General features: G+C 40.9%; 3 protein-coding genes and 1 pseudogene across 4 annotated transcripts in view; 3 read left to right on the forward strand and 1 right to left on the reverse strand.

The window, feature by feature from the left end:
- LOC111149052 (TXK tyrosine kinase) overlaps positions 1 to 28,695 on the forward strand; it is a 60,745-nt gene extending 32,050 nt beyond the window's left edge. For both annotated transcript variants that reach the window (XM_022505953.1, XM_022505954.1), the window contains 9 exons: positions 5,511 to 5,590; positions 6,527 to 6,654; positions 14,393 to 14,467; positions 17,437 to 17,608; positions 18,942 to 19,158; positions 21,149 to 21,213; positions 23,448 to 23,566; positions 25,017 to 25,174; positions 28,123 to 28,695. In XM_022505953.1, coding sequence (XP_022361661.1) covers positions 5,511 to 5,590; positions 6,527 to 6,654; positions 14,393 to 14,467; positions 17,437 to 17,608; positions 18,942 to 19,158; positions 21,149 to 21,213; positions 23,448 to 23,566; positions 25,017 to 25,174; positions 28,123 to 28,191 — 1,083 coding nt within the window. In that variant the 3' untranslated portion in view covers positions 28,192 to 28,695. The remainder of the gene's footprint in view (positions 1 to 5,510; positions 5,591 to 6,526; positions 6,655 to 14,392; positions 14,468 to 17,436; positions 17,609 to 18,941; positions 19,159 to 21,148; positions 21,214 to 23,447; positions 23,567 to 25,016; positions 25,175 to 28,122) is intronic.
- An 18,676-nt stretch (positions 28,696 to 47,371) lies between these two features.
- Positions 47,372 to 72,820, reverse strand: LOC111148978 (NIPA like domain containing 1). The gene is made up of 6 exons (XM_022505836.1): positions 72,725 to 72,820; positions 59,231 to 59,497; positions 54,247 to 54,303; positions 51,889 to 51,979; positions 49,992 to 50,152; positions 47,372 to 49,458 (listed from the first exon to the last, which is right to left on the reverse strand). The coding sequence occupies exons 1-6, from the start codon at positions 72,768 to 72,770 to the stop codon at positions 48,839 to 48,841; spliced, it is 1,242 nt and encodes a 413-aa protein (XP_022361544.1). The 5' UTR covers positions 72,771 to 72,820; the 3' UTR covers positions 47,372 to 48,838.
- Positions 72,821 to 77,571: 4,751 nt separating this feature from the next.
- LOC111148977 lies at positions 77,572 to 78,899 on the forward strand (annotated as a pseudogene).
- A 6,979-nt stretch (positions 78,900 to 85,878) lies between these two features.
- Positions 85,879 to 121,468, forward strand: LOC111149226 (cyclic nucleotide gated channel alpha 1). The gene is made up of 9 exons (XM_022506174.1): positions 85,879 to 86,058; positions 106,918 to 107,038; positions 108,769 to 108,900; positions 109,329 to 109,391; positions 113,945 to 113,986; positions 114,076 to 114,186; positions 116,695 to 116,802; positions 117,570 to 117,676; positions 119,632 to 121,468. The coding sequence occupies exons 2-9, from the start codon at positions 106,932 to 106,934 to the stop codon at positions 121,044 to 121,046; spliced, it is 2,085 nt and encodes a 694-aa protein (XP_022361882.1). The 5' UTR covers positions 85,879 to 86,058; positions 106,918 to 106,931; the 3' UTR covers positions 121,047 to 121,468.
- The last annotated feature ends 1,680 nt before the right edge of the window (positions 121,469 to 123,148 follow it).

Below are 123,148 nucleotides of genomic sequence, written 5' to 3' on the forward strand. Positions count from 1 at the left end.
TTCCTTTTCTTCTTGAGATGTTTAAGAACTTACATTTGCATGGAGAATTACTTACTTTATTTTCTAATTGATTGCATAAGTTTTTATAGGTGTATCTTATAATTTTATTTATTTCATATTTTAATAGTATATTTATACAGTTTAAAAATCAAAAGATTTTGAATTTTCTTCTATCCTTGTCCCCAAGACACCAGTTCCGTTTCCCATCAACAAACTTCTATTATTGGTTTATTTTGTGTCCTTTCAGAAATATTTAATACATATACCAGTAGAAATATATTTTCTTATATTGTTATTCTTATGCAAATGGTACATATTATATATATTCTTGTGTATATCATATTTTTCACTCAGCAGTATGTGTTGGGAAGGAAACTGTTCACGTCAGTGCACAGAAAGTGTCCTCATTCATTCTAGAGCTGCGTAATATTTTTTACTCTGGACATACCACAATTCATTTAAGAAATTTAATGGAAGGGTGGAGAGCTGGACTCTGGTTTCCAATTGGTTGTGATCTTAGGGTCCTGGGATTGTCTGCGTGGGACTCTGCACTTGGCCGGGAGTCTGTCTCGAATTCTTTCTCCCTCCCCCTCTACCCCTCCCCATCCTTGTGCTCTCTCTCTAAAATAAATAAATAAAATCTTAAAAAAATTAATGGGAATTTAAGTGGTATATACTCTTTTGCTATTAAAATGGTGCTGCCATAGGTAACTTACCTATACATCCTTTCCCATTTATGGGAGTATATATGTGGAATAAATCCCCCAAGGTAGAAATTCTGGGTCGAGGGGAATGTACATTTCTACTTTTGGTAGGTATTAAAGTATACTCTATAGGAGTTGTACAATTTATGTGCCTCCTAAAAATGTAAGAGCGCCCATTTCTTCACAACCTTTCCAGCAAGTGTTTAATGAAATGTGTGGCACTTTGTAACCATCAGTGTGGGTTTCATTTATATCTCTCTTATCCCAGGAATGCTAAGCATTTCTGTGTATATGAAATTTTATATATTTGTATCTCTTTTTCTGTAAGCTGTCTGTTCATATCCTTTGCAAAATTTTCTGGGTTTTTTTTTTAATGATTTCCTCATAATCTGTAGGACCTATGTGGCTACATTATGGAAATTAGCTCTTTGTGATATGTGGCAATAATTTTTGCAGTTTTTTAACTGTTTTATATATATATATATATATATATATATATATATATATAGCCATAAATAGTGCTTGAATTTTATGTGTTTGAATTTATCAGACAAATTTTTGTAAAGCTTCAGGGTTTGTGTCAGGTTGGAATTATCTTACTCACTCTGAGCTTATTAAAAAATCCCCATGTTTTTTATTACTTTAGGGGTTTTATTTTTACATCGACATGTTTGATTCATTTTAATTATTCCTGATGTAGAGTGAGGTATGGATCTGATTTTATTGTTTTTCTGGATGGTTACCAAGTGTCTATCTTTTCTGTATTGATTTGAGCTGCCACTTTTATCATAAACACAGCTCCTGTGTTGGACTACATCTGGACTCACTACTTGGTTTCATTGATAGCCTGTGTATTTAGGTGATGGCCTTATAATATTTCAAATACTGAGGCTCTCTTTGTGTGGCTAGTTTCCCTCATTCTTCTCTTCCAGAAATACTCTGGAGATATATTTTATACATATGAACTTGCCTAGTTTTAAAAAGCTTCCTGCTGGTGCATTAAATTTACAGAGTAATTTAGGGAAAATTGTTTGGGCATTACAAGTCAGTGGGGCTTGGGGATCAATTTGTTCTGGGACCCGTATATTAATGATTCTTATAGAAAAAATTAAAATGAGGTCCCTACTTCAAGCAAAAATAAGTCTTGGATGCATTGAAAACCTAATTAGAAAAGCAAACATCTTTATATTCTTTAGGAGCATTTAACTGATTTATTTTTAAAGATTTATTTATTTATTTGAGAGACATTGAGAGAGAGAGAAATTGCATGTGCAGTGGGGTCAGGGAGGAGAAAACCTCCAAGCAGACTCCAGGCTGAGCACAGAGCCCAGCATGGGGCTTGATCTCAAGACTCTGAGATCATGACCTGAGCTGAAACCAAGAGTCGGTCACCCAACTGATTGTGCCACCCAGGTGCCCCTTTAGGAGCATTTTATTTATTTATTATTTTTTTAGAGATTTTATTTATTTATTTGACAGACAGAGATTACAAGTAGGCAGAGAGGCAGTCAGAGAGAGGAGGAAGCAGGCTCCCTGCTGAGCAGAGAGCCCGATGTGGGGCTCGATCCCAGACCCTGGGATCACGACCTGAGCCGAAGGCAGAGGCTTTAACCCACTGAGCCACCCAGGCTCCCCTTTAGGAGCATTTTAAAGTTTTCTTCATATAACTCTTACACATTTATTTGTAAGTTTATGTAAGGCTTTCTTATTTTTTTTTGTTGCTACTATATATACATATATATATATATTTTTTTTTTTTTAAACTTATGAAAGCTCTTGAGTTCTGTGAATTAATTTTGTAACAGAAGACTTCGGTGAATTCAAAATTTTTTTGGTAGTAGTTTTTTAGTTGATTCTCCTGAGTTTCAAGTAGAACCTTATCAATAGCAAACAGTGATGATTTCAACTCCTTTTTACAATTTAATACAGTATTTCTTGGTGGGGTTTTTTTTGTTTGTTTGTTTTTGTTTTTACCTCTCATTTAACTGCATTAGCTGCCATCTTAGAATATTAAATCCCAGTGCTGACAGTGGGCATTTCTTTTTCCTGATTTCAGTTGGAGTGATTCTCACAGAAAGCATAATGCTGGACTTGGAACGAATGTAAATATGGGCTATTGTGTTAAGGAAGTACATATATATAATGATTTTACTGAGAATTTAAAGAAAACTGATTCTAGAAGTTGAAATTTGTCAAATGCCCTTTCAATATCTATGGTGATGTTCATGAGATTTTTCTCCTCAGATCTATTAATTATATTAATAAAATCCCTAATATTGATTACTTTTTCATTCCTGCATGTAATCCCTCTTGGTCATAGTATACTATTTTACTGTGCTACTGGATTCAGTTTGTTAATATTTAATTAGGATTTTTGAGTGGACATGAGTGAGACTTGTTAGTAATTTTCCCTTTTGTACACAATTTTTACTGTGTTGTTGGTGTTGATATTAAACCCATTTTATATACAAATTTAGTTTTTCTTCTTTTCACATGCTCTGGAATCATGCAACATCACAATATGTCTCCATCGTGTGTGTGTTTTTTTAAGATTTTTATTTATTTATTTGACAGAGAGAGAGAGATCACAAGTAGGCAGAGAGATGGGCAGAGAGAGGGGGAAGTGGGATCCCCGCTGAGCAGAAAGCCCCATGCGGGACGCGATCCCAGGACCCCGAGACCATGACCTGAGCCGAAGGCAGAGGCCCAACCCACTGAGCCACCCAGGCATCCCTCCATAGTGTTTTTAATGTTGTAGCTCTTTTAAAATCTTATCCAAGGGAACCTGGGTGGCTCAGTGGGTTAGGCCTCTGCCTTCAGCTCGGTTCATGATCTCAGGGTCCGAGGATCGAGCCCCGCGTCAGGCTCTCTGCTCGGCGGTGAGCCTGCTTCCTCCTCTCTGCCTGCCTCTCTGTCTACTTGTGATCTCTCTCTCTCTCTCTGTTGAATGAATAAATAAAATCTTTAAAAATAAAATAAAATAAAATAAAATCTTATCCATTTTCCCATTCAGTAGGTCCATTAACATTTCCAGGTCTCCTGGAATGAATTTTGATAAATTTTATGTTTTGCTAGTTGATCACTCATTTCATTCAAGTTTTCAAATGTATTGTGTAGAGTCAAGATGATTCTTTCATTTTTTTCCTGGATCTTGGTGGCTTATTTTCTTAAAATATATTTTCCCTGTAATTTACTAATTAGATCAGTTAGCAAGTTACCTATTTCATTGTTTTTCCATCTATAACCAGATTTTGAATTTAATGCCTAGTTCTGTTATATTTTTGTTTTTATAATCGATTATTTTCTGCTTTTGTCTTCATTCATCTCATTCTTCTACTTGACTTGGTTCTTGTCCCAACGTGTGGAGGTAGATACATTTATTTTGTATTTCCTTTGTTTACTGTTGTAAGTAATAAGACAACACTGTTTGAACTATTTGGCAGTTTCTGATACGTGACAGGTCTTTATTATTTTCTAGATGTTTTCATTTTTACTTGAATTTCCTTGAGTTATATAAAAGAGAACTTAAAAATGTAATGCAGTAGTAGCTTTCTCCTTTGGGGCTTGTTATTAATTTCTACTTCTATCGTTTTGTGGTCATGCCTGTTGTTTGCACTCTCTCCACCTTGAAGAGGAAGTCACTACCTAGACAACTTGACTAAACGCATGGTGTCTATGTGTTTGTGTATATGTACTCCCTGCGTATCTACTGCACATACAACTTGGTTTTTTACCTTTTCATCTTTTATATCTTCTGTCCTCTGTGGTGTGTAACACAATCCTTGGACACGGTAGGAATTCAATAAAAGCCAGACTTTTATTATTTTAAAAGGTTATGAGAGTTTGTTTTTTTTTTTTAGTTTTAAAGTTTGACCAGAAAATGAGCCTTGTTCCTTGGTCAGCATCTAGAAGGAAGGAAAGACTGTGCTCAATGTGTTGTGCTCACTTTGAGGGTCACACCTTGGTGTTCGCTTTGGGCAGTTCTCAGGCAAGTTGATGGCACTTCGAAAGTGTAAACCTTCACACGTTTGGCAAACTTCTGAGATATTTCCCTCTCCACAAGGGTAAACACACCCAGTAAAGGTAGAAATTTTTTTTTTTTACACTCTCAAACAAACAACACAAACCAAACAGTCCAACATTCAATGTCATTTGAAAACCATTTACAGCTTTACTGGGGTTTCCCAGAGGATGTCAGTGGGACTCCAGTTCATAATCGAACATCAAACTTGTAATATTCTTCTCTCCTGCTGATTCTCTTCTTGCCTGTCCCATTCTCTGGAGGCAGCTAAAATCACTCCTCTGCTCTTCTCTCCAGATGCCCCTAAAGCTTATTCTCTCTCCATCCCTGTCATGGATTCTGCTCATTTTTCCTCCTCCCTGCTTTTCCAGATGTATTTCTCACTGCTTCCCTCGCTGCATCTGCCGCGTTGTTTCTTTTCTTCCATAATACAAGCTGGTGATCTGTCTTACTCTGCTTCCTGTCCATCAGCGATGTGTGTCTATTACCTTGATCAATATAACAGAAATAACGAAATGGGGTACAAGGTTGTCAAATGCAGAATTTTTCTTAGAAAAATCCAGAACAAGGTTTTAAAAATACTCATACATTATAAATTTTTGTCCCAATTAAATATTTTTGTAGGTAGGACTTCTAAACATATAAGGGAGATAAGATTGCATATATTTGTGAAAATATTCTCTTCCATTTGTAGGAAGTCAGTAGGGTTTGGTTTTTATTCCTGAGATGGAGGTTTGTTTTTCTTCCTAAGAAGGACTAAATTTGTACAATGAATTGTTTTGCAGTCGAAAGAAGGTGCATTTATCGTCAGAGATTCAAGACATTTGGGATCCTACACAATTTCTGTGTTTATAAAAGCTAGAAGGTAAGCAACTGTGATTTTGATCACTTTAGAGGTAAAAATCCTTGGGACAGTCTTATGGAGACACTTGTCACATGGAGAAAGAGATATCACAGAACAGGAGACTGTTGGTCTGGAAGTTAGTACAACTGACTGGTATGAGTTGCATTCCTAACAAACTCTGTGTGTGACATTGATAAGTTAACGGGACTTGTCCCACCTCCTTTCCTCAACCACGAGGAAGTTGGCTTGGTGGTAGCAGGTAGAGGTGGTGCTTTCCTCGTATCCCTTGGTTTACCTTGGGGTTTACCCATAGAGTGTTCTGCACTGAGAAAGCTTCTTGTGCCTTCCTACTGAAGGGTGTTCTCTGGCTGTGGGAACTCGTGGTCCCCAAGCGTAGACTGGTGGTGCCTGAGAATTAGCATCCTAGGAGCAACCCTCCATCAAGGGGGAATGGAAGATTAGCCTTTCAGCTCCTTTGGATTTTTGTGGGACAATTCTCAGATGTGTTCCACAGTCTCTCGGGGCTGCCCAGAGTCCCCATAGCTCATAGCAAACCCGCTCATCAACATACTCTCGGTTCTCCTCCTTTCTTTGTTTCATATCTCCTTATGTCCCTCACAGTAAAATTATTCACTCACTGAACTGACACTGATATTCAACAAATACTTATAAGTGTCCCTAATGGGCTCTTCTGTTTTGGACACTGGAGTTGTGCACTCAACAACTTTGGCTGGAGTTATGTTCGAATCTAAGGACCCAGTAAGATGGCTCAGGAATTTAGCCAGTGGTGACGAGGTACTAGTTGACTAACTAGTCAACTAACTAGTTGACTAACTGCAGCGTGTAGTGTCCCTAGGATAAATGTTTCAGAGGTGGAGTCCTGTTGCTTCATGAAATTTGACTTAGTTTCAAAGTGGTCTTTTGCTTGTTTACTAATTCACGTTCTATTGACTGTAGGAATATGGAGGCTACCATCAAACATTACCAGATTAAAAAGAATGACTCAGGACAGTGGTATGTGGCTGAAAGACACCTCTTTCAATCAATCCCTGACTTGATCTGGTATCACCAGCACAATGCGGCAGGTAAGTCAGGAGCTTCAGGCTGGGAGAGTCAGGGAGCCTGGCCCCCAGGCAGGCAATGCGTCTTTGGTCTCAGACACTTTAACAGGAACAAATACCCCTGCAGAGATCTGTAAGTGCTTGAAATACAACCTGTGTTCTGAATAATTCTCCTCATTGATGCTTTTTTGTTTTTCTAGTGAGGGGCCAAGAGGTAGGTTGATTTTTTTTACATTTCTGCCAGGTTAGAAAAATGATAGCTGGCAGAAAAGCAAAAGGCAATGTAATCCCAATGCATTTGTTCTGGAAATTTCCATAGGGCTAAGTGTAATGGAATCTCAAGTGCCCTCGATAATCATGCTTCCTTCTCTCTTTGCCCCCATAAATTCACTCTCTACTTCAATCATACAGAAAATAGCCCTTACATATCTCATTCTCCATTCCTTCCTGTTTGGGAGATTGCAAAAAGTTGTATAGGACACAGCTTTTCAAAGTTAGAATTTGACTTAAATAAAGCAGAGGCATCATTTAACCCCCTTCCCCAGGTGTTGTTTGCAGCAGTTGTTAATTTTGCAAATTTATCTATGGAAAGATAACGGATTCCAGAAAGTTCCACCACAATTATAATCACAGCTCTGGCCTTCAGTCCTCCCCCAACCTGTCCCAGACCACTTTGAACACATAGGGAGAATCTTCTTACCTCAACATTATAGAATTTGGAACCCACTGTAACTTTTCATATTATTTTGACTTGTTGCCATAAAGTACTTTTTAAGATTTCTCTTAAGAGAAGTTGTGTTGACAACAACAACAAAAAATCCTTTTGAAAAAGGGCCACTTTTCCATTACACTAGTTCTAAATATCAAGAGTAAATCCAAGGAAGTTTTTATCCATTTTTGGGATGAGTCCACATGGATATTCCAGACGGTCTCTGGGAGTTTTGGTTAGACGGAAGTAGCAGCGAGTCTGAGTGGGACCAGGGAGGACGTATTCGTGTGTAGAGATAGAAACCCTTAGAATCAGGAGATCAGTTCTGAGTTTTTTTCTTCACAGTCCTCTTTTCCTTCCCTTCAAAGAAAAAGTTTGAGAAACAGAGTGCTTATGCTGGTGTGGTTAAAAAAAATACTAAGATCAGGATGTGCTGACGTGAAGAGATGTTAGAGTGATAAGTTGTTTAGTAAAGAGAAAAAAGTACAAAGCAGTATATGAGAATAGACTCCCACTTTTGTAAACAAAAATACACACGTGTGCATAGAAAAATTCTGTTAAAGTTTAGTTAATAATTTTTAAACTGAAAAGATTATAATGGACTACAAATTTAATGTTTACCTCTGGGAAATGACATGGGGAGGTGGTAAGGGAAGCTTTTATTTTCTGCCTTATGAGATTGCTTTAGGATTTGATATTTTTGTTACAATGTACATGAATTATTCTTATAATGCGTAAAAGATCACTTTTTAAAAAAGATTTATTTATTTATTTATTTGACAGAGAGAGCCATCACAAATAGGAAGAGAGGCAGGCAGAGAGAGAGAGGGGGAAGCAGGCTCCCCGGTGAGCAGAGAGCCCAATGTGGGGCTGGATCCCAGGACCCTGAGATCATGACCTGAGCTGAAGGCAGAGACTTTAACCCACTGAGCCACGCAGGCTCCCCAAAGATCACTTTTAAAAAGAAGAAAACTGGATCGGGGTGCCTGGGTGGCTTGGTTCTTTAAGTGTCTGCCTTCGGCTCAAGTCATGATCCTAGGGTCCTGGGATCTGATGTGGGGCTCCCTGCTTCCATTCCCTCTGCCGCTCTCCTGCTTTTGCACTCTCTCTGTCAAATAAATAAATAAAATCTTAAAAAAAAAAAAGAAAAAAACGATTTAAACGAAACAACAAAAAAAAGAAAAACTTCCAAGTATAGTCATATTTATTAGGGAGAAAAGAAAGTACAGAACATATAAGAAAATAAGAAAGAAGGATGATAAGGGGAAGGGAATGGGATCCAGAAATAGCGATGTTTATTGAAGACTTACTTTGGGCCCGACCCTATTCTGAGCACTTTTATGTGTATTTATTTATTTAATCTTCGGAATGATCCTGTGAAGTAGGTGCTGTTGGTAGTTCCATCTTACAGATGAAGAAACTGAGGCGTGGGTGGTACTCACGATTACACAGTTAGTAAGCGTTTGTGCTGAGATTTGAACTCAAAGAATCGTTGAGACCATGAGAACCATTGAACCCACTGGCTCCAGAGTCTGCTCTCAATGACTGCGGTAGCTTCCAGAAAGACACAGATCATATCACTGGAGGGTACTTTGGAGGGTCCAGTTTCAGAGGAGGCTGTGAATCAGAGCCCATGACTATCATCTTGACTTTCTGTCTTCTGGTCAATTTAGTCATGACAATCCATCTCTTTCCCAGAAGTAAGGAGAGTGCCAAGAGAGTGACTTCTTTCCATCAGAGAGATAGACTATCATTAAACCACTGGTAGTAAATCACAGAGTAAAATGTTTAGCAAATAAGAACTTTGAAAATTAGAAGAAAGTGTTAGGGTCTTAAAGAAATTCCTCGTTATGTTCTTTATTGGGATCGGGTGTTGTAGAGTTCCATCTCGATGAGGGCTCTAACCTCAGCTAGGTCTTCACTGTTAAGTATCCTCTCCTGTTCTCTCTTCAGACTTTTACCATTCTTCTCAAGGCCCCTTTTCCAGTATTATCCATTGCCTTATCAACAAACCCCTAGCTGTCCACTTCATTAAGAAAACTGAAGCTGCCTGTCATGAATTTCCTCAGTCTTGTCCTCTGGCTGCCAAGCTGTCATCCTCGTCTCACTCCCTCCAGTGGTAGCAAGGCTGAGTCTATGCTCCTGTTCCCTCCTCTCCTCTCCTGCTGGGACCACCAACCATCCACTCTTCCTTTCTTTCCTGTATCTCATCCATTTCTTCTTACTTTCTCCCTTAACCCTGTAAACATCCTTAAGAAAAGCCAAAAAACAAAGCCCTCCCTTGGTCCTTTCTTCTTTTAGATATTGGTCTTCAAAATCACAATTTTAGAAGACTGTGTCCACATCCATTGTGTCCATTTGGTCATTTTCCACTTACTTTTCAAATGCCTGCAGTCTGGCTCTGCCTCCGTTGCCTCCATTGCCCAACATCTTACCAGTGACCCCATATTGACCTATAGGGTGATGCTTTTTGTTCTTATATTTTTCAAGTCCTCTGTCACCCCTTGAAACTCCCTGCTTTCCAGACATTTTGACACTGCCTTTTCTCATTCTCGAACTCAGATCATTCCTTAAAGTTCTTCCCAGTGGGTCTTACTTCTACTCTTCCCTTAAACATCAGTATTCTGCAGGGATCTGTCCCCGATCACTCGTCTCCTCACCCTAGACTTTTCTCTTTGCAGAATTCTTCTGCCTGATAGTCCCAGGCACTTGCAATCCTACGGGCCCTGAATCAGTGATGGTATGGAACTCTTCATCTTAACCACTGCTTTTGCTCCAAACCTACTCTTCCTGTTGTCTATTTCAGATTATAGTGTCATCATCCTGCCGTTACAGGGGCTGGAAACAGGAGTCACAAGAGATGATCTCATTATCCTTAATGGATAACTTCTTTCCTCCTCCCCTTCCCCTCCGTCTCTTCTCCCTCCCCTCCCTTCCCCTATCCTTCCCCTCCCTCTTTCCCTTCCCCTGCCTCCTCTTTCTCCTCCTTCTCCTTCTTCTCTTCAGTTATTACAAAACTTTCTTTTATTGAAGTGTATTTACCACACAATAGTATATTCAGGTATATAACATAGTGATTCAACATTTATATACATTACAAAGTGATCACCACAATAAATCTAGCTACCATCTGTCACCATACAAAGTTATCACATATTATTAACTATATTCCCTATGCTATACATTGTATCCCCTACAAAAAAATTATCTTTCAATCCCCTTTCCCTATTTTGCCCATCCTACCACCCCCAACCTCTCACTTTAGCAACCACTAGATTGTTCTATTCCTATGAGTATGTTTCTGTTTTGTTTTCTTGCTTTTTTTTTTTTTAGATGTCACATAGAAGTGAATTCATACAGTATTTGTCTTTTTCTCTCTGATGTTTTCACTTAGTCTAATATCTTCTAGGTCCATCCATGTTGTTGTAAGTGACAAGATTTTATTCTTTCTTATGGCTGAAGGCTATTTCATTATTCCAGCCATACATTCTTTATCTGTTCATCTCTCTGTCATCTCTGCTGACACTGGGGTTGCTTCTGTATTTTTTCTGTTTAAATAATGCTGCAGTGAACATAAGGGTGCATATGTCTTTTCAAATTAGTGCTTTTTATTTCTTTGGAGAAATACCCATAAGTGGAATTGCTGGATGGTATGGCAGCTTTATTTTATTTTATTTTTAAAATATTTTATTTATTTATTTGACAGAGATCACAAGTAGGCAGAGAGACAGGCAGAGAGTGAGGAGAAAGCAGGCTCCCTGCTGAGCAGAGAGCCCAATGCGATGTGGGGCTCCATCCCAGGACCCCAGGATCATGACCTGAGCCGAAGGCAGAGGCTTTAACCCACTGAGCCACCCAGGTGCCTGGCAGTTTTATTTTTAGTTTTTTGGAGGCACCTCCATACTGTTTTCCATGGTGGCCACACTGTTTTTCATTCCCACCAACAGTGCGTGAGGATTCTCTTTGCTTTGCATCTCTTTACTTCGCCAACACTTGTTGTTTCTTGTCTGATTGGTACTAGCCATTCCGAAAGGTGCGAGGTGATACCTCATTGTATATTTGATTTGCATCTCCCTGATGATGAGTGATGCTGAGTAGCTTTTCATGTATCTGATGACCATCTGTATGTCTTTTGGGGGAAATATCTACTTGGGTCCTCTGTCCATCTTTTACATTGGATTGTTTGGTCTTTTTTTTTTTTTTTTTTTTGATACTGAGTTGTTTGAATTCTTTATATATTTTGGATATTACTTCTTTTCAGTCATAATATTTGCAAATACCTTCTGCCATTCAAGCAGGTTGCCATTTTGTTTTGTTGATGGTTTCCTTCACTGTGCAAAAGCTTTTTAGTTTGATGTAGTCCCATTTGTCTATTTTTGCTTTTGTTGACTTTGCCTAAGGAGACAGATGAAAAAAATATTGCTTTGACTGATGCCCAAGAGCTTATTACCTATGGTTTCTTCTGGGCGTTTGATCTTTTCTGGTCTTGCACTTAAGTCTTTAATCCATTTTGAGTGTGTGTGTGTGTGTGTGTGTGTGTGTGTGTGTGTGTATAGTATAAAAAACTGGTCTGCTTTCATTCTTTTGCGTATAATTGTCCAGTTTTCCCAGCACTAATTATTAAGGAGACTTTCGATGGGTATCTTTTCACCGTTGTATGTATTTGTCTTCTTTGTCAAAGAGTAACTGACCATATAAGCTTGGGTTTATTTCTGGACTTCCTGTTCTGTTCCATTGATCTGTGTGTCTGTTTTTGTGCCGGTAACATCCTGTTTCAATTCTTATAGCTTTGTAGTATAGTTTGAAATCAGGGAGTGTGATACTTTCAGCTTTGCTTTTCTCTCTCAAGACTGCTTTGGGTATTCAGGGCCTTTTGTGAGCCCATACAAATTTTAGTACTATTTGTTCTAGAACTTTCGCTTAATTATCAAGTGCAATGAATTTCATATCCAAAGTATGTCTCATATAGGTTACTGCCTCTCTTTGTCTCCCAGCACTGCTCTAATCGTTGCTCACTTGGACAACCGTAATGGCCTCTTAACTGGTCTTGCCTTCAATGTTGACTTCATCTCAATCCATCCTCTATGCTGACATCAGAATGAGCTACCAAAAATGTAAATCTGACCATGTTTCTCCCTTATTTGGGAACTCTCCATGTCTCCTTCTCACTTGCTGGATGATGTAATGTTCCCTAACATGGCTTACAAGACCCATCATAACCAGAATATTACCGACCTCTCAAGTGTAATTTCTTGCCTCTTCTATCTCTCACCTTTTGCTCAAGTAGCACATCCTGCTTCATCTCTATGTATCATCTCATGCTGTTACCTTTGCCTGGAATGTTCCTCACAGATTCTCTTCATGGGTTAACTCCATTTGTCATATTCATCTCAGGGATCATTTCCTTCCAGAAGATTTCTTTGAATCCAAAAATGTGTCAGGTGCTGTGTCCTGGAGTGTCTTGTGTTTCCTCAGCCCAGGACCTTCTTCTTTTATGTTAGAATTGCCTTTCTCTGCCTGTCTTCCCTCACTGAGATGGAGCCCCTGAGTACCGAGTCTTAACCTTATTCATCTCCCGTCTTCCAGAATCTTTGAGATCTACCTAGAAGACTGTCTTGCACACAGTAGGCACTTAATGATCCTTCTTTTCTTTCTCTTCTTATACTGGCCACGTTTGTTTCTGTCTTCCAGCCTTTGCCCATGCTGTTCCATCTGCCTGGAAAGCTCTTCTTCCTGATCTTTGTAAGACTACTCCTTGACAATGATCATCAGCATAGCTGTCATCTCGTCAGAAAGGCCTTCCCTGAGCACCCACTCGATAGAAGCTGTATTGTATCTACTCTGCTTACCCCTATCATTGTCTGCTTTTTCTTATGTGTGTGTGCACTTGTTTATATTTTCTTCTCCTACTAAAATGTAAGCTCCACAGGAACAGGGACCATCACTGGCTTATTCACTGCCTCACTGCTCTGTCCCACTGTTTAGATGGTGCTTGGCACAAAGCAGGCTCCAAATAAACATTAGTCGAAGAAATAAATAATAAATGTTTGTTGAACTAAATTGATATTGATGAAACAGAATACTACAGGTTGACCCAATCAAAAGAAGTCTCATTTACTCTACCATGCTCTTAAAAAAAAAAAAAGGAAAAACAAAACAAAAAACAACCCAACTACTCTCAAAAAGTGGGGTCAGGAAATGGGTACACTTAAACACTGTTGGTGGTTGAATGAATCAGTACAAGTTTTCTATATGTGCTTTGATCAAGAAGTCACATTTTAAGGAATTTATTCTAAGGCGATAATTTGAGAGGAACCTAAAAATTTATGTTCAAAAACATACAGCATTGGGGGCCTGGGTGGCTCAGTGGGTTAAGCCTCTGCCTTAACCCAGGTCATGATCTCAGGGTCCTGGGATCAAGTCCCACATCGGGCTCTCTGCTCAGCAGGGAGCCTGCTTCCCACCACCCCCAACCCTAGGCCTGCCTCTCTGCCTACTTGTGATCTCTTTCAAATAAATAAATAAAATCTTAAAAAAAAAACAAAACCATACAGCATATTTTATAATAGTGGCGTCTTAGAAATAACTGAACTCTAATTTATAGTCACTAACATATATCAATGGCATATTGAGTGTAAAAAAGTTTCTAGGAAAACATGTACTTTTCTGTGAAACATATCGGGTGTATATATGTTTTCAAACACATATATAGAGATTACCTATATACCTATATTGCTATATTACCTATATTACTCTATATACCTATAGAGAACACCTTTGCCAAGGTGTTCACATGAATGATAACAATGCATGTCTAGCTGCTAAGATTTTGTGAGATCTTTACTTCATGTTTAAATTTTCTTGGCTTTTAAAATGTGTGTCCAATGAGCAAATATTATTTTATGAAAAATGGGGAAAATAAGTGAATAGACTAATGGAGAACACTTTCCCACCTAACTTACTTGGAGACCAACATCATCATCTAGTACACTGGTTTTTTTTTTTTTTTATGTTAGTAAGTGGCTTGAAATGCCGATTTCTGTCTCTCCCCAGGTCTCATGACCCGTCTCCGCTATCCAGTCGGACTGATGGGCAGCTGTTTGCCAACCACAGCTGGTTTTAGCTATGGTAAAGTATGCGCATGTACCCAAGGGCGACATCAAGTCCAGCAAAGAATCGACCCCAAGTTCCCTCTATGTTCTTAAATTCTTAGCTTTTCTGAGATGTCCAGATAGGTTTCCTCTCAAAGTTTAAATCCCCCTTCTGAGATACTTAAAATACATGCATCTCACGAGAGCAATTTAAACTTTGGAAGGAAATGTTTCGGTTTTGCTTCAAATTTCATTATACAGTAGCAGGAGCGCTTTTGACAGATTACAATCCTTTTTATTTGGCGGTTTGAGCTGTTGCTGACTGGATACAAGGATGACCGGGAAGTGACTGCTGTCCAAGAGAGAACAGCTACAAAGAGCCACCCAGAGGGTCCCCTTCACCTTTTAAAAATACAACCTGTAGAGGGCGCCTGGGTGGCTCAGTGGGTTAAGCCTCTGCCTTCGGCTCAGGTCATGGTCTCGGGGTTGTGGGATCTAGTCCCACATCCGGCTCTCTGCTAGGCAGGGAGCCCGCTCCCCCCCCCCCCCCCCCCCCCCCCCCCCCCCCCCCTCTCTGCCTACTTGTGATCTCTCTCTATGTATCAAATGAAGAAATAAAAATCTTAAAAAAAAAAAATACAACCTGTAGAAAGTTTAATTTGAACTATTTTTAGCAGATGTATATTTGCAACTCTGTAAGAATAAAGAAGAGCCAAAGAATTCTGTTCTGTAATTTGGTGACACTTTATTCCCTTAAGTTTCTCTCACTTGTGAGAAACAGAAAATACCTAGATAAATGATGATATCATTATATAGTGTAACAGATAAGCAGGACTCAGGCTCTCTATTTTAATTGGGATGGGAGAATGATTCAGGGTATTATGGGTCCTGGGTTATTCCTCTGCCCTTAATACTATATATATAATAAAAGTTCTGTCATTAACCATTTATTTAGGCAGAGCATGGTCCTGTTTAATTTTTAAAAAATAAACTTCTCAATTTTTTAACACTTAGAACAGTGCACAACTCATAACTCTATAGCTTAATTAGTTTTGCCTGGTTTTGACTATTTAATATGAGTGGAATGAGACACCGTGCATTTGTGTCTGGCTTCTTCCTCTTCCCCGGTGGTGTTGGGTGTGGCTAGCTCATCTCCGCTGGGGTGTTGTGTGACGTTCACGATTATACCAGAGCTGATTTACCAGTCCTTCCGTAGATGGCCATTTGGATTGAAACCAATTTTTATCTCATAAATAGCATCATTATGGACATTCTTGCATGTCTTTGGATGAGGTTCAGTATACGTTTCAGCTCCAACAATGTTGGCTGTACACTTAGGAGTAGAATTCTTGGGTCATAGAGTATGTGCGCACTCAGATTTTGTTCGTTTTCCAAAATGCTTATACCAAATTACACTTCAATCAATAGCATATGGGCTTTCCAGCTGTTCCACACTTTTACCCTTGCCAATATTTAGTATTCTTGTGGATTCTCATCTTTAGTTTTCACGTTAGCCAATCTGGTGTATGTACTAGTGTTATCTCGTTATGGTCTAAATTTGCATTTCCCCGATTACTAATTATTTTGATCAACTTTTAATAGGCTTAGTGGCCATTTGGGTATCCTCTTTTGTGAAAGATACTCCATTCAAGTTTTCTAACCTTTAAAAATATAGTTATCTGCCTTTTTCTAATTGATTTTTTTCATATTCTGAATAGGAATTCTTTACAGGTGACCATGTTTTAGAAATATCTTCTCTCAATCTGTGGCTTACATTTTCCCTCTCTTAATGGGGTATATTTGATGAACAGGATTTTTATGAAGTGCAATTTGTCAATATTTTCCTTCATAGTTATATTCTGTTGAATAAGTTTATGTCAGTATTAAAGTCATAAATATATTCACCCATTTTACTTTTAAAACATACCCTACTGGGGGGAGGGGTTGGGGGGGTGGGATTATGGACATGGGGGAGGGTATGTGCTCTGGTGAGTGCTGTGAAGTGTGTAAACCTGGCGATTCACAGACCTGTACCCCTGGGGATAAAAATATATGTTTATAAAAAATAAAATTAAAAAAAAAAATACCCTACTATTGGGAGGTAGGCCTTTACAATTTTTTTAAAGGCATTATTCGAAAGTTCCACCAGATGGCAGTGTTACTATGTAAAAAGAGACACTAAAAAGGAAATTTGCTCTTTCAACTGTTTTCAAGAGGGTTATTTTAAAAAGTTCTTTTTGCCTCATTTGGCTTCTATGGAAGTGAAATATATCATAACACTAATTTCACTTCAAACATATACTTAGATACATGTGAGTTAGAATTGTAGCATTGGATATATTTATTAGGTGAATTTGTTAGGCTTTTCCCTAGGAGAAGACGTGAAGACAGGAAAGCCCTTTAGGGGTGGGAGTGGACAAAGGAGCAACAGAAGAAGTGGTATAGGGGGAAGGTGGGGGAAAACAAATGTCCTGTGCCTCACAAGTTTACTCAGCAGGACAAAAACAAATGGGGACATACATATTCTCGGGGCCTGATCTAATTTTGGTAGGTTTGGTTCAGAAAGGCAAAGCTTTGCCTTTCATCGTTTCCAAGCAAGTCAAGTTCGTATCTTTTTTTTTTTTTTTAAAGATTTTATTTATTTATTTGAAAGAGAGAGATCACAAGTAGGCAGAGAGGCAGGCAGAGAGAGAGGGGGAAGCAGGCGCCCTGCCGAGCAGAGATCCCTATGTGGGGCTCCATCCCAGGACTCCGGGATCATGACCTGAGCTGAAGGCAGAGGCTCAACCCCCAGGTGCCCCTCAAGTTCGTATCTTTAAACTTGAATTCTGGAATTACACATGGAAACAACCATGACAGCATTAAAAATGGTTGCCCTTCTGCTCCCCTCATTCATAAAAATTTTAACTTCTTTGTAAAGGAACAGAGTAGGTCTAGATAATTCCTGAATCTCTTCTAGCTCTAAAATTTTTCCCTACTCGTAACACGGATGTTTTCTTTTTCTAGAAAAATGGGAGATCGATCCTGCTGAGCTGGCTTTTGTAAAGGAGATTGGAAGCGGTCAGTTCGGGGTGGTCCATTTAGGTGAATGGCGAGCGCACATCCGGGTGGCTATCAAGGCCATCAGTGAAGGCTCCATGTCGGAAGAGGACTTCATCGAGGAGGCTAAAGTGATGATGTGAGTATGAGCCATGCCAGATAAGCAGCATGCGGCATTCTGGTGTCATGGAAAGAACATGGGTTTTGGAGCAATCACACTTCGATTTATGTCACAACTCTACTCGAGCTAGTGTGGCGTCCCTTAACTGAAAAATGCACTTTATAAAGGAGAAAGATAAATCAGACAAAATATACATATACAAGATATCTATCTACAGGTTAAAATCATGTGGAGATTCTCTGAACGCCTCTTTTCCACTACCTGGTAGTGGTCTTGCATGCTAATCATATGGTAATATGTCAACTCATCACTCATATACATTATTTTAGGGTAAATAATCTCCCTGAGTCATTGACTTTATTTTGCCTCTATGAATGAAAATAGGTAACATTTCAAGTTGCTTTTGACTAACAGAGAAGTTGGTTTATTATGTATCTTCTAAAATTACAAACATTAACTTGAATATTGTTTTCCATGATGCCTACTTGGCTTAACAAAGCCTTTAGGGACTGAATGCTCTACTCCAGAAGAAACAATAAACTTCTGAAGTTTAGATCACTAAAAAGTTCTGTCTGTATTTTAATAAGCAACATTCAAGGACACGTGTGTATGTGCGTGTGTTTGTATGTGTGTGTATGCGTTTGCTAAATACAGAGCACGGTTTCAAGTTGGCAAGTGTTTTTGGTCTCCAACTTTATCTAAAATTTCGTTTTCAATGTCTTTACTTTTTAAAAAAATTTTTAAGGATTTTATTTATTTATTCATGAGAGAGAGAGGGGGAAGCAGAGGTAGAGGGAGAATCAGGATCCCCAATGCAGGGCTCAATCCCAGACCCCAGGATCATGACCTGAGCCAAGCCAGACCCTTCACCGGCTGAGCCACCCAGGAGCCCTAATTTTTTAGAATTTAATTTTCTTTCTTTCTTTTTTTAATGCACTAATCACGGTTTCCTCCCTTCAATCTGTCTCGAATTTTCATCTGAGCAGCTGCGGGCAGGAAAGGTAAAACTCAAGGAACAGGAGCTCTGTTAAGACCCAGGCAAGGAGAAGTGGCCATGAGGAAGCCAAAGGCTTGCTTGCAGGAAGAAAAGCAGAAAAAAACAGAATATGGAGCACGTAATATTCTGTACCTGCAGGGACTTGGGGAGTGCTGCTTGAACTCTTGACCCCACTTATGCAGCACGTACAGTGGAAAGGAAACTGTTCTACTTTCTCTGTGGTTGGGTTCATTTTTCTCCTATCTTGATGTTGAAGATTACATACGTAGAGCTGGTAAATATCACCAGTTGAGTCTCCGCGCTTTAAAGGGCAAAAATGAGTCTGCTCACTGGTGCGTGCTTTTTCTTCAACAGGAAATTATCTCATCCCAGGCTGGTCCAGCTCTATGGAGTGTGCATACAGCAGAAGCCGCTGTACATAGTGACCGAGTTTATGGAGAACGGCTGCCTGCTGAAATACGTCAGGGACAGAAGGGGAGCACTTACCAAGGAGATGCTGCTGAGTATGTGCCAGGATGTCTGCGAAGGGATGGAGTATCTGGAGAGGAACTGCTTCCTCCACAGGGACTTAGTAAGTCGGACATAAATCGGCCGATTATTCTCTGCATGACATTGAGAAGAATATGACTATTGAGGACTTTCACTATTTGTTTTAAAGACTTTATTTCCATTTGTCAGGGAGAGAGAGAGAGAGAGCATGCACAAGCAGAGGAGGAGAGGCAGAGGGAGAGGGAGAGGGAGAAGCAGGCTCCCCGCTGAGCAGGGAGCCCAATGTGGGGCTCGATCCTAGGACCCTGGGATCATGACCTGAACCAAAGGCAGACGCTTAACCAATGGAGCCACGTAGGCATCCCAACGACTTTCACTCTTTTGAATAAAATACTTTTGGCTTAGTTTCTAAATGCTTTCCTATTCATGTAATTCTCTGGGAAATGGAGCTTTATTTTTAATGGCCCCTTGATGCTGTGGCCGAGGGAGGCGCTGTTCTAAATATGCTTTCAAATATAATTAACTACTGCGCTTATTAACTAGCCAAAACTAATTTACTTTTCTTTCCTCTCACCTTCCCTCTCTTTTTCCATTACTTCCAGTTTTCTTCCTTTCAACCAATAATCAAATACGTGTTGAGGGCCCGTATTGGCCAAGTGCTCTGCGGGGCATATGGCAGTGCAGATCAGGCTCTAGGGGCTGCCCCACTGCCCCCCCCCCCCAGGGGTGGTTTGCTTGTAACAGTATCACAGCAGCATTGCTGACATCACTGAGGAGGACTAGAAATGTGAAATCCTTCTGTGCTGGAATGCTCTGAACATTACAGCCTAATAAAAAAATATTAAAGGTTGTTTTGCCCCCAGTGCCCCGTTGAGTTCAAGGGGCAGCCGACATTCAGAACCGCTGCTCCGGAGGTGGACAGCCTGGGTTGAAATTTGGCCTTTGTTTCTTACTAGCGGTGTGATGTTGGGCAAGCTAGTCAGCTAGGACCCGGTATGAATTGTACCTTCCTCCTGTGGGCTTGTTGGGAGGATTACATGAACTACTACATGTGAGCACTTACAGTCGCTCCTGGCATTATAGAGGAACTCAGCAATGCTATTCCATAGCGATAGCCTTTCCATACCCATTGGGACCACCACTCTGTATCCCTCAAAGCACGTTTCCCAGGCTCCAGCACGTAGTAGCTATTACACAAATTTTTGAAGGGATGAATACGGCATTAATTCCCCTGAGCTTAGTTTTCTAGTCTCTGCGGCTCGGTCTTTCTTGACCTGATTGGATTAGAGAGTAGAGATTAGAATTCAAAACTTCGTTGGGTGATGGTCCTGGTCATTCTCTTTGCTCCAAGTGGCTTTTCTCAGATTCCCCCCATCCTGGGTTTCTTCCTCCGTTGCCTTCTTTTGCGTTCTATTTTATCCAACTTTATGCTGTTTAAAATCTGCCAGCGAAGCCTGAGTCTTTTCCCCATCAAGGGCTTAGCTTGTGGCTTGGCTTGGAGATTGTTGCTAGTATTTGTCAAAATCTTCCAAACTGCCTCCTTCTGGCTTACCATTTTAAGTTTTAAGTGTTTTTGTTTTTAGACTAACTGAAGTTCATATCAGCTTAGAAGAGAAAAAAATCTATCAAACTGTTGAATTACATGACGCTCAATAACCAATTCAATGATTTTCTTTGATGAAACTCTCTGAAAATGGATTATTTTGGCCTCACATACGTGGTCTCTGCATTATTTAAAAACACATGCTCTTTTCAATGCTGGGGTTCATCGTTTAATGTCTCTTGATATAGTCTTCCTATTTATCAAAGATACTTGTTGAGAGGGATTAAAAACGTTTAAAGGAAAAATATTAAAATTGCTTTTTACTTTTTGTTATTTCTTTGAAGAATCCTTAAAATCCATTGTGAGGGCAGATATACTGAGTCATATGTAGTATCGCAGGTATTACCTGGAAAACATGGCTGCTCATAGAGAAGTCACGTGGGGCCCCAAATACAGTAAGGAAAAGGCAAGTAGAAACTCTTTAAAGAAAGACGATATTCAAATGTGGATTCTTTTCTTCTTTCCATAGGCAGCAAGAAATTGTCTGGTCAGTGCTGCAAGTATAGTAAAAATATCAGACTTTGGAATGACGAGGTACAATATATACAATTTTTTTTTTTTTACTCATAAGAGGGAATCTTACATCTGTCTACTAACAAACCAAAGATGTCAAGAGCATTGCTTTTTTTTCCTGGGGAAAATCTTGATATGGTTGCTTGGCCTGTTGCCCTGCTTTGAATTTTAGGACATAACCCAATGTTAGCTGTGAGGTAAATGGGTGCTTTGAACTATTCTTTGGATCTTCTTTTCAGTTACGCAGGCATAAATTAAAAATTTTCAAAATGTCTCAAACTACTCGTCAGATGCATGAGGTTGAGGAAAAAAGTTTCTGTGATATATGTGTATTTTTGAAAGATAAAAGGATACATTTGTTTAGCTCTGACTTTTCCATGCCATTGTCATGCATGTCTATGATCAAGTGTAGTGGTTGACTCTAAGACTACGACTCAAGTGCGGAAAATCTAACCTCATTTTCTGAAACACAATGCCATTGACATTTTGAGCGCCCCTTCCCTCAGGTTGCCAAAAGTTCAATGCCTATGAATTCAGGATATCTCTCTGACTCACTTCAGGGTCAAATTCAAATTCTGTATGTCTTCTTCTCTGAATGACTTCTTCTCTGTATGACCTCATGGGGTTATGTAGTGGAGAGGGCATGTCTGGTCCTTGTTGTTAGCCACTGACAACTGGTACCCTTGCAGCAAACATCCTCCCGTTTTGTCCTTGGCTGGACATCTGTGTAGGTGGCTGCTGACTCATCCCCAATCTCTACTGCAAGATGTTGTAATTCTGGCATTCTCCATGATTAGAAACCCCCTGGAGCTTTCCAAGGTCCTATTTGCTTAGACACATCCACAGCTATTGGCCTTCGGGAATCTTTTTGCTTTTCTTGGGGCTTGACCTGGGGAAGAGGCACAGGCTCTGTTTTGCTCTTGAATCCCAGCAACCTATTGTGGGGACTTCTTTTCCTGCCATGTAAGGGGGGCAGTGCTTGTAGGGTGCAGGGGACAGGACCCTGCCTCAGTTACCCACTACTGTCTAATACTCCTCCTCTTGCCCCTTGTTCTCTCCCACCTCCCAGCTCCCTCTGGAGGGAGTCTTCAATGCTAGAGGGGATGGATGGTGGGGGGAGGATATCACTCTTACTTATGAGTCTTTCTCCCCAATATTTTATTAACAGCTCAGTCCTCCTCCTGCTGTGGAAAGCTGAGACTTTTGAAACTCAAAAGCTATGAAAAATGGCTCTTTCTCTTTTGTTTTCTATTAGTCACTCTTTCCCTTAGTAGGATGACTTCTGGTGCAATAAAGCAGTTAAAGGTGGGGTGTGGTAGGGTGCGTGGGGGAAAAAAAAAAGAGAGAGTGTGAGGAAGCGCTAATTAATTCAAAGCTACCGTACTGCACACTCCAGGGGCTACAAGTTAGTCATCATTCTTCTCTCCAGATTCTTCTCCCCAGATTCCCTTACTTGGATGTTTCTGCCTACAAGTCTCACAAGAGAGAGGGTTTAATATTTTTGTAGTTTTTAGAAGGGGGTCATAGTTATTACTGATTTCATATAGGGCCATTTTAATGCATTGGACATTTTTCACATCAAATGTATTATGTTCAGTATGCTTATTTCCCCTTTTCTCTGACTCACAAAACACATATGCATGAAGAAAAAAGTTAGACATCCCACTTTGAACGTGTTATTTGCCATATATACATATTCTTTTAATTTCCTTTTTATAACCCTGGTTGTTAGAGCACTCAGCATGTTCCTTTGCAGAATTAAGAATTTGTCATAACCAAAATTATCAGTGGGTTCCTGATTTCAATCCGTTTTGGATTGAAGAATTGTTCTGGTTTTCTGAGACCCAAATAAACCCAACTGAGGCTTGGTTTGGGGAGGAATCACTGTATAGGATACTTTCCCATTTTGGTAACAAGAAGAGAAACTTTTAGAGGTAAAAATATTTCTCTTTTAAAGATTATTTATTTATTTGAGGGAGAGAGAGAGAGATTGAGTTGGTAGAGGGAGGGGCAGGAGGAGAGGGAGATAGAATCCTCAAGCAGGCTCCCTGCTGAGCAGGGAGCCCAACAGGGGGCTCAATCCCAGGACCCTGAGATCACGACCTGAACCAAAATCAAGAATCGACTGCTTAACCTGTTAAACCACCCAGGCACCCCTGGTTTCTTTTTTAGAATTTAAAGTAGACTAATGGGGTTTGAATTAAGTAGAACTTGGAGATAATTAGCACAATGTGCTTTGAATCTAATGACCTTAGGTACGTTTTGGATGATGAATATATCAGTTCTTCTGGAGCCAAGTTCCCCATCAAGTGGTCCCCTCCTGAAGTTTTCCATTTCAACAAGTACAGCAGCAAATCTGATGTCTGGTCATTTGGTGAGTAAATTTGATATTTATTTGATGGAGATTGATTTAATAAAATGCCAATCTTTTTTAAGCTTTCATTTCTTTGCATGATGTGGCATTCTAGAAAGGTCTTCTTATAACTATGCTTCTGTCTTAAGTGTTCTAAGCACAACCAGGCTGTCTTTGCAACTGATACCATTCACCTTCTTGTATAAGCCTACCATGAGGATCTTATCCTTTCCCAATGAGCATTTGCAGGAAAACCGTAACAGAGAGTCCACTGATCTAGAAAACAAATGCAGCCATCTTTTTTAACACCACAGAGACTTGCCAGGAAAATAGATCTAAGGTGTCACTGAATTTCTAGTGTAATTAATCAACTTCATTTCTAACGGCTAAGCAACACCACCGCATTTACCTCATTACCTTCTGATTTTGTGGAATTTAGATGTTGGCCTCCTTGGGAACTGTCAATTGGAGTTTATATTGTGTAACGTTCTTCATCGAGAAAGAGATGTCGTAGAACCCTGTCAAGTGGAGTCTGCTCTTTGAGTTGATTTTCAAAAAGTGGCAGTCAGTTTGCAATAAGCTATCTATTCTATTTTGCCCAGACCTCGCAGGATAGCTTCTTGGGTTCGGAGAGACCTCTGCACCTTCAGAAGTGTGTGAATTTTATTATCCACATAAGGTTAAACTTGTATCATTGATCTCATTAGCTCTCCACTGACTTTTGGTAGTTTCAGCAGGTGACATTTTACGTTCTACGGGAGAGCAGTCAAGTTGTGAGATGAACAATCAGCAGCATGGTGCTGGTTCATGTGGTTACAGAGCAATTAGAATTTCTGAGTTTTACCTGACCACTTGTCTCTATCACCCACGGGACAGTGAGCTGCTTGAGCCCATGGACTGGTTTCTGGAGTCTTCTGGCTCTAGCATCTGCCTGGTCTTTAATCAATACATGATACATTTTCTTAGAATAAGTGAATAATTAAATGAAGTTCAAATGGGAACCTTGAGGGAGTTTCACTAATCAACCAGTCAACGATTATAGAACATAAGCCCCTGCTAGATATTCTGTTCTACCCAGCAGTCTCATCTCTCAGTGGGAAGAGGGAAACACGTGCCTTCTATTGGCTGGCCACACAATTCTGTCATTTTTCTATGGAATGGCAGAGAGGCCTGTTGATTTCAGGCTGTGAAGACAGGAACATACTTAGGAATGACAATGCTAGCAGCATTTTCTTTCACTTGGGAAGCGGTCAAGACCAATGGAAAAGAAAGGCATTGTTTCCACTTGGAATATTTTCAGGTTGTAGGCCTGTTTGAAAATGAAGACACGCATGGTCCAATTCCTAGATAGAACTGCTCTCATTCTGGGTGATTATAATTCAAAGGCTGAAAGAGAAAAATAAGGCCTTGCAGTTTGAAACAGTTGTTTCAGTTTCAAGTAACCTCTTGTTTACATGCATTTCGTGTGTAGGAGTTTTGATGTGGGAAGTGTTCACAGAAGGAAAAATGCCGTTTGAGAATAAGTCAAATTTGCAAGTCGTGGAAGCCATTTCTCAAGGCTTCCGGCTGTACCGTCCTCAACTGGCCCCAATGTCCGTCTATGAAGTCATGTACAGCTGTTGGCACGAGGTGAGTGCTTCTTCTTCTCCAGAGAAGGTTGGCAGCCCCAGCATCTGAGATCAGACCTGAGTGGGACAAACATGACCCCAGGACTCCACCAGGGCAGGAAAAGGAATCTGTTTCTTGATCAGAATCCCCAAGAGCCAGAAGGGCTATTTCTTTCTTTCTTTTTTTTTTTTTTTTTAAGATTTTATTTATTTGACAGATAGAGATCACAATTTAGGCAGAGAGGCAGGCAGAGAGAGGGGTGGAAGCAGGCTCCCCGCTGAGCAGAAAGCCCGATGCGGGGCTTGATCCCAGGACCCTGGGATCATGACCTGAGCCGAAGGCAAAGGCTTTAACACACTGAGCCACCCAGGTGCCCCAAGAAGGGCTATTTCTATATGAAACTCCCACTATGGAGTCATCAACCCATTTTGTTTTTAACCATGGCCATTCATCTGAGGAATTCAGAGCCTTTTTCAAATCTTATCGGTTCCCCCCGAAACTCTTGATGTGACTAGAGCCTCAGCAGTGAGATGTTTCACTCCCTTTGACAACCGGTGGGTAGAAACTAAGGGTAGAGTCAGGTTTGGTAAATGTCTACATGGAAAGAGAAGGATGTTTGTATTTACTTCATTCTGCTATAAGTTGTCTTGCTTTTCCAAGGCTAATTCGAGTGGGTTTCATCTCTTTTTTGGCACTTCAGACTCCTAATAGATTAGGAATAAAGGCAGAAAGTGTGCCCTGAACTTGTAATTGGGAAATTCTCTTGGGGTGGGGGGTGGGGGTGTCAATCCAGCTTTTCTTTCTCTCGGAATGCCAACACTTAAAAATAAAGCCAGACATGTCCCGTCTTCTCTGGGCACAGACCCAACTCACGTCTCCCCTTCATATCAGACTCCCCTGTGACTGTTGACAGCTTTCTCCTTCCAGCTGACAGTGTCCGTGGAGAAAAAACCCACAGTGGGATGAGGCGTTTCCTCCCGGTTGAAAAAGAAATCACTTGATTCACAATCTACAAACACTGAAACACTCAGTATTTCAAGAGCCATGTAGTTGTTCACATTTTAGAGAAGTATTAATTTTATAAAGATCCTTGATGTCTGAAAATATTTTACATATAGTGAACTGCTCTGCAAGGAAATCTTAAAAGATAGGCAGATGTTAAGTGAGCTATTAGTAGCAAATGGCTATCTTAAGAGCTTCTTAGCAATAACAGCGTGGATAGCTTAGAAAGATATATTGCCTATGGAACAATAGACATGTACAGGTGCATAAAATATAATAGTTATTAAGATTTCATTTATCGCTGGAGAGGAAACAGAAAAGGGAGTAAATCGGAGGCTGTCAGGAGGCCCGAGTAAATGATGTCGGTCTCAAATCATGGTCAGAGCATGGATTAAAACAATGTTTTTGGTTATGCTGATTTATTTGTTTGCAAAAGGTAATTTGCCTACAACTTTTTTTTTTTTTTTTTTTAAGATTTTTTTATTTATTTGTCAGAGAGAGAGGGAGAGAGAGCGAGCACAGGCAGACAGAATGGCAGGCAGAGGCAGAGGGAGAAGCAGGCTCCCCGCCAAGCAAGGAGCCCGATGTGGGACTCGATCCCAGGACGCTGGGATCATGACCTGAGCCGAAGGCAGCTGCTTAACCAACTGAGCCACCCAGGTGTCCCTGCCTACAACTTTTTAAGGTAATCTAAATGCCCTAAGTGATTAGGCACCTTTAAATTTATTTATTGGTTATTTTTAAAAAGATTTTTATTTATTTGACTGAGAGAGACGCAGTGAGAGAGGGAACACAAGCAGGGGGAGTGGGAGAGGGAGAAGCACGCCTCCCGCTGAGCAGGGAAGCGGGGCTCCATCCCAGGACCCTGGGATCATGATCTGAGCCAAAGGCAGACACTTAATAACTGAGCCACCCGGATGCCCCAGGTACCTTTAAATTTAAATGTGATTAGATTATCTTTCACACACACACACACACACACACACACACACACACATACATGCTGACACACACATACTGTTTCATAGGCTCTACTACCTGCAGAATGTCAGCCTTCTCTAAAAACTCCAGAAATTATTCCTGAAACCTCAAGGAGAACTCGAATGTGTGTTTCCACACCCTTCAGCTTGGTCCTTTCCACTGGGCCCCTCTGTTTAGGAAGCACTAAGGGTGGTGTCTCCCCACAAACTCTGCTGCCAGTGGTCTTTGAGAGAATGTGGCTACCACAGGTGGTTCTGTTTCCCGTGGATTTTAAAGATGCCAACAGTGTCGTCTTTTCCTCCACATGGAGCCAAAGCCAAACCCACATCCCACGGTGAAATAGGAAAAATGTTCTAAACCTTGTGTCTGTGACTGGGGCTTTTGTTGACTGAGCCTTAAGATAGCACAGAGGGACCTGCAAAGTCCCTTATAAAAACATGCCTTTTGCTTTCTGACTGAAATCCTTCTTTCTCCAGGGGAGCAAGTCTAGTGAATAACTGGGCAAAGCCTGAGAGCCTGGAAGTCTGGGTGCCCATTCTCTCCCAGCTCTTCTGTACCCCATGCCTATCAAGGCATCCAAATAGATCTCTAGGGCAGTGCCGTCCAATGGAACTTAATGTGGCGATGCAACTGTGTTATGTCTGCGCTATCCAATATGGTGCTCATGCCTGGCTATTGAAGAACTGAAAAGTGGCCATTGTGACAGAGAACAGAACTTAAAAATGTATTTAATTTTAACAATTTAAACCGAAATGGCCTCAGGTATCTCGTGTTTGCAGCTAAAGTTGTTTTGGCAGCACTCTGTACTCTTAAAATTTCACTCATGCTTCCCTCAACTACCAGGCATGCCCGGTGTGTCAGCCCAGATAACTTTCTCTTCCATCTGTGGAGAATCGGCCTGGATCCAGTTCCCTGCCAGCGTGTTTCAGAGCTGGTATCTGAGCGACTTTCAGGCTGAGCTGACCGTCTCTGTTTCTCTTTTCCAGAAACCTAAAGGCCGCCCTACATTTGCTGAGTTGCTGCAGGTTCTCACAGAGATTGCGGAAACCTGGTGACCCGAACGGAATGGCAACCCAGAGGATCATCTTGCAAAATTACCACAAAAGGAAATCCTGTGTGTGGTCACTGATGATGAACACCTTCCTTTAGAGTTGCTGACTCTTGAAAACAGTGCAGAGATCACCGGCTTTTCAAACTTTAAAATTTAAGAATATCCTGGCAGTCATTTTTCCACATGGATGTTGGAGAGGGACTTCCAAACTCTCTTTTTTTTTCCTGTCCTATTTGTATCCCAAATGTGAAGAAAGGACAAATGCTCCATAACATTCTTCTTAGTGGCTGCTTCTCATGAAAGTAGCCCTGAGAACCGCTTAAGGGTAGATGAAAACATGACGCGTTACAGGGCTGAGGAAATTTTTTTGGGAAGAGGAGTGACGTTCCTTACTTCAGTGACTTGCTAAAGTGAAGACATTCTGCTAACTCATGGATTAAAGGAGCCTTCTCTGCAGAATTTAATGCTTCTGAGCTATACAGATCTTTGTGGAAAATACCCCTTTACAAGCCACATGAATGTGAACATTCTTAAACTGTCCTTTATAATCTTCCTTATGTTATTTAAAAAATTGGTTTTGCACATATCTGATTATTTTGGAGACAATTTCTTGTATTCCAGTTTTTTTTTTTAATAATATAGGCATGGAGCCCAACTCGGGGCTTGCACTCACGAACCCCAAGATCAAGTTTTGACCTGAGCTAAAATCAAGAGTGTGACACTTAATCAACTGAGCCACCCAGGTGCCCCATGGTGTTCCAGTTTTAGACACTGTGAAAACAAAGTTCTTTGAACAGGACCTGGTGACTTTCCTATTTCCAGCAATACCCATTGTCAGGGTCCATTCAGAACCTGAATTCCAATGCTAAAATTTCATACTTTGTGTGAAATTGAACAGTTTTAAAGACCTTTTTTTTAATGTGCAATGTATCTGTTTTATTTTATTTTCCTCATAGTGTAAAAGAATGCTTATTGCACAGTTAGGTAAAGAAAAGTTATATGTTTTGAAGATTTCATATCTTTTTTAAGTTAAAGTCTTAAAAATTTTTTTTTGAGTTTAGTTGACATACAGTGTGATATTAATTTCAGGTGTACAACATAGTAATCCAACATCTCTGTGTGTTCTGCTGTACTCACAAGGGTAGCTACCATCTGTCACCATATAATGCTATTACAGTATCATTGACTATATTCTCTATGCTGTGCTTTTTAGTCTCGTGATTTATTTATTCCGTAACTGGAAGTCTGTATCCCCCACTCCCCTTCACCCATTTTGCCCATTCCCCTGTCCCCTTCCCTATGACAACCATCGATTCATTCTCTGTATTTATGGGTCTGATTTTGCAAGAAGCCTCATTTTGTTGGAGAAATTACCTCCAGTATCTTTTTAGAGGATGACTTGTTTTTTTTTTCCATAAGAATAAGAGGAGGCAAAAACAAGATATCCAATTGTTACCTCAAGCTCTGTTATTTCCGAAGTCCAGGACTTTGAGTTCAAGACAAAGTAAGCGTAGTCATAATTAAACCTTAATTTCTCATGCATTGTTTGTAGAAGGGATTGGAAATTTATCTTTATCATTGTGAGTGCTTCAGAATTCTCATTGGAAGAAGGGGGTGGCCAAAAGCACTAATGTTCTCACCGTAGGGTTTCACAATGGGAAATGGGAGCCTAGCCTTTGTACACTGTCCCTCCCTGTGTCATGGTTCTGCATTATATTCTCATTAGAATTTAAGTGGCTGACTGGTAGTAGTTGTGAGTTTTAAGTCATATTTCCCCACGGCAAAAATGATACATCTGAATATCTGTGGTACTCAGTCAACGCGCACTGAAATAATGAGCATCAGGTACGAGATGTTCAACTCTTGACAATTCTAGCGGTACTCTCAGAAATATTTGTATGAGACCCTGTGTTGTTTCTGAGACTATCATACCGCTCTTCCTCATGACTATGGGAGGTGAGACAGGGCTCCTACTACTGAGACCTGAGTTCAAGTGAGATAGGCCAAAATTTAGTGCAAGAGGGCATGAGACTATCCAACAGCAAAAGCCAAGGCCAGGGGAAAGGTTAACGTTATGACAAACAGAAAACCCGAACATTGAAAAGTTAGGGTCGACTGCAGAGCAGCTGCCATCAGTGCAATGCAGGGAGACAGAATACAGATCAAGAACGAGTCCAGAGATAAGTCATTGCTGGAGGTCAGATGGCAGCCGCTGGCCCATCTAAGAGCATACATTGGGAGTGGTAGGCAAGCTCTCGCCCTTGATGATTTGACGCTTCTGGAAAGTTTGAGATACCAAGAAACAATAGTAAACGGAGCTATCATGTCTGTAACTGAGGCTCCAGATAATGTGTGAATTTGGAATGTCCTTTTTTTTTTTTTTTAAGATTTTATTTACTTGAGAGAGAGCGAGGATGAGCAGGGGGAGAGGGAGAGAGAAAGGGAGAAGCAGACTCTGCTGAACAGGGAGCCTAATGTGAGTCTTGATCCCAAGACTCTGAGATCATGACCTGAGCTGAAGGCACACACCTAACTGACGGAGCCACCCAGGTGCCCCCAGAATGTCTTCAGACAGAGATTCATCATTCTTCGTCTAGCAGAAGAAAAAATTTCTTAATAAAAGGAAAAGAAAAGAAAAAATTTCGTTAAAGAGGTAGTCACACAACGTCTCCTTGGAAGGGAACTTTGTGTTGCAACCAATCTTAGTATTCGTTATTGATAGGAGTTTTCTGTGGATAGCTTACACAGTTTGGCATGAGACAGGCAATAAACAACCCTGGATAAGAAATGAACGGGGAGTTTAGGGGTTGGTTATGAGGGAGAGCCATTAAAAAGAGAAGATGGAGTCAAAGGAGAGAGGGGAAGTCCAGAAAAACGGAAGGAATTTGGAGGCCAAGAATAGAATATGTTCAGTGTAAATACTCACTTGGCAAGAATAGCCAAAGGATTTTTTTTTCCTTAATAAACTTCTTATTGAAGTACAGTGCATGGTCCCACTATTGTCTTGGGAACATGTTTGATCAGCAATCAAATGCACGTGATACGACGATAGCATTTGATCCAGCACGATGTTTTCTCAGCTCTTTAGAGAGACTCAGGACAGAGAAGGGCACGCACGGCCCTTCTGTTTCAATGAAACCTCCCAGTCATTCACGTGCATAGAGGCTTGGGTCCCTCCTCACCCATCTGGAGTGTGTCTGATTGCTGGTGATGAGGCCATGATGTGTGGAGTTCGTCTTTAAACAAAGAAGCTTCTCTCTTGGTTTCCCACTGGTCCTGTAGGCCTACAACTCACAGGTCTCCCAGCTCACGTGCTGTCTCAGAGATCAGAGATTTTCACAGTGCACTGAACACATGTCCGGCCCGGAGACCCAGCATTCCCAACTGATCTTGGGACATACTCAAGAGACTGTGCTCTTCAAGTGCTGTTTAAAGGGAAACCTGAAATCCTCTCAGGCAGGTCTAGGTCTGGGAGAAAAAGGTACACAAATCACGTGTATATAGCTTAGTTTTCATAAAGTGAGTAGATCTGTGTAACTAACACTCAGATCTAGAAATGATACATTCCAGAATTCCAGAATCCCTTCTTGTTTCCTATTCAAGTCATTAATCCAATAGTGATCAATATCCCCATTCCAACCTCATGGATTAGTGTGGGCGTTTTTGAACTTTATGTACTTTTTGAACTTATGAACTTTATGTGAAATCCAATGGTATGTACTCTTTCATGCCTGGCTTCTTTCACTTAATATGTTTGTTGAATTCACCCATGTTGTATGTAGTTGTACATCAGCAGTTCTCTGTCCGTAGAGTCTTCTGTTGTATAATTACATCACAGACTAACTATCTGTTCTACTCTCGATGGATATTTGGGTTGTTTCTGGTTTTTGTCTATTAAGGTCGGTGCTGCTATGAACGTCATTCTCCATGTTCAATGGTGAAAATATGAGTGTATCTCTGTTATGTATACACTTAGGAGTGAAATTGCAGGGCAAAAAGTATGCGTATGTTCAGCTTTTGTAAATAGTGCCAAGCAGTGTTCTACGTGGACATTACTGAGGACATAACCAGTATCAGTGTGTGAACATTCCAGTTGTTTCATGTCCTCAGTAGTATTTGGAATTGTCTTGCTCATTACAATAGCCAAAGGATTTTTATGGGCAACGATGTCACATAATTACTTTCTTTTTTTTTTTTTTAAAGATTTTATTTATTTGGCAGAGCGAGATCACAAGTAGGGAGAGAGGCAGGCAGAAAGAGAAGGGGAAGCAGGCTTCCTGCTGAGCAGAGAGGCTGATGTGGGCTCGATCCCAGGACCTCGAGATCATGACCTGAACTGAAGGCAGAGGCCCAACCCACTGAGCCACTCAGGCACCCCACATATTTACTTTTAAGTTGTTTGTTGTGTTGCAATGTAATCTCTGTCCTTCATTCTTTGCTGTCCGCACAGCAGTAGGCTCCATGCACAACCAAAAATAAGTAGTATTTGAGAGGATTCAAGGGATTTGGGGTGACACAAAAGGAAAAATATTAAAGATGTAATGCAGAGAAGGGGAATCTGATAGAAGCAAGAACTTGGGGCGCCTGGGTGGCTCAGTGCGTTAAGCCTCTGCCTTCAGCTTGGGTCATGATCTCAGGGCCTTGGGATCGAGCCCTGCATTGGGCTCTCTGCTCATTGGGGAGCCTGCTTCCTCCTCTCTCTCTGCTTGACTCTCTGCCTAGTTGTGATCTCTGTCTGTCAAATAAATAAAGAAAATCTTTAAAAAAGAAAAAAATTTAAAAAAAAGAAGCAAGAACTTGGATCTGGAGATATTATGAAAGATCTGAGTTTCTCATTGTGTGTGGGATAAACACACACAAACACACACCACATGGCTATTTGTCCCTCTGATTTCTTTCCAGGGAGTGGGGGCCTTATTAAATGAAAGCTCATGATTTGATAAGAAATTTGATAGGCTTGGAGCACCTGGGTGGCTCAGTGGGTTAAACCCTCTGCCTTCAGCTCAGGTCATGATCCCAGCGTCCTGGGATCGAGCCCCACATCGGACTCTCTGCTTAGCAGGGAGCCTGCTTCTCCCCCCGACCCACTGTCTCTGCCTGCCTCTCTGCCTACTTGTGATCTCTGTCTGTGAAATTAAAAAAAGAAAAAGAAATTTGATAGGTTTGACTAAATAAGTTTAAGGGTAGGCATCAGAAATGGATGCATGGCTTGACATATGGAGAAACTGGAGATGGAGGGGAGAGGAGAGAAGCAGATAAAAGAACTGGAAGGAGGACATTGCCTGACGGCAGTGGGAGACTTGGGGGAGCAGGAATATCTGCCGTCTTGTGTTGTCCCATCCCTGTAACCCCAGCCATTCCTTAGAGTCAACTGGACTCATGAATGCTGAGCATGGCGTAATTTTCACATCTGGTTTTATGTGGTACAGGCAGCACCTGGGAAGAAGAAGAAACTGGGTGGGGGGGGCAGAAGAAACTGTAAGCATATAAACCCCCAGGGAACTTGTCCCAATCTGGGGAAAAGCTTTTGTTATGTACAGGTGCAACTACAACTGCTACACTGAAGATTGAACTTGATTTTCAGGATGGAAAGAACCTCCCCTTAACACCTGGTTACAAACACTTAACTTCAAGAGCAACCTGGATAACTGGGAGAATCAAGGAGTGCTTATCTGGGTGCTGGCCGCATTGGTGGGAAAATCCCACATACATGGTGTGGGATGCAGGAGAGAATATGTAACAGAAGAGTATTAGCCAGTGACACACAGAGATAAGAAAAGTGCAGGCCAGGGTGGAGCCACGGCCAGAGGAGAACTGCCCCAGTTCCATCGTGGAGAAGACTTGGGTGTTAAACAGGGAACCGCCTATATGCAGACACACATCCACACCTAGCCAGGGTAAATACACTGCCCAGTACTCCATGTAGAAAGTATAATATTATTTTTCTGAATCAAATTAAACCTAGTTTTGGGTCTCTCCTTTACTGTGGTTGGTAAGAGATGCCTTTTGGGAGAGATGATGTGCCTGACTCCCCAAGTTGGTGTGGGGATTCTGGAGGCCTATGTACTACACAGAGAAGGTGATGAGGGTTGAGTGGGAAGGGAGGGCTGTCCTGCCCCCATGTGTTCAGTGCCTCCTTCTCTTTCAGGTTGCAGCTGTACCTGGTCTTCTGCTTCTGTCAGACATACCAATTCCCCTCGTAGGAGTCCTCCCTGCTGACGTGGGCTCAGCCACAGAGAACGTCACCCCTGCTCCCTATAGGACCACTTCCATTAGTGCTCAGCCTCCTTACAGATCCTCTGGCCCCTTCCCCATCCTCAGAGCTGCAGAGCTTGGGCTTTGACCGGTAGAGAATAAATGTTTTCACATTTGTTAAAATACTAAGGAAGACTTTATTCAAGATTACTGCAATAAGGGAGAGAGATGCATTTCAACTCCAAGTACAGCAAAGACAGGTGGGATGTATAGCCAGAGTGATGGGCCCAAGGATGAGGCCTAGTCAAGAAGGGGGCTCAGAGGAGCTTGACTAACGTTTGGTCAAGGAGCAACTCTTAGTCACCACCCATCACATCAGCTGCCAGTCTCAAGGAAGCCAGCCTCTCGGCCCCAGATCAACCCATTTCCTTACTTCGTTTCTAAGCTCTGGCCTCTATCTCCTCTCTTTTTGTTACACCCAGCATAATTGCCCTCATTGGGTCTAAACCTCTAAACCCAGGAAGTCTGGGTGTCCTAAGAAGGACATGTCTTTAGAATCACAATCCTGCCTCTTAATCCTCTTCTAAAGACAACAGCACTGAGGGTAAAGGTGGGGATGACAGGCTTTTCACGCTTCCTAAAGATCAGTCATGTGGTTTGGGCAAGGTGCAGACTTCCCAGGGTTTGGGCAAGGGGCAGACTCCCCAGCTGCCTCTAGAAAGTCTTTATCCTTACTCTAGTTTTTCCAGACCAAATGTTCTTCCTCTAGTTCCGGGTTTCTCAGTCTTAGTGCTACTGATATTTTGGGCTGGTTAATTCTTTACTGTAGAAAGATATGCTGTACCCCGTTGGGTGTTCAGCATCATTGTCAGGCCTCTGCTCACTGACCTGGCAGAACATCCCTACCCCCCTAGTGAGGACGACAAAAAATGACTCAGGAACATTGACAGATATTCCCTGGGGGACAGAATGGCCCTTAGTTAAGAACCACTGATCTAGTTACAAAAGCTTCTTGACCTGGAATTAAAGAGAGCCATAAACTTGAACTTTAAAAAAAAAAAAATCACATCTTTATTTTTCCAGACCTTTAACTAAAATGTAACACTTCTTCGAATTCCAAATGTAGGCAAAACAAAACAATAAAATCCAGTTCTTTATATTAGCAGTTTTTGTGACTTTCTTACAATGTGGAAAACTGTTATTTTCATATCATGTGAGAGCTGTTGCAGCTTTCTTAGGAGAGAATTTACATTCATCACTACTTCAAAGACATGAAGCTTTTAGAACTGTTGCTAGATCTTTTCGTTTAACTCAATGAATAAGACATACTACTGGGGCTCCTGGGTGCCTCATGTAGTCTCTGTCTCTTTCTGTCAAATAAATAAATAAATAAAATCTTTTAAAAAAGACATATTACTAAGGCACACATATGTTTTTAAAATATTTTTATAGCTTTTCCAATAAAATGGGTTACCTTATTAGCTTCATATATATATATATATTTTTTAAAGATTTTATTTATTTATTTGACAGACAGAGATCATAAGTAGGCAGAGAGGCAGGCAGAGAGAGAGGGTGAAACAGGCTCCCCACTGAGCAGAGAGCCCCATTCGGGGCTTGATCCCAGGACCCTGGGATTATGACCTGAGCGGAAGGCAGAGGCTTAACCCACTGAGCCACCCAGGAGCCCCAGCTTCATATATTTTTATTTTATGCACTTAAAGACCTTATTCTGAGAAGGAGTATTAAAGGTTTCACCAGACTTCCAAAGTGATCTGTAGCACAAATAAATTAAGAACCTCTGTTTTGAACAGAGTTTCTGAACCTGGACCATAGGCCACTGGCCAGCTGCTTATCATTGCTTTAACAGAAGCCCTGTGAGGATTTAGTTTGGCCATTGCTGTGGGCTGACTCCTCAATGTGCAAATCCATCCAGGCACTTTCTATCCTCAGAGCCATCTCTGTCCCCCCTCGCCAGATATTGCCAGTGTTGGTCCTCAGTACCAGTTTGCTTGACCTCTTTTTTGCTGGCCTTCTACTCCTCTGATGAGTGCGAAGGGGGCGTGATGAGTGGAATCTCAACTGCTCCCATGTTTGGCAGCAGGGAGGGGGGCGCTGGAGAGCAACCAGCCCCTCCAACCTGCATGGGGTCCATCTCCATATGAGCATTTCAGGCTCTCTTCTCCTCCAGAGCTCCCACACCTTGCTAGCTTGAGGGAGACAAGTGAACGAATCAAATCTCTCTGGAAGTCAAGATGTCTCCATTCTACTTCCAAAATAAGGGGTAGGGGGAAGCCCAATCCCCAAAACACAGGGATTTTTGACCATCACCACCAGTAGGGAGGTGCTTTGGGCATCTAGCGTCTAGAGACCAGCTAAACATCATACAGTGCACAGAACTTTCCCTCACAAAGAATTATCCAGCCCCAAGTCAATAGTGCTGAGGTTGAATCAGGTGTTATTGGACCATATGACTGGTCCAGGGGTGCAGAAATTCACCATGTTGTCATAGTTCTAGCTCCCTTTCTTGGTCCTTAGTCTGCCTCCCCTCCCTCTCCTGTCCGCCCCCAGATGACAAGTGGCTGCTATAGCTACACACCTCACCTTGACACCTCATATCATCCAAAGGGAGAAAATACCTTTGTCCCTGCATTTGTACCAGAGTCCCGACATTCTCTGTCACTGGATCAAAGACACATGCCTTCTTGAACGTGTGTCTGCAGCTTGAGGCATGTAATGCTCTTATTGGCTTAGCCTTGGTCACATTTTCTCACAAGAGCCAGGGATGGACTCCATTGACCTGCCACCACTTGGAAATAGAAATTGTGAACTCTGGAGGGAGCCGGGCAGGGAAGCGGAAGTCACAGATCCTGGAATGATAATCAACAAATATCTACTGCTCTGCTCTTCCTCATTACTCCCTTGCTTTCCGGCCATTTAACACGTGGTCTACTATCTTTTCTAGGAACCACTTGGAGCTGTTCAGCTATTATCCATGTTTCTTTAATGTAGGTAAGCTCAAACATGATTAGTAAATTGGGGAATTTGTCTGTACTAAGTGCCAGTTGGCTGGGTTCAGTTTTCTCCAGCACTTGAACATTTTGAAATGATCTGGAGTAAGCTTTCTCACAATTAAAGAGAGAGCTTTAGCAATACATGAGGATCTCAAGAAGAAGCTGGAAAGCCCATGAAGATGCTTTCCTTTAGAGTAAGTGGGGGTGGGTTTGGTGACTTCTGTGTTAAGCCATCTGGGAGGACTGAAAGTGTAGTGAAGAAGGTGCTTGGACTGGAGCAGTATGCCGCTTCCTTCTCACTGACCTCACTTACTGCTACTCTTCCCTTCTCCTGTATGGCCCCTTGCACAGCCCGGGCCCTGCTCATCTCAGGGCGTTTGCACCTGCTGTTCCTGTTCCTGTTTCTGCTTCTACTGGGTATCTACCTGGCTTGCCTCCCCCATGTCCTCCAGGTTCTTCTCAAATGCTACTCTCTCTTTATGGCTTTCTCTAACCATCCTATTTAAAATGGTAACCCTACCATGGACATTTCCTGTCTCCCTTTTCTGAATAATTGTTCTCTATTGCTCTTAACACTATATAATAAATCACATATTTCTACTTATTTAATTAGTCTATTGTCTGTCCCCCTCCCCCTGCAACTGTAACAGTTGTGAAGTCAGGTATTTTTGTCTGTTTTGTTCTCTGCTGGATCCCCGGGTCCTAGAACAATGTCCAGCACAGAGTTAAGCTAAATAAATATTCATGGAATGACCCAGTGAAGAAAGAGTAGTTTGATTATCCAGAAGCTTCATCTCCCAGAGATGGAGGTCGGTCTGATAAGCAGCTCCCCTCTTGGGGTTCTGGACTAATCCATTGCTTTTTTATAACAGCCCCATAGTTGGTCTTAAGGGTTCACTTGCTTCAAGTTAGCACACTCTTTGCTTGATGACTTAAGGTCCAAGATCTGTAACAGAACAAATTTTCTTTCTTTGCAATTTGTAGACCGCTGGCCTTGGGGAATAAAGGACCAGAACATTCCCAGGTCACAGAGGCCAGCAAATCTGTTTAAGCCACCTCAACTTTCTGATGAGCCCAGCAGTCCTCCAGCAAAATGTTTTTCATTTTTCAGGACACAGAGATGACTTTACTGACCTCCTTTTGCCTATCCTTTTGCCACCCTCCTTTGCAGAAAGAACAAAACACTCTTGCACAATCTATGGTTACCAAGGACCCAGACCTTCAACCTCCAAGCACCAGGATAATTCTGGAGCTGGCACGATCGAGCCAGTACGGGATCAAGAAATACTGCCGGGCCACTGTACTCCCTTACCTGATTGAATCCCTTTAAAATTCTCTGGGCTAGGCAGAAACCTCTGAGTTGGCTTTTGGATAAGAGTCGGCCTCCTCCCCAGATGGCCAGCCTCCTGAATAAAGCTCAAATTCCTTTCTTTTTTTTTTTTTTCCTGTGGGAATAAATCGACTGTAATTTTTTTTTATTTTCAGCGTAACAGTATTCATTGTTTTTGTACCACACCCAGTGCTCCATGCAGTCGGTGCCCTGTCTAATACCCACCACCTGGTTCCCCCAACCTCCCACCCCCCCACCTCTTCAAACCCTTCAGATTGTTTTTCAGAGTCCATAGTCTCTCATTGTTCACCTCCCCTTCCAATTTCCCCCAAAATCAAAACTTGTCTTTTGAGTACTGCCCTTTCCTGCCACCGGAAGCCAAACTTGGGTTTCCGGTAACATTTCCACACAACTGGTGGATTGTTTTCCCTTCTGGTTGTAGCGTATCACCTCAGGTCAGGTCTTCTTTTGTTTTTTCCAGAAGGACTTGACTTACCCATCATTTTCCGTATCTTCTTCTCCCTCCTTACGTGGAGAAAAATACATCATGTTAGTGACTGGCATCGGATTATTAGAAATAAAAGACACCTGAATACAGCTACAGAAAAATATAAATCCATATAGATAGCTAAATATTTAATAGAGAAAGTCGATTATCCTTATGTCCACAGCAGGGATGGAAATTTCCTCACCCTATTGCCAGTGGCAGACAACCCATAGCTACTTTATTTAGTCTGTACCTCTCCTACTTTCCTTCTGTTCCCCCCACATGCTGGGGAATGCTGGGAAAATGAAATTTCGTCTAATCTCGTAGGTACACCCATGAAAATATTCTTCGCAAGTGAATAGGGTGGACACTCAGATTTTGCCTTTCCTTCCTTCTGGTTCTGCCAAGGTAGTATCTGGGTAGAGAATGGGGAGGGGTGGCTTTCTCCATGGGTGATATTAAGAATATCTCACAACTGATTTGGCACACGCACAGACCAATCAGAATGGGCACTGACTTCTGGTCATCAGCCCAGCCCTTCTGATGCAGACTGGCCCTCAGCCTTCGGAAGGTGACCTGGGGGTGGGGAGGTGAGCACAAGGATTGTTTGAATTGGAGCAGGGTCCCCTGGCACCTCTGGTCTCAGCAATAGTTCTTACCAGCCTGCTAGCTGCTTGCCCTGCTGGCATTTGCAGACTCGGTTGGTGGCTGGGTGGGTTGGTCTCTCCCGACTTGGTCACTGCCCCGGAGCCCTCCCTGGCTGACCTGACCTTGGATCCTTGCTGCCACTGAGGGTCTCTCTCAGTCTCCACCACTTGCCTGTTGGCATCAGAGGTTGCCAGTCATCTTGCCTCTTGGATGGCCAGTGCCACCATAGTGTTTCTGATTCTTTTTTCTTTTTTTTTTCAAGATTTTATTTATTTATTTGAGACAGAGAGAGTACAAGTAGGGAGAGGAGCAGAGGAAGTGGGCCAAGCAGGAGCCCAATGTGGGACTCGATCTCAGGACCCCTGGGTCATGACCTGAGCTGAAGTCAGATGCCCAATCAACTGAGCCATCCAGGTGTCCAGCATTTCCAGTTCTCTATTCAGTTGCTTCCTGAGTACCACCTTGAGCACATAGTGAAGCTTCTGGGTCCCATCCATAGCTCTTGGGGACTGAGAATAGCTTAGTAAATGTTCTTCACTTTTTCAGTGTTCTATCTCTGTTCTTTTGAATCTTTGATCTATGTACAATGGCTTGGAGACTTTGTTAAAATGCAGGTTCAGGAGGTCCCAAGTGGGACCTCAGGTTCTGCATTTTTAAAAGTTCCTAGCTGATGTCAAAGCCACAAGTCCTGGGATCATACCCTTCTTCCCAGGTGACATTTGCACACCCATACCTACAGGCTAGCAGGATTTGGAGAGAGGGAAATTGATTTATGGATAAGTAAAGATATAAACCCATTACCTACGGCAACAGGCCATTTCCTAGAACTGCTGTGGGTTTATCTTCCAAAAGTCAACTATGCCCGCTTTATTCTTCCTGTTATGCACGTGGAAGCACTCAGCTTTCAAGGCTGTCTTGAGTACACCGACACCAGCAAGTCTCACAAAATGAAATGCAGCCAGAAGCACATGAGAACTTCCGTTCCCAAATAAAAAGCCAAGACGCACCAGAAAGAAAACTTTTTTGCTTCTTCCTGTCGGGGGAATGGCTTTGAGACCCAAAGGTAGAGAGCCCATTTGCACCTCCATGGAAACAGGCATGAAGATGAGGGCCCCTAGCTAGGATGGCTCGGTAAAATAGAGGATGTCCAGTTAAATTTAAGTTTCAGATAAGGAAATAGATTTTTTTAGTCCAAGTGCTGCAATCACCTCTCCTGTTATGGTCAGCCCCAGAAATGGGTGGACCCCCCCCATCCCATACAGGGTTCAGACATAGAGACCTTTGACACCATACACGTACCAAGAAGGTATGAAAGGTTTCTGACTCATAATGAGGGTTAGATCCAAAACTAGCTTGAGAGAGCAGGATGGGGCAACTCCCTTGGAGTTTCGGGGTGATGTTGGAATGGGGCTGAGCTGAAAAGCTTGGCGGTACACAGTTTGAACTTGAAGCTGGTGCCAAGGGAGGGAGCAGCAGGCCTGTCTTATCAGCTTGCTCAGGTGTGGGAGGTTATAAAGAAAGGAGGAAGAGGGCTTGTATTTATACTTCATGTATAAATAGTGTAAGTATGACACAGGAAGTATTTGGAAATACAGGCGAATTCCTAGTAGTGCTGTGGGTTTATCTTCCAAAAGTCAACTATGCCCCCTTTATTCTTCCTGTTATGCACGTGAAAGCATTCAGCTTTCAAGGCTGTCTTGAGTACACCGACGTATACATGAAGTATAATACTTCATATGTCATACTTACACTAAATTTATTCGTCGTTTGTCTGAAATTCAAATTTAACTGCTCGCCTTGCATTTTGGTTGTTGTTCAACCTGGCAATCCTATCTAGGGAGCAGAAAGAAAAGCCTGGGTCCCTCCTAGGATCATAAAGGCACCCGCTCCAACTCTGAATTGCCCACTTCCAGACTTCTTGTTGCATGAAACAAACGAGCCCCTATTGCTTTAAGCCTCTATCGGTCTGATGTTCAATTACCTGAAGCCAAACCCGTTCCTAAATGATACATTTCTGCTGATTCTTCTCTTGGCAGTTGTTGTACTGTGTACGTAGGTACAGATTATGTACCTTTATGGGAGATTGTTGAAATCTGCCTGAGACACTGAAAACAACCATAGAATATGTGTATATTTCAGCCCTTTTTAAAAAAACAGTGCTGAAATTGGGATGTGTCTTAGACTAGGCGGCGTCTTGGACTTAGATCTAAGTGGTTCTCAGCCCTGGCTGCTTATTAAAACCATCTGGGGAGCTTTTAGCATATAGGAAACGCTGCCTGTGTCTACCCTCTGAAGTTTGATTTAATTGGCCTGGGGTTGGGCCCAGGCATGGTAATTTTTAAAAGCCTCCTCAGTGTAAGTAATTATGCAGGCCAGGGCCAAAAATCATGGTACTAGATAAAATACTTTATGTATGTGTAGGTATGTTTACTGTGAGTCAAGTCTTCTTATGAAGTTCTTTAAGAGGTGGAACAGTGAGAGAAACATGTCGCATCAATGCCCGATGACGAATGGCTATTCCTCGCTAACTGGGCATAGGCTTGGGCCAGCCTGCCCACCCTTTCACTGGGTCAGCCGCCAGGGTGGCTGTGTGCCATCAAGGCTAGGGAGAGTGAAGGAAACACTGAAAGCCCAAAACCCAGAGATGGGTGGCTCACAGCATCTCCTCACTCGATGCCAAGGCTGTCAGGTCTCCGGAGGAGAGTTTAAAGATGTAGAGAAAGGGATGGGATTCTCCTCTGTATCTCTCCTCAGGGGAGGTGCACGACAGGGGGGATGTCCATGAAGCCTGAGGAAAGAGCTAGAAGTTCAAGTAGTTTAAGAAGGAGTTGGTTGCGGGGCGCCTGGGTGGCTCATTGGGTTAAAGCTTCTGCCTTCAGCTTGGGTCATGATCCCAGGGTCCTGGGATCGAGCCCCACATCGGGCTTTCTGCTCAGCAGGGAGCCTGCTTCCTCCTCTCTCTCTGCCTGCCTCTGTGCCTACTTGTGATCTCTGTCAAATAAATAAATAAAATCTTAAAAAGAAGAAGAAGAAGAAGAAGGAGTTGGTTGGTTGTTGTGGAGTCTGCCTGTTGACTGGGGGGAAATGAAAGTCCACTGAGTTGACTTCTGACTTGGAAGTCAGCCTCCCTGGACTCGTCTGCTTGGGAATGAAATTGGACGTGTTTCTGCGTAAAGGTATTAGAGTTCATCCTTGATGTCTCTCGACCATTCTGGAGTTACGGCCTTTCAGAGCCACTGGACCCACAGATGTGTTTGGCTGAAGAGGCTGACCTTTATTCTGCTGGCCTGGAAATTCTTCCCATGCCGTGGAAGTAGATCAGGTGCCAGCCGGGGCCAGTCCACACCACCGCGCGGCACCGCAAATAATGAACACTTGATCTCGTTTGACCAGTTCCTCCAAGCTTTTTATTTTTCTTCTGGCTGTGGGCTAATCTTCAATCAGCAGGCCCCTCCCCGTAAGTGGACCTGCTCTGTGTAACTCGAACTGCACTGAGTTCCTAAAGTCTGTCTGATTCTAAACCAGTTGGATTCCCACAGTAAGACGACTTCATGGCGCTATGGACGGTGGTTCTCGTTTCTGCCCATGTAAACTTGATCCGGCAGCTGCGTGTCTATCTCAATGCTTGCTAAAAAGATTGAATCACTGCATTACAAAATCCATACCCGGTGATCCTGAAATCAGGCTCCAAACTGGTAGAAAGCCTGGTCCTCTTTTTCTGTGCATGCAAGACTACTCAGAAGGAATTAAGTTCAAGTAAGGTAATGGGTAAATAAAACCTAATTCTACGGATAGGAATTCTTCTGTTTCCTAAGGCTTGCCCATTATAACCCAGCGTTATAGTTCCATGAGTTAAGGAGAAGACAGATCTCTTTTACATAAATATATTTTATTTCAAACTCTTCTAGCAATATGGTGAGATGTTGATGAAGAAAACAAAGACCAAAGCTAACTGAGAGAGGGAGACCTCCTGAGTCAGAGGGTGATTTTGCACCTTCCTAGTCTATGAAGCAACCTGTTTTATTGGCCTTGGACTATGGATGTCCTTGAGTGTACTGTCTGGACATTTGTTAGGTAGAATGATCTCACGGTGTCGCTCCATATCATTACCCAGGATCCATTCTAGGGGAGATCCAGAGGCTTTCTCCATAGAGCCTAGGGCCCTGGGTTGGCTTTCTATGGACTATGAGTCCCTGGAGAAGGCATTCGCAAACCAGTCCATCACCCTTTCAGCCAGAGCGACTGGACTTTGTTTACTGGCAGTCAGGAGTTACTGGCTGGGTCACAGAGGCAGAAAATGGGAGGAAATCCTGGGGACATGCACTCAGAGCATGGCTTCTTTATGTCTACCACCAATCCTGTCCATCTGCTTCCCCCCAGTCAAGTAGTTGCAGTGGCCTACACATAGCTGGGTGGGAGGGAGGTCCACATGGTCTTATGACTGCCCCAGGACAGAAAACCGGTGCAAGCACTTGTCTTCTGAAGGCTGGTAGAGCTTGGCCTCCAGAAGTTCTAATCTCCCCTCACTCATGGGGACAACTCTACATATAAAAACTAAAATGTCTTCTAACACAAAAGTCTTCTCCTCTACTAATGGCATTTATAGAGATTCATTTTTCCCTCCATAAGAAAGGTTTTTCATGATTTGTGACTGAAGAGGTAGAGGATGGTTCAGGCTGCCATCTTTCTCAAAAGGCTTTTTGTGGCTTTTTGCAACCAATCAGAGCTTTCTGTTGGGAAGACTATGTCACTCGGTGTTAGAAATAAAATTTAAGACTCTTGGTAACTTATGCTTACCTCTTAGAGGTTTCCTATACACTGAAGCCAGGGTGCTGTAATGTTTGATGAACATTTAATGAACACTCCACTGAGATACACTATTTCTGCACACCGCCATCTCCACCAAGCCCTCCTTAGAGATGCTGACATCTCTAAGTGGATTGAGTGGTTCTGGGTGTTGGCAGACTTGTGTCTTGGTCCTCACTCTAGCCCTAAGTAACTACCTGATTTAAGGAATTATGTATTATTTCTTTATCTATACAATGGTGGGAAAGAGAGGCCTAAAAGAGGACTTTTAGACCCCTAGACAATTCATTTCCATAGAAACAACTGAGGGGGTTGTACGCAAACATGAGCTCAAATCAAAATAGGGAAAATTGATAAGGTCATAGTAATGTGGTCAATACATGAAGCAAAATGTTTTTTGTTTTTGTTTTTGTTTTTTTAAATGAACACTACCCCCAAGCTGGGGCTCAAACTCACGACTCAAAGATCATGGGCTGTATGGACTGAGCCAGCCAGGCACCCCATGAAATGACGATGTAGTTCCAGAGGGGCTAGAAGGAAATTCGCTGAGGGTTTGTAAATGTAAAGTTTAATGTCATGCAATGCTACCAAATATTTTTATGTTTTCTCCTTCTTCCTTTGCTTCTTCAATTTGCTGAGTCTGTAAATGGGAATTTAATATAATGCAATGCTACCAGGTATTTTTATAATGTCTTCTCATTTTAAATTCCTGAACTGAGAGATTTCATTACACTGACTGCTTTAAACACCTGTTTTGTTCAATACAATCATTTAAAGATAAGACGCTTTTCTCCTACCTTTGGTTCAGGTGTCAAATCAGTTACACAGGAAATGGTTTTGTGGAGAAACTTCTTCTAAAAAACAGATTTCAATTTCAAGGAAAATGATAGAGCAAAATTAACCCAAGTGCAGTTTCTTTTTTTAACCTCAAAACTTAAAAAAAAAAAAAAATCTCAAATCTACATGGGGATATTTTTGCCATTACATATACTTAATTTCAATAAACTAAAAAGTGAACTCCAACAAACTGATTAAACCACATTTTATTGCAAATGAAAAATATACAGAAACATTAAAATTCGTAAACTTTCTAAAATGAACAGTACATATAAACATTTGAAAAATAGAAAATTTCATGACTATAGAGTTTATTCAAAATATTTAGAATATTTCATAGATATTCATACAAATTACTTTTCCATAAAGTTTTGTTAGAATGTGAAGATTGCACTTAGTTCAGATTTATGGGCTATAAGAAAAAATATTTTTGTTGGATTCATTTTGGTGTTGAGATAATTATAATTCATTTCCACTTAGATTATTTAAAACAAGCTAATGTGACATAACTCAAGAAAAGACAAAGAATGTATGAAAACCGGCAACTAATGGTACTTAACTGTCTAGTAACAAGACTGTAAGAAAATGTCAATTCAAAGAGAACTAAATTCTGTTAAATGCCTCCTACATCAGGCCTGATGTGGGTGTTTTCCGTGTATTTCATTTTGTAGTCTTCAAACAAAGGCATTAATTTCATCTGCTGAATCTAAAGAGTTTTATGAACATTGTATGCAATCTGAACTAAAAACAAAGTTCTTAACCATTGACCTAAGAATAAAACTATGTCAAAAGTAAGATGAAACTATTATATTCACAGAATTTGGGAAAACCTTCAATCTGGCTGTGTGAAGACAGCCTTGTCATCCCTAATGACCCATGATATTCACCTAATAAATCTTAAGAAACCTAGTGAAATAAAAATATATGTTATAATATATACATACATGAAACTACCAGGTAAGACTAACATAGTCAGTCTGAAGGGATCCAGTATTTCATTCCTTTTTAGACAACATCTTCCTGCTTGGAAAAAATTATTGTTGGTTTTAGATTTACAATGACATTTTGGTTTTTCCATGCATATACCCACCAGGGATTTTTAGTTTTAAAAATATTTCATTGTTTCTCCAACATGTTTCAACTTGTTAAATCTTTCTCAGCCTTTCTCCTGGGCATGTATGTCAACACCAGTTCATTTTCCAATCCAGGATACACACGAGTTCTTGTGTTCCATGAGCCTTTAGCCTGGGTGAAATATACCAAGGGCGAAGCTTTATAACAGGTGATGTTGACTTTCACTAGAGTGGAGAACCAGCACAACCTCAGGCTGGATGCTCTTAATTTCCTTACTAAGAACATGTCCTGGAGAAACCAGTAGAGTTTTTCAACAGGAAAAAAAATCTTTAAAAGAATTTCTACCATTTTTAACGCTACCTTTTCAGAAAATACTTCTCCTACAAACTTGTGCTCATAGCTTATGTATCTGATATACAATGAAAGTGAAACAGCAACCAACAGAGTAAACATGTACTTGACCTGAGGTATCAACCCATGTATCTCCCATGGATTATTAATTTTCAAAAATAAGAACCCACTGAGGTGCACTCAACATTGACCTACGCTGAAGAGACATTGACAGTCCTTTCCAACTTCAACGTCACCTCAGGACATCCCTGGGAATATCAATGAGAGCTCAACTGAACTGGGAAATGCTAAAATCAGTGGAATAAAATTCTCAATAAGAGAACTTACTATTATTTCCCAGGACGGACTTGAGCTGGATTACAAACAAACAAATAAAATAACTTCTAATGTTGGAACAGAAAAACTGAATCAACCTGAAGGTTTTTGTTTTTTGTTTTTGTTTTTGTCTTTGTGATAATCATGTAACCTTTTGGTTAGGATTTTTGCTTTGACAGAAATAAGTTTAGTCTGCAAGTAGGTAATTTTCTCTTGAAATCAGTGAGTGATATTTGTCCATAGACATGAAAGCTCACCAAAAATGTTATTCCTACTGTATACTTGGAGATAGGAAAATTGCATAGAAGTCTTAACATCCAAAAGGTATTTTCCTGTACTAGTCCCCAAGGTCTCAATATTTTGTTTTCTGGGAATTTCACTCCCCTTCCTATTCTCCCAAAACACTTTTCAATAAAATGTACGGAAAATATGGTCAGGATGAAATTCAACAGAAAAAGAAAAATTTACCACTTATAGTGGTAGGATATGTATGTTTTTAAAAAGGTTAGTGACTATAATTTCCTTAATAAGGGTGAAAGTGTCAAATTTGAGAGAACAATTATGATAACTCATTCAAGTTTTCGAAAAGATTTTTCTAATTGTTTCCAAACAGTCTGTGGAAAACTTACCCTTTGCAGATTAGATATTTGAGAAAAATTGAGGTGTACCATATAATCCTAAAGTAATATATCAGTTACTTTTAAAAAAGTCTCTCTGTCAACAAGAAAAATGATCTTTGGGATAACAGAAAAAGGGACAAAGTGAATATAAGGAACTCCAAAGCTGAAATCACTTGGAATTCTCCAGAAATTCAATTTTGTCTTATATTGTTCAGTTTTGAGTTAAAAGAAGCCTTGACTCTAATCGTTTGCACTTTTTTTTATGAAAAAGAAAAAGCACCATGTTTCATTTAGGCATTTCTCTCCCTTCTCCATTCTCCCCTGTTGAATTGGTAATAAATTTTTCTAATATGGCAATAAATTACAATTGATAAGCCCTTCATGGGCTGTGTGTCTTCTGCATTTTGGCCAATCAGGGAGCAAATTTCCAAGGCAGGCCTATTTTTTCTTTAACACTCCACTCTTTAACATCTAGTTTAGAAAGAAGGAAGTTATAGAAGTTGGTGGGGGGCATCAGTAATCTCACTTCTCAGGTTTAATAATTTGAAACTATGAGTCATCAGAGAATGATGATTGATACTTTGATAATCAGCACATAGTTAAGTTTATCTATGAATTACTAAGAATAGCAGCCAAAGAAATGAAGAGCCACTTGGCAGAGACAAATATATTGTGACCAGAAGAGATTACTTGGAAACTCATGCAACCCTAACTTCTTTTGTGCTTAGAGAATATTTCAAGTTTGTAGAAATGAAAAACAGTAGAAGTCTTCTGGGGGGAGGATCCAAATCTTGACTTTCAAATTTGGTGGCCAAAAAGGAATGCCTCCTTTTTTTTTTTTTTTTTTTTTTTGGTCTCACATCTAGATTATTAGTTAGAACTTTAAAAATGCCAGCTTTCCTAATAGTTCTTCAAAAAAATCAGGCATTTCCTATCCTCTTCAGGTGTCTTATATTGGTTAAAGTTCAGGGTTGCTAGAGACTTTGATCATCAGTCCTGCTAAACAAGGTAATGTCATCATTGAATCCTGGGGTTGAACATTCTGTGTTCTCTAGTAGGACATACTTGTCTTCACTACCATTCAGAGAGAGGACTTCTTTCTGAGTAGTGGATGTCAGGTCACTCCAGGTAATGTTAGTGTGCTTAAAAGCATTTAGAAGGAAGATGCCATTGATAATGGTAAAGAACCCACTCAGCGTCCCAATGATATCTCTAGCTTTCATGCCGTACCATTCTTGGAATAAGATGGCGGAGCAAGTTACTACCATGGACGTGAAGAATACATAATAAATGGGAGTCACAAGAGATGTATTAAAGGTGTCCAGGGCCTTGTTGAGATAGTTAATCTGTGTCGCCACCGAGAGCACAAGTACAGCCAGCAAAACGAAGACCAGGGGATGCTTGTAAACTGGCTTCCATTCCAACAGTTCCTTGATGGCGATTCCCAGGCCCTTGACAGAAGACACTGAAAACGCTCCAATCAATGAACAGATTGAAATGTAGATCAATATATTGGTCTGTCCCTTCTTGGGAGCCACGATCAAAATCAGCACCAATGAAATCACAGTTATGATCACAGCAAAGGAAATAAATCCTGTTTGGAAGAGAAAAGAATTAGACTTCAGAAAATGCTAGTAGGATTCTATCTTTTGCAAAATCATGTTAGCCATGAGTTTAGGAGGGTAGGTGTTTCCGAAAGAGAAGTGAGATTAACTTAAAATAACAGAAACAAAACGACATTTTACTGCATGGCTCTGGACATTTTACAATGGACCTTCACAAACATATCATTTGAATTGCACAGATAACACTATGAGGTATGGCAGGTATCGTCTGATAGACTTTTTATTTTCAGAGGGAGAAAGTGGCCAAAGTTGGGGTTGGGGTATATGCCTTTTGCCCCTCCTATTCCCATCTCCTTTCACTTTGTAGAGAGCAAGCCTGGATGGACCATTACATTATGTCACCTTTACCAAAGACTTGTAATACAGTCAAATCTCACTGTATTGCCCAACCCACAAGGAAGCTTGAAGGGAGCCGAGCCTTTTACAGCATTATTACAAATTCATTTGATGAGGAGAGAAAGTGGAACAGAATCTGAGTGTTTCTTTTGGTTGAATCACAGACCTGGGTCTCTCAATTTCATTTCCATTTCATGCAAAGAAGTGACTTCCTCTTCTTGTGGGGCATGGATAACCATCATGGTTGACCCCAATATACTTAATATGCAGCCTATTTTCCCATGGATGTTCAAGTGCTCATTTAAAAAGTAGGAAGACAATATTGCACTGTTGGGAGAAGAAAAAAAAGTCACTCTCATTCGGTTAACATTGGATTCCGTGGCAGCTCATAAGTCCCACTGTGGTACCCGCCCCTATATCCCAGGTGCCAATCAACTGAGCTGAATACACTACAGGACGCTGAAACACCTGATTAATTTTAAGACTCAGAAATGGTCAATCAAATCTGCTTGCTTTTATATCAAAAGGGTTTTAACAGACATTCTCAACCATGTCATCTTCCCAAGAGAGGTAAGTCCCACCCAATTAATTTTGTTTCCCCATCTTCTCCTGCAAAGTCAAACAAAATGGAAGATCTTTTACATCTTACTGGCAAGATTCATTGAGATTATGTGCGCTCTTGGAAGCTTCAAGAAAGATCCATGTCTAAAGAAGAATCACCTTCTCAGGGCTGATATGTGGCTAGGACACACAAGTATAACCATATGGGTTGTCAAAATACTGAAGTATTTCCTTACCAGCTGCTACCGCCCTGATACTTTCACTTACTCAATAGTCCCCACTACTTTGGTTGCCATGGCCTCAGGAAGTTCTGTTGGTACCACCATGGACACCAGACTATGCCATCCTGCTGCTCCATGAAATATATCTGCTGGGGCTTCTGCACTCCGGTCTCCTTCCCTTGATGCCCTGGCACTCTCACAAGGGATTACCAGTATGATCTCTACCAAGATGCACCTGAGACTGTGGTCCAGCACCTGGCACCTTCTTAGAGTTGGTGAGGACGGCAGCCTCAGCCAAAACACTGCTACTACTAAGAGTTACGGTCCCATGTATAGACAGTGTTCTAGAGTTCTATGTATCCTGACTCATTTACTTCTCACAACAGTCCTACAAAGAACGTGAAAAGAAGTGGGTTGGCCTAGTCACAGGTTTTCCACCCGAGGTGGATACTGAATGGAGATAAAAGGAACAGAAAAATACAATAAATAATACAGTTGCTTAGCTATAAAATTTCCTGCGTCCATTGAACACGATCATTTGGGATCATAGTAATGACCGCTCAGAAAAATGAGATCTCCATTCTACGAACATGAAAATTATTCCCGTTTCCATTACCAAAAGAAACTAAAAGGTCTCCTAACATAACTGTCTGGCAAACAAGGGAAGACTTTAAATGAGAGTTGACCTTTAACCCAAACACTATGCTTTTAAAAGTCCTCCACCATGACCAATGACTACCATGGTCATTAACCACTATGACAACACAAAGGACTGAATGGGCTGTGGCAATGTGTTTAGGTGAGAGAGAGAAAAAAAAAATCTACAAGTCTTCTTTGAATAAACACAAACATAACACAGGATTACTTTATGTTAGCAGGAAACCAGGCCCACCCTCATAGGGTTTCTAAATAACACCACAATTTATTCCCACGCCCATGCTCTTTCCTGTGTCTTCTCACATGAGTTGTATGATAATTTAAGATATGTTTAACGATGTATTTCTTGTGGTTTATATTCATCATGGTACTGACATCTCTACAGAAGCCAAGTTCAGGGACACCTGGGTGGCTCAGTTGGTTAAGCATCTGCCTTTGGCTCGGGTTATGATCCTGGGGTCCTGGAATCGAGTCTCACATCGGGCTCCCTGTTCAGCAAGGAGCCTGCTTCTCCTTCTCTCTCTGCCTGCCGTTCCCCCTACTTGTGCTCTCTCTCTCTGACAAATAAATCAATAAAATCTTAAAAAAAAAAAAAAAAAGAAGCCAAGTTCATTTCTCACATACCTTATTAGAACACTCAGAGCACCCAGCGGGGTGACCAAGGTGGCAGGTGCAAAAGCGTAGGCTGCAAAATTCGCCGCTTCGCCGGCTCCCACTGGAAAGCAAGCCACAGGGGTGATGTGAGAGACGGACTTACTCGCCAGAAGAGAAAAAGCAATAATGCATGCAAAGTGGTAGGTAGACTTCCATCCCAGAGATACTGACAGATCTAGCTAAAAGGAACAATTTGACGTTTTCCTATGGAGGGTGGGGAAAGATTGGTCTTAAGGGATGCAGATACACTGTAATTACCTGGGGGTATGAACTCAATGCAAAAACTGGGGTCAGATGATTACACACTTTAAATGACTTCCAGTAGAGATTTTAGTTATGTCACTAACAAAAACATAGTTGGTCACTTTGATAAAATCTAATTAGAGGTAGTGTTGGCCTAAGCAAAGAATTATTCTAGGTGCTCAAGCATACTTACTGTTAAGCACATTAACAAAAAACCCTGTGGCAAATTAGAACACCCTGCGAAGGTCTACTGAGCTGGCAGGAGATAGCCAGAAATGCCTATCACAGGCCCAAGGAGCTAGGCATCTCTGAATTGTAGATGGCCCAAAAGCACCTTGACAGTATCTTAGAAGCTCGAGGAGATCCAAAGGGCTTTAAAATCACAAGGTTGGGCTCCTGCCATCTTTCTCTTATCTGAGGAACTCTACACTTGTGTGAGATGACCTCTAGAGTCAGGGAAACTCCCTCTAAGGACAGGTTCTTGTCTGGGGGCCAAATTATTCTTATGGGTTACAACTGAACAGTTGGCCACAGAATGTAGTATTTCATGAGGGCAAACTACGCCAAGAAAACACTTACGTTGTAGAGAGAGCTTCTGGAACAGATAAAAGACACCAGAATACTTTTCCTTTTCCCCTCTGGTTGCTATGCTCCCAGACTTCCCTTCTCCCCCAGCCAAATCTTCAGGAGTACTCAGGTTTAGGGAAATATTGTAACACAGATAGAAACTTCCAGAATAGAGCAACTGGGAAACTGCTCTTCTAAGAAGAGCCATGGCAGTTTTCTTCAAATATGAAGCTTTCTTGAATACTTGATAATATTTATATTTTTATCTCTATAGACAGCTTTCCAGGAAAATATTAATTTCGTGATTGAAGTGCTGTATGTTTGTCACTAGATAAAAATCTCTAATGTTGTAGACTTCTGCTTTTTTCTCTTCAATACTAGCATGAACTTTGTACCTGATGAGAATAAAACTGTAAATGTAGCCACATAACCTTCTCCTTATATCTTCATCCTATTGTGCAGGTAGAGGGTGGGAGACACAAAAAGGAGAGAGAGAAAAGGAGAAAAAAATCATCCAAAATATCTATCTGGAATCTTCTCAGTTCAGTCCCTGTCAATTTTTATTCCAATGAAGTAAGGAATCAGAAAACACCTTAACAACTAAAAAAGGGCTATCTATACACGTTTAAATTTAAATAATTCTTATTTATCATCTTTGGAGATTCTAATATTAGAGAAAGTTCTAATATTAGAGAAAGTTCTTTCCCCATTCTTTGGCAGAAGAGGATCGCGCAAGTCTGATGTGTGTCACGTGGTATGGGAAAATAAACGGAAGCCTGCAGGCTTCTTGCTGCAGAGGGAGGTGGTTCGCAGGCGGTGGGAAATGACAGTTTATGAGGTCCCACCTTTGGTAGTTTTAGGTTGGGATTTAAGAATCTTTGGAGGATTTAGGGGAGGAGATAGAAATCTGCAGAAGTGCCCGTGAGAGATAATACTGCCTTCTCTGCACATCACATGATCATCTATAAAGTGCTTTCCATCCAACAGTCTCGGTGTCCTCAGGGCAAGTCTGGGAGAAGGGCAGTGCCCACAAGCTTCATCTTCTCTCCACTTGTTCAGTGCTAAGCAGCCAGAGGGGACTTAAGTCTACCCACATTTTGGTCCTGACCAGTAAAATAAACCCATTCCTCAGAAAACATGCAGCTAGGACAGTCACAGGTTTCAATTAGGAGCAGGGAAATGTGGGAAGAAGGCATTTTCCTCAGTTGCTCCAGGGAATAAAATATAACCTAAGGAGAAGTTTGTGATTAAAATATAATATTTCAAATGTTAACTTCCCCGCCCTCGCATTCCAGGACAGTATTGAGAACATGGAGGTGGAGGGAGAGAAGAGGAATAATTAATTCTAAAAACATAGGACTTATTTTATATATAAGACTATATATGATAACCACACAAAAATTTCTAGACTTGAATGCCATCCTTACCAGGAAGATAAAGTAATCAATGTTGAACAATTCCGTGTAATTTACTGATCATTTTACAAGCAAATACTCTTCTGAGCAGTAAAGGACTTACTTGACAGTAATCCTGCCCACCAGAGCCATTCCTTGAGGTAAGAATGTCCACCTTGCCCTAGAAGCATAATAAAAATTAAAGTTAAGTTCTTAACTGGAGAAAGAAGGTTTCAAGAGCTGACTATGAGGAGAGGTAATGGGATATGGTTGGAAAAGGCAAGACTTAAGGGTCAAGCCCAGGCAAACAGCCTTGAGCAATGGAATGCAGAAAAGGCCCTTTGGGAGACCCACCTCAAGATACCCACGGGCCCTACCTGACTAGTGGGCTACTTATGACTAAGTACAGTTAACCAAAAAAGGGAGAATTCCATACATTCCCATATCTCCTTATCTTCCCCCTATAAAAACAGCACCCACCCACTACCTCGTCTCAGACAGCCTCTCCTCTGCGGTTCTGCCCACCACTCCCTTTCTTGAGGTGTATTCAATCAACTTCTGTCTCCTTTGTTCTGCCTCAGGTGAATTTTTTTCATCTCCCACACCAGTGGCTTCCACCCTATCGTTGCCCCACATTTGGGAGTCCCCACCCATCGAGAGACACACCATTGAGACCCCACCTTAAGGCCAACTCAGGATAGCTAGTCTTCAGCTTATTTACTTGGTCTTTTTTTTTTTTTTTTTAAAGATTTTATTTATTTATTTGGCAGACAGAGATCACAAGTAGGCAGAGAGGCAGGCAGAGAGAGAGAGAGAGAGAGAAGCAGGCTCCCCGCTGAGTAGAGAGCCCGATGCGGGGCTCAATCCCAGGACCCCGGGATCATGACCTGAGCTGAAGGCAGAGGCTTTAGCTCACTGAGCCCCCCCAGGCGCCCCAACTCGGTCATTTTTTAAAGATCCTGGACAGCTTTCAATTACGTCACTTTTGATTTCTGTAGTTTTTTCATTTGCAAGAAAATTTTGTTTAATCCTTAGGTTTACTGTATGGATGCCCACCAGAGGTGTGGACACAGAATATTCTAAACCCTAAATTCTTTGTTTCAGCTACAGTTAAAATTGAAGACAGAAAACCATAAGCTGTAAATTCTCTCAGTACCTAATGAGGACCTTAAAGGGAAGAAGGTGGTTGACAGGGGCGCCTGGGTGGCTCAGTGGGTTAAGCTGCTGCCTTCGGCTCAGGTCCTGATCTCAGAGTCCTGGGATCGAGCCCCGCATCGGGCTCTCTGCTCTCTAGGGGAGCCTGCTTCCTCCTCTCTCTCTGCCTGCCTCTCTGCCTGCTTGTGATCTCTCTGTCAAATAAATAAATAAAATCTTAAAAAAAAAAAAAAAAAAGAAGGTGGTTGACAGAAGAGCTTTTGAGATTTTGGATAGTCAGTCAGAGGGTAACAAACATTAGCCAGCTAGACTCTCCTTACTCTCTACCTTGGCATCATAAAATTAAGTTTCTAGTATACTGGAAAGGGTAAAAAGCTTTCCTGAGGTATTCTAACGGTCTTCTTTTCTTTACTGTAATCTGTGACCTAAAGTCACAGTTACGTTTGCTATAGGAAGTGGAATTTTCTCACCAATTTTAATATACTTAATCCTATGTATTTGACCTCTCTGATTTTGTTATAATTAAATGAAACAGGGTGTATTAGCTGTGAAGATTATCTTGCCAAGTAGTTTATTTAGGATTTTCTTCTTATAATGCACATGATTAAATTGGAATATTACAAAACAATTTCATAATGTCTTTTAAAATTTAATATATCATAAATACTTCCTCATGGCCTTAATTAGTGGTTGAATATTATTTCAAAATCTGGCATATCATTATTTACTTAACCGGCGTGCAGCTATACACACACACATACTGAGTTTCTACTTTTATTCTCATTATATAAAACCCTTAAATGAATGTCCTGGTATGTAACTATAGGTAGCATCCTTGTTCACTTAAGATAAATTTCCAGAAGTGGAATTATTAGGTTTTAAGCCATTGACATTTTTAAGCTTTACGGAATTGCTCTCAGGAAAGTTTGTACCCATTGATACTGCCTCCAGCAATGTTTGGGAGGGCTATTTACTTTCCTAAGTCCCTTACCAATGTAGGGCCTTTTAAAGAAAATACAAAACCTTGTTAAGATGGTAGGCAACAGGGGCACCTGTGTGGCTCGGCTGGTTAAGCATCCAAGCATCTGACTCTTGATTTCCGCTAGGGTCATGATCTTGGAGTCATGATCAGCTCTGTGCTAGGCGTGACACTTACTTCAGATTCTCTCTCTCTCTACCCCTCTGTTCCTGCCCTTCCCTCCGCCACCCACCAAAAAAAAAAAAAATAGAGAGAGAGATTAGATAGCAGACAACAACCCAGGCGCTCCTTGTTATATGATGGTATCTCTTTTGGTACTAGTGATATATCATTTACTTATATATGTTTATTGGGCACTTGCATTTCTTATTTTGTGAGTTTCTTGTTTATGTATCTGCCTATTTTATCTTAAGCTACTAATCTTTTTCTTATCAACTATGGTCATTCTTTATATATTGTGGATCTTAATATCCTTTGTCTGTCATATATTTTGGAAATACTCCTTCCACCCCTGGCCCCCTATGTCATTTGGTTTTTAGTTTTTTTTATTTTTTTATTTTTTTTTTTTTAAGATTTTTTTTTTTTTTTTTACAGACAGATCACAAGTAGGCAGAGAGGCAGGCAGAGAGAGAGGAAGGGAAGCAGGCTCCCTGCTGAGCAGAGAACCCGATGCGGGACTCGATCCCACGACCCTGAGATCATGACCCGAGCCGAAGGCAGCGGCTTAACCCACTGAGCCACCCAGGCGCCCCTGGTTTTTAGTTTTAGTTAAGGTGTTGCTGTGTAGGATTCTTTCTTTTCTTTTCTTTTCTTTCATTTTTCTATCTTTCTTTCTTTTTCTTTTTTTAAAATCAATCCAGATAGTCTCTTCCTTTATACAGAATAGATTCTTCCTTTATCTACATTCTTAGAAAGACCTTTTAGGTTTCTTGAGAAAAATCATTTAATTTTAAATTCCTGAATGGTATGAGGTAGAACTCTTACATTTTTTCCTAATTTTTGCCAATTGTCTTAACACTTTTGATTGAATAATCCATCCTTTCCCCAGAGGATTGAAATGCCACTTTTATTTATTTGATTTGATTACTTTTTTAAAGATTTTATTTTTTTGACAGAGAAAGAGAGAGAGAGAGAGCACAAGCAGGGGGAGAAGCAGAGGGAGAAGCAGGCTTCCCGATGAGCAGGGCGCCCCAACGAGGGGCTCCATCCCAGGACTCCAAGATCATCACCTGAACAGAAAGCTTAACCAGCTGAGCCCCTGGGTGCCCCTGTGCCCATACTTCTTAAGCTACATTTTAAGAAATCATCTCTTAATTGGGGCGCCTGGGTGGCTCAGTGGGTTAAAGCCTCTGCCTTCGGCTCAGGTCATGATCTCAGGGTCCTGGGATCGAGCCCCACATCGGGCTCTCTGCTCAGCGGGGAGCCTGCTTCCCTTTCTCTCTCTCTGCCTGCCTCTCTGCCTACTTGTGATCTCTGTCTAATAAATACATAAAAAATCTTAAAAAAAACCATCTCTTAATTAATTTGGATGTCTTCTGTCTCAATGCACACAAAGCTTTTTAAAAATGAGCACTGTAAGGACTTGTTTGCACAGATGCTTAGATGTTCCAATATCTAATATTGCCATAGTAGTCTTGATAACCAAAGTCATTTTTCCCCCCATCTTTAGGAACCTGCACTGAAACAACCATATCCAACAGATGTCAAGTTGCAGTGTGCGAATGAACATTCTGTTTTGTTTCACACCTGCATGCTATGCATCTATTTTGGATTGTATATTGTGTTTGTGTATTTATGCTTTGACTCATAGTAACTTCTCATATTATAGAATTGATTTGCCTTGAACACAAGCTGTAAATAAAAAGAAATGTCTGAAAGAGCAAAACAATAACAACAACAACAACAACAAAAAACCAGAAGGGTAGACCTTGTGTTACATATTCTGCTGGCCAAAAAAACCCCAAAAAGAACAAAAGAAGGAAAAGGGACATAAAGAAACTTCGGGAGGTAATACATATGTTTATTGTCTTGGTTATGGTGGTGGTATCACAGGTATATTCATATGTCCAAACTCATCAAATTGTATATACTAAATATGTGGAGTGTTTGTATCTCCACGACATATCAATAAAATGGCAAAAAAGAGAAAAAATGAATGGAAATTTATGGTTAATGAAGGGTAGTTAAGCTGTTACTCACTATAAATAGCAACTTAATTCTATGGCTATGCATTTATTGATTTAACAAATATTTATTGGGTCCCAAACACTATTCTAGGGAATGTTCCTACTCTTGTGGGTCTGCTATCAATAAATGAGTAAATAAGCAATAAACCTACAATGATAAATTGTTTCAGGTACAATGAAGGACACCCTTCGTGCCATGATAGACAGTAATGGAGGTGGGGGGTGGGGGACACCTCCCCAGAGAGGAAGACCAGCCAAGGTGATGATCCTTAAGCTGAAGTCTGAAGGATGAGTCAGCCAGCAGGAAGGCCAGGGAGAAGAGTGTTCCAGGTGAAGGGAAAAGGCGCTGAAGGGACAAAGAACTTGGTCTGTTCCAGGAAGCAGACAAAAGTAGGTGACAGGGAGAGTGGCAGAAGATACAGGTAGAGAGGTAGCAAGGACCATTTTACGCAGGAGGTCAGAGACTGGGGAAGGGTATTGGGTTTTACTCTGAGTGCAAAGAAAAGCCACTGACATGTCTTAAGCAGGGAAGCTACACCTACATCTGAACTTGAACACTGAAATTGCACACAAAAGCTCTGATAGAAGGACTCAACCTCTGGGAACAAGACCTTCAGTTTCACCCTCAAGGGGACACACCTGGTTCAACCCTGGAAACTGCAGGGGGAGATGTGCTAAGAAAAGACAGAGACAGTAAAATACACTACTGTAGCACTACGGTCTTAGAACAGGATTATTTCCGCAGCTGCTGCAGAAACTTGAACGGGCTAGTTGCCTCCGATTCTCACCAGCTCTGGTAACGCCCTTCTTGGCCAGTTGCAAGAGGCCCTTCTTTTTCAGTATGAAGCTGGAGCCGATAAAAATACTGGAACTGACCGCCAGCACCAGGCCCACATACAGACTGTATTTGTTTTCAACTTTTGCAGAACTGCTCAAGGTGCTTATGCTGGCATTCAGGTCCCTGTAGAGGACAGGAAAAGCCAGAGGCTGCGACACGTTTGTGATCTCACACCAGGCCTGGGAGGAGTTTGGGCAGAGCAGAGACAGCACATAGCCTGGAAGAAAGGACAGGAGGAAATGTCAACAAACACAAAAGGGAGATACATTAATATTTACTGCTTTTCTCCAAGGAAGAGAAACCAAGTGGATGGTCCTGAGAGTGTTTTTTTTTTTTTTTTAACTGTGTGGAAGAACTTTCCCAGTGGGAGGGCCACACACCTGTTCATTTACAAATGAGAGCTGTCACCTAAAGTCTGACTTCCTCTTATAAACTGGAGAATCCAGCAATACTTGCTGGCCCTTTGTTGCTGCAAAACAGCACCCCGGAGAGTAGCAAGAGAAAGGAGTAGCTGTTGGCACGTGGTAGGCGCTCACCATTCATCATGGCCCCCTAGACCACCTCCCTCCTCCACCTGATTAGCATGGCTCCTGGAAAGCAGTGTTGGTGATGCCTGAGTGTGGGGACAGGCACAGCAATCCATCTGTCCGCATCTTATAGGCAATTTAGCTAACCCGCTTGGCGGGGTGATGGGGCATTTCAGAAAATTATTTAAAAGTGGGTTTAGTTTTGTGTACCACTTTCCCTGCAAAGAATGATTTTTCAGGTCTACTCATCTACCTTCTCCTAAACAAAATCTAGTTTAAAAAAAAATGAATTAAACACCAGTATGCTTTTCTTAAAAGGACTCAAACAAACATGTACATCTACTGAACCAGACCCATTATTTTAAAGGTCTTAGAATTTTCAAGCTAAACACTGCAACACAAAATGAACCCACTGCAGACAATATAAGGAACTTTTAAATTTGTGTTCCACTTGAAAAGCTAGCTGCCGGCAAGGTGATACCGTGACAAGATTTTCTGACCCTTTTCTCAACTTTTCTTTTCCTTTTCCTTTTTAAAAATTTTACTTTATTGAAATTCATTTAACTAACATATAAATGTATTATTAGTTTCAGAGGTAGAGTTCAGCAATTCATCAGTTGCATATAATACCCAGTGCTCATTACATCTAGCGCCCTCTTAATGTCCATCACCCAGTTACCCCATCCCCCCACCCACCTCCCCTCCAGTAACCCTCAGTTTGTTCCCTAGAGTTAAGAGTCTCTTTATGGTTTGTCTCCCTCTCTGATTTTGTCTGACTTTATTTTTCCCTCCCTTCCCCTATGATCCTTTGTTTTGTTTCTGAACTGCCACGTATGAGTCAAATCATATAATTGTCTTTCTCTGTTTGACTTATTTCACTTAGCATAATACCCTCTAGTTCTAACCATGTTGTTGCAAATGGTGAGATTTCCATTTTTTTTTTTTTTGATGGCTCACTGAAATTCCATTGTGAATTTCTTTATCCATTTCTTTATCCATTCATCTGTTGATGGACATCTGGGGTCTTCTGATAGTTTAGCTATTGTGGACATTGCTGCTATAAACATTTGGGTTTATATTTATATCCTTTGGATAAATACCCAGTGTGCAATTGCTGGGTCATAGGATAGCTCTATTTTAACTTTTTGAGGAACCTCCGTGCTGTTTCCCAGAGTGGCTGCACCAGCTTGCATTCCCACCAACAGTGTAGGAGAGTTCCCCTTTCTCCCACATCCTCACCAACATCTGTTGTTTCCTGACTTGTTAATTTTAGCCATTCTGATGGGTGTGCGGTGGTATCACGTTGTGGTTTTGATTTGTATTTCCCTGATGCCAAATGATGTGGGGCATTTTTTCATGAGTCTGTTGGCTATTTGTATGTCTCCTTTGGAGACATTTCTATTCATGTCTTCCACCCATTTCTTGATTGGATTATTTGTTTTTTGGGTATTGCGTTTGATAAAGTCTTTATAGACCTTGGGTACTCTGTATATCATCTGATAAGACATTTGCAAATACCTTTTCCCATTCTTATAGGTTATCTTTTGGTTTTATCAACTATTTCCTTTGCTGTGCAAAAGCTTTTTATCTTGATGAAGTCTCAATAGTTCGTTTCCTTTTATTTTATTTATTGTATTTTTTTTTAAAGATTTATTTATTTATTTTACAGAGAGAAAGAGAGAACAGGAGGGGCAGGGGAAGAGGGAGAAAGAATCTCAAGCAGACTCTGTGCTAAGTAAGGGTGGAGACCAATGCAGGGCTCCGTCTCACCACCCTGATATCATGACCTGAGCCAAAACCAACTGTTGGCTGCTCAACTGACTGTGCCACCCAGGTGCCCCATTATCTCATTTTAATTCAAGTACAGTTAACATACAATGTTACATTAGTTTCCTTTTTTCTTTTTTTTTAATTTCATTTTTTTCTTTAAAAAAGCGTATTTTCCCATTCTGATTTATTCTAAACAAAAAGGGCAAAGAAAAATGAATCAACTACAATTTTAGAATTCAAAGAAAAAATTAGTTTTACATCTCAAAAATCTTAAGAAGTCCTATGAACAACAAAGGACAGTTTGACCAAATGATGTCTTCAGAACAAAACTCTGGTAACTGGATTATGCCTCCCTGGCATAACATTATGTGGTTATCTGAATTTCCCACTTACAAAGTTAAGAAACAAGCAAACAAACAAAAACAACAACAACAACAAAAAATACACACAAAAAAACAAAATAAAACCCAAAAACAAAACAAAAAAACAAAGTTAAGAAACAATGATAAAGTTCAGGTCCCTGAAAAGGTAAAGTAATTGCATCGAAACTTTTTGTGATTATTATTTCACCTATTTCCATAAGTTGAAAATGAATCAACTTTGCTTTAAAGAAACAGAATAAATTCTAAGTCAAAACTTCTAAATATTCCAAGGAGAATTATGAGACTTCAGGGATATTCTGTAACATTGAGGAATTTTCAGGCAGGTTGTTTTAAGAATTGCTCATTTTCTTTTTTTCTTTTTAAAAGATTTTCTTTTTTTTTTCTTTTTAAAAATCATTTTAAAAGAGTTTATTTATTTGACAGAGAGATCACAAGTAGGCAGTGAGGCAGGCAGAGAGAGAGGGGGAAGCAGGCTCCCCACCAAGCAGAGAATCCAATGCAGGGCTCGATCCCACTGAGCTACCCAGGCGCCCAGAATTGCTCATTTTCAAACAAGCCAACCCTTAGCAATCTTGTTCCAGTCACTGTTCGTCTCATTTAAAACTCCAAGAATGGAAAGTGATTTTCACAGTAAGAATTTCCATTACACTAATTCCTGAGAAAATATCTGACTGGACTTTCCAGTGAATTCCAAAGCTGCATTAGTCTTACTTACTATGTAATTAACATAACCATTCCAAAACTTCATCTCTGAAAACAGAGTAGGCAGGTCTCATTCCAGTGAAACAATATTCCTTCTAAGCTGTTGGCATAGCAAAATGTTTCCAGCATTTTAGGGGGTGTGGGAGCAGAGGGTTATAAGCAAAAGCAAATAATCTTAATTGCATTTTCTAAGTTCTCATTGTGAGCAGTAGCTTTTAATGCTGTAATTTTTATGGAAGGAAAAATAATAAAACTCCTGTCTAGCTTCTGACCTTAGACCTTAAATTGTTTTATGTTGGGTGCCTGTTGAGGAGAGGGCCTACAGCAGATGTCACTGAAAGAGGGAGTCAGGAGTGAAGGTTGGTTTGGGGGGGAGCAGGGGGCAGAGGACGTGGAGGGGGTTGGAGGGTGGAGTGGTGAGGCAGGAGACAGAGAGACGAAGTAGAATGTGTGGGTAGGGAGTCTGGAGTATTTCAGAGGAATCTAGAGCTACCTCAGTTGGCTTCTTGAGATTCTAGTAAGCAAAGTAATTATCCAGGGAGTTTAAACTTTGCTCAACATAGAGGAAATCTATTACATTCATTATGTTTTATTTTAATAGACACTATAATAGCCCTCCAAAGTGATGGTCCCAATTTATACTCCCGCCAGCAGGGAGCATGTATTCTTTCTTTGGTATTATTATTTTTTCTAAACATTGTGTAATTAATATTTAGAAAATATGTATCGGTTATAAAGAAAAATTCAATACACACCAATGCGTCAACCATCTAATTTAAGGAATAAACATTGCCTTTCCGAAGAGACAACTATCCTGACTTCCTGTGTAAGATCACATTTTTGAAAAAAAAAAAAAAAATGATTTCCCTTATATGACTGTATCTTTAAATAATAAATTGTTTAGTTTTGCTTCTGCATCTTATAAAATGTAAATCATACAGTATGTATTCTTTGGGGACTTGTTTGTTTTTGAGATTTATTAGTGTTGACGCCTGCCTGTGGCTGTAGGATTTGTTTTTGCCCACTGTCCTACAGAATTCCACTGCATGTTTACCTCACAATTAATTTTTCTGTTTTACAGTTGGTGGACATTTGAGTCATGTACGATGTTTTTACTCTCGCAAATAGTACTGCTAAAGTTCTTAATTATGTTGAAATATATCTAATTCATGATATTTGACAATTTTGATCCCATAAAAATAGCAGTTCTGTATGGTTGAACTTAATATGTATCTTTCATGCACAAGTGTGAAAGTCACTTACACACGCACAAACTAAAGATTTCAAAGTAAATTTAAATTTTCTATGGATTGTGTGCCTTTCCTCACCTTGTGCTCTGTTTCTATCTCTAGTCATGGACAAGTTCAATATTTACTCTTGGTTTCAGTTTCCTCATCTCTAAAATAAGGAAATTTTACTCAGTGATTCTGAAGATGCCTTTTGTAATTTTGTGATTTGATCATACACGATCTTTGTTCCCAGAGTAATTTACTTATAATCCCAGTGGCTCATAAATGTTGCTGCTACACCTGCTTTAAGCTCCTGGGCACTTGTAATTGAAAGACGTTTCAAAGAAACTGATGCCAAGATATTAAGTGACTGGCCAAAGCCATGTAATTGTCAGAATTATAGCCAAGGAGCAACCCAATTCCCAGGCCAGTATTCTTTTTATTTCAGAAAAGTAAAAATGTAAAGTACAAGTAAATGCAGCTAAAAGTTATTATTAATGTTTATACAAAGCTGAAATGCTTTGAATAATTTTTCAAGTACAATTTGCCTATAGATAGAGAATAATACTTTAAATTATTCAGTTAATTACATACAATAGAAAAGCTGTTTCCTAAGGAGTCAATGATTACATAAAGCTGAATTTCAAATCACTACCAGATATTTCCAGTTTGAGGAAATCATTATCTCACCATCTAGGTTACATGTTAGTTTGGCTTATTATTCAGCAAATAGTTAGTCCCTTACCCCTCCTGATGTGGGCAGAATATTTTTCTTCTGATGTCAGGCTGCAGGTGAGCTGGTGGCCAGTGGGAGAGCAGCAGAGGGAATATGAGGACAGGCTTCAAATGCACCTACGCACTTAGGTTTACTCTCTCCCACCTCTGTATTGGTCAGGAATAGAGTTTCCCTAAGCAGCTGTGGCCTCTTCAGCCTGAGCCCCAGCACGGAAACACACACAGGGAGCAGATCCAAGCTCTTCCCCATGAAAGAGACAAACTCAGGTGGCCATGGAGCCTGAGGCAGAGACACCCAGGTGAACCCAGACTAGATCAATCAACCATCAGCTGACCTTCAGAGGCAGCGGCAAGAATACATTATTGTTTTCAGCCACTGAGTTTTAGGCTGTGTATTACATAGCAATAGCTGACTGATACACCTGCCTATTTCTGTTATCATAGAAAAAAATATGAATGAACTTCTTTATGTCCCCTGCAATGTACTCTCTAAATATCAGCCAGTGTGAATTAGATTCTGTCACTCCCCTGCTTAACTTCCCTCTCCTCTCCCCATGAGAGTTCACTGCAATGACAATAAAACCTCAACTCCTAATCCTGAACTCCTTAAGTTTTACATGTTCTGAAGCTTGTTCACCTCTGACATCATATTGTGTCTCACTCTCTCTCACTCATTCCCTGAAATAAAACTAGTGAGTTGTTTCACTCACTGACTCCACAAAAGTATCTACTGTCTGGCTGGCATTTTCTAGAAGCTGGGGATACAATGGTAAATAAAGTAGAATTCCTGCCCTCATGTCTATTCTAGTGAGGGGCAAAAATAAATAAATAAACAAGTAAATTAATAATTGCATAATATGTTGAGTGCCTTGGAAAGCAGGGAAGTATCAAAAAGGAATTTTTTTTCTTTAATTAAGTGGACAAACCTCTCTGCTATGGGTAAATGCAAAAACCCTGTGGCAGGAATGTGCTTGAGGCTGGCTGGGGTGGTGGAAGGGAGACGGCCTGAGATGAGGTCGAGATATAGCAGGGGGTAAGATCGTGGGAAATGAGTCTTTAGATTAGTAGGTCCAATCTTGTCATTTCTCCTGCTAAAATTGTACAATGGCCTCCTTTCTCATTTAGGAAAAATCTAAAATCTCCACCACAGTCTACAAGAGCCTCCAGAATCCTGCCTCCAGGTATCTCTCTAACCATATTCTCTACAATTGTTTTGTTTTTGGTTTTCTTTTTCTTTCCTTTTTTCTTTCCTTCTTTCTTTTCTTTTCTTCCTTTCTTTCTTTTCTTCCTTTCTTCCTTTCTCTCTCTCTCTCTCTTTCTTTCTTTCTTTTTCTCTTTCATCCTCTTTCATAGGCTAAATTCCTGGTCACCTCAAAGCTTTGTTACTTGCTAATTAGCCTTGGTAGGTGCAAAGCAGAGTTAACTCCTCTTCATTGAGTCTCACTTTAAAATGTCACTTTCTGGGGAGCCTGGGTGGCTCAGTTGGTTAAGCATCTGACTGCTGATTTGGGCTCAGGTCATGATCTCAGGATCATGAGACTGAGCCCCTCATCTGTTCCGTGCTGAGTGTGGAGTCCGCTTGACATTCTCTCTCTCTCCCTCTCTCTCTGCCCCTCCCACCTCTCATGCACACTCTCCCCGCCCAAATAAATAAATAAATCTTTAAAATGTCTCTTCCTTAGAAAGGTCTTCTCTGCCCTTACACTCTAAAGGGTCTTCTCAGAAGTTCCTGGGTGGTTCAGATGGTTAAGAGTCTACCTTCAGCTCAGGTCATGATCCCAGGGCCCTGGGAACGAGCCCCAGGGACTCGACTGAGCAGGGAGCCCGCTGCTCCCTCTCCCTCTGCCACTCCCCTTGCTCATGGTCTCTCGCCCTTGCTTTCTCTCTCTCTCTCTCTCTCTCTCAAATAAATGAATAAATGAAATTTTTAAAGAAAAACAAAGGGGGGCACCTGGGTGGCTCAGTGGGTTAAACCCTCTGCCTTCGGCTCAGGTCATGATCCCAGGGTCCTGGGATCGAGCCCCACATCGGGCTCTCTGCTCAGTGGGGAGCCTGCTTCCCTTCCTCTCTCTCTGCCTGCCTCTCTGCCTACTTGTGATCTCTGTCTGTCAAATAAATAAATAAAATCTTAAAAAAAAAAAAAAAAGAAAAACAAAGGAACTTCTCAGTCTCTTTCCATCATATCACCATATCATTATTTAATGTTGCTGATGAAACCAACCTCTTCTCACAGCTTCGTTATGACTATATAACAACATTGTACATCCATATATCTATTTCTTCTGTTTGCTCAACAAACTAGTTGTTGAACACCTATCATGCAAGGCACTGCATTAGGTATTCATTTATTCAATGAATTCTTACTGGGCATTTCCTGAGTACCAGGTCCTGTTCTAAGTATGCATAAGACAGTGACCAACAGGACAGCTGAACAGGTCTTTGTTCTCATGGAGCTGACAATTTTAGTGAGAGAACTATCAAACAGGAACAGGGGAGCAGAATAGGGATGAGAAATGATTTAGAGAAAATTTGGCACAGAATAAGAATGAGAAATGATTGTGAGCAAGTATGGAAATCAAGTCATAGTAATAGATTTACATATAAACTCCATTAAGGCTGGGTAAGAAGATCATTATCTCACTTAACCAAAGTAAAAGTGAGAAGACATTACCAATTAAAAAAAAAAAAATTAAGGGGTGCCTGTGTGGCTCAGTCAGTTAAGCAACCAACTCTTGATTTTGACTCAGGCCAGGAACTCAGGGTCCTGGTATCAAGCCCTGCGTCAGGTTTCACAGTCACAGGGAATATGCTTGAGGATTCTCTTTCCCTCTCCCTTTGCCCCTCCCCCCACTCTCTCTCTCTCTCTCTTTGTGTACCCTCTCCCTCCCTCTCTCTCTCAAACTAATAAATAAATCTTAAAAAAATTAAGCAAGATCTAACCACTATCAGCATGTTTAGAAGCCAAGGACTCTAGGACTACTGACCACTAGATTTCCTACATAAACTGCTGCTCTTTTCACACTTTACAACATGTACATCACTAAAGTTACTAAACTGTTAAAGATAAAATAGGTAAGAACTTATCAGACTCCCAATCAATACCCCCAAAACAAATAATCCAATTAAAAAACAGGAAGAAGACATGAACAGACATTTCTTCAAAGAAGACATACAGATCATGAAGCCACACATGAAAAGATGCTCATTATCACTTACCATCAAGGAAAAGCCAATCAAAACTACAAGGAGATGACGCACCTGTCAGAATGGCTAAAATTAACAAAAGTTGCTGGCAAGGATGTGGAGAAAGGGGAACCCTCTTGCATTGCTAGTGGGAATGCAAACTGGTGCAGCCACTGTGGAATACAGTATGGAGGTTCCTCAAAATATTAAAAATAGAACTACCTTATAAACCAGAATATAAAAACACCCCTACATTTATAGCAGCATTATTTACAATAGCCTAATTATGGAAGCAACCCAAGAACCCATCAACTGATGAATGGATAAGAAAGATGTGGCATGTATATATACAATGGGCTATTATTCAGCGGTAAGAGAGAATGAAATCTTGCCATTTGCAATGACATGGATGGTTCTAGAAGAGTATAAGGCTAAGCAAAGTCAGTTACAGAAAGACAAATACCATATGATTTTACTCATATGTAGAATTTAGGAAACAAAACAAACAAGCAAGAGAGGAAAAAAAGAGAAAGAGTGATAAATCAAGAAACAGACTCTTGGGGCGCCTGGGTGGCTCAATAGGTTAAGCATGTGCCTTCAGCTCAGGTCACGATCTCTGGGTCCTGCAATGGAGACCCTTGTGTGGGGCTTCTCGCTCGGCAGGGAGTGTGTTTCTCCCTCTCCTCCCCATTCCTGCTCATGCTCTCTCACTCTCTCAAATAAATTTTAAAAATCTTAAAAAAAGAAAGAAAGAAAGAAAGAAAGAGACTCTATTTTTTTCCCATTTAAAGATTTTATTTATTTATTTGATAGAGATCACAAGTAGGCAGAGAGAGAAGGGGAAGCAGGCTCCCTGCTGAGCAGAGAGCCTGATGCAGGGTTCGATCCCAGGACACTGAGATCATGCATGACCTGAGCCGAAGGCAGCGGCTTAATCCACTGAACCACCCAGGCACCCCAAGAAACAGACTCTTAACTACAGAGAACAAACTGATGGTTACCAGAGGGGGGCATGGCATGGCTGACATAGGGGATGGGGATTAAGGAGCACTGGGTGATATATGGAAGTGTTGAATCACTATATTGTATACCTGAAACTGGTATTACATTGTATGTTAACTAACTGGAATTAAAATAAAAACTTAAAAAATAAAAGCAATTACGTATTAAATATTAGACTAAACTATTTTTTACATATTGTTTTTTTTTTTTTAAAGATTTATTTATTTATTTATTTGACAGAGAGAGACACAAAGACAGGGAACCCAAGCAGGGGGAGTGGGAGGGAGAGAAGCAGGCTCTTCCTGCTGTGCAGGGAGCCCAAAGCAGGGCTTGATCCCAGGACCCTGGGACCTTGACATGAGCCAAAGGCAGACTCTTAACTGACTAAGCCACCCAGGTGCTCCAGCATATTGTTTTCTGAATAACCTTTAGTGAGAATTTTAACTAGCTTTGAGAACTTTTGAATTTCAGCATGTAGGACATCTATACACAGATGGAAAAACAACGAGAAAAAATCTGGAGGACATTTTTTTTTAGTGCAGTAAGAAAAGCAGCTATACATTACACACAAAAATGAAGTTTCTCCTGATGATGAAAGGTGTGTTCACTTGGTGGAATTCTGCGAAATGTTTCAGACAGAGGTGTTTTTAAGAGTAAAAATCTCAGAATCATTAAAATGAGCAGTGCTGCATCCAAGAAAGCCAGCAAATGGGTATGGGCACCTACAGAAAAACAAAGGCCCAGATAATTTTGTGCCTGGTTTGATCACTAATTAGGAAACATTATTCAATGTTCAATTATACAATTCTTTGGGCCTTGGTTTCTAATCTGCAAAAAGGAAAAAAATGACTACCCGATAAAACACAGAATTTAATGATGTATGAAGATAAACTGATACATTTTTATGAGAACCCGTTTTGAAAATTTAAGATTATATACACGACTACAGGACATACCCTAATCAGCACAAGAGAGATACAGTCAGTTCTCAAAGAATGCCTTTCCTTAATTTCTTCCTTTCAACATCATGCCAGGATGAATCAGTCCCAAAACCCATCTATGTCATTTTCCGCTCTGCTAGCTGGCTGCTCCCTGGAAAAGTGGTTCACATGGTCAAAGAAAGCTTTGAAAACCACTGGATCCCTCTCCATCTCCAGCTTATTCTCTTTGCTGCCAAACCAGGTCAGAATTCTCAAGCAGATGCACTGGGATATATGGTTTGTCCTCTTTACAGCCTAGTCTTTCTGTCCTTTGTTCCCCTCACAACCCCACATAGTCCTGGGGACCGAGTCTTCATGCAGCTGGGTATATCTCTTACACTGTATTTTCATGGTGTCATATTTGCAAATTAATAAGCCTCTATTGGCTCTTGGACTCAAATTGAGATCTGTGGAATATGTGACATAGTATCAAACACCTAAATGAAAACACCCTCCATGTGTGTTAATTTTTTTTTTTTTTTTTTTTTTTTTTTTTTAGAAAACTTTGAATTTGGGGTGCCTGGGTGGCTCAGTCGATTAAGCATCTGCCTTTGGCTCAGGTCATGATCACAGGGTCCTGGGCTAGAGCCCTGCAGCAGCCTTCCAGCTCAGTGGGGATTCTGTTCTTCCCTCTCCCTTAGCCCCTCCCCCTGCTCATGCGTGCACACTCTCTCTCTCTTTCAAATAAATAAATAAAATCTTAGAAAAGAGAAACAAGAAAATTTAGAATTGGAAGTCTTTTGAAGCATCTATGGTTTTAAGGTAAAAAATGAAGTATGAGGTTAACTTTTCCTTTATGGAAGTCCAACTGGAATGCTCTATCTTTAGATCTCATGACGAACTTCTTGTCATCTGGATCTCAGCTCAAACAGAACTTTCTCTAAGGGACCTTCCCTGAGTACCCAATCTAAACATCCTCAACTTTCTCAATACATTATCCATGACACTTACCACTCTTGTAATGTCCTTTTTTATTCATTTGTTTGTTGCATATTATCTGCCTTCTACACAGTAAGCTACATGGGAGGCTTACTAGAGTCTGGGACCAGACTGTCCTGCAAATTCATCTATAGCAGCACCCATGTTAGTGCCTGGCACATGGACGCTTGTTATTTGAATGAATGTATGAATGAAAATTGAGCTGTTACTCCATATCAAGCTCTGAGCTGTGTGCTTCATATGTAATCTGACAACTGTAAACTGTACAAATTATTCCTGGTTTATGGTGAAAACGCAAGGAGGTTCAGTTATAGTTGAGAAGACAGATGCCAAAGCCTAATCTCTTCCCACTGTTGATAAGGATTCTGATTTCTCTCAAGTCTTTCCCACACAATTAATTATAATTAATCACAGGAATTAAGTGCTGAGCTTGAATACATCTTGTTGGAACTAAATGTATGAGTAAAGCAGGAAAAACATCTAAGTTCAAAGAAGCAAGTGTAATTCACAAACCCTCCTTACTTACAGATCCCTTGGGTAAATAAGGGTGGATATACTATTAACAGTCTGACTTATTGGCTTAGGAATTATTTAGACAAAGATCATGCAATCTATCTAGGAAATAATTTCAGATCCAGCTACTCTAGTAACAACTTCCAAAACTTCATCTTTGGAGTAATTTGTGAGTTTTTCAGGCATTTTCTCTTTGTGTTCCTTCTCTCTCTTGCTGGCATAGTTTCGACTAGTTCACTGACACTCCCTCCAACCCCCCCAGGCCTCCCTTTTTAAAATGTAAACTCTCTGCATCAAAGAATAATTTGGACCACATCTTCCCTATCCATTCGTCCGCTGAAGGGCATCTTGGTTCTTTCCACAGTTTGGCGACCGTGGCCATTGCTGCTATAAACATTGGGGTACAGATGGCCCTTCTTTTCACTACATCTGTATCTTTGGGGTAAATACCCAGTAGTGCAATTGCAGGGTCACAGAAAAGAAATAATAATAATAATAATAAAAAGAATAATTTGGAGGAGACAAGAGGAGAGGAAACCTCAAGTTGTTGGCGAATTTGGAAAAGCATTCTTGCCACGCCCCTCACTCGTCCCTCTTCTTGTCCTTACCAGGTAAATTAGAAATCAGCCTTCGCCTTCACACGTTGAAAACTGTCATTTCAGTTGAGACACACCCTTCCCGTCAGGGGCACTCTCCCAGTATTCCCGTCCCTACTTCGATCCTGGCTCACACGCGCCTTCTGCACTGTGACTTTAGAAAGCCAGCCAGCGATCAAACACCTGGCAAAGGGCAAGGGGCCTGGCCCAGCGATTCTTCGGGATTCGCTTGGGGGCCGAAACCACAGCCTGGCAGACAGTGACAAACCTACCAGGGACTGAGCCCGGTTCCCCTCCTCCTCTTCTGTTGGGCTCTCGCCTGAAGTAGCCAAGAAGTGACTGCACGGCGAGTCAGACGCGAGGCCGGCAGGGTTGGGAAAGTTTTCATCTCGAAGACAGAGGAGAGACGTGGACTGCCCAGGAGGGTCCAGCGCCCTCCCCGCGAGGCCCAGCGCGCCTGAGTTCGCTCAGTGTCCGACCCTCGAGGAGCCCACGCAGGGTGCAACACGGACTCCCGCCCCGTCCCGAGGCACGCCCTCTGCCCACCGGGTGACTTCGACCGCGGACTCCGGGAGCGAGTCTGAGTCAGAGGAAGCGCCTTTCTCAGACGAGACTCATTAATCTTCCCCCCAGCACCCCGATTTCCCCCGTCGCGACGCCCAGCACGCTGTAATTTACGTGGGACTGCCTCCTGCACCAGAGTGGGAGCCCCGTCTCTCTATCTCGTCCGGCTCCGGCTTCCCCAGAGCCTGGCATACTGCACGCACCAATACATATCTACTGACTGGCTGAAAGCCTGAATGAGCAAACCGAGTACCCGGGACCGTCCACCCGGTCTCATCACCACCCCGGTGCCAGGTCCCTCGGCTGGGGACAGACACTCACCTTTTTGGCAGGGCTCTTCAGGCGGCAGCCTCACCTGTCCCCCCATGGCCCCCAGTCGGGGCTTCTCCCAGCAGGCTCTCCCTCCTCCTCCACCCAGGCTACTCCTCCTCCCCAAGGACCCACGATGGGGCGGAGCTGTAGGGTCCGGGACAGGCGCGCGTTCACTCCGCCCCCCGGGGCAGCCTTAGCCAATGGGAGGGGTGGACCTCCTCTCGAGCCACGCCCCCGGGGTCGGAGGCTGGGACCCAGTGCTTGGGGTTTGGACCTCCGCGGCAGAGCCTGGCCCCTCGTGGGACTGGCGGCAGCGCCCGCCGCCTCTCGGCTCTGCGGCTGGAACCGCGCAGTGGACACTTCTCAGGGTAAAGACGCCCCCCGGAGCGTGCAGGCCGCGGAGCCAACTCTGCGGCAGTTTAGTGGAGTAAAGGCTGTGCTGAGCACCCCTTCTGCCTTCTTCCGAGGTCCAGAAATTTTCCGAGGGCCCTGCTGCAGGTGTTAGCGGCTCTGGAAGGAAGTTGCCGGCCATTGGGCTTCAGCTCTGATTACCAGGCTTAAGTTGATTCTAACAGATTTTGCCCTTCTGGTGCTATCAGATTCTCCCCGCGGTCCCTCGGCTTCAAACTCATGTCCCCCAAAACCCTTTTTTTCTAAGTCCTGCAATTATTACCATAAATCCTAAAGCAGAGACAAGGCTCAAACGGAAACGACTGATTCCCACAAAATAGTAGTAGCTAACATTTATGATATTCTTTGCCGTACGTATGTGGGTACCCATTGTATCTCACAACCTAGTCTTATAATGGCCACTTTTTACAGATGAGGGATCAGAGGCAAAGAGCAAGGTTAAGTAACTTAACCAATTAGTTGGTGAAAGGCCTGGTGGTAGGTCATTATCCGGTATGAAATGGGTATAATTCCTGTTAAAACCTTTGCCGCAGAAGTGGGATGTCTCTGTGTTCTGGGACTTCAACAATGAAAAATCTCTCCTCTGCTCACCTTGCCTTTGCTCTAGGTACTATGAACAGTGCTATTAACTTTATTACCTAAGAGTTTCATGACAGCGGCCTCAATCTTGCTTTTCTTCTTCTTAGGCTGATAAACGAAGAGTTAAGAACAGTCAGTTCAACAATACGAGGCACACGCTTTTATGTGTGGATGGCTTGGTGGAGAAGGAATATCATGGGGGGACTAGGTGAAAATTGGAATGGAGGGCGATTTATGCCAAAATTTGGACGATAAGTCTTAGAACTTAGATTTCTATTTAAACGTTTTGTTTGAACATCAGACTTGAAAAATTTGCCTTGATTAAAGATTGATGATGATTGTAAATGTGATCTAAAGTATTATTTATTAATTATTTGGCACCTGTGTGAGAGTTATTTTAAGCACGTATAAGTATTTGCCTTTTAAATTATAATGGGTTGGCGATAATATTATTAACCCCTACTTTACAGATGAGGAAAGAGAGGCACACAGACATTAAGTAACTTGTTTATGGACACATAGCTGGCAAGTGGTGGAGTTGGAATGCTAACTAATGAAGTCTGGCTTCAGAGTCTATGCTCTTATCCTATTTGCTAATTGGATTTTTTTTTTAAACAAACCCACTAAAAATGTAACACCCAGATGATTTCTTATAAAAATTGGATTCCCATTTCTTATTAAGGTCTATTTTAGGTAGGAGGCACTTTGCTGTCATTCTTGTTTTTCAGTTCTGATAATAAGGAGAAAAATAAATATTTAACCTTTCAGAAAAAAAAAATTTAACCTTATTTAGGATCCTTGTTTTCTCAGTTTAACTGTTGCCTAAGCAGAACTTTATATTTTCCTTCACTGCCTATTTCTGGATGAGTTTGGATATTACACTGTTACAGCACCATAGACTGTCTTGAGTGACATTAATTTTGGGGATTTTTATTCCCCCCAAAAGCATGGTGTTTATGTAACCAAAAGAGGAGCATCAAAAAATCTCCAACTGGCCCACCAGTGAACTGTGCCAAGTCTACAGTTGAGAATTAGTGATCCCTTATTTTTTTCTCAATTAGTCTTCTAGGAGGTTTTGATTCATTTTTTATTTTCTTTAAAGATTTTACTTTCAAGTAATCGGACTTAAAACCCCGAGGTCAAGAGTCTCATGCTCCACTACTGAGCCAGCCAGGTGCCCTTTATTAATTATTCCAAGAACCAGTTCTTACTTTTATTGATTTTCTTTACTGACTTCTAAGATTTCATTAGCTTCTGCTATTATTATTATTATCACTATTATGTATTTGATATGTTTACTTATGTTTTTTAAAAAGATTTTATTTATTTATTTGATAGAGAGGGATCACAGAGAGGCAGAGAGGCAGAGAGGCAGGCAGAGAGAGAGAGACGAGGAAGCAGGCTCCCTGCTGAGCAGAAAGCCCTATGCGGGGCTTGATCCCAGGACCCCACGATCATGACCTGAGCCGAAGGCAGAGGCTTTAACCCACTGAGCCACCCAGGCGCCCCTCGATATGTTTATTTATTATTTTATTTTTACTTCTTTCCTTCTACACCGACTTTAATTTACTTCTAGTTTCTAAGGTGGAAACATAGATCATTGATTTTAATTTTTTATTTAATTTTAATTTTTTTTTATTAACATATATTGTATTATTGGCCCCAGGGGTACAGGATGGTGAATCACTAGGTTTACACACTTCACAGCACTCACCATAGCACGTACCTTCCCCAAAGCCCATAACTCAGCCACCCTTTCCCTACCCCCCTCCCCACAACCGGTAGTTTGTTTTGAGAGATTAAGAGTCTCTTAGGTGTGTTTGGGGGGGGGGGGGGGGGGGGGGGGGGGCGCCTGGGTGGCTCAGTGGGTTAAAGCCTCTTGCCTTGATTAAAGATTGATGATGATTGTAAATGTGATCTAAAGTATTATTTATTAATTATTTGGCACCTGTGTGAGAGTTATTTTAAGCTCGGGTCATTTTTGGCTCGGGTCATGATCCCAGGGTCCTGGGATGGAGCCCCACATCGGGCTCTCTGCTCTGCAGGGAGCCTGCTTCCTCCTCCTCTCTCTCTGCCTGCCTCTCTGCCTACTTGTGATCTCTGTCAAATAAATAAAATCTAAAAAAAAAAAAAAAAAAGAGTCTCTTACGGTTTGTCTCCCTCTTCATCCCATCATGTTTCATTTATTCCTTTCCTACCCCCAAAACCCTCCACGTTGCCTCTCAACTTCCTCATATCAGGAAAGATCATTTATTTTTAAAACTTAACTCCTTCTAATTCAAACATTTAAAACTAATTTGGCTTCAAATACTGCTTTAGCTGCATACAGCAAATTCTGATTTTTTTTTTTTTATCATTTAGTTCAGAGTATTCTAAAACTTTCCTAGTGATTTCTTCTTTGACCATGGGCTATTTTGGAGTATGTTGCTTGATTTCCACATATTTGGAGATTTTCCAGATACCCTTCTACTATTGATTTCTGATTTAATTCTGTTTTGAACACAGAATATATTCTTTATACTTACAGCCCTCTGAAATTTACTGAGATTTGGCTTCTGGCCTAGCGTATGGCTTGTCTTGGTGAACGTTCCAAGTAAAATTTAAAATATAAATTCTGCCATTGTTGGGTATAGTGTTATATAAATGTCAGTTAGGATAAATTGGTTGCTCAAAATCTAGTTTACTAATGATTTTTACATTCGTCCTATCAATTACTGAGAATAAAGTATTAAAATCACATGCAGTTGTGAGTTTGTCTACAAATTTAGTGATGCCAGTTTTTGTTTCATGAATTTTTGAAGATTTGTCATTAGGTGCACATACAAGTTGGGTTGTTATGGCTTCTTAACCAATTGACACTTCAATCATTATTCAATGTTCTTGTGTATTTCTAAGAATAACTTTTTGATTTGAATTTACTTTGATACTAATATAGCTAAATCAGCTGTTTTATTACTAGAGTTGACACGTTCTACCTTCTTCTATCCCCTTACCTCTCTGTTTAAAACATTTCTTGTACATGGGGCTTCTGGGTGGGTTGAGCAGCAGACTGGGTTTTGGCTCAGGTCATGATCTTATGGTGGTGAGATTGAGCCCCGGGTTGGGCTCTGCACTCAGCATGGAGTCTGCTTCAGATTCTCTCTCCCTCTTCCTCCATTTCACGCTCTCTCTCTCTCTCTAACAAATAAATAAAGTCTTTTTAAAAAGCCATTTCTTGTAAATGACTTGAAGATGCATTTTATTTTATTTTATTCCACCAAAGACTTGAGAAGACCTCTTTGCAGATTTCTGGAACTCTTTGTCTTCACAGTTTCCTCCTCTCTGGAACTCTGTTCTGCAATTTTAACCACTTTGGTCTCCAAGATCATATTTCAGGCTCCTCAACTAAGCTAGACCATTAGGCTCTGCTTTATCTCCTTTTTCTTATGTCATAGTTCAGAAATTGCCTTTGGGCAGGGTTCAACTCATTTTCTCCCCTTCTCTCAAATATACTCCCATGCTATTGTGCAGTATTTTGAAGACAGTTGTTTCAAATCTTTTGTCCAGTTTGGAATCAAGCTACATTGTCACAAGCAAAGCCAAGTCCATAATATAGGTGACTTATAAGAGCCAAGTGCAATATTGAAACATGATATTTAAAATTTATGATTTATTTCTAAATCTAAGTATCATTTTATGAGTTGTATTGGCAAACAATACGAAGTTTGCCTACATAGAAATTAACAAAATGATGTAAACTCCATGATGACTCAAGAAGTATGATCTAACTTGAGTGCATTACTTAACCTCGACTCTTAGCTTATCAGGGATGGTAACTGGGACTAATGTCCACTCCTGTCACCTGCCCTTGCTATCCCGTAGCTACCATGTATGAGCGTATCTTCATCCACATTGGCCAGGCTGGTTTCCAGATTGGCAATGCCTATTGGGAACTCTATTGCCTGGAACACTTCCAACCTAATGGCCAGATGTCAAGTGACCAGACCACTGGAGGCGGAGATGACTCCTTCAACACCTTGTTCAGTGAGATGGGATCTGGCAAGCACACCTTCAACGCCTTCTTAGTGTTTGTAGACCTGGAACCCACAGTCATTGATAAAGTTCACACTGGCACCGACTGCCAGCTTTTCTACCCTGAGCAGCCCATCACAGGCAAGGAAGATGCTGCTAGTAACCATGTCTGAGGGTACTACACCACTGGCAAGGAGATCATTGACCTTGTTTTGAACCAAATTCAGAAATTGGCTGACCAATGCATGCAAGGCTTTCTGGTTTTACACAGTTTTGGAGGGGAACTTGTTCAAGGTTCACCTCCCTGCTGATAGAACGTCTCTCTGTCGATTATGGCAAAAAGTCCAAGCTGGAGTTCTCCGTTTAGCCCCCCAGATTTGCACAGCTGTAGTTGAGCCCTACAACTCCTTCATTACTACCCAGGGCCCCCTGCAGCACTCTGATTGTGCCTTCATGGTAGACCACGAGGCCATCTATGACATCTGTCATAGAAACCTTGATATTGAATGCCCAACCTACAGTAACTTTAACCACCTTATTAGCGAGGTATTTCTTCCATCACCACTTCCCCCAGATTTGATGGAGCCCTGCATGCTGATCTGACAGCAGTCTAGACCAACCTGGAGTCCTATCCCCACATGCACTTCCCTCAGGCCTCATATGCTCCTGTCATCTCATCTGCAAAGCCTACCATGAACAGCTTTCTATAGCAGAGATCACCAATGCGTGCATGCTTTGAGCCAGCCAGCCAGATGGTGAAATGTGATCCCTCCATAGTAAATACCTGGGTTGCTGCCTTTTGTACCGTGGTGATGTGGTTCCCAAAGATGTCAGTGCTGCCATTGCCGCCAAGACCAAGCGTACCATCCAGTTTGTGGACTGGTGCCCCACGGGCTTCAGAGTGGGCATTAATTACCAGCCTCCCACTGTGGTACCTGGTGGAGACTTGGCCAACGTACAGCGAGCTGTGAGCATGCTGAGCAACACCAGAGCCATCGCTGGGGCCTGGTCTCACCTAGACCACAAGTTTGACCTGCTGTATGCCAAGCGTGCCTTTGTTCATTGGTATGTGGGGGAGGGCATGGAGGAAGGAGAGTTTTCTGATGCCCATGAGGATATGGCTGCCCTTGAGAAGGATTACAAGGAGGTTGGTATAGATTCTGTTGAAGGAGAGGGTGAATAAGAAGGAGCGGAATACTAATTACTATTCCTTTCAGCCCTACGACATGTCACACTCAGAACTTCAGCTTCTACGTTAGTGGACAGGCATTAAAGCTGTCTAGTTAGATTGCTTCACTTTTAACTGTGATCACATCTTACTTTTCCATGTGTACCTATAAGGTTTTTCCATTTTCCATCATGTCTCAAAGTAAAGGCTTTAAGAAAAAGATTATCGAACTTGGCCCTACTATCAATAGAACACAAATAATGTAAAATCTTGATTATTATAAGGCATTTAGTAATTTTCCTGAAAAGGTAGAAAAATAAATTGTATGTAATATATAGTAAATTATCATTTATGTATATCTTTATTTTATTACTTAATGAATATCCCTGGCCCACCAATAGGCCCACCAGACACATAAAATAATTAAATCCAGGGATGCCTGGGTGGCTCAGTGGTTAAAGCCTCTGCCTTCGGCTCAGGTCATGATCCCAGGGCCCTGGGATTGAGCCCCGCATCGGGCTCTCTGCTCAATGGGGAGCCTGCTTCCTCCTCTCTCTCTCTGCCTGCCTCTCTGCCTACTTGTGATCTCTGTCTGTCAAATAAATAAATAAAATCTTCAAAAAAAAATTAAATCCAGTTATCTTTGACATCAAGCCAAGTTTCAATCATGTTAAAACAATCTATTTTACAGATTTGATATATATATATATATATATTTTTGGTTACAAAGGTGTTTTTCAAGGTGAAAATGAAACACATTTTATTTAATACTTCATTAGCTTGATTTTAAATATTTAGGCATGTGCTTTGTAGGCCTCTATGTGTTCTCTTGCCTCACTCAGTCCTGCTCATGTTAGGGGTGGGCCTGTGGGAGAAGGGGCACAGCGACCAAATTTAAAAAGTTAGGTATCATAGAAGATTTGGCTTATCTGAGGAAGCTGAATCCAAAGCTAGTTTTAGGAAGGTAAGTAAGCAACCATATTTCCACTGTAGATTCTGCAGAATCCTAGCATACTGAAGGCACAAAGTTACAAAATTTGAAATGTTTTCATATTTACCTAAAAGACTTAAGCACTGGGTGTGGTGCATAAACAATGAATCATGGAACACTGAAAAAAGTAAAATTAAATTAAAAAAAAAAAGACTTAAAATCCTCTGGTACAACTACACACTTCTGCATGACAGAGTCATTCCTACTCTGAATCCTTGCGATATTTTATCTATCTAATTCTGTTGTTTACCTGATATCTAACAGCAAATTACTAATAGTGTGGGCTTCAGGAACTATTTCTCAGTAAAGTAATAATAATCTTAATAGTTACATAATGAGGGCCTGATTTGTGCCAGAAACTGTGGGAAGAGTTTTAATGTAGATTATCTCTAATTACTATAACTTGAAACAAAGAAGTCGTCCCATTATACTGATGAAAAAAACAGAGCCTCACAGGAGTTAAATAATTTGCCCAAGACCAAGGATGCAAGTCTACATTAGTCTGACTCCAAAGTTTATTATTTCCAATATTCTAAGAACATCAGGTGCTAAAATTCCATGACTCATCTTCTCCTTACATATAAGAGGATTAATCAAAATTCTATAAGTTTTTGAGGCCAGTTAAATTCAGACATAATAATAAACATTTTATTTTAATTTGCATAGTAATTTATGAGGGGGTCTTGTAATATCGGTTACTATAGAATGATGGTAGACAGTAGAGATACAGTGATGAACAACACAGACACAGGGCCTGACTCCTTGATGTTTACATTTCTTACAGGGAAGACAAACATTAAACAGTTAATTACATGACATTTAATTATTATGGTTATAAATGCTGAGAAGACATCACTGACCACTCTGGCTAAAAGTCTTGGTGGGTTGGAAGGCAGACTATCAAATATTTAATAATCTAGGGTCAAGAGCCAGAATCCCTGGAATCACGTGATTTTTGAAATGAAAATACAAGAGTCAATGTCATGCAAATGAGCATTTATAGTAAGAGGCAGTTTAAATAGGATTATAAAGATTAAAGGGAGCTGACCAAGCAAGACCCGGAACCAGACTAAAAGTAGCCTACTAAACAGGTAATCCAATGTGGCTCTGTTCTTTCCATCAGTCAAGGTTACTGCAGGTCCCAAGAAAAGAAATCCATGGATAGTGGGCTAGGTCAAGCTCATCACACTTTAGAGGGGAAAACAAAACAAAACAAAATAAAACATACTCTTACCCTTTGAAGCTTGAGTAAATCAGAAAAATATCGTAGTATGTATGTTTTAATGTGTGAAAACAACATTCCTACTTACCTTCAATTTCAGCGGAGATAATTTTCCCCTGGCAGTCTTCTGGTCGAGCTCCTCTCCTCCCCAAATCTTAGAGCTCCTGTAAGTGCTTCCTCAGCTCTTAACCATCTTGTATTGTAAACATCTCTTCTCTGGTTACTGTCTCTAAGGAAAAGGCTTGTGTGTGCTCCCATCCAGACCTTCAAACATTGCCCAGTACAGTGTGGTGCTTAGGAATTATATGTTGAATGAACAAAAGAACACTTCAACAAATTCTATGCCTTTACGAACGATTGATTAGTATTTCACATTGTTAAGTGCTCTACACACAAAAAACAGATTTTCATTTAAAAAATGAATTATTTCACTTGATCATACTTTACTAGAATTATATAATAAATTATTTAGAAACCAGATATAAATAATGGTTCTACAGCTTTACATAAGTTAGCTATTAATAGCTGCATGTACCTGGCTTCCAGGAGTCCCGTGACAACATATCGAGGACTGGTGAGACCTCAGCCATGGGCAGCAAAGCTTTAGATGCAGTCTAAGAGCTCAGAGAAAAGAGAAGGAGAGGGAGAGAACATTTAATGTGTATACCAAAAGTGTGTGACACTCTATAACCTTGCTCCATTTATCTTCACAAAAACCTAATGAGGTAGGCATTACATTTTCATTTCACAGAGGAAATGGAAATTCAGGAAGATTAAGTCATTTTGTCTCTAGACTACACAGCTAAAGAGCATTATCCCGAGAACTGGGATAATAAAAAGTTCATCCTTTTTTTTTAATATTTTATTTATTTATTTGACAGATAGATCACAAGTAGGCAGAGAGAGAGAGGAGTAAGCAGGCTCCCTGCTGAGCAGAGAGCCCAATGCGGGGCTCGATCCCAGGACCCTGAGATCATGACCCAAGCTGAAGGAAGAGGCTTTAACCCACTGAGCCACCCAGGCACCCTTAAAAAGTTCATCCTTAATTATGGTTTTGGAGGGGAAAAGGTAGAAGAAAGAAGTGTGAGAGATGGTAAAGAAAGGTGCATTTGAGATAAAACAAATGAGTCATTCCAAAGAGGTAAAGAATTTCGTGTGAGTATGTGTGTGTGTGTGTGAGAGAGAGAGCGAGAGAGAGAGAGATTGAGATATGGAGGGAGAGAGAGAGACTGGTTGAGGGATTTGATTTTGAGGCAGGAAAATATTTACCCTTAGCCCAGAAGGCTGACCTAAAGCTTGCACAGTTTGGATGAGGATCAAATATTTGCTATTTGCTACATTCCTTAAGGGTCTCACCACTGCCTGTATATTTTACCAAGAGTTAATATTGAACTGAATGATAAGCAGCACAGGAATCTTGCAAAATTAGTTTTAGGCATGGAAATTCGAAGAAATTCGAAGTAATCTGATACTCCCTGCATGCCCCCTTCCCTTTGATTACTAAGTCAATAACTACCAGCCTCATAGGGCAAAATGTGCAGCTCTTTCTGTCCAAGGGTCCTGCCCCTGTACTACTTACATGAACTTAGTAAGTTGCACTGTAAATGTCTCAAGAATTCTTTCTGGACCATTGCGCTCGAAGACCTCGCATTAAGATTCACTGGGGCAAGAACTGTTTTATAATCACAAGTTCTGTGAAGTTTCATGATGTCAACTGGAAGTTAAATGGGCAGAAGGAAGAAATTTTGATTAAAATTATTGCTCCAACTATTTAATTCATTAAATCATTTAAGAAAGTTTCAAATAAGAAACAATCCATGAGAAAATGAATATTCCATGAACAAATTCCCAATCTTGTCATCTTGTTTTATTTTCAGGTGTATTTGTTTTAGTTTTGTCTTTCACATAAGAGATAGGTCTAGAGAATGCAAATTGGTGCAGTCACTTTCGAAAACAGTGTGGGTTCCTCAGCAGGTTAAAAATAGGGCTACCCTATGACCCAGCCATTGCACTACTGGGTATTTACCCCAAAGATACAGATGTTGTGAAAATAAGGGGCACAGCTACCCCCATGTTCATAGCAGCTATGGCCACAACAGCCAAACTGTAGAAGGAGCTGAGATGCCCTCCAACAGATGAATGAATGAAGATGTAGTCCATAAATACAATGGAATATTACTCAGCCATCAGAAATGATGAAGACCCACCATTTACAACCACATGGATGGAACTGGAGAGGATTATGTTAAGTGAAGTAAGTCAAGCAGAGAAAGACAATTAGTGTATGGTTTCGCTCATATGTGGAACATAAGCAATAGCATGGAGGACACTAGAGGAAGGGAGGGAAATCCAAAGGGGGAGAAATCAGGGAGCTGAACCATGAGAGACTCTGGACTCCGGGAAACAAACTGAGGGTTTTAGTGGGGAGGGGAGTGGGGAGTTCTCTTTGTATGTCTCTTCATTACTTACTATCCTTTCTGTGGGTGATTTCAATATTTTCTACCATTTCATGCTTTTTGAAATGTTTTCAATTAATTTCATAGAGATGGGTTTAAGATACCTCCGTGTTATGCAAAGCAAGGGGTTTATTTTCCTTAGCAGATTATGTAATTCTGCTTAAAGAGACTGACACACCCAGATTGAAATTAAAATAACAAGCATGCATTGTAAAAAAAAAAAGAGAGAGAGACTGACACAATAGCATTTTATCATAAAACTCAATTGTGACCTAAGTGACTACATTGGTTAGTTTGGAGGAAGTATGTAATGGAGTGGGTTTATCAAAAACACACATTCTAGCAGTTTAAAGGCTATGTGTTATAAGTTACAAAAAAGTAGGTTAAAATAGTATATTGGTAACATACTGATTGAAAAATTATAAGAAGTTGGGACGCCTGGGTGGCTCAGTGGGTTAAGCCTCTGCCTTCGGCTCAGGTCATGATCTCAGTGTCCTGGGATCGAGTCCCGCATCGGGCTCTCTGCTCAGCGGGGAGCCTGCTTCCTCCTCTCTCTCTCTCTGCCTGCCTCTCTGCCTACTTGTGATCTCTCTCTGTCCATGAATAAATAAAAAAAAAAAAAAAGATTTAAAATAAAAAAAAAAAAAAAGAAAAATTATAAGAAGTCAACAAATTACAAATGACAGTTGTTTACTTAATGTTATACAGTCAAACAGGTAACCAGATTTTCTGGAAATTATACTGGCAATACAAATTTGAAGTAATAAAAATGGTAATACTCTTTAATCTAGTAATCTCATTCCTAAGAAAATAATAAGTGATCACAGTTGTGCATAATGATTTAAAAATAAGAACATTCCTTTTGAAAAATTTAGACCAGAAGAAAAATGTCCAATGAAATTGAAATCTATCCATAAATTATGTAATAATGGAATATGATGGAATGTGAATGTGATGCAGTCTTTGAAAGGACACTTTGGGTACATATTTAGTAATAAAAAATGATACAGTAATATTAAATAAAACCAGAATAATTTTATATAAAAACTACATATGAGAGTATGAACCAAAATGTTAATATTGATTATGATAAGAATATGAGTAAGGTAAACACATTTCAGTTTTGTTTTCTTCCTTTCTGTAATAGCCATGTTTTATGAAACATATTTTCTTTTATAATTAGAAATTAAATATTACTTTTAAAATTCTAGAACCCAAAAGCCAACTTTCCAAAAGAAAAGAGTACTCAGTACTCCGCTAATTTTCTCTGTCAGGTACCGTGGGGGATCTCCCATTTTGAGAACCTTGGAGCCCACTGGGTGCTGAGGTCATCCAACTGGAATGGCAAACATTACTGGGTTGTTCAACGACTAATTACTCAGCAGGACATATAGTGCAAGTACCGGAGAAAGAAAGATGTATTTTGGGAGCTGATAGACTGAAATGAAAGCAGTTTTGCTAAATGGAGAGAATATTTCAGATTGTTCATGAATTTCAGTCATAAGCCAAAGTTTTGAGACTATGTAAATTGTCAAATGTTGCACTAAAAATTCTTAGGGAAAATTTTTTTGGGTCATTAGAATAACACTGAGATGCTAACTGGCATAACTTAATGTTTTTTGCACAGCTGAAATAAGAACTATCCTTTCAGGCAAGCTCAGACTCATGTTATTTTATCTGTTGATCAGGTACGTTTCACACATGCAATTCTTCACAAAATGAATAAATAATTTACTCTATATTTTAATAGTTTTTAATAGTTTTTAATAGGATCACACTGTATTTAGAAATTTAATCATATATTGCAAAAATCTAAACAATTCCTTCTTTTTTTTAAAAAAAGATTTTATTCATTTTATTTGTCAGAGAGAGAGAAAGCACAAAACAGGGGGAGCAGCAGGAGAAGCAGGATCCCTTCCAAGCAGGGAGCCCCATGTGGGACTCAATCTCAGGACCCTAGGATCATGACCTGAGTTGAGGGTAGACGCTGAACTGACTGAGCCACCCAGGCATCCCTAAACCCAAACAATTCTTTCAGGATTATAACCCTGGGTGAATTGATAGTGTAACTTTAATAAAATCCATTAGGCAATATTACCCTTGGCTAACTTCACTTTCAGATTTGTCGAGAGGTGTAGCTCTGAGCAACCCCCTTTTATCTCTAACTCATACATATTAATAAGCTCCGGGTCAAGCTAAGGATAATGGTGATTTGGTTGCTGTTATTTTCATCCGTATATAAATCCGCAAATCCAATAATGACCCATGAAAATCCTCCTTTGCCAATGCCACAGAACTGTTTCTTTCCTTGGGAATGATTAGGTAGGAAAACTAGCCATTTGCACATGTTTACAGAAAAGAAAAAGATCAGCAGATTTATTATTTTAAAAAATTAGGACCTGGATTTTGACAATGTCAAGATTTATACTCTATCCCTGTTTATTTTGGATATGCCACTGACTTCCATTTCTAGAAGACACAGATATATTGCTTAAGCAACCAAAGGTAAGAACCCAGTAGTAATTACTGTTGTATTTTCACATAATGCTTCTAGCTCTGTTTTGATTTATTAAAGTTATCAGCATTTGCTTTGTTTTCTATCTTACGTGCTTTCTATTTACAGCTGGTGATTGCTTGTATTTTTCACCGACAAGTGAATATTCTACTAAAATACACTTTTAGTTAAACATAATAATAAATAAAGACCTGGTAATAGGAGTCTACTAGTCTGAATATCACAACACAGTAAATACCACCTCTTTTTTGCAAATTTCAAGTTCATTTTTAGAAGTCAGAAACAGTAACTTTGGCAGATTTGTCTTCCTGCAAAGGAAGTACCATATACTGGGTTTTCTTTCTCTTTCGAATGTTTGGAGATTGAACACCATTAAATTCATATAAATCTTAATAAAAAATTAACTCCTGAAAATATGAGCTCGTTGAGAACTTTTTAAGTTTTAGGTACTTTATAAACACTATTATAGCACTCTGCACACCCCCTTTTAGAGATAAATAAGTGGTTTAAAGAGATTAAGTGGGTTCCTGAAGGCAAAGTATTACTGTTGTGTGATGGAGCCCCAATTGAAATCACCTTGCCTTCTTTTCTTAATTCTCCATGATAGGCATGTATATTTTAATTAGACTTTTTGTTACTGTCATGTTTTATTTTATTTTTAAAAATATTTTATTTATTTATTTGACAGACAGAGATCACAAATAGGCAGAGAGGCGGGCAGAGAGAGAGAGGGGGAAGCAGGCTCCCCACTGAGCAGAGAGCCCAACGTGGGGCTCAATCCCAGGACCCTGGGATCATGACCTGAGCCAAAGGCAGATGCTTAACCCACTGAGCCACCCAGGCGCCCCGATCATGTTTTGTTTTTATAAATTTAAAAACTACTCTTTAGGGGCACCTGGGTGGCTCAATGGGTTAAGCATCTGCCTTCTGTTAACGTCATGATCCCAAAGTCCTAGGATTGAGCCCCTCATCAGTCTCCCTGCTCAGCTGGGAGTCTGCTTCTCCCTCTACCCCTCACCCCGATCATTCTCTCTCACTCTCGCTCTCTTTCAAATAAATAAATAAATAAAATCTTAAAAAAATTATTCTTTTATCATTCTTTATCATTAAAAATATCTTTATCATATTGTGCCAAGGTTATGGGATTATAAATTCTTGTCATTTCATTCTATGTTAGAGAGTTAGACACTATTAAACTAAGTTTTTAAAATGTTCCTATCAATAAACACATGTCTTACAGTTGGCTTTTTACATTTCGATCTTTTTGTTTATATACCCCTTAATTTGTTCAATTACATTCATTCCTTCTCTTGGCATTCTTTCCATACACATCTTTCACTTATGTCTTTGTTGGATCAAGCAGGGAGACGAAAGAGGATAGGGTTAGGTGGGAGTATCAGAATAACTGGAAATAAAAGACCCGATAGTTATTGATTACACTTTATATACCATAGAGGATTACACCCTCTTTTCTCTACACTTGAAATGTTTATAAACTCTGATCACAGAATAATCTCAGTAAGGCAAAGAAGTGTACAGGCTGCATTCTCTGCCCACAGTCAAAGTTAGAAATAATAAGTAAAGTTTAAATTAAATGCCTTACCCCTTAGAAATAACAAAGAAAAGAAAAGAAAAGAAAGCAGGGAAGGGTTGGCGGGGAAGGGTAGTCAAATACGTCTTTAAGTGAAGATAACAAAACAGCGATTATGATCTTTGTCTTTTTCAGGGAGGTAATTTTTTTAGGCTGTGAAGTCAGTATGTGTAAAAAGTCTGGATAAAATAGATTATTTTCTACAAAAACAAATGTCTAAATTTTATTTTAATTAATGAACTAGTTAATTAATTAAAAAGATTGTATTTATTAATTTGCCAGAAAGAGAGCACAAATAGGCAGAGCGGCAGGTAGAGTCAGAAGGAGAAGCAGGCTCTCCACTAAGCAGGGAGCCGGATGCAGGACTTGATCCCAGGATCCCGGGATCATGACCTGAGCTGAAGGCAGCCACTTAAACGACTGAGCTACCCAGGTGCCCTAAATTTAATTTTAGAAGTAAAAATTTAATTGATGAAAAATTACAGGCAAAATTGAAAGAAGGGTCCAAGAACTACTTCCAAAAATGCCACTTATAACTTAAATATTTTTTTTACTTATTAATTATTCAACAAATATTTATTTAGTACCTATTGTGTGCCAGTCACTGTCTTATTGTGTCCCCATCAATAGGTCAAAGGAATAAATCCATATAATGCCAGAACCTTTCCCCTTGGGAAAGAGTACATGGGAACTGGGTGGCCATATTGTAAGTTTTGGCTGTGGCACTAACCAAACCTTCCACAGATGGTAACTACATCCCTTTAAGGAGAAACATAGTGTACCTTCCCCTCAGCAGACAACCACTGTGTGAAGATTTTGAGCTATGCTATGAACTAGGCTAATATCGTCAAAAAAGATACGCAGCCTACATTCTCTGGTCCCTCTTTATGTGGTACAAGTGATTATAATTATACTAATGGTTCTTAAATGTACAAATGTTCCAAAGTACCAATCTATTTAGCTTTAATTCATATGGCTTTAATTGATGAGAAGGCAATTGATAAATTTCAATATCTATTTTTGATAAAATAGGAAATTAGTAATAAAAAAGCTTTAACATAAGAAAGACAACTTATCTGAAATCATGGGCAAAAATAGAAGAAATTCTAGAGACTGAAATAAGACAAAGAGTGCTGATATATTATCTAACATTGTTCTATGATTTCTACTCAACACAGTAAGACAGGAAAACAAAACAAAGTATACAGTTTGCAGAGATAAAATTAATGTTACCTGTGGATAATATAATTGTCTACTCAAAAAACTTCAATAGATTAATTTAAAACTATTAAAACTAATAAAAAGTTCAATAAGATAATAGGCTACAAAAATAAATGTATAAATTAATAGTTCTATAAGCCCATAATGACTAGTCAATATAATAAAAATAGGTCTTATTTACAAATAAAATTTAAATTTCTATAGTGTATTTAATAGGAAATTTGCGTTGCTTATTTAAAGGAAATTATGGAGTACAAAGTAGATTTTTAAAAACTATCGATAAATCATGTCCCTTGATATATGATTTTTAAAGTTTTAATATATTAAGCATGTTGAGTCTCCCAAAATTCATACATCTAATGAAATCTCTTTTTTTTTATTTTATTTTTTTTTATAAACATATAATATATTTTTATCCCCAGGGATGAAATCTCTTTTTAAAACACATTGTGTTCTAGGGAACATGATAAAATTATTTTAAAGACAACTGGGAATAATAAATGTACACATTGTACTGTCATAGAAATAGCTATTTAAATATAGTCATTAAAATGATGACGGAGTGTAGATGTTTATTACCACTACATGTGGTGTAGACATAGTGTTTAGGCAATAAAAGAAGTAACAAAAGTAAAATAATTTTTTGCGTTGTTTATTTTGCACTAGCCATTATTTAAAATGCTGTAGACATAAAAACCAGTGCTCACTGGTGCCCGCTCTCAAGTCTGGCGGGAAAGACACAGCTATAAATGCATCATAATAAAAGAATGGGTCAGTGCCCTGATGCTAAGTACTACGTTCTATGTGAGAGATGAGGGGAGCCTCAGGCACCCAGGCATTCCAATTCCAGCCGTTAGAAACATTTGAGGGGCGCCTGGGTGGCCAAGTGGGTTAAAGCCTCTACCTTCGGCTCAGGTCATGATCCCAGGGTCCTGGGATTGAGCTCCGCATTGGGCTCTCTGCTCAGCAGGGAGCCTGTTTCCTCCTCTCTCTCTGCCTGCCTCCCTGTCTACTTGTGATCTCTGTCAAATAAGTAAATAAAATCTTAAAAAAAAAAAGAAATATTTGATTTTTTTCTTCTTTCTTTACCTTTATCACATGGTGTTTCCTTTGCCAAGATTGCTCATTTCCTCTATGCCTAGAAAACTCCTAATCATCCTCTAGGATCCAGTTCCATATGCCCTGCTTTGGAAAGCTTTTTGTGAATCTCCCAGCTGTACAGAGTTGACCTACGCACACACAAAATTGTCCTATTAGATTTTTATTACTTACAGGGTTCTCTTTGCTAACTTCATGAGGGCCGGAAGCCTGTCTTAATCAACAATCCGTCCTTTCTTGTCTCTCTCTCGCCTTCACACCTCAGCAAGCTACATGGGGCTGCTGATTACACAGCTTGGGTTCCACAAATGTTGAGAAGCAGAAATAGTAAATGCAGGTTAGAATGTTATCTGCAAATTGTTTGTAAGGAAAAATATCAGAACTCTTAATGTGTTCCTTTTGGGTATAAGGTATACATTTGTAAGAAAAGAAGGAAAAAAATTATCCTAAATTTCAAATACTCCTTGTGACTGACAAAATCTCCATGTGATTAGAGTCCAGGGGACCTCAAGTGCTGGACTCTAAGTATTTATTTGCCTTTTTATATGTTTATTCACCTTTATGATTTCCATAAAAAGTTTGTGTTTGTGTTGTCCCAGGGCATAGACAGAGAAAAAGGAAGTCATCCGTCCTTCAGAAGCTTGGAGAACCTCGGGAAAGTGGGACATACACAGGCAGCCATAGATACATATATACAAAGAAGTAAGTACTTAGGGCCAAAGAAATGATTTAAAATATAGTCAATACGTGTATTGATATATATAATATATATATTAATGGATGGTAAAATTACAATAGATTTTGTAGAAGATGGAACTTTAAGACTTGCCCCAAACACCTCTCATCAGTATGCATTTCCTGAGGAATTCCACTGTGAAACAGGTATTGGGGTGAGATATCCTAACATAAGAGGCAGGGAAACCTTCAGTTAATCAGAATTTATTAATTTTGGGGGGTCAATTTTTAGAATTCTGAATAGTGTCTGATTCAAAGGAGAAAATGGAAAGATAACACATTAAAGCCTCCAACCATTGCAGAAAGTCTTTGTTCTCACCCTTGGTTAGTAGAACACACTTATTTTATGTCTTTCTCTATATATCTATTTATTTATAGAGAGGGAGAGAGAGAGAGAAAGACAAGGGGCAGAGGGAGAGAGGAATCTCAAGCCAGATACAGGGCTTGAGCTCATGACCCTGAGATCATCACAACTGAGCAGAAATCAAGAGTTGGATGCCGACTCAGCCACCCAGGGGGCCTGAATGTATTAATTTTAAAGAAAACTTTCTTGAATGATCTAGGGTCTTGCAATGCCCCAACATCATAATATATATGATTTTCGTGTTAAAATCAATTTTTAAAATGTATTTGAAAAACATTTCTAGTCAGTGGGAATTGTAGTGGTGAACAAAACAGAATTTTTTTTGCTCTTCCATGCTTATATTTTCTGGCATTTAAACCCCTCTGTTATATCACTGTTTTCTTGTAAAATGTTTTGGCTAATGAAAGAAGTATTGGAAGATGTTTTTGGTTATTTAATGGTTTTGTTCTTGGCTTGTGATCAATCGAGATTTTATGTTATGATGGCTACTTTGTGAATTTTCTGTGGATCGTGAAGGTGGCATTAATGAGTATCAGAGTTATGCCCTTTTTGGTGAAATTGTTTCTCCCTGAGAAAAGAATGTGTTTTTCTCATGAGTTGCTAACAAGTGACTTAGTGAGCCTGACAGGTCCCTGTGCATGCTAAGAGCAGATACAGCAACAATGTTGTGTCAGCTCTGTTTTCATTTTCATGGGAACTATGCCTTGCTTTTAATCCTATAAAGATAATTATTAAATAGTTGTTCTGACCAATTTGGCCTCTCAAAGTGATAGTTCAAGGGGGGAGGCGTTAAAGAAAGACCATTTGCATCATTTAACTCTTGTCTCCGTGAGAAAGTTGATGGTTGCCTCTCCGAGCTTGGGGATTACGTAATAATATCATCAACTTGCATCTGTAGAACCCTTCAGTATTGCTTTATATATATTTTATTATTTTTATTGCTTTGTATATATTGATACATTGTTTTTGTTAGCCCCCTGGAGAGAATCATTACAATGCGGAGGGCAGGCACTCTCATCTCCATCTTACAGGGGAGGGAACAGAAGCTTAGAAGGATTTCTGCCGAGGTCTCACTGGCAGTTTGGTGAAGAGCTAGGGTGGAACCCAGGTCTTTGCCAAGCAGGAGGCGGCTGTTTGCAGGCACGGGGCTGCCTCCCGGCGGGGTAGCCCGCAAAGCCTGTTCTGCATGGTTACACAACTCCAGGAACATCGTTAAATTTGAAGCCACAACCTTAGCTCTGCAACTGAACAGTGAGATTGGGCAAGGATTGGAAAACATTCTTTTCTTTTCTTTCTTTCTTTTTAAAGATGTGTTTATTTATTTTAGAGACAGAGAGAACACACAAGCAGGGGGAGAGGTCGAGAGAGAAGGAGAGGGAGAATCTCAAGCAGATTCCTTGCTGAGTGTGGAGCCCGATGCAGGGCTCAATCTTACGACCTTGAGACGATGACCTGAGCTGAAATCAGGAGTTGGCCGCTTAACCGACTGAACCACCCAGGCGCCCCTGGAAAAGATTTTATTTTATTTATTTTAAAAAAGATTTTATTTATTTGAGAGAGTGTGAGAGAGATCACGAATGGGGGCGGGGAAGGACAGAAGGAGAAGCAGATTCCTGACTGAGTAGGGAGCCTGATGCAGGGCTCTATCCCAGGATTCTGGGATTATTATCTGAGCTGGAGGCGGAGGCTTAACTGACTGAACCACCTAGGCACCCTGGAAAACATTATTTTATTTTTTAAAAAATATTTTATTTATTTATTTGACAGAGAGAGAGATTACAAGTAGGCAGAGAGGCAGGCAGAAAGAGAGAGGGAGAAGCAGGTTCCCTGCTGAGCAGAGAGCCTGATGTGGGGCTCCATCCCAGGACCCTGAGATCATGACCTGAGCCAAGAGCAGAGGCTTAACCCACTGAGCCATCCAGGCGCCTTTTTTTTTTTTTTTAATTTTTGTTATTGGACAATATTCTATTTAAAAACATTATCATTTTTCCCATTAAAAAATAAATTAGGGTGCCTGGGGGGCTCAGTTGGTTAAGTGTCTGGGTTAGAGCGCCAGATTGGACTCTCTGCTCAGCAGGGAGTCTGCTTCTCCCTCTTCCTCTCTCCTTCCACCCCCCACTGTATGCTCTCTCTCTCTCAAATAAATAATAAATAAAATATTTTAAAAAATAAACCAGGAGAAAATACAGAACAACACAAAGAAGAAAGTAAAAACACTAATGATCTTTCCACTAAAAACTTAACATGTTTAACATTAAGGTGTTTATCTATGCACATATACATAATTTTTAATAAAATGAGATGATACTATAAATATTATTTAATGATCTGGTTTTTCTGCTTAACACTATATCATGAACATTTCTACAAGTTGTTAAGTGACGTTCTTTAGAGAAAAAATATCCAAGTTTATCCTTTTATATAAAATTAATACATGTTTATATCTAAAATTCGAATAATACAGAGAACAATGGACTATTTCAGAGGTAACTATTGTTTACAGTGTAGTGCATAGAAGTTCTGGACTTTTCTATGAAGTTTGAATTTTACTAGTTGCATTAGCAGATTAGACCCCTGATGGAGAAGAGAGCATCATTTATTTTTAAAGGTACATATTTCACTTATTAGAGTCACTATAACAAATAACATACAAAGACCAAACACATCATTTATAATAATCTTTTGGAACATTCACACAGAATTCCACTCTAGAAAACACCAACATCCAGGAGTTCTATACAGAGATGGATCATCTTTGGCCATCTTCGAATAATTTAGCAGTGCAGGTGTTCTGACCTGCATAATATGTAACCATCCTTGTTTAAAGTTGATACTTTAAAGTCTGCATACTGGGGTGCCTGGGTGGTTCAGTGGATTAAGCCTCTGCCTTTGTCTTGGGTCATGATCTCAGGATCCTGGGATCAAGCCCCACATCAGGCTCTCTGCTCAGCGGGGAGCCTGCTTCTCTCTCTCTCTCTCTCTCTCTTTCTGCCTGCCTCTCTGCCTACTTGTGATCTCTGTGTGTCAAATAAATAAATAAAATCTTAAAAAAAAAAAGATAAAGTCTGTGTACTATGTCAGCCTTGCAAAATGAATTTCTCAGTTCAGTTTTCAATTTTATCCAGAAAGTAGTTTCCTGCTTAGGAACTACTCAATACAGCCTGTTATAGATCACAACATAGTAGTGATGGTAGTTCAATGGGATTACAGGAGTCAGATTGCTTTGTAATCTTTATAATTCACATATGTAAATACGTATGTGATTTAAGGGACTTACAAATCAGTCAAGTATGCCAATGACATTAGTAGATGACAGAATTTTATCTTGATTTTAGCAAGGTAAAAAAAAAACGCAGTTAATAGAGATCCAGGGGTACCTATTCACTTAGGGGACAGTAATAATGCCTGATGTCTAGCAGGCATTTGATAAATATACGTTACATGTTAAATGGACCAAAGAACCCAACTGAAGAAAAATTGGCCAAGAATAGTAAAATCTAATTTATGAAGAAAGCCGAATGACCAATAGGCATATGAGAGTTTTGCAACTTTACTCATAAATGTGAATCAAAAGCCACAGTGCAAACAAGTTTGCACTCATCAAATTGGGGAAAAACCTTAAATTTGGCAACATGAAGGGTTGGCCAGGATGTTGGGGACATGGTGTGTTTGTACACGGCTGGTAGAATGTATAAAATGAAGTTCAAGTTTGGGCATCACTTTGACCAGCCCCACTAACCTGACACTAGAATGAACAATTCCACTTCCGGATATAGATTTAAGAACGACTTTCGCACAGGTGTCTAAGGAGGCACGCAAAGGATTTTACTACAGGACTGTTCACAATAGCAAAAAAAACCTGGAAAGAACCTCGTTCATTAATAGAAAGAGGAAACACACATAGAAAAAGGGAACAAAATAGGATATACAGAATTTGCAATATTTACCAACAGTATTATAAAATGAAAGAGCTCTGTGTATATTAGCATACATAATTTTAAACATAATTTTGAGTGAAGAAAGCAAGCTGCAAAATTATACACAGATGAGGTCACAGCTCCATATGCTTTAACATGTCCCAAAGTATACCGTGATTATGGAGGCTTAGGCAGCTGGTTGAAAGGAGGGAAGATGGTCTGCTAAAATACACACCAAATTTACAGTGGCCGTTGCTTCTGGGAGGTAGGGAAGGGGGACGGAAAGAATGGGACTGGGAGGTGAGAGTTTCTTATAGGGCTTTAACTTAAGGTATAAAACTTTCTTGTTTTTCATAAGCCATAAAAGGTGTGGACATAAATTTGACAAAAGACGAAAGGTCACCATTAATTCCTGGTGGTAGAACCACGGATGATATAATTTTTATACTGTTTTGCATTTTAAAATCAAGGTCCCTATGTTTACCTGGTAAGTCATTAATTTACATGACACAAAATTTAAAAAGTACAAACTACTCCCTTTTGCATTCCTATTGTCCAGTCCTACCCATGGTTCCCTTTCTTAGAAGCAAGTAATCCCTGGTATGACGTTCTTGTTACATCTCTCCCTCTCTGCACACGCGCACGCACACACACACACACACACACACGCACACACACACGCGCGCGCGCGCGCACACACACACACACACACACACGAATACATATATCCTTTCTTCCTGTCCCTGGTAGTGTATTATATCTTGGAGGACTTTCAATACCTGTTCATACAGAAGTGCCTTCTTATTTTAAAATAAATGACTGACTGCAGTATATTTCATCTATAGGACATATTTTTGGAAGAAATAAAAGGATAGGACAGAAGGGAGAAGAGGGGAGAGAAGGAGGTTGGGACCCTGCTGCAGAAGAAAGGGTAATAATTCAGTAGACAATGGTGAAAATCTGTAAGGTTCTAGAATAGGAGCATAGTAGTTTATGCTCCTTCAAAGGATTAATTTGAGAGTACTCTGGAGGATGGATTGGAGGGAGGGTGAGGCTGGGGATGAAAAAACTGGCTAGAAGACTGGCCTAAGACAAGGGTTAACAAGCCCCCGACAAATTCCGGTGATGATTAGAAGGAAACGATGGGCGTGCAGGCAGGAACAGACGCAGAGCAGAATAGGTAAGGTTCGATGAAGTGCCTGGCAGGAAGGAAAGAATCCCAGATGACTAATTCCGAGTTCTAAGTGAATTGAAGTGACTGAAATTTCAAACAGCAATTCTGCGAACAGAAATAGGAATGTCAGGAAGAAGAGCTGGCTTGACAGGGAAGGAAGGGGAAAATTTGGAGGCACACTGGACACAGGGATCTGAAGGGGACGCTTCGGAATTTAAATGAAAGGGGCGTGGCTAATAGGAGGGACTGAAAGTCTTTGGAATGAATTAATGAATGAGCCGTAGCAGAGGAGCTGGGAAATGTGCTCAGAGCTGGATGAGTGAATTGGGAGATACTGGCCTGGAGAAGAGGTTGAACTTTTATTTATTTATTTTTTTATGTAAGATTTATTTATTTGTCAGAGAGAGAGAAAGAGAGAGAGAGAGCGCGTGCACAAGCAGGGGGAGCGGCAGGCAGAGGGAGAAGCAGGCTCCCCGCCCAGCAAGTAGTCCGATTTGGGGCTCGATCCCAGGACCCTGAGATCATGACCTGGGCCGAAGGCAGAGGCTTAACCAACTGAGGCACCCAGGCATCCGGGGGTTGAACTTTAATGCAAGAAAATGGGCAAAAGTCTGGGCACCTCAATTCCTCAGCAGTGCAGGATGCTGTGTGGGACTGTACGCAATACTAATTTCTGTGTATGATATGGAAGATGTATCCTTTGTGGTACTATTACTACAGATGGAAGGACCCAGGGAAAACAATTGTAGGGGGCCGGGGCTCCCACGCTTAGGAGCTGTTCTCTGAGGGGGAGGTACATGCGTAAAGTCCTCCAAAGGTTGAAGGAGCCATAGGACCAAAGAAAAAGGCTGACAAGTCCAGCTTGACAAGAAATGGCTTATTAAGGAGACTTCTGGGCAGAAGTATGTCTTGGGCCTGTCCCAGCAGCCCTACCTCCCCTGAGACCTGCTTCTCTAGCCCTAGAGGCTGGGAGCGCTGCCGTTCTACCTCGAAGAGAATGTGTAAAACCAGGTGTGTGTCTTCCATCCAATTACTAACCAGACCTGAACCCGCTTAGCTTCTGAGACCAGATGAGATTTATTATACTGAGTGAAGTAAGTCAATCAGAGAAAGACAATCATCATATGATCTCATGCATATGCGGACTTTAAGAAACAAAACTGAAGATCATGGGGGAAGAGAGGAGAAACTAAAACAAGATGAAATCAGTGAGGCAGACAAAGCATATGAGACTCTTAAGCATAGGAAACAGACTGAGGGCTGCTGGAGGGGAGGCGGGTGGGGGAGGGGGTGACTGGGTGATAGGCATTAAGGAGGGCATGTGATGCCATGAGCACTGGGTTTTATATAAGACTGATGAATCACTGACCTCTGCTTCTGAAACCAATAATACTTCATATATTAATTAGTTAAATTTAAATTAAAAAAAAAAGAACAGGTGTGTGTCATAGTCCTATCTCCAGAGTAAGTCAAGGACATTATGCTAAGGGCGTGCTTAAGGGTGAGGGTAAACAAAAAGAAAGAATGTGGGGTGAGGGGCTGTGCTCCAGAAGGCTTTTGGGTCCTAGAACGGTCACCGTGGTGGATTTGTCCAAGATGGCATTTGTCTGGTTCACCCAGGAGCTTTGGTGGCCCAGAACTTGCTAATTGATGGAAAAATGAGATTCACACCCACACTACCTTTCCAGTGTGGATCAACAGATCCGAGTGCCCTTACAACTCTAACTCATGGCACCAGGATTTATGGATTGGGAGGAAGTGCTAAAGAGAGGAGACAGGGAAGGGGAATTCAGGAGAATTTGGGGTCCTGGCAAAGATGATCAGGAGTCGTTCTACCACCATTCTCTGCTCCGCGGTCTCCGGCCTTCATCTCTTCTTTTACTCATTCATTCTCTCCACAAACATCGCTGGGTGTTTGCTAGGTTCGAAGCACAGCTCTAAATGCTGCAGATATATAGACGAATCATGAACCAAACTACTCCTTCCCTTAAGGAACTCAGTTGAGGGAAATTACAGAAAAATCCTTTCTGGTATTTTTCCTAAGGACAGTTGTGGATTCAGAATTTCTATATAGTTGGGGCTTAGGAGCAGATCTGATGAGAAGTGGGGCCTAGAAATGAATCTTAAAGGTAGGCCTAATTGTCAAATCTACTGTTTTTTTTTTTTTAAGGTATTATTTGGAGGTGAGTTGGGGATCCTAAGGCCTATCATTGGAGGCTAAAAACCCTCCAATACCATCCCTTTGCTTAAGTTGCTATTTTAAGACAAGCTTTTTGAATTTATGTCATTGCATTGCACATAATTGGCTGCAACCAAAAGACACACCCTCATGGAGAAGACCGCCCGATAGGAACAAAGCAGAACAAACAAGGGTCACTTGGGGGCATCTGGTGACCAAGTTCCATATGACGCCTTTTATAAGACGTGCAGCAAGAGCTTGAGCTCTGTGGGGCAGAGTTTTTACATCCCAGCTCCACAGTGAAAGTCATATGACCTTGAGCAACTCCTCTAACCTCTCTGAGCTCCATACCCTCCCCTGTGAAATGAAGAACGGAAAGCCATGCCTCAGGTTCTTACATGGGTTCAACGTGCTGAGCTCACGTGAGGCCTGGCTTCTAGCAGACACTCAACAGACGTTTCTTTTCTTCTTCTCTCTGTCCCTCTGGTCGCAAAGTGGTCCAGTGATACGGAGAACAGACAACCCACAGAAGTTCTGTCTCATTTGCCTGTTCTCATCCTGCCTAAATCTGTCGCACCAGGTGGGAAAACGGTTGGTCTGCAGGGATTGCCAGATGGCATTGTGCTCTCTCACGCGTTTGGTTTTTTCGTACCATAGAGCTTCTGCCAGGAATCGTGCTCCATATTGTAATAGGTAATAGGCTTGTCAGGTGTCTGCTCTGTCTCCAAGCCTGCCCTAGCCTTGCCTTTTCTGGAAGCTTTATCTGGCCCCTGCAGAGAATTCGGTGCATTTCCTCCCAGCTGCTGCAGCATCTCCGAACCCTGACCTACCTCTACGTGCTTGATACTGGCTGTTGGACCCCCTGCTCCCTTTCCACCCTGTCTTAGTTTCCTAGGACTGCTATAATGAACGCACCCAAATTGGGTGGCTTCAAAGAGCAGAAATGTATTGTCCCCGTTCTACAGCCAGAAGGACCCCATGGAGGTCTTATGAGGGCCAGACTCCCTCTGAAGGCATCAGGGAAGCCTCCGTTCCATGCCTCTTTCCCCGTTCAGGTAGCCACAGGCATTCCTTGGCTTGTCAATGCATTATTCTAACCCCCCATCCTCTCAGTGTTCTCTGTGTATCTCCACGGAGTCATGTGTGGTGTGTGTGTGTGGGGGGGATTGTCTGTGTCCAAATGTTTCCTTTTATAAATTTTTTTAAATTTTATTTGTTTATTTATTTGTCAGAGAGAGAGAGAGAGAGAGAGAGAGCGCAAGCGTGGGAGAACACAAGCAGGCAGAGCGGCAGGCAGAGGCAGAGAGAGAAGCAGGCTCCCCACTGAGCAAGGAGCCCGATGAGGGACTCGATCCCAGGACCCCGGGATCATGACCTGAGCCGAAGGCAGCAGCTTAACCAACTGAGCCACCCAGGCATCCCCAAATGTTTCCTTTTTATAGAGGCATCAGTAATACTGGATTAGGACACACCTAATTAAAAAGACCTCATTTCCAAATGAGGTCACATTCTAAGGCACTGGGGCTTAGGACTTCAAGATACCGTTTCTAGAGGACGCAATTCAACCCATAACACACCCTTCTCCATTCTGCATTCTGGAGGAGAGACTGCCCTCTATGGAAGGCATCTGCGTGCTCTCTGAGGTCACCCAGTGTGGAACCCCAGCAGGGGTGGGGGAGGAGGGAGAAATGAGGTCAGGGTGTTGGGTGCCCTGGTGGTATCCTTCCTGTGGGCCTGCCCTGTGCTGGCTGTGTCCCTCAGTGGTAAGTCACGTCACTGCCTCATGACTCATTATTCTGCACACTTCCTCTCCTTCCAGGGCTGACGCCCATTCCCTCTGCTTGTGTTAGGAGCCTAGGGGTGGTAACTGGCCAGTAGAAGCCCTGGGTTACTGCACTGTGCTTTCTGTTTGCCTTACCCGAACACCTTCATAAACAGTCCATTTGGAAATAAACCTCTTACAGAATAAGCCCACTTTGTGTATATTTTGTTTTCTGTTGGGACTCTAAAGATAACCCCCATCAAAGGTGTTACTTACCTATTAAATATCTTATCTGTTTTATTAATCATATATGCATTTCTTTAAGCATGTCTCATGTTGTAGCATAGCACTTAACCCATTTCCTGCTGCTAGCAGCTGTTGAACAAACATTTTTAGTGGGAGGGAAGGGAGAATGGGAGGAAGGAAGAGAGAAGGGAAGGACTAGAGACACCATGTGGTTTTCCATCTTAATTTAGTTTTTTTTTTTTAAGATTTTATTTGTTTATTTGACAGACAGAGATCACAAGTAGGAAGAGAGACAGGCAGAGAGAGAGGAGGAAGCAGGCTCCCTGCTGAGCAGAGAGCCCGATGAGGGGCTCGATCCCAGGACCCCAAGATCATGACCCGAGCTGAAGGCAGAGGCTTTAACCCACTGAGCCACCCAGGCGCCCCTTAATTTAGTTTTCGGACAGCTTCAGATTCTTCTCCCAGGCTTGGAGTCAATTCCATGGCCATCCTCTATGTGCTTGCTCAGTGCAAACATCTCTGCTGGGTGCTGTGTGGTCATTCAAATGTGGCTGATTCCTCCAGCAATTTTTATCAGTGAGTGGACCAATGTGGCTAGAACTTAGCAAAGCAGGGGATGTCTCTTGGGGTTGGGGTTGGAAATAGGGCATTAAACTAATGGAGGAGGCTCAGGCTAGCTTCTGCAGATATAGGAAGACAATTGATGAGCAACATTACGGGCCAAGCTGAGACGCCATGGCAAGAATTTGTAAGGCATGTAATCCAGTTTATCCTGTACCTGCTACCAGAGTAATCATCCTAAAGTTCCTTGGGATAATGTCATTCCATGCCTTAAAATCTTCAATGACTATTTCCTATGAAATGGAGAAGGAACACCTATTTTGCCAAAGTCATCTTATTTCCCCATACTTATTTCCCCCAGGTTCTCTGTGTCCTCTAGTTAAACTAGATGAATCTATAATCTCCTGACAGCTTCTCTCCCATTCCCATGACTTTTCTCATGAATTCCTCTTTACCCAGAAAGAAAGGTCCTTTCACCAGCCTACTTTCGTTGGTTCAATCCTATCTGCTTGTGCTCTCATTTCCATTCAAGCTTAGATCCTTGCCTCCTCCTTCCTGCAATTTATGTTTTTCAGGCTTCGTGGCTTTGTTTTGGCTTCAGCTACTGGCGGGCACTTGTGGACGATGGAGGGCAGAAGTCAGAGGTGAAGTCATTTCTTCCACTCCTTCTTTGCCTCCTGATGCATCTCCCACAATAATTCTGTCTTCCAGCCTGGAAGCCCTGGTTTTAGACTCTAATAATCTCCCTTTGCCCTGCATGTCTCCTGCTCTAGGACAGGGAGAGGGCCCTGTTACTGTTCATCTCTGGGTTTTCTCAGTTTCCCTGTTTAGGTTTTCCAGTGCTTTTGATATTGCTTCTCTCTATTGAACTGATTTCATCATTTTTCTAATTGGACCCCGATTGTAGACCTTGCTTCTATACTCTGCCATCTTAATGAACTTCTTTATAATCTAGCTGAAAGGGATTTTTTTTTCTTTTTTAAGCCACCCCCCGCTAGAGTTTAAAACATATCTGTTATTCCAGCTATCATTTTTTTTCTTAGACTATAACACTATGAAAAGATCTACACATTTTGAAACAAAGAAGAAATAATCTTGGAAATTAAAGAGGTGATAGGCAGTCATGAATACTTGCTTTTGTTCCCTTCGTGGGCCCAAACCATGTGTCTGGTGTGGTGCTCTCGTCTTCTTTCCTGCTACTAGTTGTAAGCTCTTTACGGCCATACTCATCTTTGGGCTTCTTTCTTTCTTTCTTTTTTTTTTTTTTTTTTAAGATTTTATTTATTTATTTGACAGAGAGAGATCACAAGTAGGCAGAGAGGCAGGCAGAGAGAGAGGAAGGGAAGCAGGCTCCCTGCTGAGCAGAGAGCCTGATGCGGGACTCGATCCCAGGACCCCAAGATCGTGACCTGAGCCGAAGGCAGCGGCTTAACCCACTGAGCCACCCAGGCGTCCCTGGGCTTCTTTCTTACAGCATCTGGCAGAGAACTTTGTAAATAGGATTTAGTCATCCAAATGGACATAGACATTAATTGCTTGCTATGTGTATTTTCATTTTCACTTCATTTTCTAATTATTCACTGCAAACATACAGAAATAAAATGAATTTTTCCATTGATTTTTGTCTTGAGACCTTGCTAAGTTTACTTATTTGTGCTAGTTTTTTTTTTTTTTGTAGATGCTTTAGGATTGTCTAATATGCTCTCATGTCATCTGCAAATACAATTTTCTTTCTTCACAATGTGGATGCCTTTTATTCTTTATTTTAAACTATTTTGGGGGCTGTGCTCACTTCGGTAGCACATAGACTAAAATATTTTGGGGGTTTATTGTAAGAGAGCTAGGACAATGTTGAATACCTCTAAAATATTCTTGCCTTATTCTTGACTTTATGGGGAACATGTTCAGCCTTTCATTATTAAGTGTGATGCTAACTACAGCTTTATTGTACATGTTTTCTACTGGGTTGAGGAAGTTTCTTTCTATTCCTAATTTGCTAAGTTTTTGTATTATGAATAGGTGTTGAATTTTGTCCAATACCTTTTCTTTATCTGTTGAAATTATCATATGGCTTTTCTCATCTTTTTTCTATTAATATGGTGAATTTTACAGGCTGTTTTTCATATTAAAGTTTGTATTTTTTTTTTTTTACAGATTTTATTTATTTATTTGACAGAGAGAGACGCAGCGAGAGAGAGAACACAAGAAGGGAGATTGGGAGAGGGTGAAGCAGGCTTCCCGCTAAGCAGGGAGCCTGATGCTGGGCTCCATCCCAGGACCCAGGGATCATGACCTGAGCCTAAGGCAGATGCTTAATGACTGAGCCACCCAAGCACCCCGGAAGTCTGTATTTCTTAAGTTATGAAATTGAATTTGGTATAATAGTTGTTTGAGGATTTTGTCTTTGGAAATTGATTCTCAGTGTTTCAGATTTGTAGGTCTGAAATGTCAGAAAAGTAACAACAACCTTGACGCCTTTCCTGACTGTTACTTCCTCTCTCCCACTACTGTATTCAGAATTACAGATATGGCTGGGGTAGTGCACCAAGGGCCCATAGCATAGAGCCCTATTGCATTAAGTATGATTCAGGAATTGCTTGAAATGGAATTACATAAGGGTGCTTGGTAAAATTGTAGATTCATGTGTGCAAAGTCGTACTTCTTTCGTCCTCTGAGAGCAGGGCCCTGGTATCTGAATTTTAAACAAGTTTCATAGGTATCATTCTTACTGAATTCAGAGAACCACTGCCGCACAGTTAATTATGTCTGTATGTGTGGATTTGTGACCGAGGATATGCAGCATATCTTTTCTGCTATTTGACACAAAAGAGATCCTATTAATCTGATTGTAGAGATGTTAAAATTGAGTAAGGTTCAACTAGTAAGTGGTAGAATCAGGATTTGAACCCAAAATAGAGCCTGATGCTGAGCAATAGAATGGAAAACTTCCTGGGCATTCATAGCTCATGTTCCAAATTAATTTTGCCTGAGCTGTCCATAAGATTTTCCCAATCATTTGCTTTGCTTTATTTTAGTTCAGTTTTTCACATTCTCACTTAAGTGAGAAATGTTTGTGATTCAGGTATAAAATGAAAACTGAAACTTACTTTCTAAAAGCAATTGTTTCCCTGGGGTGCCTGGGTACCTTAGTCGGTTAAGTGTCTGCCTTTAGCTCAGGTCATGATCCAGGGTTCCTGGGATCAAGCCCCGAGAGTTGGGTCTCTGCTTAGCAGGGAGTCTGGTCCCTCCACCACCGTTGCTGCTCCCCGCCTTGCACTCGCTCTCAAATAAATAAATAAATAAATAAATAAATAAAATCTTTATCAAAACTCTATGGTTGACAGGCAAGTTTAGAATGATGACATTTCAAATTAGTAGGGAAAAGATGGACTATTGATTTTTGATTAAGTGCCATTTTAGAATATTGGCTAGCCATTTAGAAAATATAAAGTTAAATCTCTACATCACACCTTACACCAAAATAAATTGGAGGTGGATTAAACTGTTTAAGTGTGAAAAAGGAAACCACAGAAGCATTGAGGAAAATATGTTGATAAATAATTTTAAGGTCTAGAGTGGAATTTTGAGTATCTTTATTTTTCTATTTATATTTTCTCCTTTGTTTCCTAGAGTGAAATTTGTATTAATAGAGTGATATATGTATTAAATACGGCATATGTATTAAAATGTAGTTGTGCAATTAAAAACAAATGGTTTTTTCCTATGTAAAAAGCTTAGGCCGAGAGGTTATAGGACAAGGGAACTCATTCTTCTTTTCTTCAGGTACAAGCAAGGTCCTGGCTTAGTTTGTTCTGACATATTGGATATTTTATGTCCTTGTTTAACCTTTAACTCACATAAACTTTTCTGTCTTGTGATGGATGTAACAAGCGTGTATTTTCCCTTTCCTAGTCAGGAGGCGTGAGGTCTCTCAGAGGGAGTGTTCACTGATGTCAGTAGCAAATCAGCATGCCGTAAATATAGCCAGAATAGTCACATCCATTCAGATACTGAAAAGGAGTCAATGAAATAACTTTCTTCCCAAAAAGTGCTGCTTCTTAGTCAAATTTAATTATATTTTAAAACATATGCACATTTCATTAACATCACCGAAGATCTCGATTTACTTTTCGACTACAGGCTGCTAGGTATTTTCATCATTGTTTGGACACCAGAGTAAAACATAGAGCACCATCGATTGCTATCCTCAGCTGGAGATTTAACTTTTTGTGAAAAGCAAGTCGTTCTTTAATGTCTTTTAGTATAAAGAATGAGGTGTGTCTTATGCATCTTTCCACATCCCTTGATTGCTTTTCTCTTTTTTTGTTTTTTGCTTGTTAATGACAAAGTCAAGTTTGCTGTCCAAACCCAGAAATCGTGGTCGAAAAATAACGAAGTAAATAAAAACCTGGAGGGCAGGCCAGGAGCTTGTTGTGTGTGTGTGGCTTGTTTTTGTGTGTGTGTGTGTGTGTGTGTGTGTGTGTGTGTGTGTGTGTGTGTGTGTGTGTGTGTGTGGTGGTGGTGGTGGGGCTTGTAGATGACCAGCTGTCCAGAGAGGATAAGGCAGAGGCATGGAAGGTGCTGAAACCATGCCATGCATCTTCAGTACAAGAGCTAGTAAACGGTGGCACTGTTTTTGGAGCCGGAGCCCGTGACCAGATACTGATTTTTCTTTTTTTCTGCTGACACCTGACACTTTAAGAGAGTGGGGAGCCTTGTTCTGGAGAGAGGCGGCTGGGATGCACACCCGGTGTCCATTTAGAGGGATTTTCCTAGACCTCAGGCGTTCCTCCACGCGCATTTGGAGGAAACATCCCCAGGGATGAAATCCCCAGAAGGCAGCGCTGTGAACCCAGCAAGCTGGGGTAGGAGGGGCGCCCTAGGCACAGCTGCGTCCTATGGGACAGCAGGGCTTCTATGCCAGTGGTCGCAAAGCCGCAGTTGAAACCTGCGCACAGGCACACCGTTCGCGCCCAGCAGGAACCTCTCCAAGTTGCGGGTGACAAGGCTGCGGCACACTGGAGACCAGGGGATGAACGTGAGCCGGTCCCCAATGCAGCGGCGTCCTCGCTGGGTCCTGGCAGAGCCTCACTAAAAAGGCGAGGAGCGGTGCGCCTGCGCGCCCTTTACCGCGCCTCCCCAAGAGCAAGAGGTTGGGCTCGAACCCACTGCGAGGTAGGACATTCCTGAGGGAATTCAGGATCTCTTGGTTCTTGGCATTTTCCTGAAGCCTGAAATGCAAGCACGGGAAGCCGAGCACGATATGTATCAGAGTAATTTAGAGGACTTGCTAAAAATGTGGATCAGGGGCGCCTGGGTGGCTCAGTGGGTTAAAGCCTCTGCCTTCCGCTCAGGTCATGATCTCGGGGCCTAGGATCTAGCCCCGCGTCGGGCTCTCTGCTCAGCGGGGAGCCTGCTTCCCCTTCTCTCTCTAGCTGCCTCTCTGCCTACTTGTGATCTCTCTCTCTCTCTTTCAAATAAATAAATAAAATCTTTAAAAAAATAAAAATAAATAAAAATAAAAATGTGGATCAGTCGCAACCTTTTTCACTCCAAAGTTTGAATACCGTTCAAGAACTCCCCACCCCACCCCACCCCGCCTTTTTTGAATGCTTGGAGACATTCACAACTGATTACATTCATTTTGGTATTTTATTTTACTACTTTTATTTTACTACTTTTTTTCTTACTTGTTTGATGTGTATGTGAGGTCTCTATAGCTTTGTTCTATGACTACATTGCCTGAATATCTTAAAGCTGGGGTAAATCCAAAATTAAAAAAAAAATCTGCACCTCTGTTATATTCTTGAATTTTTAAAAAATACACATGCAAAAAAACTCGCTGGTGGTAATTAAGGGTTTAGGCTACATCTGTATTCTATTAAAGAATAATTTCCAAATAAAATCATTATGACAGCTTTAGATGAATGGTAGAGTGGTAGTTTTGATTATATATGTAAATAATAAAGTCTTTCCACTAATAGGGTTTTTTTCTCCCTAGATATTAAACTTACCATGAAGAAAAATATTATCAATACATGGTACTCTTTTGTAAACGTTCCCAATGTGATTGCTCCAGATATTGAAAGCGAAATAAGAAGGATGGAAAATGGAGTGGGCAGGTAAATCCATGTATTTTTTCATGCATTTTTAAAAAATTATTTTTATTAACATATAATGTTTTATTTGCCCCAGGGATACAGGTCTGTGAATCATCAGGCTTACACATTTCACAGCACTCACCATAGCACATACCCTCCCCAATGTCCATAACCCCGTCACCCTATCCCTACCCCCACCCACAGCAACCCTCTCCATGCATTTTTTTTTAAAGATTTTATTTATTTATTTATTTATTTGACAGAGAGAGATCACAAGTAGACGGAGAGGCAGGCAGAGAGAGAGAGAGAGAGGGAAGCAGGCTCCCTGCTGAGCAGAGAGCCCGATGCAGGACTCGATCCCAGGACCCTGAGATCATGACCTGAGCCGAAGGCAGTGGCTTAACCCACTGAGCCACCCAGGCGCCCCTCTCCATGCATTTTTAATACCAGCCACCATTCTTAAATTTAACTAGGTTTAATTTCAGTTTAACTTTTGTGACCTTGATCTTTGGAATTTATTTAATTTCATCCATTTATTTACACTTTGGAACAGCATAGCTTGTCTCACAAATGAACATAGATATTATTGTGGTCATTATTTAGAAGCACTTATGTCAAATGTTTCCTTACTCATTGACAAGGCCTTTTCTTATGGGACATTTCAAATCAGCAGAGAAAGCATTGCCATAGATGAACGTGAAAATAATACAAAGTGTGAAATGCTAAATGTTTTAAAAGTATAATTTGAAGTGGTTATCCTATATTGTGCTAAGCGAAGAAAGTCAATCAGAGAAAGACAATTATCATATGATTTCACTCATAGGTGGAATTTATGAAACAGAACGGGTGAACATAGGGGAAGGGAGGGAAAAATAAAATAAGGCGAAATCAGAGAGGGAGTCAAACAATAAGAGACTCTTAACTATGGGAAACAATCTGAGGGTTGCTGGAGGGGAGGTGGGTGGAAGAATGGGGTAACTGGGTGTTGGGCATGAAGGAGGGTGAGTGATATAACAAGCACTGGGTATTATATAAGACTGATGGTTAACTGACCTCCTCCTCTGAAACTAATAACACACTTTATGTTAATTAATTGATTTGAAATAAAATAAAATAGATACAATAAAGTTGTTACCCCATAACTGAATAGAGCATGTATAAATGTGGTTGAATTTATTTTTTGTGGGAAGAAATGTTATTACAGGGTTGTTCATACAAATGTATAATGTGACCTAAAGCACGGATTCATGCTTTCTATTTGATAAATATTAACATTAGTCAATGCATCGAATAAAAGAAATATGGAAGACCTAAAAAGTTGTTTCTCTCTTTTTTTTTTTTAGAGATTTTATTTATTTATTTGAAAGACAGAGATCACAGTAGGCAGAGAGCCAGGGAGAGAGAGGAGGAAGCAGACTCCCCGCTGAGCAGAGACCCCGATGTGGGGCTCGATCCCAGGACCCTGGGATCATGACCTGAGCCAAAGGCAGAGGCTTTAACCTACTGAGCCATCCAGGCACCCTTAGAAAGTTGTTTCTTAATTACACACATTTTACTGAATTGTTCATATACCTTACCTAATTCCATGGATCCTGAAAGTTCTCATTTCACTCTAATTCAAAAGAGTTCTATGTTAGTTTCAGAGGGTAGGAGAAAGGATGAAGCCATGGTCCTCCTAATGAGAAATGTTACTCCTTCATAATGGTTTAAAACATTGATCTAATTCATCTCTGCCTCCTGTTGGACCATAGCTCCTTTTCTGATGATGATGATGGTGATGGTGATGGTGACAGCGCCTCCATGTTTGAAGAATCAGAGAATGAAAACCCCCATGCAAGGGGTTCCTGTAGACATAACTCACACAGAGTGGGGCCATCACAGAGGTGAGCATGATGATCTATTCCTCCTGATCTTTTAAACTATCATGTAGATGAAAGACAGGTATTCTACTCCTCCACTTCGTGGACTTGGCAAATGTTTCTGCCACCTAGGCCACTTCGCAGGATCTTGGGAATAACCTGCTGCTTATCCTTTTCCTCTCTTGGGAAACTGCCAAGACCTGATGATTATTGATGATTGATGATTGAATGATGATTGAATATGGAATGATTGAATATTGATGATTGATGATTGATGATGCCAAGACCTGATGGTTATTGATGTCCATTGATGCCTTAGGCACCAACACTCCTGCGGATCATTTTCCCTGAGACCTGTCTCTGTCCCTGAAGAACCACATGCCACAGTCCTCCATGACTTTCCCTACCATGGACGTTATACAGATGGTGACTGTTATGCTTTCACTTTCCAGGGAGCAGTACCTGCCTGGTGCCCTTGCGCTTTTCAATGTTAACAACAGCAGCAATAAGGAGCAGTAAGTACATTTACAATAGAAAACCAAAGCTGTGCTTTTAAAGAACACCATTAAGAAGGTAGGAATGTATCTGAATCTGCTGCAGAGGAGATCTTTATTAGGAAAACTCTATTTAATACAATGGCTATAGTATTTTATTATTTTGTTACTTGGTTATTTACTTCTGAAAAAAGTGGCTACCTATATTAAAAGCAGCATGTATGTATGTATGTATATGTATGTGTTTGAATACATACAGAAAGCCATTGTCTGTAGTGTCAATGCAATTGCCCCTCCTTGTGGACAAAAAGAAATGAAATATCAGTCATCCTTTCTATTCTAGGCCAATACATCCCAGGTCGAGTTCCTTAGAAAACTGTCTCTGAGAGGGAGGTGTGTGTGCAAAGGTTTATTGGGAGTGCTTTTAGTAACGATTTCCAGGAGAGTGGGGAGCAAGACTGGGCAGAGGGAGAAGTTGCTATGGGAAGTTCTAGAGGAGGGATGACCCTTCAGAGTTAGGTCATAGTTAGGCAGTAGGACTGGGCCTTTGCACATGCTCAGTCATTGGGTGAGGGCAGACCATAGGATGGGGGGCATAGCTTTGAGTCTGGTGGCCTCCATCAGCCAACGCCAGCCAAAGGAGAGGGAGCTGGGAGCTGTCAGCCACCAATACTTTTAGCTGGTGGGTGGGGAATGAGTGCCAGAGTTCTGTGCACTAGTGCATCTGGACAACACACTTCTTGCACTGTTCGTGTCTGATTTCCTCATATAGAAAATTCATCCTATGCGGGAATATACCTCCTCCAGGAGTCTTATTCTTTTTTCCTAAGAAAGCTTATAAGAGGATGGTTAATGGGATAAACCTAGGTCCCTGACAGCTGCAGCTGGTCTTGAGGCTTTAACTGAAATTGCTTATGCTCTCCTTTCCTACACATTCTAGAATCCTGTCACCTCTGGTCAGCACTTTTGCTGGTCTAGATGATTTACTTCATGGGATGAATGATATAGACTCTTCTCCCTAAAGGATTTGGGGCCCTGGTCATCACCATACCCTTCTTGAGTTATACCTGCTGTATTTGTCCATTTACCACTAAAACTGGGCTGAAGAACACCAAAGACACCAGAGCAGATCACCTGTGTGCCAAATATACCCCTCCCCTACACACACACACATTGTACAACAGCAACACTATCTAGTTGTGATGAAAGAAGTCAGTTACTTTTGCCAGTATGGTGACTCCCTTTCTTGCCTATCAATTTTTTTTGGCACGAGGGGCCCAAAGTGCCTGGGGAGTAGTCATAGCTTAATGTTTAATGAGACACTAACTGTGTTGCCTGGAAGACACGTGATCCATCTGGAAACATGTAGATCCACAGACCGTAAAGTTGTGGGGATGAGGAGGACACACTCTCTATGTGAGTCTCTCCTACTTAAACTCCTTGGTTCCCAGACCCATACATGGTTATTTCCTTTTCCATACCAAGTAGTTGTTGGTTCACCCCTTGAAGCTGTGTTATTTGAAGATTGACTTTACCAATTATCTTCTACGGTCATCTCTAAGTAGAGCTATAGTGTAGACACAGCCCATTTTGACTTGTATCCGGATGTCAGGCTGAGCCATTCATAGACCATGCTTCTTTAACTCCTCCTGTAAGACCCCCGCCTATGGCCATGGTGAAGAGCTGAGGGAAAGGTGCTGATACAACAGTGGTAGAGCACATGGTGGTGGGGGGGTTACTGTGCCCCATGCTTGATCCCAGATATTCCACTTCATCATGGGATGGATTACTGTACAACCTTATAACTTGCTAATTCCGGCAGAATCCAGCTCATGGTCAATAGCCATTTTCTGTTCCATGGTTACTTAACCCTCTTTCCGGGCCTTATTAACACGATGCTGTTGATAGAGTAGATCAATGTGACATTCTGAGGCATGTCCAGATGGTCCAGGTCCCTCTAGGCTGTGTCATGACATTGAGCAGGAGAGACAACATAGCCCGTATGCTGATTTCCATCTCATAACTATTTCTGCTCCTCTTCCCTAATAGTAATAAAAAAAAAAAATCACCACTCACCATGACTGACCCAGAACATTGGGTATATGGTCTAGATCACATGAGAGCATTGTTTTTCACAATAGACCAGGCAGCTGCAGCTGCGGCTACTCTGTGGTTGATTTTGCCATTGTCTACTGCCAGCTGCTAGTATCCATGTGGGTTTTGTAGGGACCAGACATTGAATGAAATGGTGGTGGGAGGGAACCACCAGCCCTGCCTGCATGAGGCCTTTAAGGATTGCATTTTCTTTCCTGTCCAGGATGCAATATGGTTTTCAGACAGCAGGTGGGGGGCAGCTGGAGGACTTCTACTTGTCCCCACCCTCCCCACCCCCATTATCATCAACTCTTCCTCTACAAGCCAAGGAGCTTGTAGGGATGAGGGTTCTACCAATGTCCAAACATATATATTCCACTTTTACACTGAGGAACTGGAGAAATGACCACAGTGGGGGTCTTTAGACCCAGTGGAAGCCCCATAAGTCATATATTGTCAGTGATTTCATTCTTCAGTCAGTGATTTCATTTCTGAGCTGGCTCAGGTTTAGAAACTATGCATGAGGTTGTGACTTTTTATTGGGTTAAGTTGCTCTCAATCTCCTGATTATCCATTCCTGATCTGTTGTGACTGTACATGTTAAACAGCACCCTGACAAGCCAAAGGGATGTGCATCTATCTAGGAACAGATTCTATTAACCTCTTTCATAGCTCTCTGGGGATAAGTCCCCTGCCTACCCATGCTCCCCTTAATGTTAATTACAGTTACTGGACCCATCTCTCTTCTGATGAGTAAACACTGCCACTGATTGCTTATTCCCAGGTTCTGTCATCCCTATTGCTCTCAGGGAACCCAGTTCTGTACCCAGTTCAGCATCTCCTACTATCAGCCCTAGCCCTGGCTTCCAGAGGACAGTACCACTGAGTTTCTCATCGATGCTGGTGCCCCTCCCACCAGCACATTTCTTATCATTTTTGTGTCCTCTGAGCCCTCTGAGGAACCACAGTCAGCTGATGGACTGTCTTTCTTATCTGGGATGTCTACTTAAGCATATCACTTCTCTGAGTCTTCCTGGTACCTTCCTCTACCCTCTGCCATGGCCGTTTGTAATTTTATTGCACTTAGCATGAGCCGTCCCCTTTTCTGAGCTTCCGGGAGCCATCCAAGCAGCGTGTCAGCACCATTTCTTAGGATCTGTGCTAGGGTGTTAAAACCTGTATCACAAGGGTGTGCTCTCATAGCAATAAGTTCTCCCTTATCCAGTTTTATGTTGTGTTGCCCTTTGTACATGACGACCTTAGGTGCCAAGCCCCACCTCCTTGTCCATTCTGTTTCTTGCTCCTCCTCAATAGCAGCATTCCATTTCTGCTGGGCTATTCATATACAGAATGAATTCATTTGTACATTTGCACCTGGAAGTTTTTCTTCCCATTAACATCCCCACGCTTCTTCTCAACTTCTCCAACTCTTAACCTATACTTTGAGGCCTAGATCTAGCTCCCTCCTTGTAACTACCTCTCTGACCACCCTCCTGGTTGTGAGATGCCTGTTCACTCATGTCTGAATAATAAACTTTCCCAAGACATCTGAGCCAACGATGGCAACCTATTTTTGACCTTAGATCTGCCTGCCTCCAGGTTTCATCCTTCAGCTGATAGGGAGAGAGCCAAACTGTAGGAAGAGGCCTCTAATCACATATTCTCAACTGCAGAAGAAATTGCATATAGAAAAAGGCGATCTCAAATCCAGTAAATAATTTTAAGAATTAGGGTTCTAGTGTGTGGAGCTTTCTGAATACTCATGAAAAATTGCCACAATTAGGATTATCCCTCTAAAGAAAATTGATGGCATTTTCTTGAAATTTCTCAAAGCTCTTACTCAATAATAAATAATAATAAATTATTATATATATTATTATATATAACATCATTATACATATTATATATAATAAATTATTATAAGTGATATCAAGAAACTTAAACTTTAAATAAAATTGTTTTGGGGGCACCTGGGTGGCTCAGTGGGTTAAAGCCTCTGCCTTCGGCTCAGGTCATGATCCCAGTGTCCTGGGATCGAGCCCCGCATCGGGCTCTCTGCTCTGCAGGGAGCCTGCTTCCTCCTCTCTCTCTCTCTGCCTACCTCTCTGCCTACTTGTGATCTCTGTCTGTCAAATAAATAAATAAAATCTTTAAAAAAAATTGTTTTGGACACTTGGAGACCTTGAAATTGCACCCATGGGAGCTGTTGCTTCCTAAATTTCCCTTGTTGGGTTTATGCCTCTATCCACCTCCATTTCCTTCAATTTTTAACATGTACTAACCCAGGAAATTTTGTGTGTGTGTGTGTGTGTTTTTAATCATTGGATGCGTGTCCATTTTTGTAGAACTCTCCAGCAGAAAACCAAATTTCTGGTCTCTGAGCATGGGTTTCTGAATTCAAGGCTCAGTAGAGAGGAAAGTAAATAAGAATGGAAGTCAGAATGTAATTTGATGATGTGACTTAGACATTTCTTTTTTAGAGAGCCAAAAGAGAAAAAGAAAAAGAAAAAAGAAAAGAAGAGGTAAGTTAGACTTTGGCATGAGTGATCCCAGGTTTTTGGGCCCATAACATTTTTGTATCTTATTACTAACTACATCTCTCACTTTTTAGCAAATCAGATGATAAAAATGAAAACAAAAAGGACTCAGAGAAGAAAAAGAAGAAAGCAAAGGAAAAAGAGAAGAAAAAGAAAGAGGAAAAAGACAAAGATAAGGAAGAAGAGTAAGTGGCATTGAAATTAGGAACAAATTTATAATGGATTTTGAATGCAGGGTAATTTCCTGAAAGTTTATAGTTATGAAGCCTTGACTAAAAGACTACATATGTTGTTATAAAATGTGAATCAATTTTTTTAAATTTCCTTAAAATGAGCGGTGGTAGCTTTATTCTTAGTTTTCTCATCAAAAATTTTCAATGCTATGGTTAATTATCTTTCTGAAGCTCTGGTGAAGATAAATTTACCATTGAGAGATATTTAGGTTTCAAGAAAATTGTGTTCCTAGGGTCTTAACATTAATTTTTTATATTGAAATAAAATATATAGCAATTTTATTAACATTTTTGAGTCATAAATGCTCAAGCAAATAATCCAAAAGTAAGCAAATTTCCTTGCAAAAGCCATGCTTAATTTTGAGAGCGGTCCAAATGCTTATCAGCACCAGCCATTTGAAAGACCCCTCCCCTTTTTTTTTTTAAGATTCTACTTATTTATTTGACAGAGAGAGAGAGAGAGAGGGTAAAAGCAAACACTATCAGGGGAGCAGAAGAGGGAGAGGGAGAAGCAGGCTCTCCACTGAGCGGGGAACCTGATGTGGGACTCGAGCCCAGGACCCTGGGATCATGACCTGAGCTGAAGACAGACGATTAATCGACTGAACCACCCAGGTGCCCCTGAAAGATCCTTTTTAAACAAACATTTGAGGGTTAGAATTTCATGAGGGTAAGGCTGAGTGCTATTTTCAGTTATCTTTTTACTTTTTACTAAAGGGAGTTTTTTTTGTTTGTTTGTTTTTTTGCTGATCCAAGTGAAAGATGTTTTTATTTTATTATTTATTTTAATTTTTTTATTTTTTTCAGGGTTCCAAGATTCATTGTTTATGCACCACACCCAGTGCTCCATGCAATATGTGCCCTCCTTAACACCCACCAGGCTTACATAACCCTCTACCCCACTCCTCTCCAAAACCCTCGGTTTGTTTCTAAGAGTCTACATTCTCTCATGATTCGTCTCCCCCTCCAATTCCCCCCAATTCACTTTTCTTTTCCTTCTCCCAATGTCCTCTATGTTATTTCTTATGCTCCACAAGTAAGTGAAATCATATGATAATTGACTCTCTTCTGCTTAACTTATTTCACTCAGCATAATCTCCTCCAGTCCCATCCATGTTGATACAAAAGTTGGGTATTCATCCTTTGTGATGGCTGAGTAATATTCCATTGTATATATGGACCACATCTTCCTTATCCATTCGTCTGTTGAAGGGCATCTTGGCTCTTTCCACTGTTTGGCGATTGTGGCCATTACTGCTATGAACATCGGGGTACAGATGGCCCTTCTTTTCACTACATCCGTATCTTTGGGGTTTTCTAAACTTAAAAAAAAAAACTCTTTACCACATAATATTCACTTATTTTTGCCTGCTGGAAAGCTGTTAAAGCTTTTACAAAAGGGGGGCACCTGGCTGGCTCAGTGGTTTAAGCCTCTGCCTTCGGCTTGGGTCATGATCTCAGGGTTCTGGGATCGAGTCCCGTATCGGGCTCTCTGCTCGGCAGGGGGCCTGCTTCCTTCTCTCTCTCTGCCTGCCTCTCTGCCTACTTGTGATCTCTCTCTGTCAAATAAATAAATTCTTAAAAAAAAAAAAAAAAGCTTTTACAAAAGGGAAAAATCCATAATAATATGGGCTTGGGGTGCCTGGTTAGGTCAGTCAGTAAAACATGTGACTTTTGATCTTGGGGTTGTAAGTTCAAGCCCCATGTTGGGTGTAGAGATTACTTAAAAAGAAATCTTTTAAAAAGCCCTTAAAAAAACTCACCACCACCACCACCAACAACAAACCCCCCACCCCGCCAAAACACAATGTAGGTTGATACTAGAAAATTTTAAAAATTTTCCATTTGACTATATATTTCCTTTCTCCCTCCCTCCTTCCTTTTTCCCTTCCTTCTTTCCTGCCTTCTTGCTTTCCCTCTGCCCTCTATTGCCTCTTCATCCTTCACCAGATGCTTATCAACAAGGACTTTTTATTAGATTGTGTTATATTCTTCTTTCCATACAAGAGAGAAAGAACCCATGAGTTCCCGCTCACAGCATAGTTCCTGATTACTTTGTCTCCTGGTAGGGGGAGTGGCAACGCCCCATTCTCTTACCACCCATAACCCTACCAAAGAGGTCTACGGCATATCCAGAGTTTAGCATGATCTGTGGCACCATTCCTTCTCAGGAGTTGGATTGATAGAAATGTCTGCAGCATCACAGTACAACAAGGATGTTTAAAAAATCTCATGCAAGCTTTAATGTTAAGACTGGTAATTTAACTATCTATCCAGTCCTCACTAAGCAATTTCTTATGTCTATCACGCTCATGGCAAGCTAGTTTTCTCCCTGCAGAGTGAGTTTCTCCAGCTTACTTCTGTTTCATGAACTGTGGGTGATGGACATAACCGTATTTGATATGTGAAATAAAAATGTCCTTGTTTCTTGATAATCTCCCACTTTCTAATTGCTGCTAGGGAGAAGAAGGAAGTCATGGTTATTGATCCCTCGGGAACCATGTATTACAACTGGCTGTTCTGCATCTCTTTACCTGTTATGTACAACTGGACTATGGTTATTGCAAGGTATCTATATTTTTGTGGATCTCGACCTGCTTCTGGTTTCTAAGTTACCTGACTTAACAGTTTGGTCAAGGGCTTTTTGGGACGTATCTCTTTTCTCCACCACAGGTTGTAAAGAGAGGTTATGTTATTCTCAATGTGTTTTCCTAAGATCAGGAGTAGGTGCTTTGCTTCTCAGTATACTTAGAAATCCAGTACTGGACTGGGAGTGAGAGGACCTTTTTAAACTTTTGATTGCTGAACTGTGTCATTAGAATTTTGGGAGAAACTTAGTTATTTTATTTATGTACTTTTCAGACTATAAGAAAAACATGTTGCCAAGAGTGGAAAAAGATCAAAGACCTAGGTTGTCTTAGAGCAAGATGTATTTCCCAAGCGATTTTTCTATGGTTTTCTGTCTTTTAGACAGTAAGCATCTTGGCCGTCCAGAACCAAGCACAATTCCTTGATGCATTTTAGAGACAGATCGTAAGAACCTGGTTATTAATGTGTGTGACCCATTGTATTTTGACATTAGCTTGAGACTATTTATTTTTATTTGATGTCTTCACAGTGTGAACTAGTGTAATGGAAAGAATGTTGGAATTCAGAAGCAGGAGAAAGCTTAATCCATCTGCCCATATTCAGAAGAGCCATGGTGAATTAAATGGGCCTAAGGCCCCTCTTAGTCTTAGCATCATATTTCTTATCATGATAAAAATTATGCAGAGAGGACGTTTACTTAAACTTGCCCCCATTTCATTTTAATCACACAAGTTTTTCTTTTACAGAGCATGCTTTGAGGAACTTCAGTCTGATTACCTAGCATGTTGGGTCATTTTAGATTACATATCCGATGTAATCTATCTTCTTGATATGTTTGTACGAATAAGGACGGGTAAATATGTTCAGTTTTGGATATTTTGTAATTCTGTGCTTTTATCTCTATAGTATGATTTGAAATTTTGTAATTCAAGTATTCTTTGAAATAAACTCTCAAAAATCTATTTTAGAGGAAAAGGCACTGTTGAAAGTAAGAGTACCATATACCTACCCAAAAGCTTAGGTCACTACAACTGATTCACTTAATTGGGCAACCTTTGAATGTGGATTGGTGGCTTTTCCCCCATTAACTTATTCATTGGGTTAGAGCCATGGGAGAGGAATAAAGAGAAGAGAAATGTTCTGCCAGCTCTGTGGGGAAAGGGTAATTGCTCCCTAACAGAGAGATACTATGAAGACACATGGGGGGGGGGGGATGTCATTGTGTACAACAGAGCTGTACTAGAATTTTTTTAAAATATAGATTCTTTTTTTTTAAGATTTTATTTATTTTTTTGACAAAGAGAGATCACAAGTAGGCAGAGAGGCAGGCAGAGAGAGAGAGAGAGGGAAGCAGGCTCCCTGCTAAGCAAAGAGCCTGATGTGGGGCTCGATCCCAGGACACTGAGATCATGACCTGAGCTGAAGGTAGAGGCTTAACCCACTGAGCCACCCAGGGACCCCTGTACTAGAATTTTTGTAAAAGTACACAAATCCTTAATTCAACTTTGGGGTCCTTGTGGGCATCGTTGACCAGGGAGTAGGTAGGGTCTGATAACTTGCCCTTAAGTATTCTTGTTCAGTGGGTATAATTTACCATTTCTACGCTGAGCTCTGTGTTCCAAGGTAACCGCTGTGCAGAGAATAGCATTTAAGAATCACTCTAGGGGCACCTGGGTGGCTCAGAGGGTTGAGCCTCTTCCTTCAGCTCAGGTCATGGTCTCAGGGTCCTGGGATCGAGCCCCACATCCGGGCTCTCCGCTCCGCAGGGATCCTGCTTCCCCCTCTCTGCCTGCTTGTGAACTCCGTCTGTCAAATAAATAAATAAAATCTTAAAAAAAAAAAGAATCATTCTATAAGACAGGGACATGCTCTAAATATCAGTGTGCTGGAGCAATGCTCCCATGGTTATGTCCTACTCGCAGCTCCGGTAGCCGGTATAGGAAGAGGAACAAATTCATTCTCGGGTGAAATGTATCAGAATGCTGACATTCAAGGTCCACTGCAGCAACACGGGAGAAGGGAAGATCCCAGATGACTAAGGAAGCTGCGGGGACAAAAAGGAGAGAGAAAACAAACCTCTGAAGGACACTTATTCTTCACAGTGAAGGGACAAGACAAGAACACATGTAATGGGCAGTAAGGCAGGTGCCCAAACTTCAATGGTTGGGCTGGGATTCTGACAAGAGAGTGGCGTGAGGCCTTAGGCACAGTGTGAGGGTGTTTGGAAAATTTCCAAGAACGCTGTTTGTGAAAGGAATCCTTTAGCTGGGTAGAGATACTGGCACTGGAGAGATTTGTGTACATACAACGTACGTATGTGTTACATATAAGCTTTCACTTTTACACTTACAAAGTTTTATTTTTTATTTCTTCAAAAGATTATTTTCCATAGCTATATGTTGATCAGTACCCATATCTTATTACATTGTTCAAAGCGTGTTTATTGGAAATGAACTCTTTTTAAAAAATATTTATTTATTTATTTGTTTGTTTGTTTATTTTAGAAAGCTTGAGAGAGTAAGTAGGGGGAGGGGTAGATGGAGAGAATCTTCAGTTTGCGCTGATCGCAGAACCCGGTGCAGGACTCAGTGGGGGGCTCGATCTCATGACCCACGAAATCATGACCCATGAAATCATGGCATGGGCCAAAACCAAGGGTCGGTTGCTTAACTGACTGAGCCACTCAGGCACCTCTGTTGGAAATGAACGCTTGTTTTCAACTCAGTGGGTTATTTTAGAAATATTCATAATGGCGTAAAAATGAAAAAAAAAACATTAAATTGTGGTGTTTTTTTCTTCTATTTTTAGGTTACTTAGAACAAGGACTGCTGGTGAGGGAAGAGACTAAGCTCATAGAGAAATATAAATCCACCTTGCAATTTAAACTTGATTTTATTTCAGTGATACCCACTGATCTGCTGTATTTTAAGCTGGGGTGGAGCTATCCAGAAATTAGATTAAACAGATTGTTAAGGATCTCTCGAATGTTTGAGTTCTTCCAGAGAACAGAAACCAGAACCAACTACCCCAACATCTTCAGGATTTCCAACCTTGTTATGTATATCGTCATCATTATCCACTGGAACGCATGTGTGTACTTCTCTATTTCCAAAGCTGTCGGATTTGGAAATGATACATGGGTGTATCCTGATGTTAATGATCCCGAATTTGGCCGTTTGGCTAGAAAATATGTATACAGCCTTTACTGGTCTACACTGACTCTGACTACAATTGGGGAAACACCGCCCCCTGTGAGGGATTCCGAGTATGTCTTTGTGGTGGTTGATTTCCTAATCGGAGTGTTAATTTTTGCTACCATCGTTGGTAACATAGGTTCTATGATTTCCAACATGAATGCTGCCCGAGCAGAATTTCAAGCAAGAATCGATGCGATCAAGCAGTATATGCATTTTCGAAATGTAAGCAAAGATATGGAAAAGAGAGTTATCAAATGGTTTGACTACCTGTGGTCCAACAAAAAAACAGTTGATGAGAAGGAAGTCTTGAAGTATCTCCCCGATAAGCTGAGAGCAGAGATTGCCATCAACGTTCACTTAGACACTTTAAAAAAGGTGCGTATTTTTGCGGACTGTGAAGCTGGGCTTTTGGTGGAGTTGGTCCTGAAACTGCAACCCCAAGTCTACAGTCCCGGAGATTACATTTGCAAGAAAGGGGATATTGGACGGGAGATGTACATCATCAAGGAAGGCAGACTCGCTGTGGTGGCTGATGACGGAGTCACTCAGTTTGTGGTACTGAGTGACGGCAGCTACTTTGGTGAGATCAGTATCCTTAACATTAAAGGCAGCAAAGCCGGCAATCGGAGAACAGCCAATATTAAAAGTATCGGCTACTCAGACCTGTTCTGTCTCTCCAAAGACGACCTCATGGAAGCTCTCACTGAGTACCCGGACGCCAAAACTATGCTAGAAGAGAAGGGAAAGCAAATCTTGATGAAAGATGGTCTACTGGATATAAATATTGCAAACGCTGGAAGTGACCCCAAAGATCTCGAAGAGAAGGTCACCCGAATGGAGGGGTCGGTAGACCTCTTGCAAACAAGGTTTGCTCGGATCCTGGCTGAGTATGAGTCAATGCAGCAGAAACTGAAGCAAAGACTAACCAAAGTTGAGAGATTTCTGAAGCCACTCGTTGACACAGAATTTTCAGCTCTTGAAGGATCTGGAGTTGAAAGCGGGCTCCTGGACTCCACTCAGGACTGAAAAAGTGGTCACTAACAAGGACGTGCCTCATGATCCTTTCGGGGGTGGGATTAAGCAACTCTAAATTGGAAGAAGAAGAAGGTGCAGCTGGGGCACTTTTTCCGTAAGGGGAGTGTGCTCAGGTGGAGGGAACAAGACCCACACACTCCTCTGTGAGGTAGTGAGATTAAAGGATTGCCGTCCTTAGGATTTTTCAGAATGGATAACATGCAAAGATAGAGAAGGATTAACTTGTCAGTATCTGTGTCTTCTGATTTTTTTCATGTATGCTCCTTTTATGTAAATATTCTTTATAAAAGTGAACAAGTACCCCTCACTTTCAGGCAGTTTACACTGTGGAGGAACAACTGGGAATTACCAGGTCCATCATGTCCAGGATACCATGTTAAAAAGAATTAGAATGCAATAAACTAAAGTAAGTCACAAAACTGGAGTGAATATTGTTTATTTGATAATTTAGTAGGGAGTTTAGGATCTGTTAGAGCTTTTTAGGGTCTTTTAATCTCCTTTAGGGTCATTTTAGTCTCCTTTAGGGTCATTTTAAGGACATTAATCCTTGTAGTCTAGGACTTAGGAAGGGTGGTGAAGAGAGAACTTCTCACGATAAAAGTGTGACAAATCAGACTTTGCATATCTATGCTTATATATAAATATATAACATTAAAAATCATAAAATGGGGGCACCTGGGTGGCTCAGTGGGTTAAAGTCTCTGCCTTCAGCTCAGGTCATGATCCCAGGGTCCTGGGATCGAGTCCCACATCGGGCTCTCTGCTCCGCAGGGAGCCTGCTTCTTCCCCCCCCTCTCTCTGCCTGCCTCTCTGCCTACTTATGATCTCTGTCTCTCAAAAGAATAAAATCTTTAAAAAAAATTTTAAAAAATCATAAAATGTAGGAATGTTTTATAACAGATTTTTTTCTTTCAAGATTTTACTTAAATTCAAGTTAGCTAACATATACGGTAGTATTAGTTTCAGCGGTAGAATTTAGTGATTCATCACTTGCATATATCACCCTGTGCTCATTACAACAAGTACCCTCCTTAATGCCCATCGCTATTTACCCCAGCTCCCCACCTACCTCCCCTACAGCAACCCTCAGTTTGTACTTTTATGATAATTTTTTCAGATTCTCTGATTATTAAGGCCTGATAGCAAGGACTACTATCTTCCTTATCTGACTGGCCAGCAATAAAAAAAAGATATAAAAATAATTCCATTGCTGGATGATTAACAAAGAAAATTGTTGTAATGTCTGGAAAGGAGATGTTTAAGTTCTACGGACCAGCGCGGGCATCATCAGGCAACTTCCTAGAAATTCAGAATCTCAGGCCCTACCTCATGACTACTGGATGAGAATATGCTTTTTAGCAAGCCCCCTGGGTGATTCATACCCACATTAAATCTTGAGAAGCACCCAACTAGAGAGCCAGGAAGGAGTTAATGGGATTGTTCTAGAAATTTCAGAAAAGGGTACTGTATGACAGGTGTGTGGTTGAGAAAGACTTTGCTAGTCAATCATATAGCTTTCTACCACTGAACCCAGATGTGGTTTAAAAAAATCTTAACAGAGGTCACTGGAGTTGATATAAAATTTCTATCTCTGCCTATAATAATATGACTTAACATGGCTTCTTGGTAATTTGATGTTTCAGATATTTCTGTGGACCTTGATCAGTGTATGCCTATGGTAGACTGTATTCTGTTCTACCAAAACAAATATTAATTAAACTGCACATGGTATTTGCAGTCTCATGTTGGCATTTTTAAAAAAAGATTTTATTTATTTACTTGACACAGAGAAATCACAAGTAGGCAGAGAGGCAGGCAGAGAGAGAGAGGAGGAAGCAGGCTCCCTGCTGAGCAGAGAGCCTGATGCGGGACTGGATCCCAGGACCCTGAGATCATGACCTGAGCTAAAGGCAGAGGCTTAACCCACTGAGCCACCCAGGGGCCCCTCATGTTGGCATTTTACGTTTCATCTATTCAATAACAGCTATCAAGTATTTCTTCCCTACAGAGGAAGTGACTAGTTCTGGAGTGTAATTAATATATAACACGGTTTCTGCCTGAGACAACTTCTTCTTCTTCTTCTTCTTCTTCTC

The sequence above is a fragment of the Enhydra lutris genome, unplaced genomic scaffold (genome assembly GCF_002288905.1).
Source record: "Enhydra lutris kenyoni isolate GAN:26980312 unplaced genomic scaffold, ASM228890v2 scaffoldscaffold21, whole genome shotgun sequence".
NCBI classification, from domain to species: domain Eukaryota; kingdom Metazoa; phylum Chordata; class Mammalia; order Carnivora; family Mustelidae; genus Enhydra; species Enhydra lutris.

Excerpts from the sequence above, each read along its gene's own strand:
- LOC111149226 (XM_022506174.1), top strand. The coding sequence starts at position 106,932 with ATGAAGAAAAATATTATCAATACATGGTACTCTTTTGTAAACGTTCCC. Across the intron at positions 108,901-109,328 it reads AGAGTGGGGCCATCACAGAG|GGAGCAGTACCTGCCTGGTG; the intron begins GTGAGCATGATG and ends TTCACTTTCCAG. Across the intron at positions 109,392-113,944 it reads AACAGCAGCAATAAGGAGCA|AGAGCCAAAAGAGAAAAAGA; the intron begins GTAAGTACATTT and ends TTTCTTTTTTAG.
- LOC111148978 (XM_022505836.1), bottom strand. The coding sequence starts at position 72,770 with ATGGGGGGACAGGTGAGGCTGCCGCCTGAAGAGCCCTGCCAAAAAG. Across the intron at positions 54,304-59,230 it reads GAAGGGCGTTACCAGAGCTG|GGCAAGGTGGACATTCTTAC; the intron begins GTGAGAATCGGA and ends TTATGCTTCTAG. Across the intron at positions 51,980-54,246 it reads GTGGGCAGGATTACTGTCAA|TGGGAGCCGGCGAAGCGGCG; the intron begins GTAAGTCCTTTA and ends CTTGCTTTCCAG.